Raw genomic sequence first — 114252 nt, 5'->3', positions numbered from 1 at the left:
TTTTTATCTTAAGAAGACAGTGGACTCATAAATGATTGTTGCAAAATGCCCATTTCAATTCGATTTTAACTTCATGAAATCGCTGACATCATATTCTCCGTAAAATAAATAAATAAATAAATAAAAAAGTAGTGAGCATGGCTTTGAATTGCTTTTTTTTTAAAAAAAAAGGTAATTTTGTAGGACCTAGTTTCTGCAGAGGGGTAAGGGTTCATTACAAATTTGTCTCTCAAGCTACGCTCACACCGCCCTCGGAAATGAGCGTCCAAGTGGCCACTTCCAATGAAAAGTCTATGTAAACCTGCGTAATTCAGGCTTTTGTGGTCAATATTCTCGCGTTCACGTGTAGCAACCCACATATAAGACTGTTTTCGGGCTCTACATACAAAACGCATGGCAATTGAACGGATGTTGGAAGTTAAACCTGTTGAAGTTTGACCAATCAGGAACTTGGATTTGGTAGTGACGCATGGATGGGATCATAGTATCAACTGTTTGAAAATTGATCATGGAGGAGAAGTGAATAATTATGGTTTGTTTCCAGATGGATTTCTATAACACAAAGTCTTCCATATATCGGAATAGAGCTGTGACGAAAAAAGCCTTAAGCAAAATTCATGTGATTTGCACTGCTTCAATATTTCGCACCAAAGCTGTTGAAAAGCCCAAGACCCGCCCAGCGTATTTTCTGTCACAAATATGATCTTTTTCAAATGGCACTTTTTTGTGCTTTTGATTCATAATAATCAAGATGTACTCATTTTTTAATATACGTTTTAACCAGACCAAAAACACGCTTTTCACCGGAGTGACAAACCAATCAATTGGTTCCTGTAAAAACTGTCATGAAAGCTTTACACTACATCTAAATCACAGGCTAAAAGTCTCCCTAAAAGTTTTCACAATCTTGCAAAGAATTTTAGTTTAATTGAAATCCAATTTCTGTTATTTTTTTAATTATGATTATTTTTTTATTCAAGAAAACAACAATAGTCCAAGAGAACTGAACACCTCAGACGGACAGAAAAGAGCAGCAGGGTGCTTCGGTCCCACTTGCCCCCTTCTGATCCAGCCGTGCTGGCAACAGATGGCCCCCTCTCCCACAATGCCTCGCGATCGCAGATGTCAGCGCGCGAGGTGACAAACTCTCTGCAGGGCTCTGCGCCTCTGTGTCCACAGACTGTGTATGTGTGTTTGTTTGTGTGCGTACAACAAAGGGGAGGTGCAAAGGCATCTCCCCCCTTGCAGTGACAGGTAGGTGTTCTTGATGGTAGAGGACAACCTGCAGGATGGAGGTGCAGTCTCCTGCTGAATGGATGGGTCGCAACTATCTGGAAAAAACGACCATTTCCAACAATTGCTTGTACAAGAAAGTCTTACCAGTGAATCTAAATAATTTGGGGAATTTAAGAGACCACAAACACACAATTTTTTCATTTTGATGCCTGACCACTTCTCACTGCACTGTGCAATCTGTTCCCCTTTCCCTGTGTGCCGGCCAGGCCAGGCCAGGCCAGGTGTGCAGGCTGGCAGCGGCCAGCACAGCCAGGTGAGCAAGCTGCTGGCCAGGCGCCTTTCAGAAGTTTGCAAAGCTGACCAGAAACCAGATGGGTTTTGGAGGGAGCAACAGGCTGGCAGTGATGTGCTCCAGCACACACATAAGATGACAAAAAAAACAAACAAAAAAACAACAGAAATGTTCAGAAAGTGTATCAGGCCTCCAATGAGTTTATAAGTAAAATGCTTAATGAGTTTTCACTGTTCTTCTCTACCAGAACTCAAACATGAGCAATGTACAAGTCTCTGTAGCTCAGAGCTCACATAAATGTCACTCATAGACTGTGAAGTTCAACTGAATTGGGGTGAATTTTCCAGTTTATTGGTCTCCAGCTTTGCTGCCTAAAACATTGGAAATTTGGCTTTTGAGTCAAAGTACAAATGGAAACTTCTGGTGCATATTGTGCACCAGGAAGCTACACTTCTCTAAAGGAAAGAGACTAATTGTTAAAAAACAAAAACAAAACTTTAAAGCTAATAGCTGGTTAATACTTGTGTAGGCTAGAGTCCAGCAAGCACAATGCTCTCTGTCTTCTTCATGTTCTTCACTCCATTGGAATTTGTCAATATGCAGCTCTGAGTCGTTTGGGTACCATCAATGCCATGATTAGTTTTGTGCAGCATCACAGTGGACAGGACCGCCATATTGATGCCTGGTGATCGCCAGGGCCCCGGCCTATGTCAACAGCCCACATAGAGTGCCCATGCTACTATCGTACAATTTTTAACAATCGGATGGTGGCAGTGGGATGGCATCATGGGGGCAAGGGGGTGGCTGGACGTTGACAGTCTGAAATCGGCTGATCATAAGATGATTTTGGGGACCTTGGAGTCTGTCACTGGACAGCCACTGCGTGACCTCCAAATGTGAGTAGGCGGCCAGTGATCGATGTCAAAAAAATCGTATCTGCGCAATTTAGGCTTTTGCGTTCAAAACTTCTCATGCTCACGTGCTGCTACGCAAGTTTTTAAGTCACTTTTAGGGCTCTATGTTTAAAATGTCCATCTACTGAACAGGTGTTGAAAGTCAAACCACGTCCAACTTTGACCATTCAGGGACTCAGTTTTGGTAGCGGTATATCGATGGCGACCCTTTTAAGTCACATAAGTGCCAGCCATTTTGAAATTGGTTACGGAAGAGAAAATAATAATTGGGGTTTGTGGCCGGCTGGAATGATATGACACCAAGTCTTTCATATATCTGAATAAAACGCTGAAATTCTGAAAATTTGCACCACTTTCAAATTTCACACTAAGCCTCTTCCAATTTTGCACTAGTATCATTCAGGCAGCGACAGTCTAAAAGCGCGATCAAAAACCTCGACCACTTGTCCGTTGTCTACATAGCATCAGACCGGGGCAGTAATCTGGAATCCAGCCTCCCATACAGACACGTTGACAGCCTTTTCCTCTGCTGTAACTGATGGTTCATAAATCACACTCGTGGGCTCGGCCTGCAGAAGACGAATCGGCCATCTGTAAATATTTATTCAGCATCTCTATAATTAAACAGAGCCAATGCATCATGTCAGGCATACATCCTTGGTAATATCAGCTCACACACGAAGGCTGAATAATACAGCAGGGAACAGCTTGGTCAAACATTTGTTGTACACTGAAGCGATGAAAAGCCAGTCCAGCGCGCCGCACTCGCGAATGCTGGATTGATAAATGTGCGATGTCACTTATTAGAATTATGGCGCGAGAGATATCAACAGATGGAATGATGAATTCAAGATGTTACGGAGAGGAACAGCTGAGAAAGATGAGCAGCCAGAGAAGATGAATTCAGGACGCCAGAGCCGAGAAGGATCAAACCAGACCCTTTCAGTTATGAGAAAGGCTCTCCGTCAAGCTTACCAAAACACTCAGGATGAAGGAGCACCAGCCTCATGAAGAAGATGAAGTGGAACCCAAAAGCAGGAGACCTCATTTTTACCACTTCTTGAAACTACTTGAAAGCAAAAATATGAGTGATTTGTTTGGTTCAGAGTTGGAAATAAATTCAGGCGCCAAGGGTTAACTGGTCTACCCTGCTGTGCAAGAAGAGTGCAGAGGAAAAAAAAAAAAAAAGATTGTTTGTTAAGCCACACACACACACACACATCGGTTCGGCAATGTGCGTTCTACGACCACTCCAAAAAAAAAAAGCTCCATGTCCACTCACGTAAATTCATGTTTTGGGCTTCTGCGTTCAAAGCTCTCGTGCTCGTATGTAGCTACAAAAGTTTACAAATGTTTTCACGCTACATCTACAAAATGCGCAGCCATTGAGCATGAGTTGAAAGCTAAACCAGGTCAAACTTTGACCAATCAGGGACACTTGCAATGGAAGTGCAGAAAAATTGATCATGGAGAAGAAACAAATAATTGTTTGTGTCTGGACAGACCAAGTCTTTCGTATATCCGAGAAGAGCAGTGAAGTAAAATGTTTTGCTCTTTTGTGATAAATGCATTTCGGCCGTCGGGTCATAATGTGAATTCAGTTTTGAGCTGTTCCAAATTTTTGGTCAGTTATGAATTACGCAGTTTCCATGTATTTTACGTAGTTTATTCGTAATTATTACATAAATCTGACGCAATTGAGCGTAATTTTCGAGCAATGCATATGCAAATTTGTAGCTTTTCATGACCGTTCCATGTGTGTCTAACAGACTTTCAACGCATGCATAACCGATAAATAACTTTTATATCACGTATGCGGTGCACATGTCATATTCAAATTACGTAATTGATGCACGAATCACTAAAAGATTGCCCATACACTGCGCAATAATCACGCACGTTCTATGTTGATTTACGTGTTCTTGCATTCTTGCGGGGTTCCTTTGTGACACATCAGGGAAAATTTTACGTAAAGACCACAACTTTTCTCACGGTTTCCTATTTACATTCACGCATGACTAATTTTCAATTTGGGCAAAATGTACGTAGTAGCATGGTCTTAAGAACTTTATTCCAAGGATATCAGCTTCATCAGACACTTAAACCATCTTTAATCAAACAGTTATGTAGTTTTTGGAGGTCTGGGGTCGGTAACGTCCCTCATTTGAAGTCTGCGCCTGTGGGCTCTATGTTTATTAGTATGCTGCAGGCTTCAGATTCATGAGGGAGCTGCCATTTCTGAGCAGACATTTCACGCAGATATAACAGTGCAACCTCACCAGATCCCCTGACAACTAACCCCAGACAATCTCCATCTATCCATCTACCCGTCACTCTAAACCCAATCGAATGCGCGTGCCACGAGGGAAAAAGGAAATCCCTGGTATGTCTCAGCAACACATCTCAGCCAATCTGCATTGCAAAACTCCCAGGAATGTGACATTTAAAAAGGAACACTTTGCTTCACAAACGGCTATTCACAAACAAATAGCTCTTAATTAAGACACTGAATTGATGTGCTGAAACTCTCTCGCATTTTATTAATGCACACCAGTGGAATATATTTATTTCATATTTCCTACAGAGACAACCGCGTCTAAAATTCCTCTATTTAATGGCGTTTTCATGCTTTTATTGGTCTAACTTCAAAACGTTTTAATGACATCGAATGAACTCTGACAGAATGCAAAAAATTCAAACCCTCTACCAAAACAGTAAAATATGAGATTAATATTAGCAGGTAAATCATAAATAATTACATGGCATTCGTCATGACACAAATGTGAGTAAGTATCAGAAATGATAACTGCACACACTCACAATTTGGAAAACTTCCGCAAAGATAAGTAGTACACTTGTATCCTTGAGTATAAGTGTAGCAACTATACTACAGACCATGTAGTTGAAAGTACTGATTACTTCTTCAGACTGAATTGGAACATTTTACCATGTATCAATAGTATATAAGAAATACACTGCCTCACTTGTTGTTGATAACCATTCGACATTACCTTCAGGTGTCGCCACAGGTGGTTTGGCAGAGATTTTTACTCCAGATGCCCTTCCTGACACAACCCTGGATTTGATCCGGGATGGGGACCAGACTTGGGCCCCCTTATGGCTACATGGTCTTTCCCAGGGATCCACACTGGATGAAGCTCATTGCACACCCTGGAAAGGAAACCCTGATTTCCCCTATGCCAGTTCGGCTCTTAACCAGCTGAGCTATCCAGCCACTTTAGTATACCATTAGTTAAGTATTCCTGCAGGCCTACGACAAAGATTTAGAGCCGCCATAAATAAAAGAATAATAATAGATTTACGAGAATAAAGTTGTAAACTTATCAGAAAAAAGTCGTAATTTAACAAGAATAAAGATGTGTAACATGAGAAAAAAAAAGTTACAGATTACACTTGTTACATTATAAGAAAAAAAGTCAAAAATTGACAATAATAGTCATAAGGAAAATTTCGTAATATTACCAGACTAAAGTTGTAACATTATAAAAAAAAAGTCAAAAATGTACAATAATGAAGAGTATGAGAATAAATTTGTCATATTACGAGAACGAACATGTAGAATCAGGAGACAAAAGGAGAAATGTTCGAGAATAAAGTCATAAAAGTACTTAATAAACTTGTAACATTATGAAAAAAATAGCTAAGTTAATGATTATAAAGTTATAATTTCCCAAGTTAGAAATTAAAAACGTACAAGATTAAAGTTTTAGATTTTTCAGGCAAAAGGCTGTTTTTCTTTTTAGGGAAAAACAACCAAGATAATGTTTCATTATGAGAGGCGTGGAGTTCATTGTAAGCAGTACTGGTTTCACAAATAAGGAAATAAGTATTTTAGTGAATTTACATATTTTTTTTTTATAAGCATAAGGACTTGAAAAGAATTCACATGAAACTTGACCCACCCAGTGGATTTCTGGCAGGCATGCCGTTTATGCCATCAGCATTATGGCATTATGACCAAATGGATTATGGATTTCTGTCTTCTTCCTCTTTCAACTTTTCCCAGGGGTCGCCACAGCAAAACAACCGCTTTTTTGAGGAGGAGTCGCATGGGTAACTTGGCAATGTGTTTTAGGCCGGATGCCCTTCCTGATGCAACCCTCTCAAATCATCTGGGCTTGGGACTGGCACAGAAGCAGAGAAGGGAACTGGGAGCAGCCTGGATACGAACCCTGGTTTCATGGGCGGAAGGCGCCGCAAACCAGCACGAGCTAAACTGGCTCGCATTATGGATTCCTGTGATGAATGTAAATCTACATCACATCTCTATCGACATGTGATGTGGTATACGCTTGCAACTTCATTTTTGTAAAAAATATGGCTTTTTACTTGCAAAATTGTGATTTTTTCTCCTATAATTTTACAACTTTATTCTCGTTTATTAACTCATTTTCCCCCTCCACTATGGCCCTAACACTGTTGTACAGACCTCAAGTGTCACTGTCTTATGTTGTCTCATATAATTTACAAAAAAAAAAAAAAAATCATGTCATGAAAGTCAGTTGACATCAGAAATAACTTTGCATTTAACTTTATCTGCAGCATTTAACTAAGTGGCTGTCATTTCAATTTAATCAAAACTCCCCTGTGTTTTTTTTAAAAGCCTCTAGCAACCTCAAACACTGCTCTCTGACACACCCTTACATACCACATTTGCCCTCTCTGAGAGATGGAGGTTGTGTGTCCTCGTCTCTCTTCTAGGCCTCTATCCAGGTGCGCAAAAGCCGGGGAAGCAGAGGGGGATCGGTAAGAAGAGTTGGGGGAGACAGATGAGTGGGTATAGCGGGATGGAAGGGGGACTAGGTGATGAAAAGGATCTTCAGGGGATAAGCTATACATTTCTTACAGGGTGCGTCACCTGGTTGTCCAGACCTACATAAAATGTTACTACGACAACAAGCACAATTTCACATTTTTTGAACCCCAAAGCCGAGGATAAAAACTTGTTACTAATTACCTATCAAATTGATCTCAAGGATTAGACTGAATTCTTAGCTATCCATATGTTGCAGGGTTTATGTGAGGCTTCATGCTGTGTCTGTAGGCAAAGTCGGTGTGGATGTGTGGAATGGAAAACAAGGGGATTTACAGTGACGGATGGACTGCAGTCACACTGAGTGTTGAGGTAAAGTGTTCTCAGGATGCAAATTAGCTTATGGATTTCTTACAGCAATGCTTTTACTCAGACCTGACACTAAACAGTTTCATGTGTGGGAACTGTAACTCAGCGTGCCATCCATCATGTGGTAAAGCCACAGTATGCTGCGTGTTTGGCCCTCACTCCTCGTTCAGCCTTCCTTAGCCATCAATCACGTCCTCTTCACTGGCTGCCTGCACGGGGAGTGACCCACCGAGGCTCACTTTGGTGGGTAAGCAGAGACAAACAAACACACAGATGCATGCAAACGACTGATAACCTGTTCTCCATTGCTCATGAAGTCAATGGGAAAAACATAGTATCAGAGAAATCCTGTAGCTTTCTGATGTTGGCTGGTACTAAGATTTCTCTGGGGATCAAAGGCCGAACAGATCTGAAGTTGCAACACCAACTTTTTCATCTCATATACATCCCATAATTTGACACTGCAAAAATTTTGGGTAAATTGATCATTTAGAGCAATGGCTCATAAAGAAAAATGTGAATTTCCTCTGTGTATAAAAGGGAAATAATGTGTTAATTTGTTACTTGAGCATGATTTTCAAAGCTAATTGCTTATGTCTTTTTTTTTTTTAACAAATGTTATGGTAACATCTCAGAGTGACTTTTCACATCTTCCCTTGGCAAACTTTATGTGATACTCAGAAATGTGGAGTGCATCTTGCATTGAGTGAGATAAATCAATCCATTAAGTTCACGTTCAGAGATAGGACAGTTGGTAGAAATTCACAGCTCCGTTTTGGTTAACTGTAATCACTTTACTGGTAAGTGGGCTGGTGACCTCAATACTCACTATTTTGGTAGAGGATCTGGAAAATGCTTGGTACTTGTGGCCGAATGGAGAGTGTGGAGGAAGTAGTGAGTTAAAGTCCCACTCCAAGAGCGTATAAACAAAGGGATGATGGGAAATGAGGGTAGGCTTACTTCATGCCAACATTACCACCCACAACTCAGAGGCAAATTTCAAATGAACTACTGCTATTCCACAATTACTATGTCAGAGAAAACAAAACAACATTTTTAATTTAGGCTAAAATCATAATCAGATGTTTTGCCCCTCTTTATGCCTAGGGCGACCTAGAGGAGCCTAACAATAAAGTAATGCCCCCCCCCCCTCTCTCTCACACACACACACACACACACACACACCAAAAGATTGGCTCCAAACAAAAATACATTTACAAATACCAAACAATAATAACCTAAAAGGTGAAGCAAAAACGCTTCAAGGTGATCCAAGCCAAAAAACAAAACCCCACCTAACTGAAATCTGAAATCTTACCTGTCAATCTGCAGCTGCAGTGGAGACAAGCTGCAGCATAGATCCTTCTCGCAGGCTGGAGGTCCACACAGTGCTTTTAAAGGCTGCCTCCATCAGCTTGGATCCAATGGGAGCCACACCTTCTCAGCACCACACCTGAAAACAATCAGGGATAGACAGACACACAGAGCTCCACAAACACAACTAAGTCCCACTCTGATAGAGAAACACTGTAAATAAACTGTAAATACGCAGAATTACAGCCTTAACTCATTTTCATCCTCTGTCCCATGCTGATCATGGCCAGCCACCAAGAGGCCGTAAATAAAAAAAAAAAAAAAAAAAAGTACATTATTCACATGAAATTACATGAAATAAAATGGCATAAAATTAACATAACAGCGATTGAGTTTAAAAAGGCTTAAAAAACCTAGTTCCCAACATTGTATGTCCTAAATATCACGAAAATCAGTACAATACTATGATAGCTATGACGACTTTGTTTCCCCCATTGTTTTATTTTGACTTTTGTTTAGGAAACAGTTTTATGGCATTTCCCTAGTGTTAGTTGTGAGAGCAAGTTTGGTTTTTCAGAAGTGATCTTAATTGTTTTAAGAAAGACTGAATTGTGGGGAGCTGTCAAATGTTTTCTCTCCAAGTTTGAGAGGCCAGAAAAGAAAAAAAAGTCTGTCCAAAGGTCCTTTTCTAGACGGAATTATGCAGTCACCTCCTGGACAAAAAATAAAATAAACATCACTGATAAAAAAGAAGGTACTACCTCCTAGCCTTTCCTCCTGACAGCCTTGCTTGAACAATCAGTGGAGAATTTCTGGTCTCCAATCTTCTCCTGTCAGTAGATCTCTTCTTTTTTTTGCCATTTTCTCCCCACTTTGTTCGGTGAGGCCTGACACGCTGGCCCAGCCTCTTCATATTGCCATTCATTCTGAACACCATTAGCAGATTACCCTTGGCCCAAGGCAGCATGTGCAGGAACTAGATAACCTTGTGTTCAGTAATTTAATATCAACAGTTCTCTTTTCTTACCGTGCTTTACAACACACAAAAACACCACTCGGGCCCTCCAGTCCTATTCCTTGATGCGGGAGAGAGGAAGACTGCAAGTAATATAAGGGATGGGGGGGAAATAGATTATGAGATGGGACATTTTTTAAGGTCCCTCTCCTCTGCAGTGCAGTGCTACGAATGATCTCTTATTTGTGGATGTGAGGGAACTCATAAACAAGAAATGGTAGCAAATACACCAGAGTTAAAGTCCCATTTTCAATTATCATTTCATCTATTTTAAAAGCGTTTCTACTGGTCTTTTAAGACGTTTCTTTAACCCACATCAAAAATTTGGTAATTTTCTATAGGTCATAGTTTCTGGAGCAAGGCAACAGTTCATTATATTTTACTTCTGAGATGTGGGCAGGACTGTTGTCATAGAGCAAGTCTGTCCCCTTCCTTCAACATTAAGAAACTTCCCATTCAGCTTTCATCTTTTCATCAGCAAGTCCTTCTATGTTAGAAACTCCTTTACAAACATAATTACAGTCCACATAACACTCCTCTATGGAACTGCCAATACATAACTATTAGAAACAAATCCCTCTTTGCTCCCAAATGGTTTGAAAATGGAATATGGTCCTCGATGCATCTATTCAATGTCAATGCCACCCTCATGTCTTTTGATGATTTCACAGCTAAATATGGCTCACAAATAGAAAAGATTTTGAAACAATTATTAAGGCCATCCCTAAAAATGTTGTAAACTCAGTTTCTGATCTGTTTCATAATATCATTTACAGACGTCCTTCTGTCCCCAAGCTTCTGATTAATGGACACAATATATCAACTGCCAAACTCCCAAACCATCAAATTGGAGAATATTTTAATCAAACGTCCTTTCTTCTATATTTCAAATTCATATTATATTACCCAATATTTTAATTATTTAGAAAAATACAAATGCGAACTAAATATTTAAAGCTTACCACACCTCCTAAAGCCAAGGAAATTCACTTTAAAACCTTTTCAGGTATTTACCCTTCCAAGGAATTGCTCAGAAAACCGTTTGGAATTCCTGAAAATTGTTGTTCTTTTTGTAATGAGGATATTGAAACACCTCAGCATCTATTCTTTGAAGGTTTTTACTCTAATGCCTTTTGGGACACTATACATTATTGGTTTTCCCCCCCGAGTTTCCATGTTTAGCAGACCTTTCTATTAAGGACAAAATTTTGGGGTTTATTTTAGAAAACAAAAACACAGACATCATTTTTAATGTTATAATTATCTTGGGTAAATTCTATAGACACAAATGTCAATTCCTTCAAATCAAACTAGATTTGTGTAAATTTTATTAAGAACTACATAGTAAAATCAAGTATAATGTAAAACTTTTTGTTAATGATCATTGTAATACCCATGTATCCCCTTTATTTTATTATACTTTTATCTTTTTTTAATTTTGTTTGACTGTATTATAGTATATTCTTTTATGTAACTTTATTAATGTTGTTTATGTTTTTCTTTGCCTGTTTAATTGTAATCTGAACACTTGCCAACTGCCAAAATATTGTAAACCTCAAGTGTTTTTTCAATTAAAAAAAAAAGTCCCTCCCCTTCCCATCATCCATCTGTTTATATGCTCTAGCTTACAGCCCCTCACAACCCCACCTAAAGCTACGTACACCCTGGGCATGTGCAGCGTGTTCAAGAATGCTCTAACAGACGTCCGTAACCCTTGTGCTATCCTAGGCACTTTGACATTGGGAGTTGGGTCATCTAGACCCCACTAGACGGTGCTCTGAACCTTTTTTCTTCAATGATTTGTGATCTTCACTGGTGTCCATGGATTACATGAAATCTTTCCACCTTTATCCGGCTTTGTCATGGTAGTGAGAACACGTCAATGTAAGGGTGGGGTCATCTAAGATAGCACAAGGGTTAAACATGCTTTTCTGGTGTTCACACAGGTCTGTTGCTACATGAAAGACTTGGTGTCATATAATTCCAGGTGGGCACAAACTGCAATTATTAATTTCTCCTTCATGATTACTTTTCAAACGGTTGGCACTTCCTTGTTTTGAAAAGGACGCTACCCATATGTCACAACCATATCAGAGTCCCCGATCGGTCAAAGTTCAACCTGGTTTAACTTCCACTGTGTGTGCAATGGCTTTGTGGTTTTGTAGTAAAGCCTGAAAACTGACTTAAAAACTTGCGTAGCGATGCGTGAATGTGAGAATTTTGAATGTGGAGCATGTTTCCGAACCCAGCCTGGAAGTAGCATCACATTAACGGTGGAATTGTAAGGTCAATTTTCTTTACATATGTCCTTCATCGTGAAAAAAAGGCTACAAGAACATGTTAAATGAAACCACCATTTTTTTCACATTTAATGGCTTTAGCATCAAAGTACTGGCCCATCAGTTCTTGATAGCTCTTAGGCCTGAAATGTAACACACATTGAGGAAAAAAAGGAGAAAGAAATGTCATTTTTACTATGTTCAAATGGGTGAGAGAGGCAGGATTACACTAGAAGGCACAGAGAGAGGGGGAAATCCAGCATTCAAAAGCGCGAGCTTTTACAGAATCAAATCTCATGCTTTTACCCCCCCTCAAGCTGAATCAGAATTCTGCTTTAGCGGCTAAATCCCACTCTGTCCGGCTGATACTGGTCCCCCAACCGCCTGTGAGCGAGGAGTTAGCGCCGGGGCTAGACGGCACAGCCCTATCACTCACCGGCACTCACGCATGCCAGCATTACCACGCCTTTATCGCATCTCTAGCAGCTCTACACGGACGGCCGCCTTACGGTCCTCCAGGCTACTTTACTAATAACCTCCTCCTTATCAGTCACTGTGCACCTCCGCCTGTGATCAAAGAGCCAATTAATGGAGTGGGGAAAGGTGAAGCATTCAAAAAATGTAGACAGCTGTTTTTCTCTGTTTGAGAAAATCCATTTTGTATTGTTATCAGCTCCAAGCAGCAACTCCCCCCACCACCCGCCACCTCCAACTAGCGCCTAATTCAAGTCACTGTCTGCGTCTGCCTGGCTTGATAAGAGAGAGCTACAGCTAAGGCGGGCCGAGCAGGAGGAAGATGAGTTGGGGAGACGAAGAAAAGAGGCCCGGTCCCAATGAACTCTATGTGGGAGAATGTGGCAGGAATATCCCAAATCATCCCTGAGCTCTATCAGCTCCAAAGTGGTTCAATACGAAGATAAGAAAGAGTCTGGGTCATGAAAAGAAAACGCTTCCAGAACTGACGGCCTGCTTTGTGGTTTCATGAAGAAAAGCCGCTGATTCCAGCTGTGGAAGCGTCACTCAGATCTTTCAGGGATCAAGCTTAGTTAGTGGGTTAATTTGGGCGAAGGTCGGAGCAACAAAAGATCCAGCTATTAAGCCCGACACCTCACTGGGGCATCATCTTTAACGTTAACAGATCCAGAGAATACAATGACACATGTTTCTTCTTAACGTTGGTGAATATGAGAGAAATACTAACATAGTATCTTAGTAGTGGAAAAAAATTGGCTTTGTTTCTTTTAATGAGAAGTAGTATGAATAAACCACGCAAAGGACACATAAATCAACGTAGAACATGAACCAGCCTCCCTCAACAGCTCGAGCACAGATTTCTCCATGCTGAACTTTCCAGCTTCTGACTAAATTTCCCAAACTCTTGGTCCACACTCTTCTGTTTTTGCTTTGTCCCTCTTTTTCCAGCGCCAAATACGCGCAGTAGTGCCAGAAGAAGAAGAGTGAGCACTGACGTCATCGCCCCGCCTCCCCCGTAGAAATGCTGTCTGGAAATGAATTATGCGACAGTTTTTTCGCGGAAAATGAAAATGCAAACCCCTCTCTGCATTTATTGCTTTAATTATGTCACAGAATGAGTTGAATAAATGGATTGATTTTTCATTTTATTTTTGAGTCAATTGATGCAGTTACATTGTGAAAAAGAAAAAGCATTTCTGTAAATCCATTTTAATTTTAAAATGAGAAATCACTTATTGAATTTTGCTACACATTTACTACAGAACTTTTTGAAAATCAAATGTCAAATACCATTTTCTTTATCATTTTAATGAAGTGACAGAAAGAGCGGTGTTAAAAATAAAAAGATATTGTTATTGAAAATAAAAAATGAAATAATTTAACATTTGTTGACTTTTGTCTAAAATATTAAGAACTGTGATATAGTCCGTGTTTTTACTTGCAATTTTTCAATTAAGCTATTTTTTTTAATGAAAATGAAAACAGCCTTTTTCTCTTGTTTATAATGACTTTATTAGAAGAAACATCTGATTAATGTGCAAATGTAGAGAGCTTCCGTAGCGTTTGTAACGCTATACAAAAATGACTGCAACTACATGAAATAATTATTAATAATGCAAGAAAACTAACGCCTGAGATGGAAAAATGTTTTTTTCTGGTAGTTAAACATATTCCCAGTGACTTGGAATATGTGTAAAAATAAAATATTTTTGTAAAAAAATGACAAAGCGTTCAATTGTAGTTTTTATAAAGGAATGACTTATTAACCTAATCTATAGTTATCAGCTGCTTTCATATCATAGCATTAATTTTTCCCTTAATGTTTCATGCTATTACAGTTATGTTTTCTTTATGCTGCCCCCGCACAAACTTAATTATTTTAGGAGATTATTATTCTAGCTTTCCAAAGTCCAATTTCATCATCCAACATTTCAAAATGACATAGAAAAACTCGGCTTTGAGGCTGTAAGAAGGATCGTTCCCCATACAAATGACTAGTGAAACCCCAAGCTAGAATCCTAACATGTAAACACACCAAGAGAACAACACTCACACACACATCTATCAGTGCTTTTGCCTCACATCATAACTTCAAGCTATGCAGCAAACTAATAGGAAACAAAAAAACATGATTCCATACTGCTCTGTCTCATTGCTGAGAGGCCAGTTATGAGGCGACAAAGCAACCAACAATCAACCATGCTGTCCTATACCTTCAATGATTTCTGGTGAAAATGGATAATATAGCTCCAAAAAAGGTCCACGGGGGGAAAACCCAATTCAGTGTTCCGTGCATCGAGCTGCTGAGCAGCTATGATCCCTGCTGACTTCAGCAGCATAAATGAGAAAAAAAGTTCAGAACACTGTTAGGCAAAAAACTGCAGTAAACAAGTCTGGGTGTGACACAACCCACCATCCTGCTTGATCTCCAGACCTGTCATTCTTTGCAATGGAGCCACATTTTATCCAGAAAAAAATGAAGCAAACCCAACATGAAGTTTGAACATTCAGTAAACAGGGGTGTCGTTTCGCACCGAAAAATGGGCCAAATCGCACGTGTCTTACTGGATTTAATTAGATTTATCAAAATATTGATAGATTATCATGATTTATTCAAGTCTGATGTGTCAAAAACATGTAATCATTCACATTTTGTAACACATCAGTCCAAAAATTCCATTCTATACATAAAACAAACCCAGCATTTACTACTGAAAGTACCACTGAGTGGAAATAGAGCTGACTTTCTTTTACTGTCCAGTTTCATTGTACTTAAGGGTAAGTACCAAGTAATATTCAAGTGAACTTACCCAGCATTTACTACTGAAAGTACCAAGTAGTTGAGTGGAAATAGGGCTGACTTTCTTTTACAGTTCAGTTTCATTGTACTTAAGGGGTAGTTTCTGTGGTAAATTCATGGTAAATACCATGAAACATACGAGTGCAGACCTAAAGGTCAAGGTACTTTATTTGTACTTACCTTGTTCTTACATGTGGTAAGTACCACAAAAGACATCTTTGCACAACATGTAAATGCCCAGTCAGTATATTATAAATACCCAGTATATACCACATGAGTATGAACCAAATAGTACCACATAAATACACAGTAAGTAGCATGTAAGTACTGAGTAGACACAAAAAAGTACTTTGTAAGTACCCACTAAATTCCATAAAAAGTACCATGTAAATACCCTGAAAGTACCCAATAGTTTCACAATAAGGACCATGTAAATACCACCTAAGTACACCGTAAGTACTGTACTGTAAAATAAAGCGTTACCAATAAATCCTAAATCAAAAAAATGAGCTTCCAAACATTTGGAGCGTTACTAAGTTTAGTCTGTCTGCTCTGCTGCTGCGCGGCGTTCACATGCTGCAGCACTGTTTGCACACTTCGACTTTAATGTCGTAAATTTACGAGTTTTTCTCTCATAAATTTACCACTTTAAATCTCGCAATTGAACTTTTGTTTAATGACGTCGTACAAACCTGACCTCCTGTTAATCTGGGATTAAAAACACCACTCTCACATCACTGGGCTTCAATTAACATATTTATTACACTGTAAGAGAACAACAATACCAGAATTATACTGCAAAGTTTCACAGACTGACAGACCATAGTTTACAGCCCCAAAAAAAGAAAAAAAGAAAAAGGTCAACAAGAAACCACAGTTCTGACATAGTAGACTGCAAAGCTCTCCAGAGGACACTGACCCCAAGCGATAGTAAAGACCGCTTAGTGTCAGTCTACCACTAACCTGTGGTTTTCCTGTTTCAATTAAATATTGCACAACAACTTCAAATTATTTGAGTTTTTTTTTCTTCACAATAAATTTTTCTTTAAAAAAAAAGGAAAACATAACCCCTCCCACCCTCAAAACTTAGGTCATTTCTCCATATTTATGCTACGCTATGCACTGTTGGGCCTTAAGCCCCTCCAACTTCCTGGTGTTTCCGAATAAGCAGAAACTTTGCGAGTGTTCCCCTCCTACTTTCAAAACCAGGCATGCCTCAATCCTATTTTTTTTAATTTTTTTTTAAGTTTCACTTTATTTTAATTTACAGGCTTTTAATTTAGTAAATCCTCCGGCTGACAGAGAGACAAGCGGATTAGCATGTCTTCACAACAGAGAAAAAAATAAGAGAAAAGAGGGAAGATAAAAGGAGAAAATGATTTTTTTGTTTCTTTTTTTGTTTTACCCAAAACAGGAGTAGAGAACAATTTATTTAAAATTAGAACCTTTCTTTTTCAAATGCCACAGGCATAAAGAACGTAGCAAATGTCTTTTTTTTCTCATTTCTATTCATTTCTTCTGAGGTCTGCATTGTTACCAAGTAGTGATATGGTTTTTGCAGCTGTATGAGCTTTGACTTTGGGTTTTTATTTTTCTTGATTTCCTGTTCTCTTGTGCCCATTTGGTTTTGACTAGACCAGTCTCAGCGCCGCGACTGATGCTCTTATCGTGCTGTAAGAGGTAGAGTGAGACTTGTTTGCCACAGAGGAGTTTGTGGCAAAACACACATAGAAGAGGGAAGAAAAAACACACAAAGTAGCTGAAATATAACCTTTTGTTGTCTTTTACTCAGATTTTGCCCTGATAATAAATAACAAAGATGTTATTTATTGTGAATTTTAAACCTTGTTGGTGTTAACTTCTGAGAAGTCACATCTTAAGGTGTCAGACACCTTTTGTTTAGTTTTTTTTTTAACTGTTTGTAATATTGAGTGGGTTTTATTTTTGACAAGGAAGGAGACAAAAAAAAGAAAAAGCAACAACAGCCCAAAATATGTGCGGGCCACCACTTGTTCTTTGAGGTCAGAATTATTTGTAACGCGCTTCTTTGTAGCACCAAGGTGTGTGTGAAGTAAGTGCTCTATTTCTGCAAAAGAGAGGTTGTTTTAATTGGATGTTGGAAACCAATGATCCCATCTTTTTGATAAATGATCAAATTTGTGGGAAAATGAGCAGAAAAGGAATAAAAAAATGGTTTGTTAAACTATTCTGTCTCATTAAGTATTATTGCTCCAACTGACACTGCTTTGAATGGTCAAAATGTTTGATTTACGCCTTTTTTTTTTCAAAATGCAAACTAAAGGCTGTGACACACAGACACTATGTGCATTTTGCGCATATAGCACGGATGAAAATTGGTCACACGTGAATATACATGGAAAAAGTGAAGGAAGTTGTGGTCTCTCTGTGAAATTTTCACAGATGCATTACGAATGAATCACAGATAAAGCACAGAAGAAGTACGAATAAACCACGCAAAGGGCACATAGAATGTAGAACTTGAGTGATTTTTTGCGCTGTTTATATGCATTTCATTTGTGCATCAATTACATCATTTTAGCGTGATGTGTGCGCTGTATACGCAAGATAAAAGTTGTACATCGGTGGTACGCGTAAAAAGGTCTTTCGTGGAATGCCACAAATCTGCGTGTGCGTCTTACAAAAATCAGGCAAAATTGCGTAAGATTTACGTAATAATTGTGCACAAACTACATAAAATAGCCGTGAACGGCGTAATTCTCAACTGACCAAAAGAAGTGAACAGCTCAAAACCAAATTAATGCGAAGAGATGTGGGTCGAAACCCTTTACGAACATCTGCGCACATCGACGACTGACGAACGCAAGAAACACTTGTGAATTACGTAAATCACGCATGTATCATGAAAGTCGCACATTTCATACGTAGAAAATGCGCACAATGTACGTAGTGGCTGTGTGAAAAGGCTTTCAAACCTGCTTTAAAACTTGCAATAAATAAGATCACATGCAGTGAAACAAACAATAGGTGGACAAACCTCTGTTGAAAAAGTTGTTTAAGTCTGGATTTTGGTCCTTGGTGTCAGTCTTTGGCTGTTTTTGGTGTGTTTAGTCTTGTAATAATACTATGTTACCTGGTGCTTTTGCTGTGTTAAAGCTGTCAATGGGAGTCTACACCTCTGCATTTGGAAAATTCCTTTGTCAGAATGTTTTTTTTCTCTTTTTTTTTAATTTAACTTTTTTTTGGTTGTTTTGCAGTTTTTCCTCAAAAACAACAAATATTTAACAAACGTTGCTCAAATGTGCATGCACTGTCTGTAACTATTCAAAAAGAAAAGCAATATGACAATATGGCTGCTTAGCACGTGGAGTAGAAAAAATAAATGGATTTTATGCCTTTACATTTTCCCCACGCCCTAACAAAACAAACAAAAAAACATTACCAAAGACAAAAACAGTCAATGAATTATGGCTCCGTATCGACAACACGAGTGTTCTGCAAAAGAGGCATGCCAAAAGAACGTCCATGACAGTGCAAATACATTAATGGATGTCTCTTGTACAAAACATTTAGCATTCCACGCAACATGCTAGTTCTCAGAAAAAAATCTGGGTCAAGTAGCAGCTCTGAGATTTAGCTTGTGTCTTTTTCTTGAGGATGGGGAGAAAGAAAAGTTTCAAACTACAGGAAATCTATCACTTGCACAGAATAGAAAAGAAGCATGGAAAAAAATAACACTCCTTTTTTTTAATCTCTTTTTGCACTCGCTAGAGAAAAAGAGTTTTGAAGAACTGGAGTTGTGACTGAATTACTATGCATTTACAATAAGTTACCATTGGTGACACCACAGGACAGAAGTGTTAAACACTCCGATAAATACAGGAAGGAGGAAAAACAAGAGTAATGGGTATTTTCAAAGATGAAACAGGAGGGCATCAGCCAACCTCCACTTTATTGGGCACCAGCTCCAGTGGCTCATGGGTAATTTGACATCAACTACCCTCTCTTTCTGTTTGTTTGAAATGGACAAACTGGCAAAGTTTTGTCCAAGAATACATGACTATTTATTCCCCCTTTTTACATCCTTTTGTAAGGGTGTGGGGGTGGATTCGTATTTCCCAGCCCACTGACCTGGATTATCATTACAAGTGAGAAGGAAATAACATTGCTTGAACATCTGGCTCTGCCTGCAATCTGCTGCACATCTGCTCGTTTCACGGCGGTCTGTGGGCCGGAATTGCAACTCTCCCCTCCACAGGCAGAAAACGTATTTTTTATCATTGTTTCTATTAAGTACTTTTACCTAATCGTTCTTGATGCTACGTTCACACGGGTCTCAGAAATCTGTGTTCAAGCAACCACTTTCAATGACATGTGTATGGTAATGCACTTTTCAGGTTTCCACGTTCAAAACTCCTGCGTTCACGCAAGTTTCTACGTCCGTTTGTGGGATCTACGTACAAAATGGCCATTGGACGTATGTTGAGGGTTAAACTAGGTTGAACTTTGACCAATCAGGGACTTGAATTTGGTAGGGACGTATGGATGGTATCCCTTTTCATTCATGGAATTGCCAACCGTTTGAAAATTGATTATGTAGGAGGCATTCTTTGTGGTTTTTCGTGTATTGTAATCGGAAAAAAAAAAGCCTGCAGCGAGATTTGCAACATATGCATTGCTTTCACATTTTGCACCAAGCCTCTTCTAACTTTAGGCTAAGAATGCGTTCTTGAACGCACGACACACGCCCGTTGTGAACGTAGCATAACACCGACTTAAGATGTCTTGGTAATGTTGCACTGCCTTGTTGTGCACTCCAGGTGCAGCAGCTTCCAAATTTTGGGAATGAAACATCAAAGCATTTTTGAAAATGGGGATGTCTTGAGCTCCAGATCATCTTTGATCAAGTTCTTCGTATTTACATTAGCAAATGAGAGAAGCTAAGATGACGACATTAACAACAACAGGTACAACGACGAACAGACAGCAAGAATAGCCAAAGTGTATCAATAAAGGAGTGTTGATATTTAAATTCATTCATTCAAGACAAAGAATATCTTTGTGTTTCCTTAAAGTCACGTTAAGTCAATATGACCTGATTATGGATTTCATCTTCCTCCTTCCTTGACTCCTCTGCAAGACAGACAGAAGCATCTCCGTCTCTTTCTGTTGTTTTGGAATCTCGATCACAGTCAGGCTGTTTGAGGACAAGGGCCGGCCGCCGCACGGAAATCTCTTAGCGTGGTGTGCCCTCGAGGGCAGAGGAGGACGGGGTGCTGGGGGTTGATGAGCGGGGGGTCGCAGCAGGGGGAGTCGCAGCTGGACTCCCGGTACCACTGCTGGGGGTGCAGGCGGAGGAGCTTATGGGGGCAGGGGTTTCTGACCCTGGAACACACTGCTGCTGCTGCTGCTGCTGCTGCTGGCTGGACTGCTGCTGCTGCTGCTGCTGCTGCTGGGCCTGCAGGGTCTGACCGCAGACGTGGTGATGCTTCTCCCAGTCCTTGTGCTGGCAAAAAGAGCCGCAGTAGCGAGCCGTGTTGCAGCCGCTGCACGTCTCGCTGGCCTTACGACCACAGTTCCAACAGCTCTGAGGGACAGGTGGAGGCACAGTCAACCAATGCACTGAACCAGACACCTCTACTCCAATATTTAGGATATCTATATATATATCTATACGAAACATTGATGTAAAGTTATCAGTTAATGTAATTTTAACGGTTTAATGTGAGGTTTCAAATGACCATAACCATCCACGCATCTCTGTCAGGATCATGGGGGTCATTTGGAGCTTGGGGGGCAGTTTTGGAATCTCCAGTCAACCTCACCCACAACCCCCCCCCCCCCCCCCCCCCCCCCCCACACACACACACACACAAGGAGAACATGTAAACTCCACATAGAAAAAGCCACAGACAGTTCAGGTGATGTGCTTGTGGGCTTACCTCACTGGAATCCTCCTGCTGGTTGATTATGGAGATCGCATCCTCGGCTGCCTGACGCTTGGCCTCGGCAACCGTACGCTCCATCTTAGCCCGTTCGCTGCTGATAATCTCGTGAGCTTTGCGCTCGGCCTCTGACACGGCTTTCTGCAGCTCCGACATGGCCTGCCGCTTTACTTCATTCACTGCCTCTTCTGGAAATACATGAAAACAATACAGCTCAGTCCTCTAGTCCATCATCTTTAGTCTGCATCAGGTCAAAAAGCCACAAAAAAAAGCCACACCAATAATTTTGGTGTTAATCACATGTTCTTCTGGCATTTTCCTAAACATTAAGAAAATATATGAAGACAATAATAATAATGCTAAGAGTACCGGTATGTCTTTATCCAAATGGTTAAAAAATGTGTTTGAAAAAGAGCGTATTGTGATGTAGAAAATACAGTAGGAGGGCCACAAGCTCCAGAGCTCGGAGAAGGGAGGGGAAGGGGGGCTCCAACAGTCCCGCTCACAACGCAGAGGCAAATATTTGATAAACTACTGCAGCTCTGCAGAGACTATGTCCTAAACACTCACACAGGTATTTGGATTTCGGCTAAAAACGGCATCATGCACTTTGAAAACGCTTTGAAAGTAGATCAAAAGATAATCAGAGTGGGACTTCAAGGAAATACTACACAACATACACAGGATGCATGTTTACCAGCTATTAGCAGTTTTCAGTTGGTTGGAGTTAGTTATTGAACTTTGGGTCCACTTTTTGAGGAAATACTGTTTATATATAGGTAGTAAAATTTGTTTAAATTGTGTGAAAAGTCTTCAATGTAAAATGTTATCACACTTCTTCCATATCATACTTATGATTAGTGGGTTTGTTTTTTCAGCACAACTGAATGTTGAGTTATTACAAACCCAGGATTAATTATGTAATCTGTATCATACTTAATTGCACTATTTGCATTTTTTAAAATAAAACCTTTAATTGTGTTTTTCCCTGAAACACAAACTGCTTGGTTAAACAATGTCAGTGTCAATCTGCTTTTTTGCATTTAAATAACAATTTGGCACAAAGATAATCTCAACCTATTGTCTTTTTTTCAAAAAAGACAATGATTTAAATAAACAAGAACATCATTTGTATTTGTTTCTATAAAGAATATGGCACACATTCAACATTCAAATCAATTTTTATATTCGGAATTTCAGAAAAAAAAAGAAAGATTTTCTCAAACTTAACCAGTTTTTGTTCCCAGATCAAGAGAATAAGTCAGGATTTTAGAGATGAGCACAAACAGGTTAAAATGTATTTATACCCATGATTATGGGAGAAAAAACATTTAGCATTTTACAAGTTTAGCAGCTCTGTAACAGGATGTATGTCGCAGAGCAGAAGACCGCTAAGATTTAAGAGGAAATTATGTCTTTATTTACACCTGACGCAAACTCTAACTGTCTGCAGGGCTCAATAAAAAGTTCATCGATAAGTCTATAAGTCGAGTCTGTGGAGTTTAGAAAAAACGAGCAAAAATTGTGTTACTGCTTCAGTAAAACTATTTTTTCATAAATTCTTGTCTGTTTTCTTCTTGGTTTTGTATGTTGTTTCAGATTAGGATTGAGATTAGGGTTTTACAAACCTCACGACAGATAAGGTATTCCCTTATGTTCGAGAAGCATTTTATCAGTGGATCAATAAACCAAAAACCAACTCTGCTGGACTTTTAGAAATGTAAGAATCAGAGAATTTTTCCCAAACCATTTATTGAAAATAAAAAATAAATCTTATGTCATCAGTCATTAATTATACAGTCTATATGTATTTGTTTATTGGATTTACCAAACCCCACATATGAGTATTAAGCAGAGAAAATCTGACTGACTGTCAAAGTAAAAGCTTTTTGTTTGCTCCCATCAAGCCTTTAACTTGACTAATTGTGTACGCAAATTGGGCCATTTACATTTAAATTATGCATCTCTATTGTGTTGCTGCAGGCTGGTGTGGTTAAGGTGAAGGGGAAAAGCAGTAGGGCACTGTGCATAGTGCTTGAATTACAGACTGTAAACATTCTGCCCATGTCATACAGATGTGTTCATGGCTGCATTTCTGTGAGTTAAAAATTTTGCAATCCTTCTGCGGTCACAATTATTGTGTCTCTCCTGAGTGACTTTAGGCAAAAGGATTAGGAAGAAGTAAAAAATAGAAGTACTTAAATAGTACTTCTATAAAATAGAAGTACTTAAAAACATAAAAAGCATTGGGAAAAACTGTGCTGTATTGAAGGCCGTGTCACAAAGCCACTACGTACATTTTGCGCAATTTCCATGTTAGAAACTTTGGTCTTTCGTGATATATGCGTGCCATAAGTAATTCACGCGTTCCTCGCGTTCGCCTTTCGTCAATGTCCACAGATATCCATCAAGGTTTCAGCTGACGCGTCTTTATGTGAATGCGGTTTTGAGCTGTCCAAAAATTTTGGCTGGTTAAGAATTACGCTGTTTACGTGTATTTTATGTAGTTCACATGCAATATTTTTGTGAGCTTTGGCGTTGATTTATGTGTTCTTTGCATGGTGTTTCCATACTTCATCTGTGGTTTTAACATGATTCATTTGTGATACATCTGTAAAAAATTCACGTGAAGACCACAACTTTTCTCATTCCACGAATCTTTACATATAACCAAAACATGACTATAGAAATATGTGAATGTACATACAGTGGCTGAATGGCACAGCCTTTAAGCATTTTTCTAACACGAAAAAACTTTTTTTTGTTTGTTTTTTATAATCAACCGGCTTTTGTAAAGACACTATGATAGTTTATCTGCTCACAGATAAAGAATGATTGCTGTGTTGCTGAGAGAGTTGAACCTCGGTGCATAGAATTGTGATTAGACTCCAAACGCTTCAGATGGAAGATCGATCAAAGCTGATGAGGGAAAGAAGAGCGCTGGAGAGTGGACACAGTCTTGATGGTACGTCTCAATTCAATTTAAATGCATATTACTAGTTCTGAGTATCTCGCGCAGCCCACTTGCCCAAGCAAAGATAGCACTTCTTTTCTGCAACGCCTTTGAAATGTTGATATACTTTGTCGCGTGGAGGTAAATACAAAATGGGCAACTCGAGTCAACGTCGAGTCCACATAACCAGTTCTTGCTGTTTTGTTGCTCATATGTCATGGAACATGACAAACATGGAACATTTGCTAAACCCTATCAATATTCAAGACAAATTCACTATATTCTCTTTAACATACACATTTTGAGGAATCCTTGAAAAGAAATAGAGTAAGAAATGTTTTTTTAAGGCAATCAAGCTAAACTCAGTAGCCTTGTGGTAGAGTGTCTGTCCTGGGACTGGAAGGGAGTTCAAATCCACAGCCAAGTCATCCCAAAGAATCTAAAAATGGGACCCAATGCCTCCCTGCTTGTTGCTTCCTGAATGTGACTCACCCAGGGGTTGAGTCAAATGCGGAGAACAAATATCACACACCCAAGTGTGTGACAGCTAATGAGACTTTAACTTTGAATGGTTATTATCTCACACAACAAGCAGCCGCAGATTCCTGTTTCAAATTAAAGGTTGTTTTGGAGCAAAAATATGAGCATTAAAACAGCAGTGAGTAAATACAAGGTTGTGTTAGGAAGGGCATCAGGTGTTAAAACTCTCTGCCAAACCACCTGTGTGAATCAGCGAAAGATGATTCGCTGTGGCAACCCCAAGCGGGATAAGCCGAAAGGTGATCAACAACAACAGTAGTCTTGATTTTTAAAAGTCATAATTTGTCTTTGAGGAAATTTGAGAAACAATAAATTCAATTGAAAAGTATAAATTATAAATATGGACGTTTGGGTAGCTCACCAGCTTTCTTCCAGATTTCTTCAGGGACATAGCCAGACACCGGTCGATGTAGCAGCTCCCTGTGAATTTCTGAAGGAAGTCACAAATATCCAGTTACGGTACTGACGATTACCAAGCAAAATATGCATGAAGATTATTTTAGGTCTCTCTGAGATTTTTCCCCAAAGTCTGGGCGTGTTTCAGACAGGCTTGTTTGTTCCTCCCACATTCCTTAACAAAGTTTGAGGTCTGATGTTTTCAGAGTAGACTATCTGCCTTTTCTTGGGACTCTCATACATTCAACTTGTACTGCCAGTGTTTCATGATGGCTGGATGCATCTCTACCTGATGTTGTGTTTTCCTGCGCTGCGGGACTCTGCTGCCTGGACTGCCCACCAGCAGCCCCCTTCTTCAGCTCCTCGGCGTCGCTGTATCGTCGGATCCAGTAGTTGAGCTCCTCGCGGTCGGCCTCCTGGCACCGCCGCAGCACCGTCAGCGAGCGCCTCGTCTTCTCCACCATGTCCATGATGCAGTTCAGCAACTGAATGACAACGGAGACACATGCCGTGCTGAGTTCATGCAGAAAAGATGAATCCCATAAAGTAAATGCAATAAGGGTAAAGGTGGGGGGAGGTCCTGAACACATTTGCCCCCTTATCTTAGCATGAAATCTATTTAGGTGGCTTGCGGACAGATGCACATAATGAAGACAGGCAACTGAAATGTCTATCTGTAGCCATAAATTCTGTTTTTTATTTCAGTTTTTCATTTTCACATTCAAATATGAATTCATGACAACATCACAAAACCTTATCTACTATTCCAAACATTGTGAACCATCTAACAAAACTGACGTAAAGCAGGAATTAGACAAACATTTTTAGAAACAGAGTTAGCACAGAGTTGCATGTACTAGAAGAGTAAAAATCTGTCAGTATTACTCTATATTCCAGTTGTAACTACTTATTTCATAAATTAAAGTGTACAAACACTCACTGAAGGGGTCTTTAAGCGAATTTGATCAGTCAAAACAGGTTTCCCGTTCCGTACAATTTCATGTTCGTCCTAAACAAATCCATAATTGTTAAGTAAAATGGAGAAAAGATGGACAGAATGTATTGAAGGTGCTGCACACTAGCTAAGTCTAGAGGAAATGTTGGGTTATTTGTCAGGAAATAACAAGAAAATCTGTTTGAGTCATCTTTAAAGACCCACTCTGATCACTTTTTGATCTATTTTAAAAGCATTCCAAGTCGTCCTTAAATTACAATTTAACTATAATTATATATTTAGCCAAAATATAAATAAAAACTGTCATTTTCTAGGACATAGTTTCAGTAGACATTTGCCTCTGAGTTGTGGGCGGGTTTATTGGCACAGAGTAAGCCTGCCCCTACCTCCCGTCATCCATCTGTTTCCATGTTTTCGCACAAATTTACAGCCGCTCACACCCCCAACCTAATGTTATCGGAGCGACCAAAATGGCGAGCAATATTGTCGTCTTAATTAAAAACAAAGATGCATGGGGATTTCTTTGTCTACGAGTTGATGCATGAGAATGGAGCAGAGAAGGAGGACGTTTTTATTTCAAACTGCATTTTTTCGTCTGCTCCTGATTCACAATGATTTTGAATAAAGAAATACTTTTAAGATTCATTTTCTTTATATTTGTCCTCCATCATGTGAAAAAAATGCAACAACAACATTTTAATTATTTTTATCAGAGTGGATCTTTAACAAACTTAAAAACGTATCTGGTATGAAACATTTATAGAATGATTAAACATAAAAAAAAACGACTGTAGGGGATAATAATAAAAATGTTATTACTTTTCTTACATGGTCAAGGTGCTTCCACTCCTCTGCCCACTCTCTGTCTGTCAGCCTGTGGTCAATCACTTCCTCCTGTCTGCTTCCTGCATGCATTCCTGCAGAACGAAGGGGGGTGGGGGGTGATAGACAGATGAAAAGTCACGTAGATAACAAAAAGAAAAGTCAGTATCCATCATCCTCTGCTGAGCTTTTCATCTTCTTTTCATGTCATGTGGTACCCACCACCACCACCCTTCTCCATCCATTTCTGTTCCTCCTCCCCGCCCTCACTTTCCATATGTCTCTCGCCCCCTCAGGGTGAATGGATGAACTTTTAGTCCAGTAAACATTTATCAGAGGATGAGACATGGTAAATGTCTCCTCTATATTTAGAACAGTGACGGTCGTCGTTACAGTTTAACCACAGCCTCTCCTGTGGGGAAAGAAAGGTGGATGCTTTCATGGAAGGATGTGCAGGAATGGGCATCTCTCAGCTCCTCAGCTTTCGTTTGTACTGATGCTTCTTGTTACTTTTTACTCAAACAGTCATTTACGAGGCTAAATTTGACTAAAATTGACAAGGATTCATTTCGAAATGACCCTTTTTAGTGTTGACAAAAACAAAACTTGCGCCACATAAATTCAATATTTGGCTAAAAAACTATCATCTTGACTCGTTCCTGTCAAGATGTTCCTGACATTAAATCGTTCCTGATTTTAATGTACATGCAAATTGAAAGCAGGTTTTGCTGCTTTAAGGACATTTTCATCTTTCAAAACAATTTCAGCTTTTGTCTTTCTTAAAAAACGCAACTCTATCCAAAGCTCACCATTTAAAAGTGGTGAACACCTGTCTTTATATAAGTTAGGTGTGAAATTTCTGATTACCCAATATTGTTTTCTGGAAATCTAATCTTAGCTCTTTTAAGTCTCTCGGTAAAGTTAACATCTTGTTTAGAAAAGTCTTAATAGTATTTTAAAAATAACAATTCAATGAAAGACGTGCTGTTTCTGTGCTACTATAAATGCAGCACAACAAGAAAAGATTAAATAAACCTAGTTGTTGCCTAGAAATATCAGAGACATGGGTAAAAAAAGGATTACAAGAAAAAAAAGAAAGAAAGAAATCATCCTATTCTTCAAGATTTAAGTTAATTGGTTAACAAGTCAAGTCTCATGTGTCCCTCAAGTTGGAGTGGCAAATCTATTAATGTCCCAAACCATGATGGGACCTCCCCCGTGTTTTCCCTGATGTTGTATACAGCTAACAACCTAATGGAGTGTGGAAAGACCTGATGCATTTTTAAACCTTTATCTATCTTCTTAAGTGTTTCCAAAACTGCCATGTTTTTGTGGATGCAGACAAACAAATACTAAATCTAGAAATGTTCTCACCAATGGGCCGAGCTCTCTCCCGGATCTCTCTGTGATTTGAGGCAGGGTGTCGGTACGTGTCCCGGTAGTGATGGGCGATGGCCATGTCGTCTAGCCTGTAGTGCTGCGGAGGCAGTGGGCCTGGGTGGGGCAACCCGTTGGGTTGGTAGGAGATGCCATTGGAAGGGCTGAAGCGCTGGGCGGGGCTAATGGTGCACGGCCGTTTGCTGGGGTGGACATCAGGGTGCAGGGTGCCGTCTCGCTCAAAGCCGTTCTCTTTGGTTCTGTTGGGACACACAAAGATCCCTTTTTGAGTCGTCAGAACATGACACCAGATACTAAAAGGCAGTTTTTCTGGAATCCTTTGGGCGATTCTCTTTGACCACAGGTACGTTCTGCACAAGCGCAGTTGGCTCCCACAGACACGCGTGCAGACTCAGACGAGCAGTTTCATCGAGATCAGGTGGATTTTTGTTGGCCTGCTTTCGAAGATAAATGTGGCCAGGTGTTGGCGTGCACACGGGCGCGCACACATGTCTGTACAGACTTGTGTGTGTGTGTGTGCGTCTTCCCAGTTCAAACTTGCAAGCCTTCCCCACTTCCTTTCGTTTCCCCCTAGTTTCCACTCTCTGCTGCTTTTACCTCTTTTTTTTTTTCAAACCATCTCTCCCACTCCAATGAACAGATTGAACTTCCTAATGAGCTGTTTTTATGGGCTCCTAATGCTCATCCGCAGCTCTCCATATGCTCCACTCTTCCATTCGTCCATCTCCGTGTCTCCCTCGGCTCATTCCAGCCACCCTCCTCCTCCTCTCACCCCCGGCTTTCCTGCAGCAACAATGTTTTCATCTGCAGGTTCTAGTAAACAAATGCCCAGCGATTCACAGCCACCATAGAAACGGACTGACGACAGCTTCTGAAGTTAACTGAGGCGTGGAGCCAATTTCCATGCACACATTTACCAATCCTGTTAAAATCCTGAGCTTTCAGGCCAAAACTGGAGGACATCAGAAAATGCTGATTCTTGGATCTAATGATTTAAGATACAATCATTTGAATTTAATCACAGACGTATGAAATAACTAGAAATTAAAGCTTTTCAACAACTGTAGTCCGTATGTGATGGGCAGATAATAACGAGAGCCGGTTCTGTCCTGGGCTGCTGCCTTGACACCACCCAGTCCCTGAAATCCACCGCAGAGGCCCTGAGGAACTCCCTCAGCAACAGACTTTCACACCAACGTGCAGAAAAGAGCAAACATCACCCCCTCAGAGAGTTTCCCCTTTTGTAGAACAAAAATCATCAAAATATTAACCCTTTGCATTATTTTAAGCTGCATTTTATTCATGCAAAACATATTAAAAAATGATGTTTTCTCAAGCAAACATTTAAATATATTTTCCAAAAAAAGACTGTAGAAACAAAGAGGTGATTAAATATTTTGAAATGAAATGATTTATTGTTTTGGTACATTGATGACTTTTTCAAAAATAAAACCAAACCAAACAAATGTTTACATTTATAAACTTTGATTCAGTCTGTTTTGACTGACCTATTGAAATGTTTGAAAAGAAGAATCTGAATGCAAATTTTGCACAAAAATATCCCAAAACAGAGGGAAAATGTTTTACAGTTGTAACTGTAGCTAAAATTTAACACAGAGTGTGTTCCAGCCATCTTACTTTACGTGCAATCTCTGTTTTTTTTTTAAATTGGGAATTTGAATTTAATAGAAGCAGATTGTAGCCTGTAATTAAAAGCATCTATTGAAATTCCAATAATCTGACAGACCGTGTTAAGCGTGAGAACAGAGCAAAGGTAAGCAGAAACAGGAGGTGCTTAGCCAGCCATATTGGTGCTGGAGTCTCATCGGTATGTGTTATCAGCACATCTTCCTCAGGTGCACACACACACATGCACGCACGCACACACACACACACACAGCAATTTCTCACTGAATATGAATGCTAACATAGTTTTCCACTCACTGTGTTTTCTTTCCCACATTCACACGAATGTTCCCTTAAGCCCACTCCCCTCTCTCCCCTATCACCAGACGGCCTGCAAACAAGCCCTGAAAGGTCCGCCTTTTTCTATGCCCAGGGAGGAAAAAGGTGAGAATTACTTATCTCACATCAGCATTTTTGGCCTTCAGCAAGTAAAAAAAAGAAAAAAAAGAAAGAAAAAAAAAGTGCATTTTCTTTTCCCCTCATGCTTGCATTCAAATCTGTAGATTCCAAAGGGAATATTTCAGAAGACAATGTTTACTTGGAACTTGTGGCAAAATGCATAATAAAACAGCCACGCTTCTCAAATCTCACTAGATTGCTATTGTGACTTTCCAATAATCTCAGCAGGTTTTTATTTTAGAAGAAAAGCATAAAATAAAGTCATATAGAAAGTATCCAAACAGTTATTTCCGTTTTTCAACGTCTTCTTCTCCGTTTTGGCCCATTAATTGTGGGAGCCAGGAGCTGAGGTGTCCAATGGAGCACATCACGAGGCCCAGTGGCGCGCTGACAGACGCTTCCCATACATACATTTAAACATCCTACTGTTGCCTGGTGTTGGCTCAGCTCGTGTCTGTGGAGGAAAGCAGTTGCTCATGGGGATGCGGGCAGCCTCAAAGGGATTTATGCATGAGCTCAAATAATAGAGAGACAGAGCCGGAGCCGGAGCAACTACACCGTGTTGGAGATAGTAAGAAAATAATCCCAATGTGTTTCAATCCTGCAGCTGTCATTAGGAAAATATAGGATAGAAGACGCCCACCTGTCTGGTGTCCGTCTCTTTCCGTTTTCATTGACATCCAGCAGGAGTTCAGAGGAGTCCACGGGGGACGTGGTGCTGGTGTCCAGGAGAAGCTGCTCGTGCTGGGCCAGGTACTGGGCTGGGTTCTGCTTAGCCAGTCTGGCACAGTGCAGCAGTTCCCTCTGAAGCAGTGGCAGGTTGGCCTGTAGACAGACAGAATACGGAATTATAGAAAGCAATTTAATATAACAAAAGTTATACAAGAGAAAATATATATTTATTTGAAGCTTTTATGTTGAAAAGATCCCTGACAGGAAGAAGTATTAAAAAAGTTTTTTTTTAAAGAATTACCATTAAATCAGGGATTTCATGTTGCAGATACATCCCATTTAATAGGACTACTTCTTAAAACAAGACACAACATCCTTTTTTCCACTTTCTTATTCAACATGAAAAAACTAATTTGAGGTCACATAATGTTTGCTTGTCATCCTCCTCCTCTTGCATTAGCATCCATAAAGTTTTGCCTTCTACTTTCTTGAAAGAACTATTTTCCCAATCCCTCAGACACACAGTAACAAGGGAGCTGGCTTTCTTGCGTGGAGTTACAGGGACATGCAGGTATGTGAGCAACCACTTCAAAGACATCTGATGGGGTGCATTTCACAGCAAGAAGATGAAAGTCTTGCATCAGGAGGAGTCAGAATGAGAGCGGGGGCTATTTTGGTGAGAAACACTGCATGAACCTTTGGAGGGGACATCTTTGCATCTTTGTTTAACAGCTGTTAATGTTTCCCCTAAAAGAAAAGATCTATTTTCTTCCTACTACATGCACTGGAGCTCCTATTTGTCATAAGTAATAAAAACGAAACTCAGCTATGATTTGTTTTGGGGAATTAGGATGTTATAATCCCGCCTCAGTCGTTTGTTGGCTGATCTCGACTTTACCTGCCTGAGTTAATGGTCCTGTAATAGTTTATGATCATCATTAGCCTCTGGGAAAAAAATAAAAAGAGCAGAAATGGATTTAACCCCAGTGAACTCATCTTTTATTAATTAGAGGTCATCCTAATTAGCCGTAAGATGTGGGAGGCATTAGCTGAAAAAGGCAGAGTCCAGGAAAAGTGGATCACAGGAGGGGCTAAATCATTTTCCTCATGATGGAGTGTGTTGATTTCTTTCAGCAAAGACAGGCAACATCTGCACTCGAACCATGATTTACCCTGATTTCAGATTTCGTCCTCTTGTCAGACGGTGCCAAAGAAACCCATCAGAATGTGCCACTACCCGGATTTTCTGCACAACTTTTCTTTTTTTGTGTATTTCACCGTTAACCTGAACGTCTATGATTCTTATCGTTTTTTTTACCATTTCCAATCAAAACAAACAGGTTTCCTCCACTGCCTCACCCACTCTGATGTCTTCTAAACATGGTCCTGATGCTTTTTTTCTTATTTTGGAGGACATTCACAAAGAAAATGAATATTAAAATAGCATCTCTGAGTATTTCTTTATTCAAATCGTTGTGAATCAAGAGCAGATAGAAGAGTGCTCCAAAATTGCTCTGCATTTTAGTTGCACCGGCAATGTCAGGATGGGGTTGTGACGAGCTGTAAGCTAGTAGGAGAGAGTTTATTCAAAGGGATGATGGGAAATGGGGGCAATGGTCCCAGCCAAAAGTCAGAAGGGAATTTCTAATGAACTCCTGCTGCTCTGCAGAAACTTTGTCCTAGAAAACGACCACTGGGAATGCTTTTAAAGTAAATCAAAAGATGATCGGATCAGGCCTTTAATAAGCCTCCAGAAAAGTTCATCAGTGCAACGCACAAAGGCGGCGCTCTACTGTAACCTTAAACACAGAAACGCTGCAGCACTTCCCGGGTTAGCGGTGCCTGGCCAGCACATCACATCACACACTGTGTGGTTTCTGATTGCCCACTTCCAGTAAAGAGACTCCAAAAACAGTTTGTGGTTTAGCTTTCTGAAAGGGGGACAGGAGTTGAGTGGGTTTGAAATGTGGGGGGGGGTCAAATATGTAACATGAATAAAGAGCCCTTCATCACTGATGTGCATTGTTGCAGCTGTGCTGCATCCACCTATAAGAGCTTCCTAACACCTCCAACCGCTCGCTGCTGCCATATGCTCGCTGCCATTAAAGACGCCGCAGTGGGAAGACACTAAAATTAGACTAAGCAAAGAGGAGCAGAAAGGGAGCGAATGAGGGAAAAAAAACCAAGAGAGTTGCATCTTTGATTCCTCAACCATCCCAGTGATACACTAACCATCTGGTGAGGAGGAAAGCAGAGCGGGAGGATGGACGGAAGGGAAATGGCACAAAATGTGAAAACAAGGATAAAACTTCACGATGATTGGTCGAAGTTGCGAAGGAAAAAAACCTGTGCTTGGAGAACCAAAGAACTTTTCTGTGCTGCAGAACCTCAGAGGATTAAAAACTTGTAAAAGCTCGTCTGCAAATGCAGACGGGGGAGCTCGCAAGCTCCATCAAGCAGATGATTTCGTGTTCTCACAACATTCACCTGCCTCCCCTGGACTTTAGCAGACAGACCATAAATGGAAAAGAAAGCAGAAGATGTAGATGAGCAAAGAAAGAGCAGAAGTGATGTAAGTCAGAGCAAAAGCCCGGTAAAGGATGGAAGGAAACAGCCTGCATGCGCAGACTGTGGTACAGGTTTGGCCTGTTTCTGTCCTAACCAGTGAGATATCGATCTCAGCTTCAGCTGATGTCAGTCCGGATGACATCATCTGAACTCTACAGAGCATCCCTTCGTCCAGATCGAATTCCTCACTTTTGACTAACAAAAGCAAACACGCTAAAATTTTCTCCAGCCTCTTCAGCGGCGGCTCGGCAAGCTTTTGACATCCAGCAGTGGTTTGTTATTTTAACCAAAACACACATAAACAACCACTTTGTGGATGCAAACAAAGAAAAGCCATCCTACTTCATCTTCAGTCAGGAACGTAGACAGGAGAAGAACTGTCGTGAGTGAATGACTATGGCTGGAGTGGATGATCATATATGGTGCTAATGCCTGAAAAATGAGATGTGTTTCCTGAAAACCGTGGTCTGGGGGGTGGGGAATGAAGAGTCGATGACAGAAAAGTGAACTAACAAATCTTTCCAGATTCGACTGCTCTGACAGTGCGGCGCAGGTTCGTTTGTAGTAGTGCACAGTTGAGAATTTACCTTCAGAAAGGGTATTACAAAAGGCCGCAGGGGAAAGTTGGTGGCTTCTTGGAGCTTGGAGTGAAATTCCTCGATGGTGAGCGTGGAATTCTGAAGTAGAGGAGAAGAAAAAAACACACATCAACGCATGTGGAAGGCATTACATGACAATATTACTCATTGGAAGCTGGCTGTTTGCTGGCTTGGAGTGAGCGGTCTGGTTTTTGTAATAGGAAACAGATGGAGAAGAGCTCGGTCAAAAAAATCGGCAAAACAAGGAGACACATCTCCTTCAGTTATTAAAACAATAAAACATGTAGGAGTCATAGAAAAGAGGATTAGTGGCTCTTTTTAAACAGAAAAGTCGGTTTATTTTCTGCTCCCTTTCCCAGCTTCATCTGATATTTGATATGTGCTTTTCTTTTCTTTTTTTGTGGCATTAATAAAACATGAACGCAAAGAGAAAATAGCCTTTTTTTCAAAATATTAAACAGCCTATAACTTTTATCTGAGATTTCTTTCAAAATAAAAGACTTCCTGTGTCACGTAGGATCAACTCAATGCAGCAAATATAGTAGAATAGTCTAAAGTCAGCAGTGTAAATAAAAAAAAATATATCAGCATATATATCAACAGTTTATTTTATCGTTTGTGGTGCATTTCAGTCAGAAATGTGTAATTCTAGACAATTAAAAATAAAATTAGAGCTACTTAAGTAACCCATATTATATTTATTTAAACATGAGGTGCACCTAAAATCCTTGAATTTGTTCAAATATAGAAAAAATTTGAATTCTGGTTGAGCTTTCTGACCTCCAATTAAATCGGTTAGTTCAAAAGGGGCCCACGTCCACAATTTTTCTAAATAGAGATATTATATGTTCTATTGTCTTCAAGGGAAACGCTATCTGATTATGTGCAAGAAAGTCCAAAGTCTGTTGTAATGTGCTGACTATGCTTGACATTTAAAGTGCATTAAGTGCAAAATTCCTGGACTTGGGCCTCTCTTGCATGGGTTTTGCGTAACCCTTGTGCTATCCTAGGCACTTTAACGTTGGGAGTTGGGTCATCTAGACCCACTAGACAGTGCTCTGAACCTTTTTTCTTGGATGAAGTGGATGATGACCATGGATTCCATGAAATCTTTCCACCTTTATCCACCTTTGTCATGGTAGGAATAACACGTTAATGTAAGGGTGGTTATAGGATAGCACGAGGGTTAGATGGCGGCGCTAGTTTTCCAGTATGGCAGCGACCCTGTTTAATTCAAGAAGGGCCCAAGTCCAGAGACTTTAGTTTGCTAGTCCTCTGAAATTATAAAAGTGAGGTGCTTCATATTATAGCATTTGTAAGCTATGAACTGGTGCTAAATCTGGATAAAGTATTAATCATTTGGTGTAGCCTTCCTTTAAGCTATGCAATTAAATTCATTTCCTGGAAAAACAAACCTCTTGGACTTGGGCCCCGTTTGAACTTACCGGTTCAATTGGTTTTCTGTGGTACATGAAGCTCAAAATAATCTGTCATAATGTTCTAGTATGAGTTTGTGAAACGTACTGTCCTTCAGCTGTTTGTTAACGAGTTGTTGCTTATTTAGTTTTTACTTATTACTTGACAGTCACTTTTGAAGTTAAAATGTTTTATTTTTTTAACCAGAGAGCCATAATGGAGCCTGAATGAAAAGATGCCAAAAAACGATTCCGTTTTGGTCCTTTTTTATCCTTTAGTGCAGAGCTAGGACATTGTGCATCTCTTCATTCTGGAAGACATCTGCAATGGTAGCCTTGAGTTAACTAATGCACAACCTTCTTTTTCTTTTTTTTTTGAATTCAGGGTCACCTCTGCATGCCAGCAAAACTTGCATTCTGCCCCCAGATGCCTGTTACCTCGTGCAACCATAAAAACATGTATGTTCACATACGTGCATTTCCCGTTGTATTGTTCCTACATTAATAGCTGGCAATGCTGTTTGAAATATTAATCATGGAAGAGTGAAAATAGAAGGGGAAGGAAAAGATAACAGACAAACATGGGGAGAAGGTGGGCGGGAGGGGGGATCAAGCGAAATGGAGAACATAAAAAAAGCAGCAGATATTATTTTTGCCTCCCCACACCCTCAGTGTTATTTCCCAGACCTGAATTTTGTTACATTCAGCCTTACATCTGTTCACCCAGATTGCATCGGGGCTGTTCTTGACAGCCAGCGAAACCTCCCGAGCCTCCCTGTCTCCCTCGCCTCTGCACACAACTAGCTAATTAACAGTGTCACTCTTTTCAGCGAGGCAGGAGGAGGAGGAGGAGGGACGGAGAGACAGGGAGAAAGGATGGGGGGAAAAAAGAGGAGGGGAGCTGTGCGAGCCAAAAGGACGCAGGAGAGGCGTGCGCGCATGCAGACGGTGAGAAAAATAAACACGGCGAAGCCAAAAGCGGGTTATGCTCTGTGTGGGTAATTAAGAAAACAACAACAAAAAGATATCTCCTCGGCATGCTCCCTGCATCTCTCAATCACTATTTTCTAAATCCCTCCTATCTCTGATCACAGAGATGTGCAATAAATCCTCAGATTTGCACAACGCTTGCATTCAATTGGCCTTGATTTGAAAGCTTCCAAAAACATCTGTATCCTCAAATCTCTGTGGGAGAAGTTTGTTTTTCTGCAGGATCGATTTGTGCAGAAATGTACACATTTTTTTGGTAAACAAAGTATTGCAAGCATTTTCACCGCGATGTGATTATTTTGTTTTAGCAAATGTCCTGCAGCTCAGAGGATCACTGTTTTGAATAAATCACAGATTTTCTTGTTTTTTTTAGCTTTTCTTTCTATCAAAGCTGCTGTCCGACACACACGGAGAATTTGCGTTGTAGCCGAGGATTATGGGAGCTGCTTCAATGCTGCCCCTCTGAAATGCAGGAGACTGCAAAGTCATTTTACCAAAGTACAGACATAGATAAAAACATGGAAAGAAAACCCTCTACAGATTTGAAGACTGTGTGGAAATGGCTAATTTAAACAATTTGTGAAACTAAATAAAGATCCCCCTTTCACCATTCCAGATTGGATAAACGCCTCATATGTTTTTTTTAACGTGTTCTGGTGGGATTTTTGTCATGATGGAGGAGAAATTAAGATTAAAACGGACTAATTCTTTATTCAAATCATTGCTCACCCTTTTTGTGGCACCACACTATTGCTGCTCTGCAGAAACTATGTCCTCGAAAACGACACAGGTGTTTGGATTTTGCTTAAAAAGGGCATGATTGTGATTAAAAGACAACTGGAAATCCTTTAAAAATAGATCAATAGATGTTTAGAGTGGAACTTTAAACGCTTGTTCTTGCGGCTGCGTAATCACTGAACTCTTTTCCATAATTTTTCCTATTTCAGAAATCTTCTGAACGGAAGCTGCTTACCACCAATCCCAGCACTAATGTGCGGACCCGTTCGCCGATTTCCGGTGAGATGTCGTTTCCGAACTGCTGCAGGGTCGTGAGGAAGCGCTTGAGCTTGCTGAGCTGCCGGGCGCCACAGGCCGGCGGCAGCTGCTGGTTGGCCAGGGAGGACGAGGACGAGGAGCTTGGGCCGTTGCTGTAGCCGTTCGGAGGGGATGGAGCGCCGTTGAGCGCCGTCGGGGAGTGGCTACTGCCATTGGTCACTGCAAAGACAGAATCTTCTCAGATTAGCCGTTCTGTCTTTCACATCAAAGGGGCCCTGGAGACTGATTTGCATCCCCGGCTTTGGCAGACACCAAAACCATGTGGAAACATCCACTATCCTCAACATTTGTTTCCAATTGTCGTTACCCCCCACCCCCACAGACACACGCACACACACACTCAAACAAACACACACACACACATGAGCACATTCTTCTTTTGGAGACACACTGCCTCCATCTCCACCTCCTCTCTCCTGACAGTCTAAACAAGCTGGGACTTTGTGACCCCCCGTTGCGCTGGAGTGCAGGGGCCCTGTGTTAGTGTGTGTGTGTTGGGGGGGGGGGGGGGGGGGGGTTTGTTGGTGGTGGTGGTGGGGGGTGGTAACACAAAGAGATACAAAGCAGCATAAAGCCCTCTCTCTAATGAGATTAGGTTTCGACTAGTGATCCACCCACTCCCCCTCTGGCCGCCGTCCAACGCCGCTACTGTAAAGAGATGAGAGATGCTCAAACTGCATCTGCTAACAATTACGTTGGAGGGAAATCAAAGCCCACAGCTTTGTTAAAACCTCTGGCATGTGAATTGAGGGAGCTGGGCCCTTCCTCCCTCATTGCACAGAAGCCTCGGCTTTAATTGTGGAGCTTTTTTTGGTGGCAAAAAGAGACAAAAAGTAGGAGAAAGTAATGAAAATAGGCAGAGGTTGAGACTGGGGATGAAGGAAACGCATTACCAACACCCACATGAACGCTCTGAGCCACAAGGACTCTGATTTCTTGATTCTAGTGCTCTTCATGGAAGTGGTTAAGCATCTACTTCTGAGAGAAACACGAGGTATAATTTGTTCATCACAAGTGATGTGTGCATCATGGTAAAGCTCCAGCAGTTTACAAGAATCTGTGTTGGTGAACTAGTTAGAAAAGCTCAGACCCGCCATCCTTATTATATTGTTCAGTTTCCGTTTTCTTTACATCGTAATAGTTTTCCGGTTGATGACTTCACGCAATAACAAAAATAAATTCTGCCTTGGCATGCAGAAACCATTGACTTTATAGGAAACAGTTATTTGCCAGGGGTGTTTATTGGCAAGAGTCTGAGAGTCTACGATATGTATCCTGATACACGTCTAACGATATGATGCGTTTCGCGATATTGTACTGGAACACATTTTCTTTTTTTTCTCTTTTTTAAGAGTATGACTTAGAAAAAAAAACTCTACTTGAATTGGAATACGCCTTTCATTGTAATAAAACGGTAAAATTCATTTTATTTAATGATCCCAACGTCAAGCCCTGCAACTGTAACTCATATACAAGTTGCTTTCACACAAACAAGTTCATATTGCTTCACTGAGCTGCTCAAAGAGGCTCAGTGGGCGGAAAACAAGAGTCAGACGCTGACGAGCGCTCATAAATAATTAAATAAATACCGTTTGGACAACATTTTGAATTGATTCAAGTATCACCAAATCAAATATCGCGATGTATTGCTGAATTGATTTTTCCGTACACCCCTAGTTATTACTCAGTCATTAGATTTGTTAGAATAACCATTCTTGCTCTGCTAGCTTTTTTTTTTCATGTTCTTGCTAATCTCATTTTTTTCCCCCTCATTCTTGCTGTTGCGCAATATACTAGCACTAGCAAGTAGACGGTCTCACATCAAACGATTCATTGACAGATTCTCCCGAGCCCGCTTTGAGTGGAAGGGCTTCTGGTTGCCATGGAAATGTAGACTCAGACCGACTCGGACCAATCACTGCTGAGTGATGATTCTGCGAAAAAAATGGCGACTAAATTGACTTAATTTGGCTGGAACCACAACTAAGTCATTTTTTTAGGGGTGACATCACATCCGGTTCTCACATACAGTCAGTGGTAGAAACAAGGCCTGCACAAGAAATCAGAAATTTACTGTGAAGACGTGAAGAGTCGTGGATGGGGCCCTTTTATGTTAGATGCCCGCCTCCCATTCAGAAGTGGATTGTTTGAAGTTTAATTTAAGTTATGTTGACTTTTATTTAAATAAAAGTGTTGCAGTGAAATAAAATTGATATATTAGTGTTAGTTTAGCTACTGTTCATGCATGGCAAGTCCCATCGTTACCACAATATTGATCACTCATATCGTGCAGTAGAAAAACAGTAGAAACCCGTTTTTTTTACTCACATGTGGTGGGTGTGTAGGAGCTGTTTCGGGGTGCTCCTTGCATACTGGGTGGGGGTGGCATAGTAGGAGGGGTCAACCTGGACTGTGTCTTGACGTCCACAGGTGAGTCGGGCATGGTGGAGCGCTTCCCAGTGCGATCTGCGCAGAGAGAGACATCAAGTTTAAAGGTCGTAGGGCAGAATGTTTTTTTTCCTAAACTGAATGGGACCCCCTGATTGGGTTTCTCCTCATTTTCACAGCCTTCCCTTCTATGATTATCAGCAAAAGAGTTTTCTCCTAACAATTTCATTTTTTTCCCTTTTCCATCCAAAACCAGTGGTTAAAAAACAGTTTTTACATAACAAGCGGTTTAAACTAAACAAAGGTGGACCTTTTTCTTTTCAAAATATCAATTCTGATGCTAAAAAATGATAATAAAAGCTACTTTTTGCCAATGAAAATACATCAAAAGATTACTTTATTCATGGGTTTAATAAATTATTATTGCAATCATTTTTTAAATGCATGCAATTTAAAAAATTGAGCAGCAGCCTGATATGTGCATCCAAACAACAAAACTCTCACACAAATGTGACAGAATGTTTCATATTTCTGACCTGAGAGAATAATTAAATAAAGGTTTAATCTACAGTATAAGACTATAAACAGACTATAAACTCCAATAGATCAAATGCAGTAAATATTGTTGTTTATTGTTTGGGTTGTTTGCCTGTCACATCCCAGCCGATGATGGGTGACACGCCCGCACACGCTCTGACTATCAAATGAGAAACGAGGGGAGATGTCGGAGTTTCACAGAGGCATGGACACCTGAGAGCGGAGCGTAAATCTGAGTCTCATTCCACCACCATCTGTGCCACCCAGAATGCCATCTACACACCCCCTTCCCGTCAACAACTAATAACCGGCAGAGCTCATTATACTCAAACTAATGCACAGACGTGATTGTGCCCTAATGCTGCATCTCTTGGTAATGCACATACATCTGGTCAGGGGAAAGACGTGAGAAAAAGTTGACAAAAAGGGATGTCAACTGTCGTCCAGTGGATTCTGCAGATAAACGGCCTTCTGAACGATATGGGAGCAACATGAAGGCGTTTCAGAGTCCTGCCGTGGCACTCGGACAAGGAGGAGATCTATCTCACAGCAGGATGTGGTAACAGCCCTGAGACAACACCCTGTTATCAAACGCCGCCTCTGTGAGGCATTCAGGAGAGGAGGCTTTCCAAGGTGAAGCCAGGGCGGGGGGAGAAAAGACAAGGGAAGGGAGGAGTTGCAGGGGAAACAGCAGTTCTGAGGGTGACAAAAGGAACTTTGGGGTAATCACCAAGTGGAAATGTGAAACACGCTTTCATGGAGAAGACGCAGCCTCACAAGAATCAGGGTGGTGATGTTCCACAAACAGGATGTGTCAACTTTCCCAGGAAAAACTTTAAACCGTAACTCAGGGGTCTGCAGCCTGGTGACTGGTTAACCCTTGTGCTATCTTAGATGACCCCACCCTTCCATTGACGTGTTCTCCCTACCATGACAAAGGTGGATAAAGGTGGAAAGATTTCATGTAATCCATGGACACCAGTGAAGATCACAAATCATTGAAGAAAAAAGGTTCAGAGCACTGTCTAGTGGGTCTAGATGACCCAACTCCCAATGTTAAAGTGCCTAGGATAGCACAAGAGTTCCAGAAACAGAACATGTTTTTAAAATAAATAAAATAACTGTAAAATATTTAATTAGTAAATTAATTCACACTTTAATCAACTCATTTCCAAACAGTTGAAAGAGTATGTATCACAAGTGAAACTAAATTAGGGATTTTCACTGAGTTTTGAGTCCCTGTACCACAGAAAATCAATAGAAGGTCAGTAAACGTGAGAAGAATTAAGGTGGAATTAGTTTTATTGCACAGATTTAAGGATTTTAAATATGCCTTATGGGTAAAAAATACAGTAAGATTCACCAAATTAGCTCTGGTTTAATTTTAGTTTGTTAGATTTACAAACGTCTGTCTCAGTTGCAGCACAAACGGTAAAATAAACTCTTTTTACACTACACGTATACTACTACATTTGTAGCATAGAGATGATCCTATATAAGTGACAGATGGTGTCTTATTTTGAAAGGAAGTCAACCTCTGGCAAGAGTTACAAATAATTTCATATTTTGAAAAACAAAGGCTATTTTAGGTTTATGTTTATTTTTACCTTAAACCAACAAAATACCTATATTCATCATGATAGTAACAATAACATAAATGCAAATCTATGCTTTTATTTTTCTAAAGGTTGACGTGGCTCCTATTGGGTTGCAGTCGGCAAGAAATTGACCCATATGGGTGAAAAATCAGGAAAAAAAAACAATTTCTGACATAAAAACCATGAATTAGATTATGTCTAACAGGTAGGAATAATAAAATAAATGTCTTCAAGCAGCTTTTTAAAATAAATTTACTTCTTCTGCAGGTCAGAACAGGAACACTCTCGCTGGCAGTTTGAAAGTGCTTTGCTCCTTCCTTTTTTGTCCAGCGGGGAATAGACAACATGAAAACTGCAACTTTACAGACACAAATCCCCAAGATCCATGGAGTGGAAAAGAGGGAAAAAAAAACCCCGAACTTTTCCAGACACAATCTTCTGCTTTCAAGCGCTGGAGGAGTTGAAGGTCTCGGCGCCCTGACATCTATGTGTAGAAGATTACTGAAAAGCAGATTCTTAAATCATGATTTAACGACCTGACAATAAATCCTGAGGGAATTCACCGTTAAACAAAGTTAATGGGTCTTATTATGGCCCAATAAACAGCCTGGCATAGTTGGAGAAGACAAGAAGCCGAGCGCAGCGTGAGCAGAACCAGAGCAGAGGTGAGGGAAGAAATATGACCTAGAAAGCAGAAAGGAGAAAAGGTAAGAAAGGAGTCAACGGACAGATTCGCCAAGTCTTCCTACTTTAATACTGTTTCTCAACCATTTCCCTCCGCTTTGCCAACCCCAACTGACCACGAAAAGGTTCACCGCCATCCTTTCACCACCGTAAAAAAGTCTGGAGTGTTTATTTTCTAAACTCAGAGCCGCTTGTGGAAACATATAGTCTTACCTGTGGCTGGTAGCTATCATATCCCCAACGCCCGCCTGCAAAGTGCTCTGTAAAAATACAGGCTAATTAAAAATGACAGCCTTCTGACAGGACCTGAGGTAATTCATCATTTTCTGGTCAAACACAAAGACGTTACAGTGAACGTTTTTTTAAGAAGCCCAAATTGTGTGAATCCGAGTCTTTATTGCAAACGAATCTGCTTCATCTCCATGGCTGTTTGAACTGAGTGCGGTTATCTTCTGTAATTGTTGAGTCATATTTTGGATCCATTTACATGATTAATGACTGGGAGACAGAATGGGGCGCACACAAGAATTTCAATGATGCAATTATTAGTTCAACTTTTTTGATCAGACAATAAAACAAACATTTGACCACTAACCTTAAATCTATTAGAAAAATTAAAAGTTGGTTTTGAAATGACAGTTTGCTGTCCCAAAGCCTAAAAACAAACAAACAGAAGAATCATTGTTGAAATCCTTTTTTTTTTCTTTTACAGATGTTTTCATAACATATTTGGTTATTATCTTTCAAAGAACGGCAGCTTGCAGGAATACTTTCCAGAAAGAAATGTACACTGCCAAATATTTGATACTTGAAAGGATTCAAAATCTTGTTTTTAGACATTTAAGTGACTTGACCAGGTTTGAAGTTGTTTTAACTTCTCTTTCTCTTCTCTAAACCTTTTCAAGCTTTTCTTTAAATCAGCACAGTTGAGAATTTTTTTGGTCTAATCAAGAGCTAGGGATCTAGTACGGAGTCCCTAAAGGGACATATTATTAACACCTAAAGCACAGCTAAAACTAACTTGGGAGCACCCATTAGTTTGGTTCAGTTAAAAGAATGTTCTGTTAAAGTTCAATAACGGATTCACCGGCATACGTTGTCATTATTTTAGAAACAAAAATTTAGATTTATGTTCTAGGAATAAGTGCTAATTTTAGATTTCATGAGGATTCGTTAAGACGGACCAACTTGCACTAAGACCATATTTTCATTTTGTTCACATTTTATGCTAAAATGAGTCATATCTCCTTATTGCCCCCATTTTGTCACTGTAAACGTAAAACTGAAAAAAAACCAAAGCATTTGCTTAGAACTAGTAAGTTAATACCTGATATTGGACTGTTTAACATTCAGCTTGAAGAAATTTTAACTAACAATTAGGTTTTTTACCTTAATTTTTTATTTTTGAATGCTTGTGTGAAATTCTGTTTCAAGATGACATCTTGCCGCGGACTCAGATCATTGCACTATTTCTAGTGACCCCTTTCTGCAGTTTTGCAGCTTATAACATGTCACAGCTAGACCTTGATAAAGACAAACTCTCTCTCTCTCTCTCTCTGTCTCTCTCTCTCTCTCTCTATATATGATTCCTCTGACACACAAAAAAACCCCAGAAGAATAAAAATAAACATTTACAAGCCTTGCCAGACAAAACACATTTGTGCCATTTTCAACCGTCAGACAAACACCTCCTGTGGTTCTTTGTCTCTGATTCTGAGTCTGCAAGCCGATGACAAATAAAATTGCTTTAAAAAAATGTGTTTAGCCCTCAAGCACAATGAATTCCGATTTGCTATTTTTTTCTTTTTTTCTTTCTTTTTTATTTTTTTACAAACACATAAGTCTGCTTTTAGTGCAGACAAAACAGTCTTCTTTTGTAGTTAAAGCATTTTGTTTTTCAATCATAGCAAATGCTTCTTCTGGAATGAATTATTCAGTAAAATAAAATCCTCCTTAAACAGTCCTGAACTGCAAAGCATGACTTAAAGAGCGGTTAGAAGTTAATGCCCGCATGGTCCATATGTAGTCCATTTATTAGTGTTACCATCTCACCTACATCAAGTCATAGTAAAGTGTTATTGCTGCAGAAGCACCAAACAGGTATCGATTTGCAGAGCCTTAACGGAAAAGATGATAAGTGCTTTGACTTTGGTTCAGCTCACATTAGGGCTGTTGTCCAGCAGTTAATGGGGTGAAGAGGATGGGAGCACTGGTTGAATTAGATATGAGCAAACCCAATTTTTGTAAGTTAAGTTTGGCAAGATTGCCAATCCTACGGTGGCTCTGAAGTGCCAATAACACTAACAAATCATATTAATGCTTTTTTCCTCATAAGCGTATTGCTTAATTTTAATTTATCATTTTAGTTCTCTGGGACAGTGCACATTACAAGCATCGCTGCAATGAGCAAGAACTAGCCATGCGGCTACTTTCATCTGTTGTTGCTGTGGCAGCAGCCATGGTATAGAAGGTTTACCGTGGAATCAGTTGGAGTGGTCAGAAGTAGCTTCTTATGTCATGTAAAGGCCTTGTTACAGAGTCATTATGTACATTTTGCGGATTTTCCATGTATAAAATTTCAGTCTTTGGTGATCCATGTGTGGTATATGTAAGTCATAAGTGTTTCTTGCGTCTGTCATTCATTGATGTGCGCAGTCAGTTGAGAGTTTTGGCCAATGGGTCTTTACATGAATTCGGTTTTGAGCTGTTCAAAATCTTTGGTGGTTGAGAATTATGCAGTATATGCATATTTTATGTAGTTTATACACAATTATATTTGAGATCTTTTGCAATTGTGCGTGATTTTTTGAGATCCATGACCGTTCCACGTATGTCTAACAAACTTTTCAAGCATGAACCACCAATGTATAACCTTGTTATCATGTATACAGCGCACGTTTAAATTACCACAATAATTACAATCAATTAATTTATTGCATATAAACAGCGCAAAAATCCCGCACGGCTCATGTTCGATGTGAATTTAAATGTTCTTTTGGGTGGTTTGGGGACAGCTTAGCTAGGGTCCGCTCCATCCGCTACCTGGGTGTGCTGATCACTGAGGACTTCTCCTGGACTGCAAACCCCACAGCAGCAGTAGGGAAGGCCCACAGAGCCACCTTAGAGAGCATCTTGACGTACTCACCGTCACCGGCTCCCCCCTGCCCAGCCTAGAGGACATTCCCAGCTCTCGCTACACAAGCAAAGCCAAACAAATCTTCAAGGACTCCCACCATCCCAACCACCACCTGTTTCAATTGCTACCGTCAGGCCGGCAATACAGATCACACAAAGCTCGCACCAACAGAGTTTTCCCCGAGCAGTCAACCTCTTAAACAAAATATGAGCAGTTTTCAGTAATCCAGTCGTTGAAAAAAAAAAAAAAATAGTGTAAGAACTGTATACCTATGATGTGCAATATTAGCAGTTCGGAAGTGCAATAACGGTTATGTGTCTTACATGTATGTAGGTATGTATATATGTATATCCATAGTTCCACAATTATTTTCTATAGTTCTTCTCTTTTATGCCAGATATGTATATTACTTATTTCATATTGTTGGAGAGGACCAAGATTTTTGTTGTCACAAGCTTCTTGTGTAACAATGACATTAAAGAATTTCCAATCGGCAATGTCCCGTGGTAGCTACTTTTTCAAGTTTTCTTTCATTTCTACAAAATTACTTTCGTTTACTGAAACATTTCATTTTTATTTTGTTTCCTTTTTTGTAGTTTTGTGTCGATTTCTAAAATGTAATGTTTTTTTAATATTCGTTTTGCTTTTTTAATACGTGTTTTTGTTGAGTGATTTGTGATTTGACCTTTAGGGCCACCATACAACCCAGTGAGTTATGTATCTAACATTAGCTAGTTTATGTGTTTTAATCAGGAAAAACATTCATTATCCACTTTAATAAAAAACAAAAAATAAACACATGCAACGTTTTGAATTTGGTAGCCCCACCTCCAATCTTGTCATTGCTAAAAGCTACGATTAATCAAAAGTTGACTTGTTCAACTTCTTCAGTCAGCTCTAGAAAAGAAGCAAAACCCTGGACAAATACCTGCCACTCACAAGTATGTCCTCACCCTTGCATCACCAAAATGCATCGCTCGAGCTTACATGATCCTCGCTGTTTGCAAAACTTTCCCCCTCTTTCATTTTCTCCCTCCCGTGCTCGTGCTTTCTTTTAGCCGAGCTCAAAGAAAGGAGATTTTTATCCTCTCTCTGACTCCAGATACATGCCTTCACCGTGGTTACATGCGAGTTACATCACTCGCCTGAAACAATGTTGTTGTAATGAACGATATCGAGGAGGAACGCGGTCCCTGAGAGGCAGCTCTCTGTGTTACGAGGAGGACTTTGCTTACCCACAACTGAGAGAAAAAAACCACGCTTCTATACATTTCATCACTCCATGCAAAGCCAGGAGGTCAGTTTGCATTCAAATCACTTGCAGAGGTTAAAAAAGTTCGTTAGCGCCAAACAACCTGTGACAACCTTTAAAACTGCATTAAAAGTGTATGTGTGCAGCATTGCAACACTTTACACTTCTGCATCCAATCTTCCAGAATTGACAATGAATTTCATGGCGCTGCAAGATGTAACATAACCGAGGCCTATGTGAACATAAGGTCGTATTAATAACACAGTTAGAGAGTGTCATTACGGAAAAAAAGCATATAGAATTACCCTCTTGTGCCACAAACACTATGAAAACTATTTGGACTAGTGTGACATCTTCTGAGTGATCATAGATCGAGGGGGCCAGGGGGAGGTCCTGAAGCTGCAGGAGTCTTCAACTGTGGAGATTTGAGCCTCCGGGTGGTTCTTTTTAAGCACATAAACGTGAAAATTGCATGATAATGTGTGAAGAGAAGGGGGCAGGTAATGGAAGAGTTGGAGCGATAGATGTGGCAAGAAGAGCATAGGACCAACTGCCCCCCCAAAAAGGAGGAAAAGTTAAAAAAAAATGAAAGGCCAGAGTCTGAGGGGCAGGTGGGGGGTTTCAGACCAAATGCGCACACCTTGAAGAAATGTATCCGTATGCAAACACACACACACACCAGATGGGGCAGTATGCAGAGCATGTCTCATCAAGTTCCACCCGCTTGTCAGGAAGATGTATGCTTGCGACATCATCCCATAAAAACACAGACACGCAGCTGCAGGGATGCACAATGTTAGAAACACAACCTAACTTTTCATTCACTGCACACACACACACACACACACACAAACACACACCTTTTTTCCTCTCCAGCAGATGCAGAGGAGCGCACCACTGCTCCTCTATTCTTGCTCCTCTTCCTCCTCTATGTATGGTTATTCTTTCTACTTTTCTCATCCATTCATCTGTAACTTTTCTGACCAAAACACTTCTTTTGCATTTTGCAGAAGACACCAACATCTACTGACTTCCTGTTTAGGTGATTTTAAAGATGGTTTGCTAAAATGCAAATATCGATCACTTTATTACTTATTTGCTCATTTAGCAAAAACGTTCTCCGAAGTGACTTATAAACATACAGAACAAGAGCTTTTGCTCACGATTTAATCATTTGAAAGCTCTGGACACATATATGCAAAACAGGAGTTTTAACCTCTACATCAGAGGTCTGCAACCTGAGGCTGCACCCCTCCACTGTGGCCTTCTGGTTGATGAAAAATGAAAATATTTTTGTTTTGAAACGTAGCATAATTTTTAACTAACAGGCACATCGAGGGAAACAAAACAGTCTGACAATTCAAACCTTATAGAACTTATTCATAAACAGTTAAAGTTCAGTACGTATAGACACTTTGCCCAGCTTCTGACTACAGTACCCATGATGCTCCAACAATCCCCCAAGCAGTGAGGATCGTAGTTTACAGAAGTAATAATAAGACATCTTGACAGATATCTGTGCGCCGTGTACCACAGAAAATCAAATCCAAAATTCATAGATAAGGCCATCAGATTTTTGAGCAGATTTCCTATTATTGAAACATTCCTGGATTTTAAGTATGCATCATGGTCACTTGATTTGTTCTGATTCAAGAATTTCTGGCTGAGATGCACCAACAACAGTAAAACCAATTCTGTATAAATATTTTTTTCCCTCCTGACATCAAACTCCATTCTGCGTTTGCTAGATTTAGATGGTAACGTTTTTGCGCAATTTCAATAAGGAAGAACCTCTTTTCCGGTTAAGCTGGGTTCTTGCGTCACTCACTCTACACACCACTTATCAATTAGGTTTTCACTCTAAACCAATTGCTAAATTCCTTGCCTTCTTACCTCAGCCAATCATATTTGTGCTTTTAGATTCACGGACGATTGTCTCTCTACATCCAGACGGTTCTGCTGGCCCTCCTTCGCCCCGTTCTCTAAGCACTTTGTGTTATGTTTTCTAGGAAAAGTGCAATATAAATAAAATTTGATTCTCCACCTGGACCAATACCAAAATATAGACTGGTCCTCAACCATCATCAGTGCTAAGGCCCTGGGGTTTATCCGTCTATGGTCTGAGCTTATCATACCATATGATCTGTGATACATTTTTCCTAACTGTACCCTATTTGTTACAGGGTGTCTTTTATTTTAAAAGGAAGTCATAGAAAGCTATGTTAAAAGTTATAAACTATTTTGAAAAAGGCTATTTTCTCTTTATATTTATGTTTTCTTATTTATGCAAAGAAAAAAAAAAAACGATAGCTAATTACTATTTATCATGAGAGCAACATAAATATACATCAGTAACTTATTTCTCTAAAGAGACTTTGTGGCTCCTTTTGGGTTGAAGTCAGTGAGAAATCGACCCAAATGGCACTTTGAATATTAAAGGTTGCAGAAACCTTGTTTAGACCAACTTACACCTAAGTTCAAATGTTGCTACTGTAATGGTTGATGAATAAGTGTTTTTTTAATAGACAAGTATGATGATGTTGACTGTCCTGCTCCAAGGACACACAAAAACAGGCTGCATCTACAGACTTTTTCAGCCTGAATAGAATGGTGAAGGAGTGGGAGCTGACAGTCCTCTGCACCTCCCATCATAACTGCAGTTCTCTCTCAGCCTAACATAAGGAGATTTCTCAGTTGCGCACAAAGGTCTGAACACCATCTGCTACATCCCACGAGCATTGGCGCACAGAGGCGTGCATGTCCACGCACGCAAACACGGATGAGAGCGGCCAGGTCCCACAAAACAATACAGCCGCCTTCACTCCCACTCCAACTGGACAGTAAAATATACGCGGTGAGATATATAAGAATCGAAGCAGATTTATAGGATTGTCTGTTGCAGCCATCAGTTAGACTAAAGTTTCTCTTGTACAAAAGAGGAAGCGAGAGCTTAAGCAGCAATAAAAATTATGGATGGAATCCGCTAGCACATCATCTCAAATCAAAGTCTTTCCTCATCTTGTTGCCAGAGAAAATGTATGTAAACAGTCTCGACAGGAGAAAAAAGAATGGTAAAAATGGAAAATAGTGACAGAAACACTTAGAAGAAAGAGGGTCAAAGAACAAAACAATTCCCATCAGTCTTTCCTAAGCTTTGTTTTCCGCTGTAGATCTGATCTTTTTAGTGTGACATGATGTGGTTTTTGTTTTCTCGTTTACATGTTTGTAACACTTTTCTTTCACTACGAGCAATGTATGTAAGGGATAAAAACCAACGAGGTGTCCATTCATTATTAAAAGAATAATGTCTGATGAGGTGTCCACTATCAGAAATTAATGGATGACGCCGAGGCGTGAACGTCTGACATCTCGGAAGGCATTATTCGATTTTAAGGTTCTTTCATTCGTGTACAAAAGTTTAAATCGAAGTGGCCCCTCATTTTTATCACATTTATTTTTATTTTATGACCCTCCCAGAGCCCTCAGGTCTGTAGGTGCAGGTCTGCTGGTGGTCCCAAAAGTCAGAACTACAACCCATGGTGAGGCCTCATTTCAGCACTGTGGGCCTCACCTGTGGAACATGAGGGCTTCATCCACTGTGGAGGTTTTTAAGAAAAAACCCTCAAAAAGAATATTTTTAGCAAAGCTTGTACATAGTTTGTACTTGTCCTCATGTTTTCATTAGATATTATAAATCTTATTAACAATTAATTCAATTTATTTTGATTATACTGGTGGGGTGTGTATGTGTTGGGTTTTTCATGTGTTTTTTTTTTATTTTTAAAATAAAATAATCATTATTATTAGAATTATTTTTACTATGTTTTACTACTATTTTTTATCTTACTAATATCTATTTTATTATGAGAAGCGCATTGAGATGCTCTGCAGCAGGAAAAGTGCCATTCAAATAAAGTTAAATTGAACTGAATTGAATTATCCATCTCATACCTCGCTTACTTCGGAATAAAATGTTTTTTTTGTACCTTTATTTGCTCTTTCATGTACCAATCGAGTCAACTAATGCGAAAAGAGCATATAAAACACTAAAATAACAGAATGAAAAAGTACAATAACAAAAAACTTCGTAGAGGCAAGAGAAAACGTAAATACTCATTACTTTTTCGATACCTTGATCAATTTTTTGTTTTCCTGTTCATGTTTGAAATATGTAGGAAAAAAATTAATATTTATGTCTCACTTTTTCCAAGGTAGCGGACTATTTGATACATGGTCAAATATGTTGTCACGGTAACGGCTCTGCTGCAGCAAAGGAAAGTGGTATGTATGCAAAACTTTACGTTAAATGATACAAACCATCATTTTAGAGGGTAAGTTCACCTTTTACTGCTTGCCTTTGATCAAGTGATGAAGCAAAATTTCCGATCTAGATCACTTTTGATATGAAAAATGTCCACCGTGAACTTTATTCAAGCAATTACACCATTTTTAAATCCATTTTTAAATCTATCTTTTAAGTTTGTAATGTTCCAGTTACCAACTGACGTGTAAGTCGGCGCACCAATATTGAACATTCAGGCTCTGTGACCGGAACTTCTTCTTTAGATGTCCATTATCACTTTTTAATGGACACCCTCCAGCCAATCAGAATCGAGTATTCGCCTGGACCATGGTATAATTAGAAATAACATAAAACAATGTTATACACAAAGAAAAGAGAAAGACTCAGATCAGACAGAACAAACAAAGCATGTCACCTCAGTCAAGACTCTTCTCTTTTTTTTTTGTTGCATCATGTTTTTCGCACCTTTTAGGACTTTTGCATAACAATCGATTGGTTCACAACTTTTATAAAAAGGTAAAAACTCTTCAACCATCATAGATTCACAAAAGATGCTGGTTCCTCAGCTGTTTTCTTGATCAGCTGATCTTTAAGTGTGAGAGTTGATACCAAAAAGAAAGATTTACATTCCATTCCACAGGAGTGAAATCTATTTTCAGCAGGCAGTAAAGAGGCTTATGTTTTACATCAACTTTTTCCCTTTTTTTGTGAGGAGAGGGACAGAGTGATGGATGGAGGCACGCTGCGTGGGAGTACATTTAATGTGAGTGACTTATAAGAAGCAAACAGAGATGAGGAGGGTCAAGGTTTAAACAGATTTGGAAAACAGAGTTCTTAAGAGAAGAAAGAACTCTGAAAGGGAAGCAGAGGAAGGATTTGGAATCAAGAAATAACATCAGGCAACCATTAAAGGCAGATGGAGAAATCCAATGTGAGAGGCAAAAGATGAGCACAAAAAAAAAAGGACGGGGGTGGGGGTCCCGAAGCAGCGGTAAGGAAGGGAACTTGATCTTTTGCCTGGTGTTTTTTTTAAAATACCGCATGACGGTCGCCGTGTGTTGGAAATTACAGCCGGTTAACTATCATCTCTGAACTACTCTGAAAAAAGATGTCTGCGATTTTGGAAATGTGTTCCAGGAGCTGCAAAGTGGAACCAGATTTGGAAAACAGCAACAAAAAAAAAATCCTTTCCACCCCACTTCTTTTTTCCCCATCGCCAAGATGTTTAACACTTCATCCCACAAAATACCGTATTTGGTAACTTGAGCCAGCCTACATTTTGATGTTAAACATGAGTTCAGCTGACAAAAAGCCTTTAGAAAACACAACGATAGTTGATTACATGATTGAGATGTGTTTGTAAAACAAAAATGAGCCAGCTGGTACCCCTCTTTACTTCAAATTCTGAGTTTAATTTCACTTAAAAGCGTCCAAAAACAGTCTAAAGTGTGAAAAAAATATGCTTTTATTGTTGGACACCAGTGTATAAATAAAGATATAATCATCCCAGCCATCACTGTCTTTTCTGACTACTTTTTCGAAGGTTTTTTTCCATTTTAAAACACTTTTTCCCCTTTAATTGTTAAAAAAATACAAAAGAAAACCATTTCAAAAACCTTTTCCCAATAAAAGTCTGTCACATACTAACATCTAACGTTCACACTGTTTTTGAAAGCGCATCACATGCCTGGTATGTTTGTAGCGTCAAAGTTCTACCTACCTTAACTTTCATCATGCGTTCAATGGACACACGTTTTACCAAAAAACGGTCATAAAAAGTTGTTTAGCACAAGTTTTGAACTCCGCAGCCTAAAACATGCATTTTCATTGAAAGTGGTTGCTAGAACCTGTGTAGCAGAGGGAGGTATGGACTTAAAGGATCATGCAAGGTCCACCTTTTGAGCTCTTGAGTGTATTAAAATGTTAATTCCTCACAAAAATCAACCCCAAAGTGGTAATTTGATGTTGCACTCTGAGGACCAGCCCCTCCCAACCTCAGAAAACAAGTTGGTTCTCACATTATGATAGATAAGTGAATAACAGCCCCTTCCAGAAAGAGCCTGTCCTGCCAGCACCGCCCCCAGGCTAACACAAACACTGGTTGTCAGCCAAAAAGCTTTCCTTTTATATGCACAATATGCACATCCCTCTTTGTAAAAGTTTGGATCTTGTTTGTTTCAGTGGGCGAAACAGACACGCTGACGAGGCAAGCTCTCTAGGATGACGTCATGAACTGGGCGGCACCCATCCGGAGCAAAAGGCGGAGCCTTAGAGATAGAGTCATCTTACCTCCAGTTAGGATAATGAACTGTGAAAATAAGTCATATTTTGTTTAAAAATCCCTCTTTCGTTGGTCAAAAGTAATAGAAAATCATGGATATAGTTTACTCTAAAAGGCTTATGATATAAGCCCTTTATAATGTAATAGGAATCATTTTTAGGTCTACTTTGATACATTTCGTAGGTCCTTCTTGCATGTTGCAGCCTTTGTTTTGCAGGAGCTGCTTTGGATCACTGTCCCTTTTTTGCATTCACCTTTCAAAGACCATCAGCAGTTTTTCAGCACTAGTCTGAACTCCTCTGATACTCCCTAATATCGTCACGACAGATCCATTGTTCTGTGTGTTCAGCAGAATAAACACAAACACGTGCGCACAACCCAGACGCAGACACACATCCTCAGCGCGCTCTGCTGCTACAGATGGATGCCACCACTCTCTCTGGAGCGCTGCCAGCGCCAGCTAGTGAACAGCTTGCCTGGCACCGTGCTCCGCATGTGTGTGTGAGTATGTGTGCGCCCGCTGAAACAGTAGCGAAATACCCTATCGCAGATGGGTGGCCAAATTCCTTACTCTCAGAACCCCCCCCCCCCCCCCCCCTCGTGCTTCCCTCCCCCACACTCACAGAAACCCTGACACGCACGCACACATATGCTTCGGAATACACGCCGACGCAAACACACGATTGCAAAATTCTGTCTTGACCTGGCACTCGCTGCCACTTGTGCAGCTGCTTCCACAAAAGAAACACGCACATATGTGTGCTCACACACATCTGCGGTTAGTTTACACTTCCTGATTATGGCATGTGAAATATAAAGTCACCGGAGCCCACACGCACGCCGGCGTTCCCGTGCATCTGCCGCACAGAGACGCACAAACACTCATGGGGGGCTTTCTTCTCTGTCTGCAGAGTTGGTTTCCTCTGAGGGGAGCTGAGCGGGAACACATCAAGGCGTCGGGCTGAAAGCCTTCGATGATGGATCCCTGCCAGCCGAGGCCTATAGATCAGCGCGATCATGGCACAGTTAAAGCCCATCACAGTTCAGTTATTTGAGGGTAAAAATGAAGGCATAAAAGCAGGAAGAACAGAGAGAAGCGGCGTAATTACAAAGCAGCTGTGCGCAGAGGAAACCATTTCAGAACTCTCCTGCTGTGACGGACAGTTTGATGCTGCACTGTTGATTCTCAACGGCGGGGTCAGAGGTCACTCAGAACAGAAAAAGTTAACCGACTGGGTCAGTCATTGAGCTCAGGAGGCTGCCAGCAGGTACTCTCACCTCGGTGCATAGGGGGGAAGCATGGTGGCTCGCAGTGCCAACTGTGCTCTGGGTGAGCTGTGCCAACTCCGCCAGCCTTGCGATGTCTTCTTGCCAGCGCCATCTGGGTAGAACAGCTCTGCGCACATGCAGTGCTTCTCCTCTCCCCTGGCTCAGAGGGCATTGGAACGCGAGCACACGCATGGGTGCACGCAAGAAAGCAAGGGCAGGCGCCCGCTTCCCTTTCACGTGCGTCCACAAATATGTATGGTATGAGCGCGCCGCACACCCGCACAGCCGGCCACTGACAGCTCACCATCTGTGCACTGCCTCCTACTTCTCCCTGAGCTTCCTTCTCTGCCCTTGTTTTCGCTCCCATAAACGCAGCGTTCCTTTTTATCCTTTCCTCACAATCTCCCATTGCACGGATCTCCAATCATGGATCCCAACTTTGAGTTGTTTCCACCTGTCAATCAAATTGCTTTGTTGTTTTGTTTCATATAACATCAAAGTTTCTTTATGTTTTTTTTTTTTTTTTTGGATTTCAGAGTTTTCACCATCTCTTTTAAAATGTTCCCATGAGACCAATTCAAAAATACACAAAGTAAACAGTGGGATTGTGTTAAAAAAATTAAATAAATAAAAACCTGGACACCATACCTGAAAAAGAATCTTGAGAAAAGGATAAACTAAATAGAAGGTTGAAAGGAAGAGGAGAAAAAAATCCTTCGCTCTTTTATAAAGCAGTGTTCCTTTTGAGATGACGAAGAAGTGAACAAAAGAAAAACCAACCTGGAGAAAAATGGTAACAAGAGCTGTAAACGGGAGATAGTGGAGGCGACAGAAGTGGAGAATAAGAAAGGAGAGGTGTGGTGAGGTAACATGAATGTGGACCGTGGAATTCACATCAAAGTGAAGCTAAAAGTAGTTACTCCTTACAGACTTTCCTTGGGTGAAGCTGCTCCTCATATGTTTCTCATTTAAAAAAAAGGTCTGTTTGAAAATGAAGGCCAAGGAAAAGCAGAAGCACCCCGCATGTAGCATGTGCTTTCTTTCCGCTTGAGTAAGTTTCCATGAGCCTTAGGCGGACAGAGTTTTCAATGAAAATGCCTTTTATATATATACAGTATATATATATATATATATATATATATATATATATATATATATATATATATATATATATATATATATATATATATATATATATATATATATATATATATATATATATATATATATATATATATATATATATATATGTATATATACACTTTTTTTTGGCTTGGAAAAACAGCAATATCTGAAATATCTTCTGTTTTTTCTCCACCACCATCTTCTAGCTGTTGCCCCATCGTTTCTTCTCCCCAATCTCCTTCTGCCCTCTGGCAGCATCACACCCCCATCCAGAAGATCTACGACTGAACACTTTTCCACTTGTATTATTCTTCCAGTCTGGAGCCGTTTTCCCTCGTTTGCCCTTCTCCGGCTGCCGCTCTGTCTTTATGACTTCCAGCATGTCTCCAATCTTCTGTTTCGGCTTTTGCCTCTCTTATCCTTCGACAGCACCCCCTTCTTCCAATCCCCCAGTTCCATACGATGCCACATGTTGTGCAAGAAGTTGCCTTATTATGAACAAGGAAAATCCATTTGGAGCTGCCGTCTGCTGCTTCTGCCCCCTCTTGAGTCCAAATGCACGACCCCCCCCCTCATTCCAAACCATTTGAACTCATTTCACATTCCTTCACTGTCAATTTGAGAATCAAGCCTTTGTGTATTGTCATTTGTTGTGTACAACAAATCCATAATCTATGAATAGCATCATTTAGCAGTTTAAAAAACAAAAAAACTCAATTTTTTAGTTTTTAATCTACAATGCATATGTATTTTATGAGTGGACTACACATGTACTACTTACTGTATTTTCTGCACTACTGTTCTTTCGGCATAACCCTTCAGGCAGTGAGGGTGGTTTTGTCAGAGTTTTTTTACGCCGGATGCCCTTCCTGACAAACTCCCTGTATTTTATCAGGGCTGGGGACCCAGCCCCCAAAGGACCCACACTGGATAAACCCTGATTTTCCATGCCCCTCCTGCACTTAACTACAGTGCCCCCTATAATGCGGAGTGCCTTATGTGTGGATCAATCCCGCTGCAAACAAGGTTTCCATCGGCGGTTTCCCCGGCCGGTTGGCTGCCTCGGTCCCGTCGAGGCCTGACCAGAGCTCTTCTAGGGCCGGCGTTTGGGGGTGGGGGCCTGGGCTTGCTCCGGGGGGGGCCGGCGCTTTCTGGCTCCCCTCTCTCTGTGTGGGGGTGGTGGTGCTGGGCCTGGGGTGTCTGCGCCTCCGGGGGTGGGGCCCCGGGGCTGGGTGGGCCTGGCCCCCTTGCTGGGGGGGGGGGGCGGGGGACGGCTGTTTGACCACCGGGGGACAGTCTATCATCTGTCCCCAACTTACCCCCTTCCTCATATAACCTCATAATAGGGTGAGGGGGTGGGGGGCTTAGCCTGCGATGAGCCTTGGGGGGGGGGGTTTACTAGGCAGTGACCCCCCTCCTGTGGTTGCCGTATGGAGTGGGCCCCCCCTCTTTCGGTTTTATTTGCACCTTAGACATGTAGGGCCCTTGGTAGGGGGGGTGCTTGGACATCACTGCCAGCAAGCAGCGGATGTCCTCCTAGCACCCTACCCGCCAATTTTAACCGCACCTTAGACATTTAGGGCCCCTTGGTGGGGAGGGTGAGGGGACGTCACTGTGAGTAATCAGGAGACGTCCCCTTAGTGCCCTACCCGCCAATTTTAACCGCACCCCCCTTAGTACACACACCCCTCCCCCCTCAATATATACATCCCAACATAAACACACACACATGCACACACACACTCTCTCAAACACACATACACGCACACACATTTTGCAAGGAAGGTGGGACCTAGGACCATCTGTCCCCTGCCTCTTCCCTGGTGGGGGGTACGGGCCCCTTTGCAACGGCGGCTGTGTCCCCGGGGTGCTGGCTTCCTGGGCCCGGCGGTGCTCTCTCCGCGCGGTGGGGGGGTTCACATTACATCTGAGCCGGGGGTGTTCGTGTCCCTGGGGGGTGGGTTCTGGTCCTTGCTCCTGAGTGCTGGGCCCCGCCAAATTTCCAACTGTGGCCGAGCCTGGTCGGGCCATATTTACAACACCCCTTGTGGGCCCTCTTTTTTCCCCGGGGTTCCCCCCTCCTGGGCGGGGGCGGCGGGCCCCTGCCTCGCTCCTCCCTGGACCAACCGTTGGCCGGGCGGATGGCTGCCTGGAGTGCGGAGTGGGTCTCCCTTGGGGGGTCCTGGCCCGTACCTGGGGTTGGGGCGGGGGGATGCCCGGAACTCCTGGGTGGTGGTGGGGTGCTCGTCTGGGGCTGTGGGCGTCCTTCTCCGGTGGGGCCCTGCGTTGGGTTCTCCCGGCGCGGCGGGGGGGCTGCTCTCCTGGTTGGGCTGGGGCGGCGCCCTCTTTCCCTCCGTGCCTCCCTGCTCTCTGGCTCTGGGGGCCTTGCGGCGGCCCTGCTGGCCCTGGCCTGGGTGGCGGGCTTGGTCGCCCGGGCGGCGGTTGTTCCCTGCCGGTTCCCGTGTGGTGTTGGGGGGAATCCGGCTGCCGCTGCTGGTGCGGTGGGGGTCTTGGGGTGGGGATGGCTGGGCACTCTCCCTCCTTCTTTTCACGTTCCACCATCCATTTTAGAAGAACATAAACACTCACCTGAGCACAGGTGTCAGCTCAACAGACTGAATGACTGAAATATTTCACACTAGTTGGTTTTAAGGCATAAGTATGCGTGTGAACACTATCTGTTTTGTGTACATGTCGACAGGTGGACATTTTTGCAACTAACAGGTGTGTTTATAACATTTGAGTGTGTGTGTGGACAGGCTCCGCCCTTTTTTTTTTTGTTTTTTTTTTTTACATTTGAACCTTACCATAATGATTAACAACCAGTAAACTTGTTGCTTTATGCTGCTTCATGGTCTTATCCCCCTTCCCCTCCTATTATCACCCCCTACCCCCCCTCTCTCTAACGTCCCTCTTTCTTCTTCCCCTCTTTCCTTTTCCGTCCGGTCCAACACCAAAGATTTTCAGACATGTTTGAAATTAATAAAGTTTGGCCTCAATTACAAAAGGGGTTTATTCAGACATAACTTTGGTTTGTCTGAAGATTAATAACCCCTCTTGTTAAAGTAAAATATGTCCAACCCAAGAGGCCCTCAGCTCTCATCTGTCTGCCTAGCTGTTGGACAGGACAAGTTAAAAAAAAAAAAAAAACAAAAAAAAAAACAAGGTTGGGTGTTATTGTAACGCGGCTAACATGTAGAGGTACGAGGACTGTGTTTTTTTGTTTTTTTTTTGGTGTTACTAACCAGTTGGGAGTTACAGACGTTGTGAATATGGTCATGCGGCTGAGGCGTCTAACATGGCTGACCTGTAGTGTGTTGCTATCAAGTTTTAGAGTCACTGTGAATAGAATTTATAAAGTCTGACTGACTGACTTATCTCTGACTCTTTTGTTTCGCTTATAGCACCTTTTAGTTCTTGTGCCTTCTACAAGACAAAAGTTCCAACGTAGACCAATCATTGATGATCATCCAGTGTGCCCTATTGTACGGTAAACATAGAACTAAGTTTAAGAAGTTTGAGTTGGTCAACTCACTGAAGAGTGTTTCCAGTTAATTTGATTATGTCTGTTTGACTGACAGGAAATGGAGAAAAAGGTCACATCTTATTTTGGTTCAGTTTGACCATAGAGTAAAAAAAACATGAAGAGGAAACGTTGTCATTGCAAATTATGTCATCACCTTGTGTCACTTTTCACAACGATTGGGGCGATTACCTTCTGATGGCCTTGCAATTTATGCAACTCAAGAGAATAGAAAACGCCCAGTCAGGGTTCTCTTCATTTTCAGGTGGACTTGAGTTTGTTCAGTCTTCATTAGCATTTAGTTGAGTTTTCATTTCCATCAAATGAAACTGAGATTATAAAGTCCTTCGTGGACCAAACAGCTCAGTGTGAAGACATCCCAAAAGAGCAAAAGGCAATGTTCTGTATACAAAAACGGGAATTCAAAAAGTTGGAAATGGAGACATAAAAATAAGGTCTACAACCTGCTTTTTTGTAACCTAAAGTCCCACTCCGATCATCATTTTATCTATTGTAAAAGCCTTCCTGTTGGCCTTTCAATTCTGATTATGCTGTTTTTGGCCAAAATACCTGTGTTGTTTTCTAGGACATATTGTTTCTGCAGAGCAGCAGGAGTTTATCACAAAGTCACTACAAAGTAAGGCTGCCCTGACTTCCTGTCACCCACCTGTTTACGCACTCCAGCTATCTTAGAGCCCCTCACACCCCCCCACCCAACATTATCGATGCAACAAAAATGGCGAGCGATGTTGGAGCCAGATTCCAGCTCAGACGAGGAAAACAAAGACGCACATGGATCTATTCGTCTGCAAGCGGATGCATCGGAATGGTCGAAAGCAGGGAGACAGCGCATTTTCTACAAAACAAATGTGATCTTTTTCAAACCTGGTTTACCACAGTTTGAATAAAGAAATACTCAGTTACATCACTAGTGTCCCCCATCATGAGAAAAAAGTGCCACAAGAACATGTTTCAAATAACAAAAACACTATTTTTATTGGACTGGGTCTTCAATAGGAAACATGATATCAGTGATACTCGAGCAAGTATAAGATGAGGGGTTAAAACAAAAAAAGTAACATGTATTCGACCGATCAGATGTGTTTATGACTAACAAACCGCCGTAAATGTTTCATTTTTGGTGGACCAAGTCAAACCAATACTATCAGTGCTGCTCTTTCCTTCGCTCTTCTCTGCCTCTCTTCCTTCATCACAGTTCTCACTTCTTCCTCCTCCCTTACTCTGTCTGCTAAAATCTTCTCTTTCTTTTCACCCCCCCCCTTCCCATTCCCTGCAGTGTCCCCCCCCCCCCCCCTCTCCTTCTGCTCTACCATCATCACAACATCTGATTAACATATGTCTGGGCTTCACTCCCTGTCAGCTTGCAGGCATCTGCACACATGCAAACCAACACACACACACACACACGCGCGTTCGCTCAATGTCAAGTTCAGGAGCATAGCAGACCAAAAAAAAAAGCTCCAAATTTCCCTGATCCCTCTTTTAACTGCATTTATATCCCTCTCAGAGAGTGCGGTTGTGCGTTGGCTCACAGCAGAGAAGATGAGAGACAAAGCGTCTCCACATTACTGAAAGACAACAAACCTCATTTTCCCTGCTGAGCTGCTTAAAAATGCCAGTAAATGCCAGAGGAGGGTGAGAAACAAAAAGAACTACAGCGAGATAGATCAGAGCCAACCTGTGTGAGTGCTCAATGAACATCCGAAACAAGCTCCAATGAGGTTTTATGTCCCTAAAATTAAAGACTCCTACTTTCTTTAATGCAGATGATACCATGACAAATGTAGTTGATTTGATAAATAACAAGAACTTCACTAGGAATTCTCTATTTTAACAGCATCTATGTTCCAAGATCTGCCAGTGTGCTCTCCACCTGATAAGGATTTAAGACAGAATCAGAAACTCACTCCTCACATGTGTGAATGCAGGATCCTTAAGCCTCCTTTGAAATCATTTGTTCTCGTTCCAGTGTCCCAGATTGCCTGGAATCATCCCTCCTTCAGCATCTCATCCACAACAAAAAAACATGCAATAACAGCAACAGACATAGGCAACCGAACAAACACTTTCACAGAGTAGCTCGTCAAAGCGCATTATCCGACAGACAGTGACAAAAGCTTTTCCAAAACTCCACAGCAGAAAGGCGGAGGGTTGTTTGAATTGATCTACATTTTGTAACACTCATAATTGTGCCAGCTGCTTCCAATCCACCTTTGAAAAATGGAAACAAATGCACAGGAGATACAGACAACCCAGACATGGTGTTTGACGCTGTATGGGACCTAAATGGAGCTGAGTTAAATAAGCATGTCTTTGTGTACAGAAAGCTTGAAGGCGCATCAAACTGCATGCTTTATTCGAGAAGTTCTTCGTCTGCAAGGTGCAACATTGAGTCAATTTACAGGACACTAGAAGTTATTTGATTTCTAAAGTCATCAAGATAAGCCAACATCCATTATCTGATGATTGCAGTTTTCAGATAAATCAGATTAGCCCGTGATTTCTCACATATGGCTTTGAAAAGCTAACATCTTCATATTTATATGATTTATTTCTTACTTTTACATTTGTACGCATGTAAACGAAACAAACGAATGGTGTATACAAGGCAACCTGTTTCGTCCTTCTGGGTTACAAACTAAGAACGACAGGACATGTTCTATATTTTGCAGACATAAAGTGCTCCGGTCTGATCCTGTATTTTGAGCATCTCCGTTATAAAACAGAACCGTTAAACTGAACCGAACCGTGCCATTTTTGGGCTCCCGTTGGTTGTAGGTCCATAGAAAAAGGGAACGGACAAGTAAGGGTGGAGCTACTGTTGAAACACGCTGATTGGCTGAAGGTAATTGTGACAACAAAAAGAAAACTCCAAGAAAGTATTCCTCTTCACCGCCTGCAATATATTTTTTTCAAACAACATTAAATGACTTGTATCTGTGGATTAGGTGCTGGATGACATCCATTGTTTTTGTTAGCTTTATCCTGCATGCACTGTGACGGTTCAACTTTGAGTGGAAAGGCTCATCTGAACTGCCTGGACCATTCAAAACCAAACCAGACCGGACTGAACAACTCAGTGGAAACGAGGCTGTGAAAGTTCCCATGTTAGCAAAGCTCTGATTCGCCGCCATGTTTACGAAGAATGGATGCTCTATAGTTTTAAGAGTTATACTAAGTTGGAAATTTGGTAAACCAATTAGAAGATGGAGCAACCAGGATTTTCTGATGATTGCATTTCAGAAGTCAATTATTGCTTCAAACAGGGGCAGAGCTAAAACATTTTATATGGGGGAGTGCAGAAGAATTTGGAAGGGTGGCAAATGAGAACAGCAGAGTGGCAGACCATTACAAATGAAAGGATCAAAACATGTATCTCAAACTGTTTTACTACTGAGGCCAATAATTTAAGCGGCTCAAGATTTCATTTAAAACACTGCTTTTGTTACTTTTGCTTAAAGGAGCCAATAATGTTACTAATACTGACTGAAAAATTGGGAGGCAAAGCTTGTTGCTGCCCCCCACCCCGGCTCCGCCCCTGGCTCCAAGTCCCCCCCCCCCCCCCTTTTGTAAAAGAACCATTTGTGGCATCACAAACAATCTGTCATGAGGCATCTGTCAGATCTCCCCCTCCAGCTCCTCTCCACTCTGCTCCTGATTTCACCAGCTGTCGTCACTCAGCTCATCAACCTCCTCTGCTCTTAAGGAGACTCAACTCAATCATTCAACGCCAGTTCGTTACCCCTTATGGTGACTATGCCTGGTCTAGTCTTATTCATGTTCATGTTAAAGTCAAGTCAAGTCTGCCTTGTATTAATTCTGCTGTCTAACCTCAGGAGAATCATCCCACGAGTGACGCCAGTTGGATCATCCATCAAGCTCTCTGAGAAGTAGAAGATCTCTTGGCTTATGCTGACCGCGCCTAACACCTCCAGCCACGCCACAGCCAAGCGCTCCAGCCACGCCACAGCCAAGCGCTCCAGCCACGCCACAGCCAAGCGCTCCAGCCACGCCACAGCCAAGCGCTCCAGCCACGCCACAGCCAAGCGCTCCAGCCACGCCACAGCCAAACGCTCCAGCCACGCCACAAGCCTCTGTCCTGTTCAGACCTCCGCCACCACAGAATTCAAAAGTTCCTGGAAAGAAATAAATCATTTCTTACCCGCCACTTACCTTTTGTATTTCTGGGTTCCAGCGCCTGGGTTCGCCACTCTCCGAGATTCATGACAGAACGAACTGGCCAAACTCCGGACCCAGCTGACCCAGACGGACTACGCTCTGCGGTAAATCAACAAGGCATCGCCCTGGATCGTCAAGCCGCCGCCCTGTCTCAAATAGCGTCCGTCCAACAGGAACTTTTTCGACACCTCGACAGCTTAACACAAACATTAATGGCTGTTACAGGGCAAATGGCTACCCCTGTAACTACAGCTACGCTTCCTGCTTCTAGCAACGTCTCCACATCCGCTTCCGCCTCGACTCCGGAAAATTTCCGTCTACAACCAGAGCCGTTCTTCGGCGAAGTCGAGGCATGTGGCGGTTTTCTGCTTCAGTGCCGACTTCTGTTCCTACAAGCTCCAAGGTATTACCACTCTGATCATAGCAAGATAACACTAATAATCAACTCTCTCCGTAACAAAGCATTACAATGGGCCCAGGCGTTCTTGGCGGTCAACCCGATTTCCCATCTGACCTTCGAACACTTCATCAATGAATTCCAGCTGGTTTTTGATCAGCCGAGGAGACAGGAGGAAGCCACTCGTAAACTCTTGGCCCTCAAGCAACGTAACCGGTCTGTCAGTGACCATATCATTGACTTTAGGATCTTAGCAGTGGAAGCAGGATGGTTGGATCCTGCGTTGCGAGGGGTATTTTACCAATCCCTGAGCGAAACTATTAAGGACCACCTATGTACCCAACCAGAGACTCGCACGTTTGAGGAGCTCGTCACCGCAGCTCTCCGTTCTGACACCCGTCTTAGGGAGCGACAACAGGAAAGGACTTCTCAGCCTTGCAAAAACCCTGTTAAGACATCTCAAGGTACGGCACAGCATCATTTTTCTATCTCATCACCTGAGCTCTCTTACAGTCGTCCGGACGAACCCATGCAGATCGGGCACTCCAAACTCTCTGCGGATGAACGGCAGAGACGTCAGGTTGAAGGTGCGTGCTTTTACTGTGGAGAATCAGGTCACCTAGTAAATCAATGCAATTTACGTCCAAACTCCAAAACTTCCCCGCTAGAAGACAGGCCGCGGGCGGGTGACTCCACTTCAAAAAACTTTCTCTTCATTCCTGTCAAGCTTAGCCATGCATCCAAAATCATTGAACTACAAGCCCTAATCGACTCTGGAGCCGAACAGAGCTTCATTGACCATAGCATTATCTCCAGTCTGTCTCTACCCACCGAAAAACTCCAAGCCCCGATTAAAACTGCTGGGTTAGGGGGTCAACATCTGTCCATTATCACGCATTGTACTGAACCTGTTCTGCTAATTTCTTCCGGCAATCACCGAGAATTCACCCGTTTTTTTGTCACCCACTCTCCGCAGAATCCAATAGTGTTGGGGTTTTCCTGGTTACAGCGCCACAACCCGCAGTTTGACTGGGTTCGGCATCGCCTCACTAATTGGAGTGAATTTTGCCTTGCTAACTGCTTACAGTCAGCCGTTCCGTCCGTTAAAGTATTCACCTCCAACACTCCTGAAATTATCGACCTTTCTAACGTCCCTGAATGCTACCATGATTTACGCTCTGTCTTTAGTAAATCTAAAGCCAGCTCGCTGCCTCCCCACAGGCCGTATGATTGTTCCATCAACCTATTGGATGGAGCTTCTCTTCCTAAGGGAAGGTTATTCAACCTCTCCGGTCCCGAGAAAGTAGCTATGGAGAGTTACATCCATGAAGCACTTTCTTCGGGACACATTCGCCCCTCGTCTTCTCCGGCTGGCGCCGGTTTTTTCTTTGTCCAAAAGAAAGACAAAACCCTGAGACCCTGCATTGACTACCGCGAACTCAACCAAATAACAATTAAAGACAAATACTCTCTTCCGCTCATTACCTCCGTTTTTGACTCCATTCAGGAAGCTCGCATATTCTCCAAACTTGACCTACGTAATGCTTACCATCTTGTTCGGGTCAAGGAAGGAGATGAATGGAAGACCGCGTTCAAAACTCCCCTCGGTCACTATGAATACTTGGTCATGCCATTTGGTCTTACTAACGCCCCCGCTGTTTTTCAGCGTCTGGTCAACGACGTCCTTAGAGACTTCATCAACCGTTTCGTATTTGTGTACCTCGACGATATTCTCATTTATTCCAGAGACCCCATTCAACATCAAAATCAGGTTCGTCAGGTGCTTCAACGTTTGTCCGAGAATCAGCTGTTTGTCAAAGCCGAGAAGTGTCAATTTCACACTTCTATTATCCCTTTTCTCGGTTATATTTTTGAGGCTGGTTGCATACGTCCCGATCCTGCCAAGATCGAGGCCGTCTCTCAGTGGGAACCTCCTACTTCCCGTAAAAAGTTGCAACAGTTTCTTGGTTTCGCTAACTTTTACCGTCGTTTTATTAGGAACTATAGTGCTATCGCTGCGCCACTCACCCAGCTTACATCCACCACTAGGTCCTACCAATGGAACACCACAGCCCAAAAAGCCTTCGACTCCCTCAAAAGGCTCTTCGTGACAGCTCCCATTCTTATCCAACCTGATCCTATGAGACAATTTGTGGTCGAGGTTGATGCTTCAGACACTGGTGTTGGGGCCGTTCTCTCTCAACGAGAAGAGAAGTCTGGCAAGCTCAAGCCTTGTGCATTCTTTTCAAAAAAACTCTCATCTGCCGAGCGGAATTACGATGTGGGGAATCGAGAACTTCTTGCAATTAAATTGGCTATAGAAGAGTGGCGTCACTGGCTGGAGGGAGCGGTTCAACCCTTCATCGTCTGGACAGACCACAAAAATCTTGCATACCTTCGTTCCGCAAAAAGGCTCAACTCACGCCAAGCACGCTGGTGTCTATTCTTCGACCGTTTCAATTTTTCCATAACCTACAGGCCAGGCAGTCGCAACGCCAAACCTGACGCCCTATCCCGGAAATACTGCGCTTCTGACAATCTAGACACCAACTCGACCAACATCATCCCAGACTCCTGCATTATTGGTAATCTCACTTGGGACATCGAGACCAAGGTGATGCAGGCCCAAGGTGAGGAACCCGACCACCCTGATCCTCCCAATGGTACCCTGTATGTCCCTCTTTCTCTAAGATCTGAAGCCATAACCTGGGCACACGCCTCACGCATCGCCTGTCACGGTGGCATAGCCAGAACCCTCAGTCTTCTCCGCAGACGTTTCTTCTGGCCGGCCATGGGCAAGGATGTCAAGGAGTATGTAGCCGCCTGTCCCACCTGCGCTCGCTCCAAATCATCCAATTCTCCGCCTTCTGGACTGCTCCATCCTCTGTCAACTCCCAGCCGCCCTTGGTCCCATATTGCTGTGGACTTCGTTACCGGTCTGCCTCTCTCCCAGGGTAACTCCGTCATACTCACCGTTATTGACAGATTCTCCAAGTTTGTTCATTTCATCCCTCTACCACGGTTGCCCACTGCCTCTGAGACCGCCGATGTCCTGGTCCACAATGTTTTTCGTCACCACGGCATCCCAGCTGACATAGTATCAGACCGTGGGCCCCAATTTGTGTCACAAGTCTGGAAGACCTTCTGTTCAGCCTTGGGTGCCACGGTCAGCCTCACCTCTGGGTACCACCCTCAGTCAAATGGTCAAGCGGAGCGGGTCAACCAAGAGCTGGAGACTTCTCTCCGTTGCCTGGCGGATAGGAATTCCACGGACTGGTCCAAGTATCTGGTGTGGGTCGAGTATGCACACAATACGCATCCCTCTTCTGCTACAGGTCTGTCTCCGTTTGAGGCCGCCCTCGGGTACCCACCACCACTGTTCCCCTCACAAGAACTGGACTTGGCAGTACCCTCGGTTCAGGACCATCTGCGCAGGTGCCAGACCATTTGGCATCAAACCAGGGCTGCACTCCTGCGCACCAGGGAGAGCAACTGCCGTTCTGCCAACCGTCGCAGGGTGGTGGGACCCACCTATCAGCCAGGTCAGAGGGTTTGGTTGTCCTCGCGGAACATTCCTATCCAGGCCACGTCACGCAAGCTCGCCCCCCGTTACATTGGACCTTACACTATTGAAAAAGTCATTAATCCCTCCTGTGTCCGTCTTCAGCTTCCTGCGGCCCTCAAGGTTCATCCATCATTCCACGTGTCACAGATCAAGCCTGTTTTGGACAGCGCGCTTTGCCCGCCTTCCGCTTCCCCTCCGCCCGCCCGGGTCATCGACGGGGCTCCCGCCTACACGGCCAGCAGGGTTTTGGACGTCCGACGCCGGGGTCGTGGCCACCAGTTCCTGGTGGATTGGGAGGGTTACGGTCCGGAGGAACGCTCCTGGGTCTCCCGTTCCCTTATACTGGACCGTACCCTCATTGAGGATTTTTATCGTGCCCACCCGGATCGGTGTCCTGGACCGCCTGGAGGCGGTCGTTGAGGGGGGGGTACTGTCATGAGGCATCTGTCAGATCTCCCCCTCCAGCTCCTCTCCACTCTGCTCCTGATTTCACCAGCTGTCGTCACTCAGCTCATCAACCTCCTCTGCTCTTAAGGAGACTCAACTCAATCATTCAACGCCAGTTCGTTACCCCTTATGGTGACTATGCCTGGTCTAGTCTTATTCATGTTCATGTTAAAGTCAAGTCAAGTCTGCCTTGTATTAATTCTGCTGTCTAACCTCAGGAGAATCATCCCACGAGTGACGCCAGTTGGATCATCCATCAAGCTCTCTGAGAAGTAGAAGATCTCTTGGCTTATGCTGACCGCGCCTAACACCTCCAGCCACGCCACAGCCAAGCGCTCCAGCCACGCCACAGCCAAGCGCTCCAGCCACGCCACAGCCAAGCGCTCCAGCCACGCCACAGCCAAGCGCTCCAGCCACGCCACAGCCAAGCGCTCCAGCCACGCCACAGCCAAACGCTCCAGCCACGCCACAAGCCTCTGTCCTGTTCAGACCTCCGCCACCACAGAATTCAAAAGTTCCTGGAAAGAAATAAATCATTTCTTACCCGCCACTTACCTTTTGTATTTCTGGGTTCCAGCGCCTGGGTTCGCCACTCTCCGAGATTCATGACACAATCCCTTTCTGTTTATGACCCACAAACACCCCCACCCCTCTCCACTGGCACTATAACACCCCCTCTCAAAGCATTGGTTAGCATATGTGCTCAAATTGAAATTGGACAAATAAAAAAGCCCTCTTCACATAATTCACAGAATGACCACACAACGCTGCTGAGAAAACAGCGTTTTATTAGAGAATGGACCTCAGTGCCGTGACAGTGGGTTGCTTTGTGCAAGATGAAGCTGTCATGAGTGTATTATCCTGAGTGTGGGTGATGGAGAAGAATGAGAGTGACTTTTTGGATGGAAGACTTGACTCGGTCAGGGAGGTGCACTTGAGCAGCATGGGCAGTGGAATGAAAAACACACACACTAACACTAAATGTTCCCCCCCGTCTCCCTAACACACACACCAAACAACCACTGACCGCTCTGTGTGTCTTCTTTAAAATAGCATCGAAGCTTAAAAACCATAGCCACAAACCTAGACGAGTCTGCACCCTTTTCTCTGCCCTCCCGCACAATAACCTTTGCATGTCTATGATTTTGGGTTCACACTCCAGTGGAGACCATTAGTGAGCCGCTACCAAACAGGCTGGAAAGAAAATAGTCTGTGAGAAACACAGACTAAAAGGCAAAAGGATGAGGAGAAAAAAACCCAGAATGTAGAGCAGAATTAAGTGAAGACATTAGCCAGAAAGAAGCACTCAATGTGCAGACGCACAGACGGGAAGAGACATGAGAAGATATTGTGGCAGCGCCACATTACACTGAGAAAAGGGAACATCAGGGCAAACCTCAGTGCTCTTCCTTCCTGTGACCATCTGACGATGGCCTCAGCTTCAGTGCAACCTGATGCAACTCCCCAGAAACAGTCTGAGGATTGCATTTCAAACGGCGTACTCCATTCATGGAACAGAAAAGAAGGGGTGGAGGTTGTGAAGGCAATCCAAAAAGTGTCAGGCGGGTAGTGTTCTCCAACGAGCTTCAGCTGTTCATAGAAGTTAATTATACTATTTTCTACACTATAAGGGACACTTAAAAGCTACTATTTTGTTCAAAAAAAGGACAGTGCACCTTATTTATAGATTATTTATGGATTCATTGTGGATGGACTTAACGATTTCGAAGCAATTTTGAGAGGAATGGAGTTGGAGCTCTTTCAAAATGTTTGGTTGGGTGTCATTGTGAATGAGCTAACGTAGCAGTGCCGGATTGTGTTTTTTTAAAGTTGCTAACGTGTAGCATGTGACAAGTTCAAGACACTTTTGTCTCGCCTAATGCACCTTATATTTTGGTGTGGCCTATTTATGACATCAATTCAAAAATACAGTATATGTATGCTGGGGTCCCAAAAACCTGCAATAGCAGCAAGATGGCTTAAGAGACTCCACTGGGTTCCACTACAGCATCTTAATGATACGTGTCTGTGACCGTGCAGAAATGGTTCCATGTAAACAATGATCAGGAGTAAAATCTCTAACTTTAATGAGTTGATTGGAAAAGAAAAAAAGCCAAAAATCTGCAGAAAAATATGGGGAGTGAAAGTGAGTGTTGCTGAAAAGGGGCAATAGGCAGAGTTTGAGAAAAAAAAAAAAAAAGGCTAGCAAGACACTCCCTGCGTGTGCTGATGGTCCCCAGCCATCTGGACACTTTCCCTCCCTCCACCCCCCTGCTTTTCCTCTCCCGCTTTCTGCCGACTGGTGTTCTATTCATGGTGGACTCATTTCACCTTTCAGCATGCTACGCCCGCTCGCAACAATACATGCTAATGAGGTAGAACAAATGACTTCTTTTCTCCTCTGGGTGCATGCATGTGCCTTTGGTGTGTGCATGCGTGTGTGAGACAGAGAGAGCGTGCATCGGTTGTTAAGTTCCTCCATTCCCAGCTTCCAAAGAAATGCCTAACTGTCATAGAAGTTGCTGCGTTCGAATGGTTTTCCTTTCCTTGCATGATGTCACTTTACCAGGAAGTTGCTATAAAACACACACATAGTAAAAATGATGAAGAAAAGAAACTTTATCTCATGGAGTGCACAACTACAATTGGATCCCAAAGATCAACAACAGTAGTAGCAAATGGCCACAACCCTGTTTCATCATAAAACCTCGCACCAGTCGTCATCTACGTACGCAGCGCTGACCGACTTGGCCCAGACCTAATCAGATGGGCTTTGTGATGACAAAGTAAGCAAGAGACAGGGGATAGGTGCGAGGGGTGCAGACGTTCACAGCTCCCCGAAACGTGGATGACAGGAAATGAATGGAGTGCCTGATTTGTCAGAACTGTGCACAAGATACCAAATCTGACATTAGCAAGAGAAGTGGTGACAGGTAGACCAAAAAAACAAAACTAAACAAAAAAATATGAGGAGAGAGCCAGGATGCCGAAAACACCAAGGAGTAATTCAGACGTCAGGAGAGAGAAAAGGAACGGATGACAAAGAGGAAAGCGTGCAGCAGAACAGTTGGAGTTTGTCTGGGCATCTCCGGAGAAAGATCCTCAGCTTTCTCTGTGTCAGTAGGTGGCGCTAGTGATACATCTGTACTTGTGCCAACTCTTTTTCTCCCCCCTAACACTCCTCTTTTTTTGGTGAATCACAGTGACAATCTGGCTTGGCAGTCACAATGAAGCAATGGCAGACACCAGAGTAGCACCCTGCAGTGGGCAGAGCACGACGCTGGTGGGGTGAAGATGACGGTCGTGCATGAAGTGGCGTCAAGCATTTTGTTCAGGTTTTCATCCGAGAAGTGATCATCTATATTGAAATCACTTCACTTCGCTTCACGCTATTGTTGAATGAGACAATTGTGTTTATGAAAGCTGGATGTTGCCACTGAGTGACTAGCTACTATGCAACATCTTCTCACCCATGATTATGTCTGTTTTTCTCAAACAAAATGCAGAACTCTATCATTCCCTTGCTTTCTGCATTTTAAAAACTTGTCATTTTTTTTCTGCAGCAGTTTGGGAACAAACTGCCTTATTAAGTAATTTTACCAACCGATGCATCCAATTACTCTACCCAGCTCCCATCATCAAAACCTCAAAACCAGGGAAAGCAACTTTCCACGAGAATATCCCTGGGATAAGTCTAATGCAGGACTAATGGAAGTGGTGCCGCAGTTCCTTTAACTAGCACAGCAACAGGAACCAGCCCGTTCCCGGCTTTCCTCCCCGCCTCCGGGCTCAGGACCCAGCCCAACTTAGGACACAATGGGCCTGTAGAATGAGAGGAACCGATGGCCATCCAGAGATAGCCCCGCACGCCAGGAACCAGAAGGGGAACCAGAAGGAACCAAAGAGGAGGGAGGGGGAAAGGATGGGATGGGAGAGGATGGGAACCCAGTCAGCAGGGGAGAAGAGGGCGGGGACAATCAGAGGATAAGGGTCAGGTCTTGTGCAACATATATGATGTTTACTTGCGTGGAGAAGAGCTATTTCGGCAAAACGCTGTCAATTACACTGCAGGGAGATACACTAACATAAACAACTGGGATCTCTAGAATTCCTCTACCTCCTCTGCCATTTGATTCCCAATGGCTTATGGGTAATGAAGAAAAATAAAGATCATGGGGATGGAAGTGATACGCAGGGTGCAGTCACAGAGGAGGGAAGAGGGGCCAAAAGTCAAATTGACCGTGACACCAGTGTCCTTGGTTTTGACCCTTTTTGTCCTGCCTCTTGCCCCGGGTAAGTTGACCGTCCTATCTGGCTTCCTCAGAAACTGCCCGGAGCATCGAACAGTGAGTTAGTTAGCCAAGGAGGCAAACTGTGAGAGCAAGAAACCACTCCTGTTTCCCTCAGACCAGACCTGCTCCTGGCTCTATTTTGAGTGCCTCCGGTTAAACTCACACACTATCAGGCCTGCTGTTTCCATGCCAACAAGAACAGAGATGGCATCAAAGGCAGGGCGTGGGCAAACATACGAGCATGTACATGATATTGTACACATGGATTTGTCCATTGGAGAAGATGATGCATGTTCTTTAAATTGTGAAGATAATTTTTAAAGAACGTCGATGGAATTCATGGATATTCTGCCTTAAAGATTGAACACTTGGAACAGAGTTTGGTCATGGAGGCAGTGGATCTCACATAAGTGGTGAAGGAGGGTGGTCACAGCAGACAGAAAAAACCTAAAACCAAAACTCTACAAATGTCTTTGCTGCAGAGCTGCGGTTGAAACTTGATACAAACAGGAAATCTTCCAGAAGACTGACAGAATCCACTCAATTTAAAATAAAATCAAGATAAAGTAAAATAAAACATCAAAATAAAACACCAATTCTACGCTTTTTAAAGACCCACTCCGATTTTTCCCCCAACTATTTTCAAAGCGTTCCCAATGGCCTTTTGATTATGATTAAAGGACAGTGTTGACACAGAGTAAGCCTGCCCCTACTTCCCGTCATCCACCTGTGTAGACTCTTTTACAGCCCCTCACACCTCCAAACTAACAACAAAACTGACCGGCAGCTATCCAGCTGTTCAGTTTAAATTCAGATTCCAGCTCAGACGAGGAAAACAAAGACGTACATGGATCTATTCGTCTGCAAGCGGATGTATCAGAATGGAGCAGAGCAGGGAAGTTGTAGCCTGCCATAGTAGCTTCTACGTCACAAACCACAAGGTTTTTCCAACGTTATATTTTTCATCTGCTCCTGATTCACAACAATTTGGATAAAGAAATACTAACAGATACAATTTTAAGCTTACTTTTCTTTATACATGTTGTGAGAGAAATGCTATAAGAACATGTTAAAAAAAAACAAAACCAGGATTTTCTTTGGAGTGTGTCGTTAATCCAAATTTTTGATAAGCAAGTACAGCTAAACAGACATTTGTCAGACAAGTCACCGCTTTGAAACTAGGCACCCCACCTTAGCTTCTCGTCACAATTGCATCCTTTACATTCTAGTTTTAAGATGATCATGAGGTTCTTTGCAGCAACAGTCAGGAGAGGAGCACAAGAAATATTCTCAATAGAAGCAACTTAAACTTTCTCTTCTAACACGCCAACACTTACAGTAACATACTAGATCTGTGCAAATATGCTGTGTAAAAGTCAACTGTGTTAACCTTTTTTATCAATTGGTTTATAAAATACTTCAAAAAACTGTTGAATAGATTTTTTACAAGTCAGTTGCTTTTTTATTTTTTATAACTGAGGTCAGTCAGTTACTTGTTTTTGGACGAATAAAGTACACGAAGATTTTAGATAGGTTAGAGGAAGGCAAAATAAAATAAAAAGCATTATCTTTGATGGATTTATTGTTTAAGAAAAAACAATTTTGTACTACTAATCTTTGTTTAATGATTTGTAATAATGAACCTTTTGACAAAAGCTGGTTAAATATAGGTAGAGCTGTTGCATGTAATTTTTCCGGCCACGCTAAACGCTTTCTGCCCAGAAATTGTTTACAGGCTGGATCTCTGAGAGCTCGAGCTTTTCTCAGAGCCCTGCAATTAGCAACTCACGAGTTTCTTTCAACGTAAATGAGATATTTCTCCCTCCCCGCCTCGGTTGTCTGTCTCAAATCTCCATCCTTCCAGCTTGGCTGCCAGAATCTGCGGCTTCTGGCATCAGGTCACCTCCAGTTCACTTCAGAGCTTTTCTCTTTTTCTCCCTTTTCTCTATTTTTGGGGTCGGGTTCCTCCAGTTGGCAAAAGCTAACGGGCTGACATCAGGGCCACAAACACTCATACCTCACTTTCACTGGGTAATAATTAGAATCAGAGTCTATTGATTCACTGGATCACTTCCAACTTCAAACACACCCCAATTTATAAGGAAATAGGTTTGGTTTACATAAAAAAGGGGAACTATTGAAAACTTCTATAACAAAAAGTTCATGTTTAGTCCCTGAGACTTGACCAGAATTTCACATTCATTCCCTGATTGATTTTTTTTCCCATGCCTCCATCTTCCATTTGTCTTTGATACCCTTGTAACCTTTTTTCTCTCTCTTTTAATCTCCCCGTCTGCTCCCCAAGTCCCCTGTGTTAATCACAATCTAATCCTCAGCGATCAATTCCCCATGAAGACGCCACCCAACACTAATAACCCACACATGTTCAGCCAAACAGAGGTCCATGAAGGGGCCAAAACACACCATCATGCTGGATCGGACGCTGAAAAAACTCTTTCAGTTGACAAGAATGTCTCATATGATTACAGCCTTTTTAAACGTTTAGTGAAAAAAACTGTTTATAAGCTTAATAAACGACCGCGTGTTGAAATGGTGAATGAATGGGAAATCCCAGAGATACATGTGTCCTCCTCCCTCAATCAGCGAGTGACTGGGTTTGTTGTTGGGCTACGGGGCGATGCCCGGGGCGCTGCACCACTAATGCATTAGTCTCTTTAGCGGTTCAGGGCATCTGTCATGAGTCGCTACATGTTTTTGTATCACTGCATCTTGCAGCCTCGGGCAAAATGGCATAGAAGCGCCGTTTTTTTTTAGCTAAATATAGCAAGCCGGGTTGTAGAAATGTTGCGTTCTGATAAAAAAAAAAAAAAAATATTTGCAGAAGCAGACACTTTGGGGAAGTGGCAACAGTGTTGCACGCTGTGGCTCTAACATGCAGTTGACAGCTCTTCAAGGCTGTGTTGTGTTATGTAAGCAAGACCGATTGAACATAGTTGCCTAAATAGTGCTGCTACTAGCTATTTTGATGCTCTAAATAAACCCCCTCTCAACCCAGCTCTTATAGCCACAGTGGAAAAAAAAATTCTGTCAAAAATGTAGAATTTTAAACAGGTAGCCTCGAGACGTACATGTCTTTGTTTTCAGTCCATCATCCGTTTTTGTGTCAGCATTGATGTTAAAACAGTAAGGCCCCTTTGACATGGCCTAAAGTAAGTAAGTAAATAGGATAAACATTGTAATGTACTTTTTTAAGTATTTTATAATTGGATTTCTTTTTTGATAGATGAAGTATCCATGAATAAATAAATGTCTCCTCTGCTGTCCTCATGTTGCAGCAGAAACTCTCCATCCCATCTCTCCCATACTTAAAAAAGCTTTTAATGACCAAGTAAATGTTATTTTTTTGCTTATTATTTTGGTAATACAACTTTTTTACTTTCAATTAATGGTGATCACAATTTACCAACATTGCCACCTTAAGTTAAAATCGAGAGCAGCGCATCTTAAATCAGCATTTCTAATTTTGAAGCTTTAAAGATCCACTCCAAAGAAAATGATTTTTCTCCCACTTTTTTTTAACATGTTCTTGTAGTATTTGATCCCTGATGAAATACATTTATAGAGACATCTAAGATTAAGCCTGTGTTTCTGAGTATTTCTTTATTCAAATTCTTATAAAACAGGAGCAGGCAAGAAAAAAGTTGGAGCTGGTTAATAACAGGTAAACAGTTGGAAAAAGCCTGATGGAGGGAGGTATGCACTACAAACAGGTCTAATAGACCACTAGATCCATATACGTCTTTGTTTTCCTCGTCTGAGTTGGAATCAGGCTCAAAACTGTACGGCTGGATAGCCCCAATATCGCTCGCCATTTTTGATTCACCGGTAAGGTTAGGTGGGAGGTGTGAGGGGCTGTAAGCTAGCGGGAGAGGTTGTACACAGATGGGTGATGGGAAATGGAGGTGTGTTAACTCCACTCCACCAGTTCTGCCAACAACTCAGAGGTGAATTTCTAATGAACTCATGCCGAACTGCAGAAACGATGTCCTACACAACGACACAATCAGGACAAAAACACCACTGGGATTGATTTTAAAATACATGAAAAGATGATCGGAGAGGGACTTTAACAAATTATGTCTCTGTAATACTTTGGAATCTTGAAGCACCAACTTTTTAACATGCTTACAACCCTTCTGAATTCCATCCAGTAACTCATAGATTTGTAAATAAAGCTGCACAAAGACATGGTGTCATTTAAATACACTGGCCTGAGTTGATCCCTGGCACTCAGTGTGGTGGGAGCAGCGGCGCCGGTGCAAGGAAAAGCTCAGCTCTGGTTCCAGCCCTTCAATAATCAGCTGCAGAAGATGTCACACCGACCCGTGGGCGCCTCGTTTTTTTGAAACACTGTTCGTCCAACCAGACGCCAGGCATCAAACGCTTCCTTGCACGACACACTGGAAGCATCCTTGGCACGCTTTCCTTCTAGGTTGACAAGGCTGCCATATGGCGCCGAGCTGCCAAGCTTTGTTTGTGAGCACGAGAGAAAGAGACCAATCTGCACAACTGCCATACGAGTCGCAGAGAGGGCGTTTTGTGCGAGATGATTGCATTTGCAAACACTGACGCTGGAGTTTCACCCCAACACACGAGCCCCCACACAGCTGGGAATTATTTTGTGCACAATTTAATACTGCCAAAAAGGAAATGGCAAATTAGGAGTCTCTTTGTGCAGCGAACGCGTGCAGCAAATGTTTGATGAGAATCAAATTCCTCCCGAGATGAAGTGTGGATCTCAGTACCATCTTCTGCCTAAGTTGTCCTTTAAATGCTGAAGAAGCTTCCTCTGACTAAAGTGCCCTCAGACTAACATGAAGGCAGCAATTTGTTCACTCTTAAGGGAGGCATAGAGCCTCAAACTCTTTGCAGATATGGAAAAAGTGTAAAGAGAACCAAAGAAAAAAGGTTTATCTTTGCCTCTTACAGAAAGTTATTGCATTTTCTGAATGGTATGACTTCTTAATGGGTAGCATATGTGGCCGTGTGCATACAGTGCAGTAGTTGAGGTTAAGCTAATAGCACAAGCAGAGGGGGAACTGGGAAGCCTTGGCGTATAAAGGATACTTGTTTCCTTGTTGCACTGAAAACCAGATGTTGATAAAGAGGCAAAAGGGGTGGAGGGAAAGGCAGATGTGCAAGAAATTACTATCTCTTGAGCCAAACGTCTCGAAACATCTGCAAACAAAATTCGGACCATACAGCGGAAGATGGATTTATGTTCTACCTCACAAGGATTTTCAGTACTCCGTGAGAGCCCCTCTCACCCACCTGGAGGTGCTGGCTCTCGGCGGCAGCAGGACTAAAGACCGACGCCGCAATCTGGAGCCGTTTAACTTTTGGAAAAAAGTCAGATTCTTCCGCAAATGGCTTCATTGGTCTGAGAAGACAAACACGGCTGCAGAAGCAATAAAACTTCAGAGGACCCGGCTGGATCTCGTCCACGCCGATCCGACGTTGTGAAGGCCAGCATGACAATGAACGTCAAGGACCACTGCTCTACAGACCCATGTGTACGGACATGATTCATGGGCTGTTTTTTTGAAGGCTGCTAATGCTCAGCTGAGTTGGCCATGTGGTTGGAGTGCGGAGCACATGGTTTGAATCGGGAACTTTCAATCCATAGGAGCAAACGGGGTCAAGAAAGTGTATCAGATGACAGTTGCATTTCAAAATCTGTCAAACATAAATGTTACATGGCTTTATGTGCATTTGTTCATAAATGTGCATGTTCTCATTTAATCTAAGCGTTCCCCAGTGGTCTTTTAATTAGGATTATGCCGTTTTTAGCCAAAATTAGGTAGATGCGTCAAAATGAAGCGGAGCAGGGGAAAAAAAAAAATACTCAGAGATGCAATTTTAAGCTTTTTTGTCTGTCCTAATGTCTGTCTTTCATGCCGCATAAACATGTTAAAACCACCAAAAACGCAATTTTCATCAGAGTGAGACTTTAAATTCTTTCAATCACACATTTTTTACTGAACTGCAGCAAGTTTCTTCTGTGATTTCAACGCAAAAGACATAATATTTATGAATCATCCAAAAAACTGTCCAATATTAATTTGCTTTGGAAAACATACTGGCATTAAAAAGAAAAAAACTATGTTGGAAGTGAATTCACACCTAGTGGGGTAGCTAAAAATGGATTTAAAGAGGAGGTCCATGTTGAGACACAATGCACTATAAGTTAAACAAAATGGGCCTTTTACTCTGCCCCATTTTGAGAAAATGGGACACCTCCTTTGATTTCTTTATGTAACCCCCACTGTCCCCTCTCCCACTCCACCTCGTATTCTTCGGAGCAATTTCTCAAATGGCCCTTTCTTGAAATAATTGACGCTCGGCGTTTACCGTTTGAGGCGTCTGCTGTCGGTTTGACAACAAAACAATCAGATGGGGGCGAGCGACTGTCATTCCATTGTCCCGTCCCTCTGTTTGTCTGTGACACTAAGTGACTACAGCTGGAAGCCCTCTTATCCTACAATAACCATCATGCAAGTCAAATTCAAGCAGAAAAAGAAAGAACCTCATTATTCCGCCGCGGTGGTTTGATTTTAACTAGAGGAAGAAACAATGATTTAATTGTGTCTGCTCATGGTAAATAAAGGACTGCTGGGATTCAGATACTGAATTGGAGTTAGCTACTGCTTTTTACGTTCACCTTTAGGGAAAGACACAAATAGGAGCGTGCCCATCTTTCAAGCAAATACAGACTCCCTCTTTTCTCCTGGATGTAACAGACTGTCAATACTCTGAGGGGGGAAAAAAACAAAACGGAGGGTCCACAGTCTGCAACTATTGATCCACACTTCTCCCTTTTCTCTCAATCCCTGTCTGCGGATCTTAAATTCCCTCCTTTTTTCAACGGTCTAGCCTTTTTACTGTGCCCATATGTCAAAATTAATGAGCGAGCTCAAGCTTGTGGGCTGAGAAGAGGGTTGCCATTTAAAAAAGACAGACAGATAAACAAGAAATGTTCTGAAATGTTTTGATGGGGAAACCTTAGTCACGGTGATTAAAATGCTAAAGCACGATGAACGGAGGTGAGCCCCCCCCATCTCCTTTCTTCCTTCAACATGCTTTCTCTTTGTGTCTGCCTTTGTCAGTTCTTCTGCTTTTCTGTTTCGCACTCCTCCACCTCTAAGGTGCAAACCAGACAAAAGGAACTTCTAAGATCGGGTTTTGTGGAGTGGTAGCAGCAGGCAAGTATGGGTATGTCCATTTTTCAAGGTCCTAATTGCCCTCATTCGAAAAGGTTCTATCTATCCAACCTGCGTTTGTGTGTCCTCTGCTTCAACCTCTACTGCAGTTGCAGATTCCTTAAAAACTAAAGACATTAGAGATTACACACACACCCACACACATCTTATCCTTTTCTTTTCTAAAGCTGAAAAAGAAAATGTTTAAACTCATGCTGCCACGCAAATAGACTCCCCTGTTCGCCCCCGGTTCCCGAATTCCTCTCCTTCCCGACGTCTAATCTTTAAATGCAAATTGGGTGACAGGTGAATATCGAGGAGGTGAGCGATAACGGCTAACATCTTCACTCGGGCGCATTATCGCCGCTCCACATCACAACCAGGCGCCTATTCAATATCATTACCTTTGGCAGAATGCAGGGAGAAACACACTTGTGTGTCCTTTTGTATTCATGAGGCATACTGTATGAACACCTGCATGTGTGCTCACACACACACACACAAACAGACACACACTTCCAGAAGCTTATCTTCTTGAATACGAAAAGGAGGGGGGGGGGGGGGGGGGGGGGGGGGGGCTTGTCAGGATGGCACATTGTATGGATGCATGTTAGTGTGCCGGTGTGCATGTGTGTGTGTGTGAGGACGGCAATGTGCATTAGGGCGATTACAATATCAGCCAACTCCAGATGGAGGCAGGAAAATAAACAGAGGATGAGAGCGAGCGAGCTTGGGGACAGACAGAGAGAGGGAGACTAAAAAGTGTGTGTGTGTGTGTGTGTGAGGCCGCCTGCCTGCTTGCAAGCGATACAGTCAGAGAAAGTAAAGTTAATTAGCAACTCAATCCCAGTGTATATACAGAGGATTGAGTGATCACTAAATGCAGGACAGTATACAGTACATGTTTATACTGTCCGTATGGGTCCAGCAGCTCCTTTTAAGCTCCAAACTTTGCAGTCCTCCTGAAATGTCTGAGGTGCAAAAAAGGTTTCTAATGCTACGTTCACACTAATCTTTTTAATGAAAAGCCTATACAAACGCGTGCAAATGCACGTATCGGACTTTCCCGTTCAAAACTCCCCCGTTTACGCATCGCTGCACAAGTTTTTAGGACAGTTTTCCGGGCTCCACGTACAAAACGTTCAACGGCCGTGCACTCAAAGTTAAACCGGGGACTCTGAGTTGGAAGTGAGGTAGGGGCAGTGACATTTTTAATTCACGAACGCACCAGCCGTTTGAAAATTGCTCATGAAAGAGAAATTAATAATGTTCCCATTTTTCACAATAGAGCTGGAGCAAGAACCACGAGATTTGCACCGCTTGAAAATTTTGCACCAAGTTTCTTCCAATCGTAGGTACATGCGCTGGTATCGGGTATTGACTGAGTTGTGTGAACACCATGGGCTAAAAGCAAGAACCTGCGTTTAGCGCATTCTTGAACATGCGACACACACCCCATGTGCATTTTTGATCATTATTCTGGTGTCATCTCCTTTAAGCCTCGTGGTTATTGGACAAAAAAATAAGACCAAATAAAATCAGTTTGTGGCGTTCACTGTTGACTTTGACGTTAAATAAGCTCCTACAAAAACTTACAACCTTATTAAAACAAAGGTCTCTCGCTAGCACACACTGCCCCACACACCTGCCTGCAATGCTCTATTTTTTATTTCACTGCTGCTCTTTTACGAGAGATGAAATTCAATAAGCAGTGAGAGTGGTGCCCTCTCGTTGATAACATCAATGGGCTCATCGATCTACAGCCGCATGGGTGTGTACGCGTGTGCGCTCCGCGATCCCATCTCTAATTCACCCTGGGACTTGGTAACAGACGGCTGTGAATAATGAGAGCAGATCCATACATTTTGCACGGGAGACTGGTTTTAGTATCCAGGTTCAGTAACTGACATTTGGACCCCGGATTCCATGGCGGCCTAAATCGAAAACACAAGACGGTCTTAATTATTGCAAAACTTAATAACCATAAAGAGGTTTAAAGATAGAAAAACTGTTAAATAATTGTGATAATGTCAACAAATCTTTATCTTTCCTGGGAAAACAACATAACTTTCCAGCCATTCTGTGAAACTTCCAAAAAACTCAAACAAGATCTCTTAACTGTGTATGAGAAATGATCTGTTTCTCTTTTAAAAAGTCCAATTCTACAGACCAAATGAAGAATCTCTGCAGTTCTGCTGAGTAGAATTGAAAATTGCTGATCTGATTGTTTGTCTTTAGGCTGTTGAAGCTCCCTTAAAGGGAAGCAAAGCTTGATGCAGTGAAAGTCTTCCAGCTGAGACAGAAAGTCAAGATTAACTGTGTCAACATCACTTCTACAGCAAACCTGGACGGCGCCCAAACGTCTGCATGTCACACTTCAAAGAAGGCTTTTTGTAATTACATCACAGCGCTGCAGCCTCCTTGTGTAAATCTCTGCTGAAGGGGAAATGTGTGTGCCCCCCCCCCCCCCCCCCCCCCCAACAATGATGCCACCTCATCGTTTGTAGGAAGGAGCTGTGATTTGCTCAACATAAAACATATCCGAAAAAATACAAGTGTTTGATGGAAATGAGAGGGAGTGATGACCCTCCCCAACGTCACTTCATCAACCCACCAAACAAGGTGCATGTACCCTGAAAAGGTGGGAGTGAAATGGCTGCCATCAGAGCAGCGAGGGCCATCCATGTGTGTGCGTGTGTGTGTGTGTGTGTGTGTGTGTGTGAGAGAGAGAGCAGCGGTCTGATGCGTTTGACCCCTCAGCCTCAGAGATGGGAGGAGGAGGGGGAGGGGGAGGGAGAACAGGTGTGAGGCAGCCTGGTGGCTGGGCAGATGGCCCCTGGAAGTGCTATAGCTGATGCTGCAGAGCCCGGACCACAGCCCGGTTAATGTAAGCCTGTTTACACACACACACGCACACACACGTGCATGCAGACAAACAAAACAATGATAACCTGCAAACAGTCTCTTATCATTACCTCCCTCCTCATCACTAGCTGTGTTTGCCTTTCATTTAGTCCTTTTTCCCTGTCTCTCTTTATCTCAAAACACACACACACACACTGAGTAAAGCCCCTTTCACCATAATGGACGTTTTCGGTGAGAAAGCAACCAATGAAGGGCAGATTATGTTTAGAAAACTGACAAAATCAAGCTGAAATGAAGCAAAAAGAGAGTAAATGCCATTAAAAATACAACTCTATAAGACTAAAACATGCTAAAAGTATTTTTTTGTTCCTAAATGCTGATTTTTAACAGCTGATTTTCTCTTGGTTCTGCAGTAGATGTTTTTCCTTTCTCCCTAATCTAAGGGGTGAGAATAGTCTGCCGTGGACAGCAGATTGTGCCACAGCAGCTTCCCTCCCTAACCCGCACGTCTGCTCTTTTCCCAGCTGGAGCAAAAGATTCCCAGTGGACTAAATTTAGCCCCCAAGCCTGTCATTTCAATCCTGTATCCTTTGCTCCATTGAATAAAAAAAAAAGGATTAGACAATGAAATACACACATTTTCTGATTGTGTTCTGGAGATGACAAAACTCCAAATTCATTGGAGGAGCAAAGAGGAAACACAGAGTCCCTCCAATCCAGAGTTCATTACAGACTCGTGTGTCTTAGAAACTAATACACTTCGAAGTTTGGGATTTTGAAGTTGCCTGTTGCCTGAAAGGAGGCGCGCGTCCTGCGGATGTAGACGCGCACAGCTGCAAATTTTACTGCGGGTGATAAAAAGATGCTTGTTGTTCTGAGCTCACGCGCTTTAGAGCTTTTTTTAAAAAAAAAAAAAGAATATATATATTTTTATTGACTGACAGTATTTTTTTTTATAAGAGGACGTCTTCACCCCTAATGGTGATATTAAAAGGATGATTCTGAAATGAAAACCAGAGACTTTCATTTCAAATCATAAAAAAGTCATGTTATCAATAGTTTCTATAGCAGAACTAATTGAATATCACACTTTGCTCCAAAATGCACCGATTTACAACAAATTCATATTACTTTGCATCAAAATAAAGCAGCAGACTTGTTATGCTTCTTCTCCCTTTTTCTTTTCTGTGGAACATTTGCCTTTACAGTCCAGTGACACACAAAGCCCGAATATCAGCATGGACAGAGTGCACTTACACTGAAAGGAGGCAGAAATTCCCACCATGCGGTTTGCTGATGTGAGAGGGATAAATAATTTCCAGACTCCGCGCGCGCTCCCCTCGATGATCCGCCTGTGCGCCGGGAAGAAAACTAGAGTCCGGCCCGCTGTGCGCGCTGAGGCGACAATACACTTCCAGAAGCTCAGAAATTAGGTTCAAACTCCAGAGAAAGAGAAAAAAAGGAAAGGAAAAGAGGGACACCTAAAAAATCGTCACTTGTGGAAGTCTTGATTTTTTTTAAGGCGCAGGAGGAGGGAGGGAGAGATGCTGCGGCTGATGCGCAGAAGACCCCGTCTCCGATGTCTCCTAACCCACTAGTCTCTCTTTCTTCCACCAAAAAATCCCCTTTTTCTTCACACAGATGGTTTGGTTTTAGAATAAGAGGAGGAAAAGATTCATACGCACTGACTCCGTCTTCTGCTCCTAATGCTGCTTCTCTGTTGACGCGGGGAAGAGGAGTAACGACGCTCTGCCTCCAGTCGGCGGTGCGCAGCAGAGCCAGGTGGCGATGGGCGGGACTGAGGAGCTGCTGAGGAGGAAGAGGAGAAGGAGGAGGGTGACTGGACAGCACAGCAGATATCTGTGCGTTCCTTTTCAGATCATCTGAGTCAACCAGAGGCAGGTTGGAGGGGATTTTGACAAGTCCAAGCTCCTTCACATCCACCTAAACCACTGCTAGTTACTGCAGTCATCATGGGGGAATAGTCTGCTCCTTTTTAAAGCTGTTTTATGAAGTGTCCATGTCTGAAAAGTGATTCAAGGCTCAAGATTATCTGCATATAAGTTTGGTAATTACTGTCAATTTGCTTCATTACTCTGTGTAAAGACCCAAATATGAAAATAAGTCTTTTTAACATGTTCTTGTAGCATTCTTCCCATCATGGATGACATGCATACAGAAAATTAAGATTAAAATTGCATTTCTGAGTATTTATTCATTCAAGTGATTGTGAATCGGGAGCAGATGAAAAAAATGCAGTTTGAAAAAGAGCATCATTATGCATCATTATCCAAAATATGCTTACGGGCCACCAGCTTCCTGCATCTGGCTCAAAACTGTACATCTGGATTTCTCAGATGTACCTCGACACTTTTGTTGCACCGCAAATGTTAGGATGGGATTGTGGCTGTAAGATAGAGTGAAAACAGATTGGTGATGGGAGGTGGGGGTGAGCTTCCTCTCCGCCAATAGTTCTGTCCACAAGTCAGAGGTAAATTTCTAATGAACTACTGCAGCTCTGCAGAAACTATGTCTTAGAAAAACTACAGTTTTTTTTTTTTTTGTTTTGCGTAAAAACATAATAACCCTAATTAAAAGACTACTGGGACTGATTTTAAAATGGATCAATAAAGTCTTAGAGCAAAACCTGATTGTTACCATTGTGATTTTTCTGACAATGTTTATGTCCTACAAATCCACAAGAAAATCCACAAGGGTGGTTGAGCCACTTAGGCATTCAGCATAGCAGTTTTAGCCCGGGGACTCTCAAGAAAGTTAAGCACTTAATCCTTCCTAGAAAGTAATAAAGGACTGAACATGTGAGGTATAGTTTTTTTTTTTAATCTGAAGGCAATTCATTTGGAAGCCGGGAGCCTGTAACCCTTGTGCTATCTTAGGCACTGTAACGTTGGGAGTAGGGTCATCTAGACCCACTACAGTGCGCTGAACCTTTTTTCTTTAATGATTTGTGATCTTCACTGGTGTCCATGGATTACATGAAATCTTTCCACCTTTATCCACCTTTGTCATGGTAGGGAGAAGACGTCAATGTAAGGGTGGGGTCATCTAAGATAGCACAAGGGTTAATAAAGACGATAAATACGTAGTTTAGACAGTAACTTCACCAAAGTCGGGAGTTCTTAGCAAAGTAAATCTCTATTTGCACCATTAATTTGAATGCATAGTTTTCATTTTGATTTTTATGTCAGGATGTTATACAGTATGTGCACAGAAATTTAGCATGTTAGATTGAAAACAACTCACTGAACTGCAAACTTTTAAAGTAATTTTATTTACAAATTGCAACTTCTGTAACCAAATAAATTGCCTAAAATATGGAGACCCAAATGTTAGTCAGACTTAATCGCTTAAATTAATTTTTAGGAAACTCTTAGTGAATGAACCAGCCGGTTCCCACTATTGACTTTATATGAGAACTGAACTGAGTGACCCCCTCCCCTGGTGTTCCAAACTGGAAGTACCTGCTGGCTCCAAGAAGCCAAAATTCTTATAGACTTCAGAGAAAAAAACTATTATTACATTCTGTTTGTCATAATAACCATTCTTGCTCTGCTATCTTTTTAATTTTTTTTTTTAAAACTTATTCTTGCTGTAGTGCAAGTTATTGAAGGTCTAAAGTGACCAATCAGATGCCTCAATAATAGCATTTGGTCTCAAATTGAACATTCAAATTGTTTTACAGATTTCGTGTCGCCTGTTTTCAAGTGGTGTGGACTTCCAACAAGCTCAATCCTGATTGGCGAGAGTGGTTGCCTATTGAAACAATGACTCAAACCAATCAGTGCTTGGTGATGATTGCTGGTTTCAACATGGCGACGTCCGTATCACAAAAGAAATGACGACTGAATTGAACCTTTTTTCTATGGATAACATCACACTAACTCAGTCCAGACCTCTTATACAATCAGTGGTTTACAGAAACATCAACCGGGAATGTTGGTGGATAATTTTGAAATTGTCCCTTCATGAGTGTGACAAAAACTATTGGCTCTATAGTAAACTCTTAGAGATTCAACAGGATAGCATGAATGAGTACAAATGTTTTACTGTAAATATTTTCCATCTGACATGACAGCACCATCTTTACTACTTTCATTGTAAAATTCATTGGTAGCTTAACCTAATCTCTAAAGAAGTAGTCAACCCAGATGTGACTATAGCCTTATAAGGCCGTGGAAGACAGCTTTAGTGGGCATGTGCCACAGGTGGTGGGAAATAACCAAATGCATGTCTGCCCCCAGTACAAATCCACTTCCACACTCCCAATCCCCACTGTTCCTTCAGCGGAGAAAGGCACACACCGAACTGGCCTGCAGCAACGTCAGGCCGGCACTTTCCCTTCACCATCTGGAAACCATCTCGCCTGCAGAGCCAGAGAAAGCACAGAACAGGAGCCACATTTACAACTCTGATAACCACTTGAACTACACGGTTGAAAAAGTCATGTCTCATTGCCTGTTCATAACATCCCATAAAACATTATTTAGCATTCATTTCTATGTTCTGTTTCTTGATCTTTCCTGCTTTGCTGTCGACTGAAGTGATCATTCTGAGGGTCTTTATGGCTACTTTTCAGATTTCATGGCTTTAAATGCAGTTTTATGCAAAATAAAAGCAACGAACGTCAATTTGAATCCGTTTGAATTCATCTGGTTCATGAGGCATAATCCCAACTCTCTTTTTTTCTGATAAAATTCTGTGACTTTCTCGTCCTCCAGCGACAGCAGCCTCATTGTTCCCTCAGCGCAGCCTCTGCGGGAAATAGATGATGCCATTAATGGCAATTGTTTGCAACATTGCCATTGTGTTTCTGTCTTTCCCGTATTGCTCTTCCCACCTCTCCTTTGTTATCGGGTGGGCTACAAAGTATCCTCCGAGGCAATACAGTATATACATATACTGTCTTTTCCATATTTTTATGTCTGTCTCCATCCGACAACCGTCTGACAAAGACAGTGGGTCACAAGACGGGTGAACAGGGCGTGGAAATAGATATCCTAATAGATGGTGAGAAATGGGAAAAAAGAAGAAAAAAATGGAGCATTAAAAGGAATGGGAAAGAAAATGAGGTGAGTGGGGGCAAGATGTGGCATCTGAATAAGACACTTGAAAGGTTGGAGCAGATGCAAAGGTAATGTACCGAATCAGAGTGAGCAGCCAAATGTGGTCAGAAGAAAAAAGAAAAAAAAAAAAGCAGCAGCACTGCGAGGATGCCGTCACTCCTCGCCTATTTGTGTCCTCCGCTGCGGTCCCGGAGAACAAGTTCTCTCATGACAATCACTGCGAAACATCTTGACAGCCGGAGGCACAAGGATAGGCGTTGAGGAAACCTGCAAGGGGAAAAGAGAATAGGGCAATGATCCGTGCATGCGTGTGTGCGTGCGTCCTGTGATAACGGTGTGTGAGAGCAGGAAACACACAGTGCCTGTTTTTGCTGCAGGGGTTCCTGGAAGTCAGTCGCCCAGTGCGATCGGCGACAATCACACACAGGAGTACACACACTCGTACAGGATACCTCGCCTCTGAAAGGGAAAAACATGCTGCGTCTGATACATGTGGACACAGACAAGCAGACTTCCTGCATTTTCCCACCTACTGGGCGGCCACCTGTAACAGTCACACGCGTTCCCTCACACACACAAACACACACAAGGTGTGTTTTTACGAAAATAAACAAGCATTAGTTGAGACAGTAAATGGGACTCATTAAATTATGTGTCATTTGGTTTGGTTTGCTTGAGGCCAAGCAGCCGACGTGCAACATCAGAAGTGATGCAAACATGAGGTTTGGAAAACAACAACAGAAAAAGTTCAAATATAGCAGCTTCACTCTTTAGATTTCTGTGGATTACAATGATTCATGGTCAAGAGTGGGTTCGGTGTCACAATAACAATTGAATTGGATTTATAATGGCATAATTCAATACAATTCCAAAGAGAAGTTCTCTGGTGACAACCTTAAGGCCCGTAAACACCGGGACGAATATTCGCCAGGCGTTATTCGCCAGCGTTTTTCGCCACGTTTTTTGTGTTCACACCCAGGCGATTTTCGCTGACGATGAGCCGAGCGAACATGCAATTTCATTCCCTGACAATAGATGGCGCTTAATGTAAACAGAAATACTCCTGTACACAAGGTGGCGCTGCGCAACTTTACGCTTCTTAAAGTCGCTTTTCACTCAGAAGAAGAGAGCAAGTATTTACGCGCTTGTCAGAATCATACAAAGAAAACATGAATATTTCAAGCACCAGTAGCTCCAACTGGTGCTTGGTTCGGGGATATTTTAGAATGTCCGTCATTATTTCTTCGCGACTGTGTAGATGCAACTCGGCGTCTATCTTCTTCGCTGGTATGTGTGCTCAGCAAGGCAGTTTTGTGTTTGAGCGCCCCCAAGTGGTGTTTTACTGTAACTTCAGAAGCTCCAGACACGTGTGCAAAAGCGCCATTCTCATTGGTCGAATAGATTTCGACGCGAGGCGTCAAAAAAAACCAAAACGAACCGGAGGCGTTTTTTTTTTTTTGACGCTTTGACGCCACGCTTTGACGCGTGGCGTTTTTTCGTGTCGGTGTGCACACTCTTATTGGTGCCCTTTGTTTAGTCACGAGGCGTTAAATGTCGGCGAAAATCGCCGGCGAAATTCGTCCCGGTGTGTACGGGCCTTCAGGCTCAAAATCATGGCAAAAGATAAAAATCAAGAACGTGGAACACAGATGGAAAAAGAGGGATCTATAAGTTTATTAAATTGGAAATTTTTATCAATATTGATGCTAACACACATTTATCGTTTGGAAAAAAGTGTTTCTCAACGTATTCACAAGATTCGGATACTTAACCATGATATACTACAATTTATTGCATCACGGTGTCCTTAAATGGCCTATATCATGCTTTTCCTAAGCCTTTCATAGTAAACGATATCCATATTTATGATAATAAATTTGACACACTAAAGAACAATTTCTAAATAAAACATGAGTTTTTTCGCTGTTAATTCAATCTCTGAGGCTTTGGCGCCTTGTGGTTGCTTCCCATCGTGTCGTCAGCCTAGAGTAGCCTTAGCGGCATGTCTGCGTTCCTCTCACGACAACAAACAACATCCAAACTATTGCAAAGATAAACGTGCATATAAAAGGAACGTGTTATTACCGTTCACCGCTAGCCCCATGGTGAAAATAGGTGTTTGTGTGAGCCTGGGGGTGGTGCTGGCAGCATTGACTCTTCCTGGAGGGGGGCTGTTCTCACCGGTCTACACCATAATGTGAGGACCCACTCGTTTTTGTGGATTGGGAGGGGCTGGTGCTCAGAGCGCAGGTTTTTAGAAGAATTCTCAGAAATGTATAAATGGATCAAAATACTGCTTTGGGGTTTCTTTTAGTGAGGAATTTCCATTACAATACACTTGAAAGCTTTAAAAAAGGATTTTACACGGTATAGGCCCTTTAAATTTAGCATTTATGCAATGTTGTAATAGTTATGAATAAAACACCAATGTGTAAACAGCTTTATAACGCAGCTGTAATTGGGTGGCGATGGTGCAGAAGTGGACCCCTGGTCGGAAGATCGCAGGTTTGGATCCTGCCCTGTGCACCTGGGGGGCATCTTGCTTGTCCTTGGGCAAGGCACTGAATAGACAGTCAAGCAGTCGAAAGCTCAGCTGGTTTAACCTTAAGCATGCATTCAGTGAAAGCCCATTTTGTATGTAGAGCCTGACAACGGACTTAAAAACTTGCGTAGCAATGCTTAAATGCAGGGTTTTGAATGCCAAAACCCGATACGCCGGTTTATGAGCTTTTGCATATATTTTTCATTAAAAGTGGACCCTTGAATGCAAGTTGCTGTGGCCGGTGTGAACGTTTCTTCAGGCAAACATAAGTTACTTATGATGTACTGCTGTTGTGCGGTGCCCTCAAACCAAACTCCAGTTGTCAGTAAGGTGCACATGCTGGCCCCTTACTGACAGAGCACAAGTGTGCATGCATGCGGTGTGCAGGTGATACGTACGTACCCATAGGATGACCACACAAACTACACTTTGACCGTCTAAATTTCTAATTCCTAACAGTAAGTGCACTCAAGGAGCACAAACCTATCACATGAACAGCACTAACAGACTCCTTTATTAAATCCGTACAACATACCTGCATCCCTTGCTTGTTGTATAAGTGTTTGCTATGACCGGTCACTTGCAGTACGTCCATAAAAAATATGCACGAAAATCTTTGCTCCACAGGCTCACCGGAACATGGAGGTCCACAACCTTGATTATCCATATAGGCCACCTGCGTACAGGTTTGCCAATTTTTCACCCGCCGACAGCTTGTATCCACCTGTAAGGACTGTTGTGACGGTTTTAAAGTTTTATATGTACTGAATATTTTACTGAGTATTGCTTATTATAGTATAGAAAAATAATCATGTAACTTATCGTAGTATGGAGCAAAAAAAAAAAATCAGAATAGACCAGAAAGTAATTTAAAAAATAATAACTTGTTTTAAGCCCAAATTCCACTGCACAGGAAAATTTGACAGAAACTCAATAAACTGAAAAATTGAGCTGCTGCAGTCAGTAAATTTTTTCACAGAGTCCTGTCCAAGGTAACAAACTTGTGAAGATGTCTCAAAGTCATTCAGTCAGAGTAAATATTTCATGAATCTGCGACAAGGAGAAAAGAAAGAAGTGTTGATGGGGATGGGGAGTGCATGTCTGTTAAAGGAGGGAAAAAAAGCTCTTTTATTGAAAGCCTTGCCAGGGTTATTGGTTACTGTCAAGGATTTTGTTAACTGCTTTAAAATTAACTTCTGAAACTATTAGGTGGTGTTAATGCGAAACGAAAATAATGTGAAATATCCTGTAAATCTATTACTTTTACATTACACGTCAAAGGCTTGCTCTCTTACATGAAGTCCATTGAAAGCTCCTCAGTAGGAAGGAAGCGGTGAAGGAGAGGAAAAACAAGAGCGAGATGCATAATGAGAAAGCAGCTGCAGTGCAGCATCTCATACACGTAAACTGTCTAGAGAGGGATCTTATTCACGAGGGGATTATGAAATTCAACCAACCTTCTGGCTTGTAGCAGAGGAAAAGTAAGTGGGCGAAAACTGACAACCAAAACATATTCCATGTGAAGGAAAATGAATGTCTCCCACTTCTGCAGGAGTGCTTTTCAAATCATCCGACAGCAAAAAATACATAAGCAGGCAGAGGGCTAGAAAACGTATACAGCATATCCTACTCCCTTAAGATTAGCAATTTATTAAGACACTGATTGTATCTTACTTATTTATTTTCTGTTTTTTTGTATAGTTTGGATAGAGCTGCGTCTTATACTCAATACATAATTTTTAAAACATAATTGTAGGCCATTATATTTATTATTTTCACACTAACTGCCGCTAGAGGGCACTGTATGTGTTTATCAGTGTGTGCTACTGACAGCAACGCAGAAGAAGAGCAACTTTTACTCAAGGGCGACTTTTACTCCAGAGTGATTGGGGCGACATTTACTCTAGAGTGATTGGGGCAACTTTTATTCAAGGACGACTTTTACTCCAGAGTGATAAGGGCGACTTTTACTCCAGAGTGATTGGGGCGACTTTTACTCCAGAGTGATTGGGGCGATTTTTACTCCAGAGTGATTGGGGCAACTTTTACTCCAGAGTGATTAGGGCGACTTTTACTCTAGAGTGATTGGGGCAACTTTTACTCAAGGACGACTTTTACTCCAGAGTGATAAGGGCGACTTTTACTCCAGAGTGATTGGGGCGACCTCTACTCTAGAGTGATTGGGGCGACTTTTACTCTAGAGTGATTGGGGCGACTTTTACTCTAGAGTGATTGGGGCGACTTTTACTCCAGAGTGTTTGGGGCGACTTTTACTCCAGAGTGTTTGGGGCGACTTTTACTCTAGAGTGATTAGGGCGACTTTTACTCTAGAGTGATTGGGGCGACTTTTACTCTAGAGTGATTGGGGCGACTTTTACTCTAGAGTGATTGGGGCGACTTTTACTCTAGAGTGATTGGGGCGACTTTTACTCCAGAGTGAATGGGGCGACTTTTACTCTAGAGTGATTGGGGTGACTTTTACTCCAGAGTGATTGGGGCGACTTTTACTCCAGAGTGATTGGGGCGACTTTTACTCCAGAGTGAATGGGGCGACTTTTACTCCAGAGTGATTGGGGCGACTTTTACTCCAGAGTGAATGGGGCGACTTTTACTCCAGAGTGAATGGGGCGACTTTTACTCCAGAGTGATTGGGGCGACTTTTACTCCAGAGTGATTGGGGCGACTTTTACTCCAGAGCGGCTAATACTAAAGAACCTTATATTCTTCAGAGCAACTTTTAATCAAGAGCGGCTTATTTTGCAGAGCTACTTACATTTATACTGTATTTTCTTCTTTGTTATGCTTTTTGTCTCTTGATATTTGTCACTGGAATTAATTCATGTTCAAATGTCAGGATTGCAATCAATTAAAGCATTATTTTATGAAGACAAAAACAGGAAAGTCTCATTTGGTCTGATTTTCTATTTTCATATGTTTTGGCGTTGCTTTTTTGAGCCTGGAGGATTTCCCCTTTGGTAGTAGATTCACATGTGCATTTGATGTGAAACTGCAAACTTCGTGGCCTGTTTCTCAGTCATCACACCTCCTGTCTCTTTACAGTTGCTTCTTCCTCAGCTCCTCTCTTCATGCCCCCCTTGATAACAATAAAAAAGAGCTGCAGGATGAGAGACGGGTTCAGTTGATTTCCTCATCCGTTGCTCCTATACTTAACTTAACTTCAGAAACTGGAAAACTATTTTATTATAGTAGATGCATTAAAATGATAAGACAAGACTATTCTTTAAAAACTGGAAGAGCAGTCACTCAATGAGAACATCCGAATAGATCTCTGGAGGGTTTTCCTCCATAGAAAGACTATTAATATATTTAAGATTTTATGTGTAGGGATTTTTGCTTATATAATTTTATCCCACAGACAAACAACATTTTGAAATATAAAGTTAGCATCCACATATCTAAAGACTACGTAATCCTTATTTTCACAGCTCTGGCTCAGTACATAATCCCCTTGTGTGCCTTCCACCAGGTGAAACATTAAAGGTTGGCAATTGTAAAATTCAGATGCTGACTTTCCTTTTCAAGTCAGAGAGTAATTAACTGCAGACAAACTATTCTTTTGGCCTGGAAAACAGAAGGGTGTTCTTGACTTTTCAGCATCTCAACAGCATATTTTAATGATTTACTGTTGCAGGAGATGGGTAGGCCTTGGTTTTACAATAAGTGTCAGGATATTTTGCATTCACCAGCGACTAATGTTTTTTTATTTACGTTCAAAACACTCCAGCTTGTGTTGAATAATTTGAAACAGTTTTTTTTAATTTTCCAATGATGTTTCTGTGGGTTTTAAAAACTAACAGAAATATACAATGAAAATCTGTCACCAGGAACTTCATAGTGATGTAAAATTGTAGGACGTCTAAAAAATTATTTTAAATCTTACAGTTTGTTAGGAACTTAAACAATGGAAAAACACCCATTAATAAGCTTTATAAACATTTTTGAGGATGTGTACTATGAGGTTGTTGAGGAGTAGAAACACTGTGTACTGATCTTTGTTTTCGATTCACGTACAGTGAAACATTTAGTCAGCTGTTGGCAATAAAATTATTCTTTGTGGAAAAAAATAATCACAGATCTTCATTTAAGTGGATTTGCCTTTGGTCACTAAAACGCATGGTTTAGCCATTATACAAATCAAATCAAACTTTATTTACAAAAAAGCGTTTTTCAGGATGAGATAATCTCAAAATAAACAAACTAGTAACGTACATTGAAAACAACCAACTCCTTTACGCTCCCCGTTCCTCTTCATGGACACACACACCTCATGACCCCACACACAATGAATACTGGCACAAAAACATGACTGCAATTATAAAAGCAAACTTGTAGCTTGGCTTTTCTGCCAAGAAGCAATATACTGGGAATTTATTTAATCACACTTTTTATTTCTGCCAATATTTGTAGATAATATGAATAAAAGGGAGGAACTCGTGTTATCATGATGTCATCACCAGATGACCCAGCACTGGGGATAAGTTTGATTTCAAGATGAATTGAATGAAAACATGAAAGTGTCTTGATCACATGATTCAGTGGTTTCTATAGGACGGATTAAAACCATTTTTTGGGGTGTCAAATTTAATTGAAAACGGAGAGAATGAAAGGCCTACCTGCCATCACAGCTCATCCAGTCTGTGTGTGTGTGTGTGTGTGTGTGTGTGTGTATAACCCTTCTCAAGCTTCCCAGTTTCTTTCTTTTCTGTGTGTTTTTTTAACCCTTTTACACTGAAATCAACAAAAAGTAACCTTGCAGGTTTAAAAGGCCTTCTAATGGCTGCGTGTGGAACTGACATGGATGCAGCTACTTTCTTTTTCTTTTACATGCTTCTACCCAAAATAAAAATCAGAGATCTTCCTTTATGTAAAACTCCACTCAGAGTTTGAGACAAACAGAAACTGTATGTGAAATATCAAAAGATCTCAGACAAAATCCGGCTCACATTAGTGAGACACACCAGAACAACGCAACAGGAACTACAGGCAAACATTTACTGAGTTGCCAGTTTTGACAAGGCCAGTTTGTTGTTGTGGTTGAGGAGTTAGTTGATGTTTATCAATGTCTCTCGTGTATTCTCTAAAAATGTTTTTTCGGCTTTTATCTTTACGTCAGAACAGCAAATCAAAACAGAGTAAATGTGAAAAAAGAAACAACCTGAAAACCTAAAAAACAAAATGGAGATAAGACCACATCACCCGCTGTCAGTGTCTGCACACTTGTTGCTGTGAAAAATCCACACAGCATCCAGCTGCTGCTGCTAAAACATCTTTTGATTGGCGGCAATGTTCCTAGCCCCATCCATCATCCTCGCCCACCTTGCTGCACCTCACTTGCAGACCTGACCTCCAACTTCCCCCAAATTATCAGCCAGATGGCCCTCACCAATGCTTTCTCGCATTACACACCTGATATGAAGCTATCCGTCATCCAGTAACGACCGAGCCTTGGCGGTTCTCCAGCTGGGGCCTCTGCTGCAGCTCTGGGTACTGGCGGGTATCAGAGATGGGTGGTGGAGCGCTGCACGGCCTGACTGCTCCTCTGATGGATTAGTGCCAGGTAGCGTGGAGGTGCCATGGGGTGCTCTCTATAAGGATTCCCAGTCAGGCAGTGGAGCATGGACCTGGAGGAAGCATGGGGAAAGCAAGGGAAAGTCACTTAAAAAGAAAAGTTTTATTTCTGCCTTTGAGAAAAGGAGGTGGATGTCATTTTGTGTTAGATTTTGAACTTCTTCAGCTGCCAATTTTACATTGTCACTTGGTAATATTAATCCTTTAACACCAGAGCTTTAGCTTCCCTTTTTACAGTATTTCAACTACTGTGAAGCTACATTTGACAACACACTTTCAAGCGCCCACTTCCAGTGAAAGGTCTGCGTAGATGTCTGTAAATGTTTCTGGCTTTCACATTCAAAACTCTTGCATTTACATGTTGCTAGGCAAGTTTCTACTATCGCTACATACAAAACGGGCGTCCACTGAATGCATGTTGAATGTCATCCAGTTTAAACTTTGACCAATCAGGGACTCTGATTTGTTAGAGTCCCTGTCACAGAAATGCTAACTGTTTGAAAATTGATGGCGTTCTTAAATCCAGCTTCGGATGACATGCTGGACAAGTTAATGGAACAATGACATCAATCAACATCTGTTACTGAATTTTTTGGGTTTATATAGTAATTAACATTTCCACTTCTATATAAAAACATGTTTAACTCTAATTAATGAGTTATTAAGCAGTTATACCTAACTCATTAGCTGTATCTTTGTTTGAAGATGACTGACATGAGGAACATGCCTTAATGGCTTTACTAGGCCCAATGTAGCACAGTACCGACTCTACACATGCTGGTCGCACACTGAGGGAGACTGACACTACAAATGCACTATAAACAAACGTGCACACTTTCATGCCGACACCAACATACTGTGGCTCGCAGAGGCACACGCTCACACACCTGCAGTTCTCATTAAAGATTTGAACGCATCTGAGGCAGGCAGGCAGGGGCCCTGCAGCAGTCTTCAAGAGTCAGAGGAGCCATTTGTCTGTGGAAAACAATTAGTGGGGACTGATCCGTTCCATTGGTTTTAATGAGTACAACCGGGTCACTCTCCTCTCAGCAGCGACACAAAAAGGTCGTCAAAGGCTGAAAGCAACCCTCCTTCGGAATCACGCTCACACAGAAGTGCAGAAAGCTTTTTTTCTTTTAATGGGATCCAATGAGCAAGATGCCCACAATTGTTCACACACGTCTGTGTGACAGCCGGCTGACACATGCTTCACCCAATAATTACTTATGTATGACTGCACAAACATATTTACATAAATATACATCTTCATACTTCATACCTGTGACATTAGCCTTAGAGCCTCAGTTTAATGCCTTCAAAGACTCACTCCAATGAAAACTGGCATCTTTCCCATGACGGAAAATTAAGCTTAAAATTGCACGTCTGATTATTTCTTCACTTAAGCCATGGTGAATCAGGAACAGACGACAAAATGCTGTTTGATAAAGATTGTAGTTGTTACATACAAACTACAATTGCCAGACCTGCCTAGATCCATGTACACTTTTTTTTTCCTCGTCCCAGCTGGACTAGATACCTTTTGATATTGCTCGCCCATTTTTGTTGCACTGGTAATGTTAGCTTGGGGGTGTGAGGGGCTGTAAGCTAGCGGGAGAGTGTGTAAACAGATGGATGATGGGAAATAGGGGGTCAATCTCTAATGCTGCTCTGCAGAAACTATGTCCTAAAAAACAAAAGGTTTTTGGAGTTTGGCAAAAAATGACACAATCAGAACTTAAAGAAAAATTAAAATAGATCCAAAGATGATCGGAGTGGGACTCTAAGTAATCTCAGTTACTGTATGACTATAAAATACAACAACGTGTCTAAAAAAGTGTTTTAAATAAAAGTAAAATCAATAATCATGCAATGGTGTAAGATTTGCTGTCCACATAAACGGCATAAATCTATTTATTATGTCTGCCTTGTTACCTTTTCAGTGAATGCCACGCCCCTACCACCTAAAGTCTGAATAAAAAGATTAACCTAAAGATGGAAAAACCAATTATCAGAAGCGGAAAAAGAAGAATCCAGTCAATCCAAACCTGAGAACGATTGGAACTTAAAGTTTTTTTCTTTAATTAAAACTTTAATTAAAAAATTAAAGTAAAAGATTAAACGATAAGACATTTTTAAAATAATGATAGTTTCAAGATGTTTCTATTTTTTTGTGTTTCACAACAAAAATTGAATTTTCTGTTGTATGCTTTTATTTTTAAATGCAGGTTTCTTTTTTTTTTAATCAATCATATAATGGCTCTGATTCAGCTCTCAAGACTCCGCCTTCATTCAACTGCCACCAAATGAAGAGGAGCATCTTCAAATCAACAGAACTGTATTTTGGTATTTATAAAAAATTTGAACCACACTTTAAAAAATTATTTAGACTTAGGAATGATTTTTTCCAACCTCCCACAAAAGCACCCCTTAGCTCTGGTTTGAACACACTAATTTTATGGTGAATTTATGTTTTTGGGCCTAACCATTACCATAACCCCACATTTCCAAAACAACAGTATGAAAAAAGCTGTCAGCATCTATGGGTTGAGATAAAAAAAAAAGAAAAGTTAAGTTGGAGATTTAATATTTTTTTAAAGAGAAAAGTTTATCTTAATCTGTTTTCACACTTTGGTTTTTGCAGATGCATAGTCTCAAACAGAGAGAGGCTGCTTTGCACTTCCACTCCTCCAGGTTTTCTATGAATGCACTTCAGCCGTTGTGCCAGATGTCATGTCTGCATTACAACTTTTCATTGCTCTGGTGCTGCTTTTAGCAGTCCTGAGGCACACATTAACCATGGAAACCACAATGTACATCTATTACATATAATGCATCAAGGCATAAAGGGATAAATGATATGAATCATTTTCAGTTATTTAAACCTCCTGCCGCACAGAACTAAACCTGTAACCAATCAACACTATCCAGGGAAAATGAAAAGGAATTGTTTGAAATCGTTGTGCTTTGTTGGTGTAACATTGTACATTTCAGGTGGTCACTTTAATTGAAATTAATTTGCATTAAAAAACAAGCAAAAAAACAAATATGTCTTCCACTGTGATGGATGTGAATGGTCATTTTTGGGGACATTTTATGGCCTAGCCTCACGCAGACTTGTAAAAATGTCCCAGTTTTTTTGTGTTTGCAAATGTCAGTCTCCTTTAACAAAAAATATTGTTTCTTGTTACAATTTTCCCATGCACCTTTCTAAATTAAAAAGAAGATTCAAGCTACAAAGTCAAATCTAATTTCTTGGGTTGCCAAAAGAATATAAAAACGTCATCCATCTATTTTCTGAACTCAATTAATCCCCTATTGGGGTCAAGGAGTTGCTGGAGCCTATCCCAGCCTTAGTTGGGCGAAGGTGGAGAATATCCTGGACAGGATATCCTGGACAACTGGACAACACACACATTCTGACATAAGAAGAAGGAAAATTTTGAGGTACTAACTCACAATGCATATGTTTGGACTGTGAAGATTGGAGTACTTGGAGAATCCCCACTCTTGCACAGGGAAAACATCCATCCATCCATCCATCCATAAAACCTTCTGAACCCCTATTGGGTCATGGGGTTGCTGGAGCCTATGCCTCCCCCAGTTAGGTGAAGGCAGCTACATCTTAAACAGGTCACCAGTCCATCGCAGGGCCACACAACTCACTCACCCTCAAAGTCACACCTAAGGACAGTCTTTTTGGACAATTGGAAAACCTGGAGAAATGTCTCTGATGCTCTGGGGAAACATGCATGGATATAAAGAATAAAAAACAAAAAGTAAGCTAAGGGACCCAGTTGATTCAGTTTTTTGAATACTGTTTACAACATTTCCTAAAAAACAACAACAACGTTTTATTGACAGATAAAGAGATCATGGTTAAATACATTTTGGATACTTACTAAGTCTTAACCAGTAATCTTTGGAGAAGAATTATGAGCCACTTAGTTGAGTGACAGGTAAGAAAATGGAACCCCAAAATGAATTTTAAATAGCCCCTTTAGAAAGCATAAACATGCTTAAACTGACATAAAACAATAAGTGCTTATCACGTTTGAAGCCACAATATCACTAAAGCAGCACGTATTGATCTTTGAAGTGATTCTTCATGGAGCTGCTGTGCGCAGCTGCATGCGAAGCTTCTGCTTCAAGATAATTGAATCTGCACAGCCATGTGAAGGTAGCAAGACCTCTGACTGTGTTTATCATTATTAAATCACATGCAAAAGAAAGCAGATTGCAAAACCCTACTCAGTCCTTTACTGACAGGCAGAACTGCGGTGAAGCAACAGCATCGTGCTGATGCTGGAATTCCATTGTTTTGTAATGTTGCAGCTGATTTTCTTTTTGACCACAATGGAGCTTTATTATTACTTTAAAATAAAGTGGATATATATTAGAATCAAATTATGCACATGGAATAAAATATCTCTCCCACTCCTTATATTGCTGTCAGCTGGTGCTGATAAATGAAGCAGAAAACATCTCTAAGAAAACATGGCAGTTTGAAACACCTCACGGGAAAGATTAATTGCTACTGGTGACAAAAAAAATGAGCACAGAAGCTGCCTTGCTTCAAATGTAACTGCATTCATACACCTAGACTTTTCTGCATGTGCTCCACCCATCCATTCGCCCATCCAGGTTGTTCTGCAGGTAATTTCTTCGGCGGAGTTCGGCGCCGATGAAAAGCATTCTTTATATTATAAGTCATCGCTTTTGAGAGACAAGTGAAATGATATGGAAGGTTCCTTCATTGCAGACACTTTTCCCCTCTTCCTTTCCTCGCTCACAGAGTGCATCAACAAATGAAAGGATGTGTCAGAGCTGTCGGAACAATGTAATTAGAATTTCGACGGAGGTGCTTTGTGCGGATAATGTGGCATAGTAAGTAAGGGGAAATATCGTGACCCCGGCCCCTATGGCATTTTTATTTCTTTTTTTTTAAAGAAAGGTTTGAGTCTGAGATTACACTGTAACAGACTAATCAATGGAGGGAGAGTGAAGATGAAAGGAGCAGGCTCACTTTGTGTTTGCGTAAATGTGAGCTCTAAAGGACTTGGAAATGAGGAGCATCCACAATACTTAGTGTCCTTCTGATTTTATTGATGTCTTAGTACAAGAAGATGTAACATTTAAAATCCAATATAAACCTAGAAGTGAATGCAAGATTAAAATGCACAAACATATTTACATAAATATACATCTTCATACTTCATACCTGTGACATTAGCCTTAGAGCCTCAGTTTAATGCCTTCAAAGACTCACTCCAATGAAAACTGGCATCTTTCCCATGACGGAAAATTAAGCTTAAAATTGCACGTCTGATTATTTCTTCACTTAAGCCATGGTGAATCAGGAACAGACGACAAAATGCTGTTTGATAAAGATTGTAGTTGTTACATACAAACTACAATTGCCAGACCTGCCTAGATCCATGTACACTTTTTTTTTCCTCGTCCCAGCTGGACTAGATACCTTTTGATATTGCTCGCCCATTTTTGTTGCACTGGTAATGTTAGCTTGGGGGTGTGAGGGGCTGTAAGCTAGCGGGAGAGTGTGTAAACAGATGGATGATGGGAAATAGGGGGTCAATCTCTAATGCTGCTCTGCAGAAACTATGTCCTAAAAAACAAAAGGTTTTTGGAGTTTGGCAAAAAATGACACAATCAGAACTTAAAGAAAAATTAAAATAGATCCAAAGATGATCGGAGTGGGACTCTAAGTAATCTCAGTTACTGTATGACTATAAAATACAACAACGTGTCTAAAAAAGTGTTTTAAATAAAAGTAAAATCAATAATCATGCAATGGTGTAAGATTTGCTGTCCACATAAACGGCATAAATCTATTTATTATGTCTGCCTTGTTACCTTTTCAGTGAATGCCACGCCCCTACCACCTAAAGTCTGAATAAAAAGATTAACCTAAAGATGGAAAAACCAATTATCAGAAGCGGAAAAAGAAGAATCCAGTCAATCCAAACCTGAGAACGATTGGAACTTAAAGTTTTTTTCTTTAATTAAAACTTTAATTAAAAAATTAAAGTAAAAGATTAAACGATAAGACATTTTTAAAATAATGATAGTTTCAAGATGTTTCTATTTTTTTGTGTTTCACAACAAAAATTGAATTTTCTGTTGTATGCTTTTATTTTTAAATGCAGGTTTCTTTTTTTTTTAATCAATCATATAATGGCTCTGATTCAGCTCTCAAGACTCCGCCTTCATTCAACTGCCACCAAATGAAGAGGAGCATCTTCAAATCAACAGAACTGTATTTTGGTATTTATAAAAAATTTGAACCACACTTTAAAAAATTATTTAGACTTAGGAATGATTTTTTCCAACCTCCCACAAAAGCACCCCTTAGCTCTGGTTTGAACACACTAATTTTATGGTGAATTTATGTTTTTGGGCCTAACCATTACCATAACCCCACATTTCCAAAACAACAGTATGAAAAAAGCTGTCAGCATCTATGGGTTGAGATAAAAAAAAAAGAAAAGTTAAGTTGGAGATTTAATATTTTTTTAAAGAGAAAAGTTTATCTTAATCTGTTTTCACACTTTGGTTTTTGCAGATGCATAGTCTCAAACAGAGAGAGGCTGCTTTGCACTTCCACTCCTCCAGGTTTTCTATGAATGCACTTCAGCCGTTGTGCCAGATGTCATGTCTGCATTACAACTTTTCATTGCTCTGGTGCTGCTTTTAGCAGTCCTGAGGCACACATTAACCATGGAAACCACAATGTACATCTATTACATATAATGCATCAAGGCATAAAGGGATAAATGATATGAATCATTTTCAGTTATTTAAACCTCCTGCCGCACAGAACTAAACCTGTAACCAATCAACACTATCCAGGGAAAATGAAAAGGAATTGTTTGAAATCGTTGTGCTTTGTTGGTGTAACATTGTACATTTCAGGTGGTCACTTTAATTGAAATTAATTTGCATTAAAAAACAAGCAAAAAAACAAATATGTCTTCCACTGTGATGGATGTGAATGGTCATTTTTGGGGACATTTTATGGCCTAGCCTCACGCAGACTTGTAAAAATGTCCCAGTTTTTTTGTGTTTGCAAATGTCAGTCTCCTTTAACAAAAAATATTGTTTCTTGTTACAATTTTCCCATGCACCTTTCTAAATTAAAAAGAAGATTCAAGCTACAAAGTCAAATCTAATTTCTTGGGTTGCCAAAAGAATATAAAAACGTCATCCATCTATTTTCTGAACTCAATTAATCCCCTATTGGGGTCAAGGAGTTGCTGGAGCCTATCCCAGCCTTAGTTGGGCGAAGGTGGAGAATATCCTGGACAGGATATCCTGGACAACTGGACAACACACACATTCTGACATAAGAAGAAGGAAAATTTTGAGGTACTAACTCACAATGCATATGTTTGGACTGTGAAGATTGGAGTACTTGGAGAATCCCCACTCTTGCACAGGGAAAACATCCATCCATCCATCCATCCATAAAACCTTCTGAACCCCTATTGGGTCATGGGGTTGCTGGAGCCTATGCCTCCCCCAGTTAGGTGAAGGCAGCTACATCTTAAACAGGTCACCAGTCCATCGCAGGGCCACACAACTCACTCACCCTCAAAGTCACACCTAAGGACAGTCTTTTTGGACAATTGGAAAACCTGGAGAAATGTCTCTGATGCTCTGGGGAAACATGCATGGATATAAAGAATAAAAAACAAAAAGTAAGCTAAGGGACCCAGTTGATTCAGTTTTTTGAATACTGTTTACAACATTTCCTAAAAAACAACAACAACGTTTTATTGACAGATAAAGAGATCATGGTTAAATACATTTTGGATACTTACTAAGTCTTAACCAGTAATCTTTGGAGAAGAATTATGAGCCACTTAGTTGAGTGACAGGTAAGAAAATGGAACCCCAAAATGAATTTTAAATAGCCCCTTTAGAAAGCATAAACATGCTTAAACTGACATAAAACAATAAGTGCTTATCACGTTTGAAGCCACAATATCACTAAAGCAGCACGTATTGATCTTTGAAGTGATTCTTCATGGAGCTGCTGTGCGCAGCTGCATGCGAAGCTTCTGCTTCAAGATAATTGAATCTGCACAGCCATGTGAAGGTAGCAAGACCTCTGACTGTGTTTATCATTATTAAATCACATGCAAAAGAAAGCAGATTGCAAAACCCTACTCAGTCCTTTACTGACAGGCAGAACTGCGGTGAAGCAACAGCATCGTGCTGATGCTGGAATTCCATTGTTTTGTAATGTTGCAGCTGATTTTCTTTTTGACCACAATGGAGCTTTATTATTACTTTAAAATAAAGTGGATATATATTAGAATCAAATTATGCACATGGAATAAAATATCTCTCCCACTCCTTATATTGCTGTCAGCTGGTGCTGATAAATGAAGCAGAAAACATCTCTAAGAAAACATGGCAGTTTGAAACACCTCACGGGAAAGATTAATTGCTACTGGTGACAAAAAAAATGAGCACAGAAGCTGCCTTGCTTCAAATGTAACTGCATTCATACACCTAGACTTTTCTGCATGTGCTCCACCCATCCATTCGCCCATCCAGGTTGTTCTGCAGGTAATTTCTTCGGCGGAGTTCGGCGCCGATGAAAAGCATTCTTTATATTATAAGTCATCGCTTTTGAGAGACAAGTGAAATGATATGGAAGGTTCCTTCATTGCAGACACTTTTCCCCTCTTCCTTTCCTCGCTCACAGAGTGCATCAACAAATGAAAGGATGTGTCAGAGCTGTCGGAACAATGTAATTAGAATTTCGACGGAGGTGCTTTGTGCGGATAATGTGGCATAGTAAGTAAGGGGAAATATCGTGACCCCGGCCCCTATGGCATTTTTATTTCTTTTTTTTTAAAGAAAGGTTTGAGTCTGAGATTACACTGTAACAGACTAATCAATGGAGGGAGAGTGAAGATGAAAGGAGCAGGCTCACTTTGTGTTTGCGTAAATGTGAGCTCTAAAGGACTTGGAAATGAGGAGCATCCACAATACTTAGTGTCCTTCTGATTTTATTGATGTCTTAGTACAAGAAGATGTAACATTTAAAATCCAATATAAACCTAGAAGTGAATGCAAGATTAAAATAGATTAAAGCTACAAGTAGCATTTAGCGGGCCCGAGCACGTGCGACCGCCTGGCACGAGCGACCGCCCCGCTCGAGCCATTCTCGTCGTTTTTTCTTGTCCATTCTGGAGCTCCAAGCTATTGTTAATACGACAGCAGCCTGGGGGGGGGGCTGTAATCTGTTGCCTTAAGGGACAAAGACTTTTGCATATAGCATGAAAAAAATTCAAGCAATGATGATAATTGCTATCACTGTCCCTAAGGATGAGAACAATAGAACTCATTCAATTTCCACTACAATGTCTAGATGAGTGTCAGCTATGTCTGATAATTTGGCCAATTAGCTGGACCGGGATCTTGCAAAGTGCAGGTGGTTAACGTCCAGTGTGATGAGTCTGTGGGCGGCAACAGTACAGCATAGCTTTTGGTTTCCACAAGAGAAGAACTCCTGACACATCTGCCCTAACAGACAACTACAAGAGGAGTTGAAATGTATAACACGGTGAAGGAGTTTTTGTGCAGAAAAAGGTACAATTAGAAAAGCTGGTAGCAGTGACTGCAGATGGGACTCCTGCTATGATCAATAGACAAACAGGTTTCATCACTCACTGTAAAGCTGACCCAGACTTTCCAAAATGTCTGCATTACTGCTGCGTCATTCACCAGCAGGCCTTATGTGCAGAAGTGATTGGCTCTGGACATATAATGACTCTTATTCTGAAAATCGTAAACAACCTCAGCTGCAAAGCAAAACAGCACAGGATTTTTAAGGTGCTATTGGAGGAGATGTCTGTTGAATATGGTGAATATGAACATTGTGAATCTGAACTTGCATTCTTGACTGACATTACTGGAAAACTAAACCACTTGATCTGCGAGCTGCAAGACAATGGCAAAACTATTTTTTTTTGACCAGCCTGCCTGAGCCAGTGTTTTTCTTGTGGGGATCTTTTCTGCCAGGGCTTGTCAGCTTGGTCAGTGGATGTTGCTGCAGTTGTCTACCTTGCTGGGACAGCTGGAGTTAAACACAGCAGCTCACGGCTCTGAAGTGGACCCCGTTGCTGTCCCAGTCTGGATGGGCACTGTGGCGATGTTCCAATGGCCAGGCTGGCTCCTGGTATAAAGAGATTCCCAAATACCATTTCCTAACCGCAGAGCCAAGGATGTGTTTACATGTTTAGGTCAAAAATGTGATGGACAGCTTCATGTTGTCTAAACATGCCACCCTGTTATTAATCCAGTTGATATGGTTCTCCATCTGTGTCTAGGTGATAGAAAAGCATTTTTTTTATATTTAGAGCTCTAAGCAAACAAACAGTTGTCTATATAAAAGAGCTTTTACAATTGTGCACTTTTAGCAGGTCTCTGAGTTCATGTGACCAATGTATGGTGGATTTTCACAGACCTTGTTTAAAACTGAAGGTGAGAGAGACTTAGAGAAATGGCTTCATTGTTCTGGAGTTCTTTGTTTCATCCACAGAAGTGTAGAATTGGTGATTGATTTTGAAAAGCTGCTGAAAAAAGTATCTTTTTCAAATTGCAATTTCTAACTTTGGTTTTACATTTTGTGTTCCATTTTTTGTGCTTTAATTGGGAAGCATTTGTTATTTTTTTGGTGTTTTTAAGGTTCTGCAAATATACACATCATTTTTTAGAGACATTTGATATCAGTTGTGTTTGTTGATTTGTAGTTTAATTTCATTGGATGTATAGATGTCGTGTGGGGGGGAGGCTCGAGAGCAGGTAGGACCCAGGCGCAGAGACGGGAGGCAAACGGGTTCAGGGCAAGTGGGTTTATTTAACTAACAAAAAGCGCTGCAGAGCAGGATGACAAAACTAAAAACAAAAACTTACTGTGGCATGGCAAGGGACATGGACGCCAGACAAGAAGACGTGATCAACATGAGCAGAAGTTAATGGACCAGCACAGGAGGAAGGCAGAGACAAGACTTATATACAGACAGGGCAGACAAGACACAGGTGAACACGATTAGGGCAGATGGGGACCAAAGGAAGTAAAACTCAAGAAACATGACAAGACAGGAAACCTTTCAAAATAAAACAGGAAACAGAACCAAACAAGACAGAACAAGAACTAAAGCGAAAAAAAAAAACAACAAACTGAAACCATGACAATAGAAAGGAAAAGAAGTTCAAACATTGATTATAAAAAAGGATATAAGAGATAAAAAAAAAAGAAAAAGGAAAAGAAAAAAGATAAAATATTGATTTAATTGCATTTTGAATGAATAAAAAACAATGATTAATAGAATCAGAATCAGAATCAGGAATCAGAAAAAGTTTTATTGCCAGGTTCAATAGAGCGCACTTTACAAAACGAGGAATTTGACTTGGTGTATAGTGCAATTAAGAATAAGTTAAAAATTAAGTTAACAACAACAACACACTATATACAGTAGAGTAAGGTGAATTAAAGTGGGAGCACAGATGGGCTGGGATGGTGGGGCCTGTAAGTGGCACCGACAGTCCTTTGGTGGGCGGGGGGGGAGGGGGGGTCACCTGGGGGAGTTGGGGTTCTGTTCAGCAGGCTGGCTGCAGTGGGGAAGAAGCTGTTCTTGTGGCGCGAGGTCCTGGTCCTGATGGACCGGAGCCTCTTGCCAGAAGGGAGGGGCCGAAAGAGATTATGTCCTGGATGAGAGGGGTTGGCTACAATCCTGGCTGCCCGCCTCCAGGTCCTGGAGATGTGCAGCTCCTGGAGAGACGGGAGGTGGCAGCCGATCACCTTCTCTGCTGAGTGGATGACGCGTTGCAGCTTGGCCTTGTCTCTGGCCGTGGCCGCAGCGAACCAGACTGTGATGGAGGACGTGAGGGTGGATTCGATGATGGCGGTGTAAAAGTCTACCAGCATCTTTTCAGGGAGGTGAAACTTCTTCAGCTGCCTCAGGAAGTACGTCCTCTGCTGGACCTTCTTAGTGATGGAGCTGATGTTCTGCTCCCACTTGAGGTCCTGGCTGATGATGGTTCCCAGGAAGCAGAAGGACTCCACAGAGGTCACCGGGGAGTCACAGAGGATGACAGGGGGGAGGGGGGCTGGGGCCTTCCTGAAGTCCACTGTCATCTCCACTGTCTTCAGAGCATTAAGCTCCAGGTTGTTAGCGCTGCACTATGACACCAGCCTGGCTATTTCACTCCTGTAGGCCGACTCATCTCCGTCAGAGATGAGGCCGATGAGTGTGGTGTCGTCAGCAAACTTCAGGAGTTTGACAGACAGGTGACCAGCTGTGCAGCTGTTTGTGTACAGGGAGAGTAACAGGGGTGAAAGGACACAGCCCTGGGGGGATCCGGTGCTTGTGGTCCGAGTATCTGAGACGAGCTTCCCCAGCCTCACATACTGCTGTCTGTCCGTCAGGAAGTCTGTGATCCACCTGCAGGTGGAGTCAGGCACATTCATCTTGGAGAGTTTTTAATACTAAAGATGTATGAAAGACATACCGAAAAAATATGTCTTTCAGTGTTTAACTGGCTGTCTTTGGATTATGCATGCCTGAGTAATGACCATTCTTACTCCTCATCTCTCTGTTCACTGCTTGCTAATTTACATAGCAGGGGTCCCAGCAGGAGGGGGCGGGGTTGTAACACGACTCCTTCAGCAGAGCCAGGCTGAGAGAGGCTTTGACATGTAAGATGTTAGATGTTAGAATGCCAGATGTTAGAATGACCAGTTCATTTTATATCTATGAAAATATTCAGGGAGCTATGGGACATGTTCAGCTTTAGGTCTGTGAAAATTGGTGTCGATTGTTGAAACATAAGTTACCATAAAAAAAATGTTTGTTTGGAGTCTAGACAGATTTAACACAGGTTTTTGGATGAAAAGGATTTTTTATAAATCATCTGTTACACTTTTAAGTCTGAAAAAAATATGGAAGGCAGCAAACACAGATCCCTACCGTTTTTAATTTTTTTGTGCTGATATTTGAAAGATAAGTTATGCAAAAAAATAGGTGTTTGCAGTTTTGCCTAAAAAGACGTTTTCGGACCTTTTTGGATGTAATGCTCTCTAAGATGTCACCTGTAAGTTCAATCATTCTGAATTTTTTTAGGAAGCAGTAGCACATAAATGCCTATGAAAGTTGAATTCTTGGTGCTGATAACCTAAACAGAATTTATGCTAAAAATCTTTGTTCAGTCCAAAATTTCATTAAAAAAATCAAGTGATGAAGTTTCTCGTAGACCCTATAGTGTTACATATCAAAGCTGGAGGTTATTAAAGGCATCTAATTCTGAAATCTCAGCTTCCTGAGACAAACGGCTGATTTATAATAAATTTCTATTATTTGGGTGCACATAATCGACCACTTCCTGTTACGCAGGCACCGTCAGGTGTACACCCATGAAACTTCAGATTATGAGAGAGGACCCTTCTGAGTATCTCCAGTTTTAATTTCATGCACATCGGACAAAGCAAAGAGAAAATACAGGGCAGAATGTGCCCAATGCAATAACTAGGTGGCGCTATAGAGCTCGTCCAAGATTGTCATATCCATGGGTTCAGAATAGAAGCTTCATCATATCCATTGAATTTCAGTGAGATTGGACAAGGAATGTGCACGTGAGAGCAACTTTTGTGTGCATGGCGAGATGCCCAACTTTGCCGCTCTGTCACGACCACACCCCCGCATTGAAAGTTATGGTTTTTTGTCAGAGTAAACTTCAATGGCTTTTCAACAGGTGGATGTCATTTTCAGGTGTGTCGGCTCATCCTACTCAGAGCAGTGATGCTCCAAGTAAAACATGTCATTTCATCTTGCCAGCAGGTGGCGCTACACTTTTTCTGGATTCTTTCACTGCAGATGTGTTCAGAGTCAGACTACAATCATGCATATCAATTTTGGATCAGATTGGAATATGCATGGCTGAGTTATGGCCATTTTTCTTTTCATGGCGTGTTTTCGAAACAACGTCAAATTTCTACGCGCCGCCACGACCACAAACTTCTGTAAAAACTTAAAAGCTTTGCAATTTAACATCGGACATGTGTTTAGTTTACAAAACCAAAGTTTGGAGTCATTATTCACAAATCTCTAGGAGGAGTTCGTTCTAGAAGGAGGCCTGCAAATGTCCAAAATAGAGCAAAAATGACATATTGACCTCAATATATCAGACTTCCTGTGCGAGTGACAGGTGGGTCCTTTCAGACTTTTTTGTAGGTCTCCATCTGAAGAACATGCCCTGTAAAAATCAAGCTTGTACGTTAAAGCGTATGCGGGGCGTCGGGACAAAAGTCACTGTAGGTGGCGCTGTCGAGCCATTTTTGCGCACCCATGCCAATTTCCCATAAAATACGAAATTTTTCGCGACTCCTGATGTGTGTGCCAAATTTGGTGAGTTTTGGGGTATGTTAAAGGCCTCAAAAATGCGATTCTTCCGGCAGAAGAAAAATAATAATAATAATTAAAGCTACAAGTAGCATTTAGCGGGCCCGAGCACGTGCGACCGCATGGCACGAGCGACCGCCCCGTGAGCAACACCCTGCTCGAGCCATTCTCGTCGTTTTTTCTTGTCCATTCTGGAGCTCCAAGCTATTGTTAATTTGTTATAATTGTTAATACGGGGGGGGGGGCTGTAATCTGTTGCCTTAAGGGACAAAGACTTTTGCATATAGCATGAAAAAAATTCAAGCAATGATGATAATTGCTATCACTGTCCCTAAGGATGAGAACAATAGAACTCATTCAATTTCCACTACAATGTCTAGATGAGTGTCAGCTATGTCTGATAACTTGGCCAATGAGCTGGACCGGGATCTTGCAAAGTGCAGGTGGTTAACGTTCAGTGTGATGAGTCTGTGGACGGCAACAGTACAGCATAGCTTTTGGTTTCCACAAGAGAAGAACTCCTGACACATCTGCCCTAACAGACAATTACAAGAGGAGTTGAAATGTATAACACGGTGAAGGAGTTTTTGTGCAGAAAAAGGTACAATTAGAAAAGCTGGTAGCAGTGACTGCAGATGGGACTCCTGCTATGATCAATAGACAAACAGGTTTCATCACTCACTGTAAAGCTGAACCAGACTTTCCAAAATGTCTGCATTACTGCTGCGTCATTCACCAGCAGGCCTTATGTGCAGAAGTGATTGGCTCTGGACATATAATGACTCTTATTCTGAAAATCGTAAACAACCTCAGCTGCAAAGCTAAACAGCACAGGATTTTTAAGGTGCTATTGGAGGAGATGTCTGTTGAATATGGTGAATATGAACATTGTGAATCTGAACTTGCATTCTTGACTGACATTACTGGAAAACTAAACCACTTGATCTGCGAGCTGCAAGACAATGGCAAAACTATTTTTTTTTGACCAGCCTGCCTGAGCCAGTGTTTTTCTTGTGGGGATCTTTTCTGCCAGGGCTTGTCAGCTTGGTCAGTGGATGTTGCTGCAGTTGTCTACCTTGCTGGGACAGCTGGAGTTAAACACAGCAGCTCACGGCTCTGAAGTGGACCCCGTTGCTGTCCCAGTCTGGATGGGCACTGTGGCGATGTTCCAATGGCCAGGCTGGCTCCTGGTATAAAGAGATTCCCAAATACCATTTCCTAACCGCAGAGCCAAGGATGTGTTTACATGTTTAGGTCAAAAATGTGATGGACAGCTTCATGTTGTCTAAACATGCCACCCTGTTATTAATCCAGTTGATATGGTTCTCCATCTGTGTCTAGGTGATAGAAAAGCATTTTTTTTTATATTTAGAGCTCTAAGCAAACAAACAGTTGTCTATATAAAAGAGCTTTTACAATTGTGCACTTTTAGCAGGTCTCTGAGTTCATGTGACCAATGTATGGTGGATTTTCACAGACCTTGTTTAAAACTGAAGGTGAGAGAGACTTAGAGAAATGGCTTCATTGTTCTGGAGTTCTTTGTTTCATCCACAGAAGAGTAGAATTGGTGATTGATTTTGAAAAGCTGCTGAAAAAAGTATCTTTTTCAAATTGCAATTTCTAACTTGGGTTTTACATTTTGTGTTCCATTTTTTGTGCTTTAATTGGGAAGCATTTGTTATTTGTTTGGTGTTTTTAAGGTTCTGCAAATATACACATCATTTTTTAGAGACATTTGTTATCAGTTGTGTTTGTTGATTTGTAGTTTAATTTCATTGGATGTATAGATGTCGTGTGGGGGGGAGGCTCGAGAGCAGGTAGGACCCAGGCGCAGAGACGGGAGGCAAACGGGTTCAGGGCAAGTGGGTTTATTTAACTAACAAAAAGCGCTGCAGAGCAGGATGACAAAACTAAAAACAAAAACTTACTGTGGCTTGGCAAGGGACATGGACGCCAGACAAGAAGACGTGATCAACATGAGCAGAAGTTAATGGACCAGCACAGGAGGAAGGCAGAGACAAGACTTATATACAGACAGGGCAGACAAGACACAGGTGAACACGATTAGGGCAGATGGGGACCAAAGGAAGTAAAACTCAAGAAACATGACAAGACAGGAAACCTTTCAAAATAAAACAGGAAACAGAACCAAACAAGACAGAACAAGAACTAAAGCGAAAAAAAAGACAACAAACTGAAACCATGACAATAGAAAGGAAAAGAAGTTCAAACATTGATTATAAAAAAGGATATAAGAGATAAAAAAAAAGAAAAAGGAAAAGAAAAAAGATAAAATATTGATTTAATTGCATTTTGAATGAATAAAAAACAATGATTAATAGAATCAGAATCAGAATCAGAAATCAGAAAAAGTTTTATTGCCAGGTTCAGTAGAGCGCACTTTACAAAACGAGGAATTTGACTTGGTGTATAGTGCAATTAAGAATAAGTTAAAAATTAAGTTAACAACAACAACACACTATATACAGTAGAGTAAGGTGAATTAAAGTGGGAGCACAGATGGGCTGGGATGGTGGGGCCTGTAAGTGGCACCGACAGTCCTTTGGTGGGCGGGGGGGGGGGGAGGGGGGTCACCTGGGGGAGTTGGGGTACTGTTCAGCAGGCTGACTGCAGTGGGGAAGAAGCTGTTCTTGTGGCGCGAGGTCCTGGTCCTGATGGACCGGAGCCTCTTGCCAGAAGGGAGGGGCCGAAAGAGATTATGTCCTGGATGAGAGGGGTTGGCTACAATCCTGGCTGCCCGCCTCCAGGTCCTGGAGATGTGCAGCTCCTGGAGAGACGGGAGGTGGCAGCCGATCACCTTCTCTGCTGAGTGGATGACGCGTTGCAGCTTGGCCTTGTCTCTGGCCGTAGCCGCAGCGAACCAGACTGTGATGGAGGACGTGAGGGTGGATTCGATGATGGCGGTGTAAAAGTCTACCAGCATCTTTTCAGGGAGGTGAAACTTCTTCAGCTGCCTCAGGAAGTACATCCTCTGCTGGACCTTCTTAGTGATGGAGCTGATGTTCTGCTCCCACTTGAGGTCCTGGCTGATGATGGTTCCCAGGAAGCAGAAGGACTCCACAGAGGTCACCGGGGAGTCACAGAGGATGACAGGGGGGAGGGGGGCTGGGGCCTTCCTGAAGTCCACTGTCATCTCCACTGTCTTCAGAGCATTAAGCTCTAGGTTGATAGCGCTGCACTATGACACCAGCCTGGCTATTTCACTCCTGTAGGCCGACTCATCTCCGTCAGAGATGAGGCCGATGAGTGTGGTGTCGTCAGCAAACTTCAGGAGTTTGACAGACAGGTGACCAGCTGTGCAGCTGTTTGTGTACAGGGAGAGTAACAGGGGTGAAAGGACACAGCCCTGGGGGGATCCGGTGCTTGTGGTCCGAGTATCTGAGACGAGCTTCCCCAGCCTCACATACTGCTGTCTGTCCGTCAGGAAGTCTGTGATCCACCTGCAGGTGGAGTAAAATTAGAGTGAGGTGTGGTTGGTGGACGTATGTGCATTCCGTATGATAATTGCCTGTGGAAAAAAGCTGTTTCTTAGTCTGTTTGTCCTGGTTCTGATGGACCTGTACCTCCTTCCAGAGGGCAGCAGTTCAAACAGAGGGAAAGCAGAATGGGTGGAGTTAGTGGTGATGCTAGTCACTCTGCTGAGGCAGCGAGACTGGTAAATG

At 41.7% G+C, this 114252-nt stretch overlaps 1 protein-coding gene and 2 long non-coding RNA genes across 7 annotated transcripts; 1 reads left to right on the top strand and 2 right to left on the bottom strand.

Annotated features, from left to right (window-relative positions):
- Positions 1 to 16210: 16210 nt before the first annotated feature.
- On the bottom strand, positions 16211 to 85876 carry runx1t1 (RUNX1 partner transcriptional co-repressor 1). 5 transcript variants are annotated; one of them, XM_023960155.2, is made up of 12 exons: positions 84608 to 85876; positions 40169 to 40306; positions 37758 to 37999; positions 34368 to 34457; positions 31184 to 31365; positions 28432 to 28694; positions 27055 to 27152; positions 26221 to 26289; positions 25570 to 25765; positions 25246 to 25314; positions 21389 to 21579; positions 16211 to 21033 (listed from the first exon to the last, which is right to left on the bottom strand). In XM_023960155.2, exons 2-12 carry the CDS (start codon positions 40281 to 40283, stop codon positions 20683 to 20685), a joined length of 1866 nt encoding a protein of 621 aa, XP_023815923.1. In that variant the 5' UTR covers positions 40284 to 40306; positions 84608 to 85876; the 3' UTR covers positions 16211 to 20682. The 5 variants fall into 5 exon arrangements, with proteins under 5 accessions (XP_023815923.1, XP_023815921.1, XP_023815922.1 ...); XM_023960153.2 differs by having other exon boundaries at positions 84180 to 85873; XM_023960154.2 differs by having other exon boundaries at positions 27064 to 27152; positions 84180 to 85873.
- On the top strand, positions 56510 to 59790 carry LOC111948210 (uncharacterized). The gene is made up of 2 exons (XR_002874172.2): positions 56510 to 57439; positions 59580 to 59790. It is a non-coding gene; the product is annotated as an uncharacterized LOC111948210 (long non-coding RNA).
- A 1444-nt stretch (positions 85877 to 87320) lies between the features above and the next one.
- Positions 87321 to 100071, bottom strand: LOC111948184 (uncharacterized). Its single transcript, XR_002874123.2, has 3 exons — positions 95976 to 100071; positions 88364 to 88465; positions 87321 to 88273 (listed from the first exon to the last, which is right to left on the bottom strand). It is a non-coding gene; the product is annotated as an uncharacterized LOC111948184 (long non-coding RNA).
- Positions 100072 to 114252: the final 14181 nt, after the last annotated feature.

Source organism: Oryzias latipes, chromosome 11 (genome assembly GCF_053564925.1).
Source record: "Oryzias latipes strain Hd-rR chromosome 11, Olatipes_Hd-rR_3.1".
NCBI classification, from domain to species: Eukaryota; Metazoa; Chordata; class Actinopteri; order Beloniformes; family Adrianichthyidae; genus Oryzias; species Oryzias latipes.
The sequence above is the reverse complement of the archived record's forward strand: the minus strand, read 5'-3'. Positions and strand labels throughout refer to the sequence as shown.

What these genes read in the sequence shown, in the direction of transcription:
- runx1t1 (XM_023960153.2), bottom strand. Translation starts at nt 84,207, where the DNA reads ATGGTGGGAATTTCTGCCTCCTTTCAGT. An exon ending in AATTTCTGCCTCCTTTCAGT is followed by an intron (nt 40,307 to 84,179) that starts GTAAGTGCACTC and finishes CTCTCTGCGCAG; the next exon opens with ATCGCACTGGGAAGCGCTCC. An exon ending in AGAAATCTGGAAGAAAGCTG is followed by an intron (nt 21,580 to 25,245) that starts GTGAGCTACCCA and finishes ATGTATTTCCAG; the next exon opens with AAGAGGCAGTGAATGAAGTA.